This window comes from Callorhinus ursinus, unplaced genomic scaffold, assembly GCF_003265705.2.
Source record: "Callorhinus ursinus isolate GAN/ISIS: 27379988/994484 unplaced genomic scaffold, GSC_fseal_2.0 scaffold4, whole genome shotgun sequence".
In the NCBI taxonomy this organism is placed as follows: Eukaryota; Metazoa; Chordata; class Mammalia; order Carnivora; family Otariidae; genus Callorhinus; species Callorhinus ursinus.
Genome location: NW_027397066.1, coordinates 90223761 through 90367939, shown reverse-complemented (window position 1 = coordinate 90367939; position 144179 = coordinate 90223761). Strand labels below are relative to the sequence as shown.

General features: G+C 38.9%; 1 protein-coding gene, 1 long non-coding RNA gene and 1 pseudogene across 3 annotated transcripts; 1 reads left to right on the top strand and 2 right to left on the bottom strand.

The window, feature by feature from the left end:
- Positions 1-25090: 25090 nt before the first annotated feature.
- On the bottom strand, positions 25091-120687 carry EGF (epidermal growth factor). The gene is given in 25 exon segments (XM_025873628.2): positions 25091-25967; positions 25970-26167; positions 28717-28822; positions 32061-32178; positions 33372-33536; positions 38256-38400; positions 39760-39882; positions 43285-43407; positions 44103-44219; positions 48891-49001; positions 51349-51498; positions 52193-52360; positions 56150-56373; positions 57868-57972; positions 62387-62535; positions 64731-64867; positions 65930-66055; positions 66936-67058; positions 76602-76724; positions 77819-77944; positions 91102-91304; positions 92248-92475; positions 93047-93228; positions 95673-95872; positions 120115-120687. Coding segments are annotated over 25 exon segments (3627 nt in total). The 5' UTR covers positions 120242-120687; the 3' UTR covers positions 25091-25917.
- Positions 120688-125871: 5184 nt separating this feature from the next.
- On the top strand, positions 125872-131153 carry LOC112825630 (uncharacterized). 2 transcript variants are annotated; one of them, XR_012378006.1, is made up of 3 exons: positions 125872-125948; positions 128623-128736; positions 130924-131153. It is a non-coding gene; the product is annotated as an uncharacterized lncRNA (long non-coding RNA). The 2 variants fall into 2 exon arrangements; XR_003208754.2 differs by lacking the exon at positions 130924-131153 and adding an exon at positions 129092-129554.
- Positions 130704-130861, bottom strand: LOC112825643 (small ribosomal subunit protein eS27-like; annotated as a pseudogene).
- Positions 131154-144179: the final 13026 nt, after the last annotated feature.

The window sequence follows — 144179 nt, the reverse complement described above, 5'->3', positions numbered from 1 at the left end:
CCCAACTCCCACCTCTGGAACCATCAACCTGCCCTTTGTATCTATGAGTTAGTTTTTTGTTTAAATACCACATATATGTGAGATTATATAGTTTTTGTCTTTCTCGGACTTATTTTACTTAGCATAATGCCCTCAAGTTCCATCATATTGTCACACAAGGCAAGATTTCCTTCTTTTTTATGGCTGAATAATATTCTCTTGTATATATACCACATCTTCTTTATGTGTTCATCCACTGATAGACACTTAGGTTGATTCCATATCTTGGCTGTTGTAAATACTCCTGCAGTGATCATGGGGGTGCATATATCTTTTCCAATTAGTGTTGTCATAATCTTTGGATAGATACCCTGAAATGAAATTGCTGAATCATAAGGTAGTTCTATCTTTAATTTTTTTGAGGAACCTCCATACTGTTTTCCATAGGGGCTGCACCCAGTTTATATTTTCACCAACAGGGCCTGAAAATTCTCTTTTTTCCACATCCTCACCAACACTTATTTCCTATATTTTTTTATTCAAGTGTAATTACCATAGCATTATATTAGTTTCAGGTGTACAATACAATGATTCAACAATTCTATACATTTACTAAGTGTACTTTTAATTTCCTTTATCTATTTCACCCATCCCCCCACCCTCCTTCCCTCTGGCAAGCACCAGTTGGCAACCTCCCCTCTGTATTTAAGAATCTGTTTTTTTGGTTTCTCTCTCTTCTTTTTTCCCCTTTTTGATAATAGCCATGCTAGCAGGTGTGAGGTGGTATCTCATTGTGGCTTTGATATTTTATTTCCCTAATTATTCGTGATGCTGAGCAACTTTCTGTGCACCTGTTGGCCATCTGTACATCTTCTGTGGAAAAAAATGACTGAATTTCTTAAGGATTTTTACATGTTGATATTTTGAATCAATCCAAAAAAGCCAGGGACATAGAGGAAGTCTGAAAAATAATCTCCTCTATAACAGCATTTCCCAAACTTCACTTATTCACAAACCACTTACAAATTTTGCTATATCCATATACCACCTCAACTATTATTTATCTGGAATTTTAATTTAACTTCATCTTAAATTGACACACTTTTTATTTGGCCCTGGCTCCAGCCTAATATACCTGAAATCATAGACTCAATGTTCTAATTGTCTTTTTCCTAAAACAGATTAAGTATAAACACCTGGGAAATCCAATTACAATCACAATCACAATGAGTACCACTCATATTGAAAGAAAGGGTAAAAATAAAAAGACTGACAATGGGACAAGCAAACCACTCACTGCTGGTAATGTAAAATGGTACAACCACTTTGGAAAAAAATTCCCTACATTTCCTAAAAAAGTAAAAAAATATACCTATCCTATAACTTGACAACTACCATTCCACCCAAGGAAAGTGAAAATCTCTTTACACAAAAAGAATAGAATATTACTCAGCAATAAAAAGGAATGTACTACTGATAGGCAGAACAAGAGGGATGAAGAAAAAAATTAGGCTGAGTGAAAGAAGCCTTATGCAAAAGTTCCATTTATTTGTGGTTCCAAAATAGGGTACACTTACCCATGGTTAAAAGATATATATCTCGGAATTGTGGTTGCCTGGGGATAAGAGGTAAGGATGGGGATTAAGGAAGAACAGTCCTCAGGGAGCTTTCTGAGGTGATGGCAATATTATATATTTTTATAGGAGTTTGGGTTACACAGGTATATGTATGCATTTTGTCAAAAGACAGTAAATTTTACTCCCACAAAAAAATAAACTATAAACAAATATTGAACTCTCAATGATCTGCATGCTAAAGGGTTTTAGGAGAAATGTACTGGTGTCTGAAATGCATTAAAAATAAGATGCATAAAATGCATTAAAAGTAAGAGGAATTGATGGCTAAATCAAGGGAAGGATAGAAAGTTATGCATGTGATAAAGCAAGTGGAGTAAAATGTTAATTGTAGAATCTCGGCAGTAGGTTTATGGGTGTTCATTGTAAAATTCTTTCCTATTGGCTGTATTTTGAAATTTTCCATAATAAAATGTTGGATGAAAAGTAAACACGTAAGCATTATAATAAACTCTTCACATAGTTACCGCTTGAAAGCACATCACCTCCCTCCAATAGTACCTGCTCATAGCCTCCAAACATTGATGTAGCAGAAATTCGCTTTTCTTGATGCCTGGAGTTGCAAAAGAAGATTATCCCAGCTCAATTTAAGCCTATACAGCTGACTGAAAAATGTATGGTTTAGATTCATATCCATCTCACTGCTTTTCATGTCAAAAATTACACATTTCCTCCGATTTGTCTCAATCCCAGGCTTTTCTGAAACAAAGGAGCAACTGACTAAAATTGGTAAATGAGCTCTAGTCTCCTTTAGGAAAAAGTCATTCTTCAGGAAAAAAGAGGACTTTGGCTTCCGGAAGTCTTGGTCACTGCACAAATGTCTCTAATTTAGGGCATGGTCGAAAAAAAAATCAAAGTTGACAATTACAGAACTTGGTAAGTTTCATAAGTGCTGCCACTTAAACCATTCATTGCCTGAGATGCTGTTGACCATCAGCAGGAAAGGCTCAGTTGCCATATGCAGTTATCAAGTATATAAATATAATGAAAACTCACATCAGTAGTGGTTTGACTAAAATATTTTTTCTGACAAATTAATGACAATCATTCACAAGATTTAAACAATAGTCCTCAATCAGAAGAAACTGAGAAAGCTAGAACAGCAGAGCAAGAAATATAAAACAAATTAGAATAGGGGATTTGGAGCATTGGCAGAAGAAACAAAATGATTCTTTTTTTTTTTTTTTTTTAGCAAAGGCAATCACTATCTTGGTCAAGGGAGAAAAAGCACTAAAGACAAATATTCAGCAGTCTGAATAGAGTTTGAAATGGAAAGAGTTTGAATAGCTATTCGCATAGATTACATCTGTGAAAGAAAGAAAAATTGGCACAGGGGTTTTCTACTTGCTATTGGTTATCCAAAAATTCAATGCTTATAAAACATAAGAATCATCCTAATAGGCACTTGTAATGACTCTGTTTATTGAAACTGTAATTCAAATGCAAACTTCCATTTTACAAACTCTCACATTAAAATGAATAAATTACTTGCTGTTGGTGAAAAAAAATAAGCCCACAATATGCTGTTTGCTTTGTATCAATGAATATGTGTGTCAACTAACAGAGGGGAGGAATCAGACTTATTTTTCTCTTCTTATAACATTGCCATGAAAGTCATACCTATTAACTACCTAGATGGGATCTACTTTAGACAGACTAACATAATGAGTTTCATATTCATATTAAGATTAGGGAAATGTCTCTAAGCCTTCAAAATTGCCCCCAAAAGGAAGAGGCCAAACTTCTGTGGCTATACCCAAGATAACTTACACACAGCTTAAAAGGACAAAAGAGACCCCTGCCAAGAAACCAGAGTGAGGAAAGTATGGATTTGGTCTTGATGTCTACCATTTGGCAAAAAAGGAAAACTTTTGTTGAATCAGTGTGATGGATAGACACACCATGAACATGGCCAGGATCATGCATAATGCAGTGGTACAGATGCTAACAGACTCACAAAGGACACTTCCATTTATTTTTTATAGGCTTTGAAAATTGATCTCTAAAGTGGTCCCAGGTGAATGTCTCCTTGGCCCAACAAATCTCTGAGAGTACTTTGATTTTCTTTGCATCCCAAATAAATCTATCCATTGTGGCTTATGCCTCTTAATTGACAAAATGAAAAGATGGAAAAGAAGCCAAGTTTCTGATTAAACTAATGTGCCAGGCCTCTGAATTATGGAAGCCCTCTTGCAAACCCCAAATGGATCATATGGTTTTTCTAGGACTAGTTTTTAAAAAGTGAATAAACAGCAAGACCAACTCTGACAATCCGGGACTGAAATGAATTGCTACAGGATTTCTTTCGAAGCTCCCCAAGCTGGAATAGTTTCCGTCCCCTCCCCAGTCTCACGCCAGAGAACTTTCTCATTTACCTGGCTCATCCATCCCCATCATCCGCTCTCCACTGCATACTCCTTCAAGTACTTCAATCGCTAGAAACTACCTAGGTGCTTGCAGCTAAAAAATAATAATAATAATAATAATAATAACAAACAAACAAACATTGGAGCCCATTGGAAGGGGAAAGCACCACAGTATCTCTACCAAGGAGTAAGCATGTAGGTTAGGGAGTAAAAGTAAAATGCTGCCCTCATTTCCAGTGTCCTTAATGTGGTGGAAGAGTGAGCATTCTGTACAGTATGTGGGTGGGGAAATGTAGGGTGTAGGTTTCCGTTCCGAACTACAATGTTTCCCTCTAGACATCATTTGTAGTTTGGAAATCACACTCAGGAGATCCCCAAAAGGCCATACAGGCCTACCTGGATAGGCTGTTGAAAAGGGACATTTGACCATTATAACTGCAAATTTGCACTGAGTCCAGGGCTGGCACAAAGATAAATAATACAATATAAAGGGGCTCCTTCTTTAGGATGGCTGGCTGAAAGCAAATCTTTCATTCCTTCCAAAATCTCACTGAAATGACAGAAGAATAAAATCTAAAATACAAAAACTAGTTTACGAGGACAATTCATAATTTTTTTCTTTTCCAGACTATTTGATTTTGACAGGTATAATCCTTAGGCAAACATCAGAAACAAGTTTAGCTTAACTGCATGAACAGGGTTTAAAGGAAATCAGAACCATACCAATTATGTTGGAAAATGGCAGTCTCTCCCCTCAAAAAAAAGTGCACAAATGCAACACATGCAAAATTTGGTTTCGTCAAGAGGCACCTAGGTAGCTCAGTCGGTTAAACATCTGACTCTTGGTTTCAGCTTGGGTCATGATCTCAGGATGGTGGGATCGAGTCCCACACCGCATAGGGCTCTCCACTCAGCATGGAGTCTGCTTGGGATCCTCTCCCTCTGCCCCTCCCCCAGCTCTCTCTCTCTCAAATAAATAAAGCCTTTAAAAATGTTTGGTTCGGTGAGCCATTTATATAAACATGATCCTAGGGTGTTAGTTGACTCCCACTGTAGATATATTTTAACATCTTGAACTACCCAGTCTACCCACATCTCCTGCTGTAGAGGCTGACCAAAGTGCATGTTTGTCTTCTGTCCATCTGCTCTCCCACCAATAGCTAATAAGAGCAGTGTAATCCAGGGTGAGCAAACCCAAAAATTGGACCAGGATAATCAAATTCCCTCTTCCACAAATTTGGAATTGGGAAACTGGATCAGCTGTATTTTGATTCACTTGCTACTCAAAGTGGGATCTGTGGGCCAGCAGCATCCATGTCAGCTGGGAACTTGTTAGAAATGTACACTCCTTCCTGAGACCTAATGAGCCATTATTTGCATTTTTGACAAGATCTCTGCATGATTTTGCGGACATTTAAGTTTGAGGGACACTGAGCTGGATGCTGGGGAGGGGGCACTTGAAATGGAAGGTGGTATAGAACTTGGGCTAGGTTGTTCAGGGCACCCTGGAACACAGGCAAGTCAAAGTCATGAGAAAAAGGCCATGATATCAGGAGAAGAGGGAGAGAAGAGCAGAGCAGACCTACCGAGAGAAGCAAAGATGAGAGGCCCCTGGGGCGAGGGACTTAGACTCAGCCCAACCCCAGATGTTCCTCCCCAGTCGCGGGACCTGGAAATATTTCACTTCCACATCTTGGAGGGTTGCCCTGTGAACTGTGGCTGAACACTTCTTCACACTGAACACTTCTTCAGCGCAGGTAGCTCCAGTGGGAGTCCGATGCTAATCCCTGGTTGTTTCTATATGAGCTTCCTATGTGACAGTTCCTACCAAAAGGAACACAATTTGGGAAGTTTAGTGTAAAAGGGGGAATAAAGCACTTAGTACTCCATGTGATCCGCACCACATCTGGAGTATGGTGCTCAGTTTGGACATCTCACTTCTAAAAGGACACTGACGTTCTGGAGCCCTGCCTCCAAGGACCGGCACCAGCTATTCTGAAAGGTCTAAAAATATAATTGATAGAGGAATGCACAAAAAAGGCAGGGAGATTTGGCTTCTGGGGGAGAAAAAAAAGATTTTCAGGAGATATGTCTTGAAAAAGGAGATACTATTTTTTAATATTTTAAGGATTAAATGAAGAATTGGTCAGCTAGCCATCAGAGCCGGTCCAGTGGATGGCTGTTACAGGAAGAACATTCTTGAAACTCCACTGGCATAGCAGCTGTCCTCTGAAGTACAAAGCTGCCTGTGACTACAGGCGGTAAGTCGAAAGTGAAGTGAAAGGACCCACTTCAGAGACTTGGGAGAGGAAACTCTACTTTGAGCATGGAACTAAACCTTTAGGATATGTTCCGTATCTTAAGATTGTCCAGTTGCAAGGCCAAGATTACAAAGGCTCTTTTCTCTCTTCCGATCATGAGGAGGTACCATGACTGCTTTAGGGAACTGAGTGGTCACTGAAATCCAGATTTTTCTTTTTCTTTTTTTTATTCTTTTTAAGATTTATTTTAGAGAGCGAGCTTGAGTGGGGGGGGAGGGGAAGAGGGAAAGAATCTCAAGCAGACTCCCCGCCACCCGACCACCCACGAGATCATGACCTGAGCCAAAACCAAGAGTCCCGTGTTTAACCAACTGAGCCACACAGGCGCCCCCAGATTTTTCTATCTGCTTTATTCTCTGAGAACTTTGCTGAGTTTTATGGCAGTTTTTGAATAACAAGATGGTAAAAACTGTGGAAGAATACAAAGTTGTTTGGAGTCCAAGAGACAAACTGAAAGAAAGCTGTGAGTTTAGAATGAGAAAGGAACAAACCTGGTCCCAAGAGTTCGAATGTGACGGAGGATTAAAAATGCTGATGGAGGCAGAGGGCCTTAGCTTCTACTTTCTTCCATTTTGTGATCTTGATTGCCTTTCTGCTTTAATTACTTAAAAAATTATCCCTACCCATTATCTCATGAATTCAAGAAGGACAGACAATTTCATTATAATTTCCAGCTTGGGACAAACATCCACATTGCTATATGAATCTGTCGAATAATTGTGCAAACACAGAAGGCTGCACAAGGATTTGAAAAGCAGAATTTAAAACTGAAAGTTAAGGAGAAAAATGGAACAACAGATTGCTAAAGGTCAGATTTGGTAATAAAGGGTCAAAGCAAATCAAATCATCAACATATGAATGACCCTTCTCATAATTATCTTTTTTTTTTTACCATACCCAACCAGGTAATTCCAAATGCCAATTTTTTTTCTATGTATTTCCTCCTTTGCTGTACACAGCCTTTCTCTCCCCATAACCTCCATGATCTCATTCCTCATTTTGATCCCTCTATTTGCCAAATGTGTTCAGAGTGTGTGGTTGAATAGCATTTTCTGCCCTTCTTCAGGCTCTTGCAACTGTGGAGGAAAATTCCCAGCTCAGAATGTGTTAATCCAGCCTGCATGCTCCATGGCTTCGGAGAGCCAGACTTCGGAAAGCCCAGCTCAGATAAATGCAAGGAATGTCAGTAATTCTGCTTTGGAATCCATGAAGTGCTTAGTTCACTAAGGGACACTTTAGGGACAATTTCTATTGTCTTCTTTTCACCATTTTGCTTTGGAACTGTGAAATATACATTTTCCCTCACTTTTTTTGTATTAAATGTGGACAGTTTACAGAGAAATAATAATTAATAATAATAATAATAATAATACCTATGTAGGCACCACCAAGACTTAGTGATAGAATATTATCAGGATCTCAGAAGTCCTGGACACCCTGGATACCCATCACTGAAAGCATGCTCTCCTGCCTTCAAAGACAACTACCCTTCAGAATTTTTTTGTCAGCAATTTCTTTATAATTGTACCACTTAAGCCTGCATCCACAAACAACATATTATTGGTTTTACCTGCTTATAAACTTTATATAATGGAATTATTTAGTATGTAAAATTCTCTTCTGTCCTGTTTTACAGATTAACTCAGATTAAACCCTGTTTTTCAGATCAACCTTTTCATGTGTGTAGCTACAATTCACTTGTTTTTAGCTACTATACAGTATTCCATAATAATTTCTTTTTAAGATTTTATTTATTTATTTGAGAGAAAGAGAGCATGAGCAAGGGGGGGAGAGGCAGAGGGAGAGAGAGAAGCAGACGCCCTGCTGAGCATAACCTGAGCATGACCTGAGCCGAAGGCAGGTGCTTAACCGACTGAGCCACCCAGTCGCCCCGAGACTATACAATAATTTCTTTCTCACATTACTGTTGATGGATATTTATGTGGTCTCCAGTTTTTGTTATCATGAACTCTTTTTTAATGTGCCTTGAAATATACAGGTGTAAGGGTTTCCCTAGGATATATGCCTCATGTTAAACTTGATAAATTGTGGAATATGAACATGTCCAACTTCACTTGGTAGTGCCAACGTGATTATGCCAATCAACAGCCCTACCAGCTGTGAGAGCCCTGGTTGTTCCACACTCTTGCTAAAACTTGGACTTGTCTGAATGAAATGTCTGCCAGAAGCTGGGTGTGAAATGGCATCCCATTGTGCTTTGTTCCTGAATACTAATGTAATGGTATTTTGTGTGGTTTTTAGGTCACCTTTGTGTTTCCTCTTCTGCCTAATTTTCTACTGCATTGTCTTCTCTTTCCTATTGCCTTTAGGAATTATTTACATATTTTAGATTTATAGCAACCTTTGTCAGTTATATCTGTGGCAAACCTCTTCTTAACAGTACATCTTGTATTTTGACCCTCCAAATATGGTGTATTTTGAGAAAGAGAAGTTCTTAGTTTTCACGATAATTTACTGATATTTTCATTCTGGGGTTCTTGATTGAGAAATTCTTCTTTAACCCAAGGCTATTAAAAAGTGTGCTCCTATAAATGTTTCTAAAAGAATTACATTTTTGCTTTCTACATTTACATTTATATTCTACCTTGGATTGATTTTTATGTAAATGTGTAAGATAAGGATCTGTTTCATTATATTCTATATGGATAACCAATTTTCTCGGCTGTCCTTACCAATAGTCCATTCTTATCCCACCAATGTGCATTGCCCATGCTATCATCTTTCAAGTTGCTATGTGTGGGTCATTTATATTCCATTTGTCTGTTTGTGTATTCCTGTAATAGCAACTACACTTCTTAGTTGCCATTGCTTTATAATAATTTCTACTATCTGATAGATCAAGTCCTCCTATTTAATTCTTCATGGGTAAATTTGATTTTTCATACACAGTCTATATTCATTTAAATCTACCCACATATTTGCCTTTTCAATTATTCCTCATTTCTTGTGTTTGCATGATGTGATCTGGGATCATTTTACTTCTGTCTGAAAAATTTCCTTTAGTATTTCTATTGGTGCATGTTTCCTGGTATCTAATTTTTTAGATTTGTGTTATCTAAAGTTCTTATTTTGCCTTCATTTTTGTAAACAACATTTTTGCTAGATGTTGAAATCTAGTTATTTTCTTTCAACACTTTAAATATATTCTATTTTTCTGGCTTTCATCATTTCTGTCATCTATCTTATTTTTGTTCATTTGAAAGTATGTTTCTTATTTCTGAACGCCTTTTAAATTTTCTCATTTTCTTTGTATTCAAGGTTTTCTTTGTATTTCTCTTGTTTGGTTTTGTGGCATTTCTTCAATCTGGTTTATTATTTTTCATCTATTTTAAAATAGTCTCAGACATTATCTCTTCAAATACTGCTTTTGCCATTCTCTCTTTTCTAGCCTTCTAAAATTAAATATATATTTATTTTCTATTGACCTATTTTCTAGCTTACTAATTGTCTGTTCAGCTGTGTCTAATCTTTAAACCCATTTACTGAGTTCTTTATTTTAGTTATTGTCATTTTCAGTTGATTTTTTAATCAATTCAGATTCTTGTGGGAATTGTTTTTCTCGGGATATATTCAATATATAAACCTAACTATTTTAAAATCCATGTCTGATAACTTCAATAATTGAATCTCCTGTAGGTCTATTTATTTTTCCTGATTTCTTTTCTTTTCTTTTGGTTTTTGGTCAATTGTCTTATCTCCTGGTTTACCTGTTAATTTTTTGTTGAATGCCAGACATCACATATAAAAAACAAATTAGAGAAATAATCAGAAGTTTTGAATGATGTTATGTTCCTCTAGAGAGGATTCACTTTTGTTCATAGCAAAATTAAAAATGAGGTCAGATCACCTTAATCCTACTTGGGAATGGACTAATTTGAATCTGTGTGTCTTTGTGAGAGCTAGACTGTTTCTAGTTAGTTCTTTTGCCTAGGCTATAGCCATTCAAAGATCCTGTATGAAAACCTGGATTGGTTCTCAGGGCCACTCCTCTTTCTAGGCCCTAACCTCTGATTCTTATCTCCTCACCTCCATAAAACTGTCTGCTCAAAAAGACAAGTGACACTGAATATCAGGTTTATCTCTTTGCATTTCTCATTCTTTCTATCCAAGATTTTAACCCTTCAAATCCTCACTGCTTTAGTAGCTCTGATGCCTTCAAATGGGCTATTTTTTTGTATTTTATCCAGTTTTCTAATTGTTCACAGCAAATTTCTGATACTCTACATTCTCATAGTCAGATCTTTCTGTTTAAATTTTAGAATTAGCTTGTCAAATTTTATTTTTAAAACATGACGTTTATTAAAATTTTATTGAGGGGCGCCTGGGTGGCTCAGTTGGTTAAGCGACTGCCTTCAGCTCAGGTCATGATCTCAGGGTCCTGGGATTGAGCCCCACATCAGGCTCCCTGCTCGGCGGGAAGCCTGCTTCTCCCTCTGACCCTCCCCCTGCTTGTGTTCCCTCTCTCACTGTCTCTCTCTGTCAATTAAATAAATAAATAAAATCTTTAAAAAAATAAAATAAAATAAAATTTTATTGAGTTGACATATTTGGTGATAATTGACAACTTCCTATCCATGAACATGATATATCTTCTTTAAGGCCTTCTTTCATGTCTTTTAATTAAGTTTTTTTATTTTCTCCACAAGGGACCTGGACCCGCTTAGATTTATTCATGGTTACTTCATATTTATATTACTATTGTAATTGATATGTATTTTTCTACTACATTTTCTAGTTAGTGTTACAAAGATATAATAACTTTGTGTTACTTCTTGTAATTTAACTGTAAATTCTTTTTGTTTACAAAAAGAATAGCTATATCATCTAAAAATAATGAGAGTCTAGTTTCCTTGTTTTCAATACTTGCATAGTTTAAAAAATTAATCTTATTGTTTTGGGAATATTACTGTGCTGTCTACAACATCTAGTACAATGTTGAATGAAAGTGATGATAGTAGGACATCTTTATCTTAATCCTGATCTTCAACATTTCACCATTAAACATAATGTTTGCTGTGGGATTCTGGTAGATTTTTCTTCATCAAGTTAAAGAATTTCTCTTTTATTATTTCGCTAAGATTTTTGCCATGAATGGATGTTGAATTATATACTGAAAATTTTCTGTGCATCTAGTAAAAAGTTTTTCTCTTTTGTTACTTTTTTATACTGATTGGCTTTAAATATTTAGTCAACTTTTCAGTTATTATAGAATTGCCACTCGGTCATGATATGTTATCTTTTTAATATATTGCTAAATTCATTTGTTAAAATTTTGTTCAGACTTTTGCATCTCTATTCATAATTGAATTTGGCCTGCAATCTTTCTTTCTTGTTCTATATTTGCCTACTTTAGAAATAAGTGTTGGGCACCTGGGGGCTCAGTTTATTGAGCATCCAACTCTTGATTTCAGCTTAGGCCATGATCTCAGGATGGTGAGATCAAGCCCTGTATCAGCCTCCATGCTCAGCAGGGAATCTGCTTGAGATTCTTTCCCTCTTTCTCTCCATCTCACTCTGCCCATCCCCTCACTCTCTCTCTCTCTCTCAAATAAATAAATCTTTTAAAAAAAGAAATAAGGGTTATATCAACCCCATAACATTTTTTAAATAAAAAAAGTTTTTAAGACTTTTTTTTAGAGCAGTTTTAGGTTCATAGCAAAACTGAGAGGAAGTTATACAGATTTCCCATAAACCTCTTGCCCCCACACCTGCCTACCCCACTGACATCCCCCACCAGAATGGTACATTTGTTACAATTGATGAACCTACAGTGACACATCACAATTCCCCAAAATCCACAGTTCACCTTAGAGTTCACTCTTGGTGTTGTACATTCTATGGGTTTGGACAAAGGTATGACATATATCTATCATCTGCCTTATCATACAGAGTATTTTTACTGCCCTCAAAATCTGTGCTCCACCCATTTATCCCTCTCCCTTAACTCCTGACAGCCACTGATCTTTTTATTGTATCTATAATTTTGCCTTTTCCAGAATGTCATATAGTTGGAATCATACAGTATATAACTTTTTCAGATTGGCTTCTTCATTTAGGAAAACACATTTAAGGTTCCTACATGTCTTTTTTTTTTACTTGACAGCTCATTTCTTTTTAGTGCTAAATAATATCCCATTGTCTGGATGCACCACAGTTTATTTATCCATTTATCTATTGAAGGACATCTTGCTGCTTCCAAGTTTTGGCAACTATGAATAAAGGTGCTACACACATCTATATACAGGTTTTTGTGTGGACATATTCAAATCCTTTGGGTAAATACCAAGAAGTTGATTGCTGGATCATATGGTCAGAGTACATTTAGTTTTGTTTTGTTTTTTAAGATTTTAAAAATTTATTTTTGCGAGAGAGAGAGAGAGAGAGAGAGAGAGAGCAAGCACGAGCAGGGGGAGGGGCAGAGGGAGAAGCAGACTCCCTGCTGAGCAGGGAGCCCGATATGGGACTGGATCCCAGGACCCTGGGATCATAACCTGAGCTGAAGGAGACACAACCACCTGAGCCACCCAGGCTCCCCAGAGTATGTTTAATTCTATAAGAAATGCCAAACTATCTTACAAAGTGGATGTACCATTTTGTATTTCCACTAGCAACAAATGAGCTCCTTTTGCTTCACATCCTTGCCAGCATTTGGTGTTGTCAGTGTTCCAGATTTTGGCCATTCTATAGGTGTGTAGTGGTATCTCACTATTTTAAAATGCAAATTTAAGATGATGTGGAGCACATTTTCTTATGCTTGTAATTTGACATCTGTATATTTTCCTTTTTTTATTCTATGGAAAAATTTGTGTAATATAAAAATTAGGGGTACCTTAAATATTTGGTTGAATTTGCTTGTTAGATCAGTTAGGACTCAATCAAGGAAGCACATCACTGGATATTATAAAATAAAAAATTTATTATAGAAATTAGATTTTGTGGGACACCTGGGTGGCTCAGTTGTTAAGCATCTGCCTTCAGCTCAGGTCATGGTCCCAGGGTCCTGGGATCAAGGCCCACATCGGGCTCCCTGCTCAGCGGGAAGCCTGCTTCTCCCTCTCCCACTCCCTCCACTTGTGTCCCCTCTCTCACTGTCTCTCTCTCTCTGTCCAATAAACAAATAAAATCTTAAAAAAAAAAAAAGAAAGAAATTAGATCTTGCATAACTTCAGGAGGAGCTGGGAAAATAGGGTCCAGACTGGTAATTTAGAGGATCAGAGGACAATCACTGATGAGCACTCCTGATGCAATGAGATGAATGGATAAGGTAAAGTTTGCAGAAAAATCTACAAAGCCAGGTGCTCTCACCTTAAGTGGGAGCATGAAGCAGAGCTGGTGCAGAGGTTAATGGAAGACTTTTGCATCTGTGGCGAGTGGTGGCTTGGGATCACTGATGTGCATTAGACCCAACAGTCAAGGAAAAGAGATGAACACCAAGTAAGGGAGAGGGAGAATAGTCTGCAACCTGACAGCAATCACCACGGGGAAGAGTGAGACCTAGTGGCATTGACCAATTCTATCACACAAACACACAGAAATAAAATTCTGGGAAACAGTTCCAGTTGACCAAGTTGACACAATGCAAAGATACCAAATATTTAAAGTTTATATTTTCCTTGTGGAAGATTTTTAAATTTTTAAATTTCTTTAATGGGTTTAGGATTATTCAGGTTTTCTGTTTCTTTCTCTGTCAGTTTCGTAAGCTGATTTTTTTTTTTTAAGCAATTGTCCATTGGCTTAAATTTGAAATTTTATTGTCAGAAAGTCATTCATACTATTCTCTTGCTTTTTAAATTGCTACCACACCTGTAGTTTTATGCCCTTTTCATCCATAATATTAGTTGTTCATTCTCTCTTCTTCTTTTGATTAATATTGTTGTATATTTGTTAAACTTTTTCAAACAACTCACTTTTGGTTCTTTTGATCCTTTCTTATAATTTTTTTCCTATTTCAGTAATTTCTCCTCTTAACTAAATGAAATCTTTGCTTATACTTTCTTTGGATTTATTCTGCTTTTCTTTTTTAACTTCTTCAGTGTGTGCTTCTTAGCTCATTAATTTTCTTTTTTTCCTTTATAAGGATAAGGATATATCCTTTATAGGATATAATTCCAATAAAATTCCCCTTCAATTCCAGTTTAGTTATATACCATTCATTGTGGTATATAGAATTTTCACAGTTGTTCAGTTCTATGTATTTTCTAATTTCCATTATGATTTCTTCTTTGGCCCATAAGTTATTAGGAAATGTTTTTGTAATTTACAAACATTTTAATTATCAATTTATTATTAACCCTAACTTAATTTCATTACAATCAGAGAATATGGTCTATATCACCATATTCATGTGGTCCCCAGAAACTTATTGAAGCTACATTATGGACTAGCACAAACATATTAATTTCCATGAAGTTACATATGCAGCATATATATCCAATTCTAATTACTGTATTTTAAAGTCTTCTATGTCCTTACTAATTTTTCTGTCTCCCAAGTTTATTAATTACCAAAAGTGGTATGGTAAAATCTACTGTGATGCTATTTTCTTCAATACTTCTGATAAATTGTCAATTTTTTGCTTTATATACTTGAGGATGGGTATTATGTGCATATGATTTTACAATTGTAATATATTTCTGGAAAAATAAACATTTTATCATTATGAAGTAATTTATCTCTAGTAATATATTTTATTATTCATCTTCAATTTTCTTCAACTTTGGATACGATCTTTAAGAACAAGTAAAAAGAAAAAAATATCTGCTCCACTAACTTTTTTAGATTGGATGTGAGAATTAATGAGGGCAAATAAGATAAGGAATACAAGAATTAGAAGCCACAATGCAAATGTAAGATATAATTCTGGAGAAAAATATTTTAATTCCACAGATTCAAAGACGTTTTGATAGTGCAAACTATCATACATACCCACATCTATAAGACTAGGTAGGCTTAAATGGGCTTTAGGTATAAATGGTTTAAAAGCTCAATCATAGCCCAGTCATTGCCATACTTCTTTTAGGTGGTATTTCCTTACCATTGAGGCAACAGATGGAAATACTAATAAAAGCAGGTGATGATAGTGAAAAATTTTTGAAAGTTGCTGTTGACAGAGATCAAGTGGTTCTAGAACTCTAATTATATACTTGCTTACCTATGATTAGAAGCTACCACCTATGTCTTTTGTGCTGCTGTCTGAAAATCTAACAAATTAATACATATTTAAAACTAATGTCCACATTTGACAGTGTATTTCTACTTGGCTTAACAGCTGCCAACAAATGCTAGAGAAATATCTCCCTAGAATATATAGACAAAGGGGTTATTCTCATAACACATGGGATATTTAATTACTATTTGAATTATGAAAGTAAACTGAGATTTTCAGAAGCCTTATGAGGTTTCTCAAAAACCTCTTCTGCTTATAAGCATCTTGCCTTTAAAAAAATAGATAAAAACAAAAAAATAATTTTCCCAGCTCTACCTGGACATAGATAAACTGTACAATGTTATCTCATACTAATATAGTCATAATTAATGCTCTTTATCCAATGCATAAAACTTGATGAATAAACGACCAACATATCCCAAACATATATGTCTAAAGTAGTCATTTTAATGTAAAAATGAAATTGAATGTTTAACCTGTCTTGATATTTGTGTACAATGCCTCTTGAAATTCTGACCCAGGTGTTTAGGGCTCTGCTCTTAGCCCCGTCTTCATGTGCCACTTGCCTGGATTAGAAACAGTACAAACAAGTTTACCATACTATAAGCTAATACTGTTGAAACAGTGGTCTCGAGAAGAAGCAAAATAATAACAATAATAATATAGTTTAATTTTGTGACAAGCATTAATGGTAAGCACCGTGCATGCATGATTTCACTTCAAAGCCCAACAATCCTATGGCAACAGTAATGTTATTCTCCCCATTGTGGAGATGAGGAAATTGAAGTTTAGAGAGATTAAGTAGTTTGAACAAGGTTACAAAGCTAGTAAACTCCAGCCCTGTGGACTTCAGAGACCATCTTTTTAACCACTACATCATGTATTGTCATTATATACATAATGACATCACCTCGTCTATTTGGAATTGATGTATCTGCAAGCTAATAATGCAGCTGCAAACAGTAAGGAAAAAATAAAAGGATGCAACATGCCAAAAGTCTAAGAGCTAAAATTTATATACTTTACTTAGGAAATATTTGTAAACTTGCCTTCAATATACATTTATTATTTTTTCTTTAAATTTTTATTGTTATGTTAATCACCATATTTATACATTTATTCTTACATTATTTACAATGCTAACTTGCTTGGCTATCTGAACACCACATTTACAAAACAGAAGCAACAAGGAAGGTGGGATGAGGAGCTTGCATGGAAGGTAATTGATGGAGGCATGAGGGCTGGCAGCTTATAAGTATGTAAATAATGTACAATGGACAATTAAGCAATTGTCCATTGGCTTAAATTTGAAATTTTATTGTCAGAAAGTCATTCATACTATTCTCTTACTTTTTAAATTGCTACCACACCTATAGTTTTATGCCCTTTTCATCCATAATATTAGTTGTTCATTCTCTCTTCTTCTTTTGATTAATATTGTAAAGTAATGTAAATAATGTAATGTAAAAGTAATGTAAATAATAGGTTAAAATGTTTGGACTCAAGATTTAAGAACCTTTAATATACAGTAAAGGAGCTCTGATCATCACAAAATGATAGCACTTTATTATGGCTGATATGTAATGAAGCTCTTATTTTATCAAGAAATGTATACTTATGCTCAACACGTTTTTGTTTTGTTTTTTAAAGATTTTATTTATTTATTTGTCAGAGAGAGAGACAGAGAGAGAGAGAGCACAAGCATGGGGAGCAGCAGGCAGAAGGAGAAGCAGGTTCTCTGCTGGGCAAGGAGCCCAATGTGGAACTTGATCCCAGGACACTGGGATCATGACCTGATCCCAAGGCAGACACTTAACTGACTGAGCCATCCAGGTGTCCCTTATGCTCAACGTGTTTTATACAATGATAGATATACTTATGCTCAACATGTTTTATATAATGATAGAGAAGGAGTTATCCTAGACTGATAAAAGAACACTGGTATTTAAAGCAGTAAGGCCTACAGTATCTCAATACCTTGGAAACAGTAATAATACCTTAGTGTGTATTGGTGCTTGCTGGGACTTAAGTTGTTTTCACACAAAGAATGTTTCATTTTAGAGCTAAAGAAACCAAGGTGCAAACATTTAACTCACTATCCAAAATGACTCCCTAAAGGTTCTGAATGATAAGTTTTACTATACTTTCATTATTTTGGCAGATGAATGGTATAAACTAAAAATAAGAACCCACATAAATCAAGCATTAATTTGGGATTTATAGCTCTTCATTTAGAATACATCTTGGCAACTGGTTGGAAGATGGCAGTGGAATAGGAGGACCCGAGGCTCTCCCCGTCCCACAAATACAATTAGATAACTATGAAATCATCCTAAATACCCCAGAAATGAACCAGAAGACAGCTAAACACAACTCAACGTAGAAGAAGAGGCCACACTGAAGAAGGTAGGAAGTGTGGAGATGGGCTTGGGAGAGAAATGGATCACAGCACTGCTGGAGGTGGGGAGCATGATCATAGAGAAGGATGAAAGACAGATTAGTAGACAGGGGAGCACACAGGGAAAAGGAATCCCCATAGCAATTGGCTTGGAAATTAAGAGGGGCCAAATTTCATGGGTTCTTGCAACCAGTGGGGGTTAGTTTGGAGTTTTAAAGGTCAGCATGCTTGGCTCTGGGAGAGCTTGGAGGGCACTGAGGCTGCTATTGGAGAAAAGGCCGGCAAACAGCCCAGAAAACACACAGTATGGAAACAGTGATCTGAAGCTCACCCGAGGCACACAGTGGGAGGTTATTCACTCATCTCAGAGCACATCCCAGAGAGACATTCATGGAGAGACTGCTCTGGGAACAAAGAAACTGGCAGTGCCATGTCCCTCTCTCACCCCTCAGCATAAACACAGAGCCACCTGTGGGAACCAGCACAGCACCAACACTCACTACCTAACTTGCTTACCACCATGCCTCACCTCCCTGCACTCCACTGGAACTGCCCCTGTCATGTTTGCCTCAGTCCCAGCACAGCAGGCCCCCTCCCCCAGAAGACCAGCCCAAAGCCCTGCTCAAACCATCTCCTGACCTGGAGTTTTGCAGAGCCTTGGTTCTGGTGGTGGTGGTGACAGGGCTCATTTCACAAACAGACCAGCGCACACCTGGCTAAAACACAGCACCTTCAGGCCGGGGACCAAATACTGCCCATAACAGGCAAAGAGAGCTGCTGCAGATGACTGGCCTGAAGGACAAAGTGGCCAGGACAAAACAGCAGAGCATGTGCAGCACACTTTGGAGACACTCCTGGAAGCACCAGGCCCTAGGAAGCAGGGGCCACTACATGGCAGGGCACTACAGGATCTCTTCTTCATAAGGCCATTACCCTCAAGAATAGGAGAGGTGGTTGACTTTCCTAAAACATAGCAATAGGCACAGAGACTTAGACAAAATGAGAAGACAGAGAAATCTGTCCCAAATGAAAGAACAGGACAAGGCCATGCCAGAGATCTAAGTGAAACAAGTATAAGTAACATGCCTGATAGAGAATTTAAAGTAATGATCATAAGGATACTCACTAGACTTCAGATAAGAGTGGAAGACATGAGTGAGACCCTTAACATAGGGAATAAGGAATAACATAGCAGAGATAAAGGGCTCAATAAACAAAATGAGAAATGTGCCTGATGGAATGAACAGCAGGCTGGAAGAAACAGAGGAATGTAGAAACATCTAACATGCAAATGGATGTCAAAAGAAAGTGGGAGTAGCAATACTTATATTGCACAAAGTAGACTTTAAAACAAAGACTGTAACAAGAGACAAAGCAGGATACTACATAATAATAAAGGGAACAATCCAAGAAGATATAACAATTGTAAATATTTATGTACCTAACATGGGAGCACCCAAATACACAAAACGGTTAATAACAAACATACAGGAACTAATCGATAATGATACAATAATAGTAGGGGAAATTTAACACCCCACTCACATCAATGGACAGATCATCTAAACAGAAAATCAACAAGGAAACTGTGGCTTTGAATGACACACTGGAACAGATGGATTTAACAGATATATTCAGAACATTCCATCCTAAAAGAGCAGAATACACATTCTTTTCAAGTGCACATGGAACATTCTCCAGAATAGATCACATATCATCAGCCCACAAAACAAGCCTCAACAAATTCAGAAGACTGAAGTCATTCCATGCATATTTTCTGACCACAAGGCTATGAAACTAGAAGTCAACCACAAGAAAAAAATCTGGAAGACCACAAATACATGGAAGTTAAATAACATGCTACTAAACAACGAATGGGTCAACCAGGAAATAAAAGAAATTAAAAAGCACATGGAAACAAATGAAAATGAAAACACAATGGACAAAATCTCTGGGATGCAGAAAAAGCAGCTCTAAGAGGGAAGTTTATAGCAAGACAGGCCTACCTCAAAAAGCAAGAAGAATCTCAAATAAACAACCTAACCTTACATCTAAAGAAGCTAGAAAAAGAATACAAACAAAACCTAAAACAAGCAGAAGGAAGGAAATAATAACTATTAGAGCAGAAATAAATGATATAGAAACTTAAAAAAAAACAATAGAGCAGATCAATGAAACCAGGAGCTGGTTCTTTGAAAACATCAGTAAAATTAATAAACCTCTAGGCAGACTTATCAAGAAAAAAGAGAAAGGACTCAAATAAATAAAATCACAAATGAGAGAAGAGAAATAATAACCAACTCCACAGAAATACAATTATAAGAGAATATTAGGAAAAACTATATACCAACAAATTGGACAAGCTAGAAGAAATGGACAAATTCCTAGAAACATATAAACCACCAAAACAGAAACAAGAAGAAAATTTGGATAGACCAATTGCCAACAATGAAACTGAAGCAATAATTAAAAAAACTCCCAACAAACAAAAGTCCAGGACCAGATGGCTTCACAGGCATAATATACCGAACATTTAAAGAAGGGTTAATACCTATTCTTCTCAAACTACTCCAAAAAATAGAAAAGGAAGGAAAACTTCCAAATTCACTCTATGAGATCAGCATTACCCTGATACCAAAACCAAATAAAGACATCACTTAAAACGAGAACTACAGGCCAATATCCCTGATGAATACAGACGCAAAAATTCTCAACAAAATACTAGCAAACTGAATCTAACAATACATTTAAAAAATCATTCACCAGGATCATGTGGGATTTATTCCTTGGTGCAAGGGTGGTTCAATATTCGCAAATCAATCAATGTGACACATCATATCAGTAAGAGAAAGGATAAGAACCATATGATCATTTCAATAGATGCAAAAAAAGCATTTGACAAAGTATAACATCCATATAAAAGCTCTCAATAAGTAGGATTAGAGAGAGCATACCTCAACGTAATAAAGGCCATATATGAAAAACCCACAAACATCATCCTTAATGGGAAAGAACTGAGAGCCTCTCCCCTAAGGTCAAGAGAAGGCTGTCCACTCTCACCACTTTTATTCAACATAGTACTGGAAGTTCTAGACATGGAAATAAGACAACAAAAAGAAACAAAAGGCATCCAAATCTATAAGGAAGAACTAAAACTTTCACTATTTGCAGATGACATGATACATTATATAGAAAACCTGAAAGACTCCACCAAAAACCTGCTAGAACTGATAAACGAAGCCAGGAAAGTTGCAGGATACAAAATCAATGTACAGAAATCTGTTGCATTTCTATACACTAATAATGAAGTAGCAGAAAGAGAAATTAAGAAAACAGTCCCATTTACAATTGCACCAAAAATAATAAGATACTTAGGAATAAACCTAACCAAAGAGGTGAAAGACCTGTACTCTTAAAACTATAAAACACTGAATGAAAGTTGAAAGAAACTGAAGACGACACAAAGAAATGGAAAGATATTCCATGCTCATGGATTGGAAGAAAAATATTGTTAAAATGTCTATACTACCCAAAGCAATCTATACATTTAATGCAAATGTATTTTTTTCATCAAAATACCAACAGCATTTTTCACAGAGGTAGAACAAACCATCCTAAAATTTGTATGGAACCACAAAAGACACCGAATAGCCAAAGCAATCTTGAAAAAGAAAAGCAAAGCTGGAGGCACCACAATTCCAGACTTCAATTTACATTACAAAGCGGTAGGAATCAAAACAGTGTGGTATGGTACCAGCACAAAAATAGACACACAGATCAACAGAACAGCCCGGAAATAAACCCACAACTATTTGGTTAATTAATCTTTGACAAGGCAAGAAAGAATATCCAGTGGGAAAAGACAGTTTCTTTTTTTTTCTAATTTTTTTTTAAAGATTTTATTTATTTATTTGACAGAGAGAGATACAGTGAGAGAGGGAACACAAGCAAGGGGAGTGGGAGAGGGAGAAGCAGGCCTCCAGCTGAGCACGGAGCCTGATGCGGGATCCCAGGACCCCGGGATCATGACCTGAGCCAAAGGCAGAGTTTAATGACTGAGCCACCCAGGTGCCCCGAAAAGACAGACTCTTCAACAAATGGTGTTGGGAAAACTGGACAGCAACATGCAAAAGAATGAAATTGGACCACTTTCTTTCACCATACATAAAAATAAATTCAAAATGGATTAAAGAACTAAATATGAGACCTAAAACCATTAAAATCTTATAAAAGCCACAGGCAGTAAGATCTCTGACATTGGCTGTAGCAACTTCTTTCTAGATATGTCTCCTGAGGCAAGGGAAACAACAGCAAAAATAAACTGTTGGGACTACATCAAGATAAAAACGTCTGCACAGCAAAAGAAACAATGAACAAAACTAAAAGGCCACCTATAGAATGGGAGAAGATGTTTGAAAATGACATATATGATAAGGGGTTAGTATCCAAAATACATAAAGAACTTCTAAAACTCAACATCCCAAAAACGAATAATCCATTTTAAAAACTGGGCAGAAGACATGAACAGACATTTCTCCAAAAAAAGATGTACAGATGGCCAACAGACACATGAAAAGATACTCATTATCATTTACCATCAGGGAAATGCAAATCAAAACTACAATGAGATACCACCTCACACCTGTCAGAATGGCTAAAATCAGTAACACAAGAAACAACAGGTGTTGGCCAGGATGTGGAGAAAAAGGAACCCTGTGCACTGTTGGTGGGAATGCAAACTGGTGCAGCCACTGTGGAAAATAGTACGGAGCGTCCTCAAAAAGCTCAAAATAGAACTACCCTACAATCCAGCAATTACACTACTAGGGATTTACCCAAGAATACAAAAACATGCACCCTAATGTTTATTGCAGCATTATTTAATAATGGCCACACTATGAAAGCAGTCCAATCATCCATCAGCTGATGAGTGGATAAAGAAGATATGGTATATATATATATATATATATATATATATATATATATATATATATACACACACACAATGGAATATTATTCAGCCATAAAAAGAATGAAATCTTACCATTTGCAACAACATGGATGGAGCTAGAGAGTATAATGCTAAGTGAAATAAGTCAGTTAGAGAAAGACAAATGCCATATTTTTCTCATATGTGGAATTTAAGAAACAAAACAAACAAGCGCAGGGAAAAAAAGAAAGAAAGGCAGACTAAGAAGCGGACTCTTAACTATGAAGAACGAAGTGATGGTTACCAGAGGGGAGGTGGGTGAGGGAAGGGGTAACATAGGTGATGGGGGTTAGGAAGGCACTTGTGATGAGCACTGGGTGTTATGGAAGTGTTGAATCACTATATTGTACCCCTGAAACTAACATAACACTGCATGTTAACTAATTGAAATTAAAATAAAAACTTAAAAAAAAAGAAGAAGAATGCATCCTGAAGGCTTATTTGTGGAGTGCAGCCCATCTTAATTTTCTTCTGGCCCATCAGAAACTGAATCATGTCAGAAGGGCCAAATATTCCCTGTAGAGGGGAAAAAAAAATATGACCACCAGCTAGGAAATTTTCCTGTATTATAATTTAGATGCCTCTGTTTCAGATGTGTCCACGATTAACATGATACTAACTGTCTGCTACGTATTTTCCTACAGAGCTCTGTTGTGGCTAGCATATGGCCACTAGCTATAGACATCCTACGAAGTTCTAAATGGGAAAGGATCCTCTGCCTCAGGCATGTCTAACTTTGAAGAGCTGAGGTTGAAACAATGCATAGAACTAGGGTTTCTCATTTAAAGACTTAAAAAAAGAAAGAAAAAGTAAAATAAAGCAAAACATAACAATACCTTACCTGTCACAGCTACTTAAAACGACTAGGTATTTTCCTTTCCTCCCAAAATTATTTTTAAGGATTTATTATTTAGTGCTTTTAACACATTTTCGAATTATCACACAATAATCATTTATTCACATGAAGAGGACATGAGCTGGAAATCAAGGCTAATATGTGGAACTGGTTTTAAAAGAATACAGTGTCCTAAGCCTTCATCAGATGCTAGAAAAGAGGTCTGAATGCTCATTTTATATGTAGTAGGCAACATGTAGTCAAATAGAATCACAAATAGGCATTGTGCCCAACGAGACCATGAGAGTTAGGAAATAAAAATATTCAGTCTGGAAAAAATGCAAATCAAACATCTCCGATGAAAATGCTCTCTTCTAAAAATAAATTTTTAAAGGAGGATATTTCTAGTAGAAATGTGGAAGCGCAAGAAAGGAAGCTATCTCTTCACGGTGACTTGTTGATACAGAACGCAAAGGATGTTTTTCTTTAATCTGACCGGGGAGCCAGTGTTAGAGCCTGGTTTGGGATTTAACATGGTCCCAATTTATGAGGTATCAGATTCATTGAAAGTCTTGAAGGAAACAGGGATTATCTGGTTCAAAGATAATGTTACATTCTGAGCTACTGTGGTCTCATGTCATCTCTTTAATTACCATTGAAATTCTAAAAGAAAGAGGTAATAAAGTTTTTTAAAAATCGTATCATCTACACCCTGAAAGCTTCAGAAATACTCACTTTGGGGAGGAGAAAAAAGATTCACACTTCAGAATATAATTTCCCCATAGTTGGGAATGTTCTGAGTATTGTTTTCTGAGGTCATTCCATTCATTAGAAAAAAAAATGGGTCTTCCGATCCTTCAGGGTATCGACTGTCAAAGCAAAACTTTATACAGAATACAGAAAAATCTGTGTTTGTATAAATCTGGGAAAGGGGTCATAGTGAATAATTAAATAAGTTATCCTCCTTACCACTAAATCTTTACCAAAATTTCTTAGTATCTACTTGAAGAGAGGTGCTTCAATTCCTTTTTATGCTGACTTCTGGTCTAACAAAGTCTAAGGAGTTGAAGAAAAATGCAAGAAAAGATAAGCAAAGGGACTAGTTGATGCATAAACTGAATAATCCAAAGGCCCAAACAGTCTACACTTACTGTACTAGGTTGTATAATTTGTAATAACAACATCTTAGCTACAAGAATAAGATTTAATTAGAACACCTTAGGAAGTTTTACTTTATAAAGTTACAACAATAGATTTCAAAATTATTTTTAGAAATGTAACAATAGGAAGCTTTGACAATCACTTTGGCAAATCACTTTCATTCAAGTCTCATATTCCTTAAACTATAATTTCTTCCTTAACCAGGAATACAAGAAAATGTTTGTTTTATGGTGATTTTATTTAAATAATTAGAAGAGATCGATTATTCAAAATGAAAATAAACCTGGAAATTTGCTTCCAATTTCATATTTGAAAGTAAGTAAAAATTCTGTGCCAACACATGAAAGGCAAATTTACCATTTCTTTCATTAAAAAAAAATTCCGTGGGGAAAGGATAGTAATGCTTGAGAAACACTGACGTCTCTTGGGTAATTTTTTTAAAATAAAATGTTTTCATTCAAAGATTTTAAAATAGAAAAAATAAGCCAACTAATTCTGAAGAAATCAGGTTCTAAGTTAATACATTTTTTGGTTAATTTATCAAAATTCATTCTGTGAAATTACCAGCATGGACCACACCAGTGATAGGTTAAATGCCCACAATGTATCATACCAGCAATTTTAAGTCTAATCATCTTATGAGATTGAGCTCAATGTTCTGTCCGGATAAAAGGAATTCCCTTATAACTGAGCAGACCGGTATGGTGGCCTGCTTTAACCCAATTTCTTCTGGGGCTGCAGAGAAAAACGTACCTATCTGTATTGACTATTGAAGACAACACAGTTTACAAAGTAATACTGTGCTTTGGTTTCTAATGAGTTACCTAGTGATTCTCCCAGTTACTCTTACTTGAAAATCTGCAACGGGACTGCTTGAAGGAAGAAACAAAAGAATGACTACCTATTTGTCTCCAGGACCCTGAGTGGGTGATCAGTTGCAGAGATTTGGGAACCCAAATCTGTATTTTCCCTCTACTTTTGGAAATGAAGTATTACCGTCTATCGGTACAGTTTATCCTTTTTGACCTTCCTTTTAATTCCAGTTTTCACCAAGTCAGCTTCTTGTGGTGTGGTGGCTCTGGGGCCCTTTGTTGCAATAAGGGTTAGCTGACGGGAGAGAATGTGGCTTCTCAACCCCCAAAGCAATGGGCTGTGCCCCACAGGAGGGGAGAGAAGAGCTCTGCTTCATTGCCTGGGGACCAGAGCCTCTGTCACTGGGTGGTGGAGTGCGGCAGCCTTGCTCTGTGCCCACATACATCTGGGCTTCATCTCTCCATGACAGCCGTTGCGCTGAGCCTATACAAAAGGAAAAAGAAACTTGAGGATTCACATCATTCACAATGTCCAGCAAGAGAGGCCCTAATAATAGTGACTGGAGAATAGGCCTGAAAGATGAGACACAGAATGAATCCATTCTCAGACTATCTGGACCCAATTTCTAAAAAGTTAGTCTTGGTTGGATGAGATGATTCAAAGGCTATGCTACCCGACACTCCTCTTTGACTTTCTCTGTGCACTTCTCTCCCCTTCTGGGAGACTTGAGGTTTCCGACGCACTTGTATGCCTATCCCCTAGCATGGTACTCTGCCCATAGCATGATGCTAACTTAACCTGCACCAACTCATGTTGGCTGAGGTCAGTGAATATGGTTCCATGGATCCACCACTAGTACAGCCTGGGTTTTAATGGGTTTTCCAGGAGCAGCGAAGGGATTGGCTCAGAGCCAATTTCGATCTTTTATCTCATTCTCCATTCCCTTTCCCTACTTTAGATCTCTTCATGCACTTTCACCTCGTGCATTTTATGAGACAGCTGGCCATGACTGGGGGGTTTGTGATCACTCAAACTGGGAGACAGTTTTATGAATGGCCCACAGAGAGTGAGTCAAACTATAATAGAGTGAGCAAAAAGGGAGATATTCTAATTTTTTCCCGTGTACTCAGCTAATCAAGTCCTTAGTTATTTTCTGAGTTTAACCACACCTTGGTCAAATCATTGTGCTACTGATTAACTGTTAAAATTATATGTATCTCTACATTTAGTTACTTTTGTAACAAAGAATTATGTGCTTTTAGCTCTTCAAGAAAAACTAATATATAACTATAAGATATTCTATTACTTTCTAATAATGTCAGTATTAACAACAAAACCCAAGCAACTTTTGAAAATGCCAAACGTCTTCATTATGAAGGTAACAACACAGGGAACAGTTTATATATAAAACTATATTTATTGTTGTTTTAATTTTCAATTCTTTAGTGTACCTTAATATCCAAGGCCTTCGTCAAAGAAAAAAACGTTCTACTGAATTTGGGTTACATGGCAATGCACACACAAGACAGGTGTAGAATGAGCTTTTCAAAACAAGAATCCTACATTCTCTCTATAAGGAAATCTGAAGAGAAGAGTAAGGTAACAAGCATATTTACAAAGGGCAAACATCAGAAAATACAAGCAGAGCTGAAGCCCCTCTCAGCAGAGAAACCATTTTTTGTTTTCTTAAGATTTTATTTATTTATTTGACAGAGAGAGACAGTGAGAGAGGGAACATAAGCAGGGGGAGTGGGAGAGGGAGAAGCAGGCTTCCCGCGGAGCAGGGAGCCTGATGCAGGGCTCGATCCCAGGACCCTGGGATCATGACCTGAGCTGAAGGCAGATGCTTAACCGACTGAGCCAGCCAGGCATCCCAAGAAACAGTTTTTTGTTGGTTCCAAGTTTCTTTGAAACTTTCTTTAAAAAAAAAAAAGATTTTATTTATTTATTTGACAGAGAGAGACACAGTGAGAGAGGGAACATAAGCAGGGGAAGTGGAGGTGGAAGAAGCAGGCTTCCCACAGAGAAGGCCCAATGTGGGCCTCAATCCCACGACCCTGGGATCATGACCTGAGCCTAAGGCAGATGCTTAACAACTGAGCCACTCAGGCGCCCTCTTTGAACTTTTTTTTTTTTTTAGTTGACACAGAGAGAGAGACAGCCAGAGAGGGAACACAAGCAGGGGGAGTGGGAGAGGGAGAAGCAGACTTCCCGCTAAGCAGGGAGCCCGATGTGGGGCTCGATCCCAGGACCCTGGGATTATGACCTGAGCTGAAGGCAGACACTTAACAACTGAACCACTCAGGCACCCCATCTTTGAAACTTTCTAACCACTTATGATGCAAAACGTGCTCAACCTTGTCCTCTGAGTTATGAAATAAAACTGACATCTGAGCCCCAGGCCCAGGATGTTTATCATCATGTAACTCTCGGCAAAAGTATTATGTTAATAGGTATCTAATTCCATTTCCACATGACGCAGATTGAGTCCCAGAGCAGCCCGAGAACCCAGGTTGATTATATGGACCTTCTCCCAGTAGCTTGCACGGACTTCACAGATGACCAGGCATCTGGCTGAGGGCCAGCCCCTGATAAGATGTGAATGCTCCCAAATCCCCAGGGGGACCCCCAGATCAACTTAAATTCACAGGAACCTTCCTACTAGAACACAGAACATATTTTCTTAGGGCCATTTACAATTTCACCAGAACTATACCTACAGCTGCCAGTACAGATCCCAAACCCCAAGAATGACCCCAAAACCCAACCAAATTCAAAAGAGAGAGTCACTCATTGTGTGCTTGCTCAAAGTGATCCAGCAGACTGGTATGTGACCAGAGTTTTGAGTGAACATGGTAACCTCATACAAGATAAGAATCCAATCCAAATACAGTTCTCTAAGGCTCCATGGCATTTCAATACAGCCCAGCTGCTCACATGGCTTATACATGGTTTAACTATTGTGTCTGTGCTTCCATGAGACTTTCCCACTTGGGAAAACATTCAGGATCCAGGTAAAGATAGCCACTCACCTGGCTCCGGAGAGGAGAACTGGCTAACATCTGCTGCCTCACCATCCTTAAGGGCCACAGGTTGACTTCCATTCCTGAGATTTGGGTGTTCCTTTAGCACCACAAACTACAGAGAACACAAGGGAGAGAAGGAGAGAGAGGACATTGCCATAATTCATCAATTATCTCAACATACATGAAACCAGAATCTATGGCTTCATTATGTTCATCGTATGGAAGGTGAAAGCTGAAAGAAAGGCCCTGGCAAATTTCTCTCTCTTACTAATGAAAGATTCAGTTTTCAGTTAGGAGCCTTATGTCGATTAAGGCAACTAGGCACTACCAATACCTTTACTGAAGAATCTGCTCTAATTCTGGAATCCCAAATGTTGGGTCATGGATCCCAAGGATCCCACTGTTTTACTTTAAGCAATCCAAGAATGCCTAAGTGTTCTAAGCATTGCCCAAAGACCAGACAAATAAGATCTCATATATGTATGTGCTCCAACTTTTCAAATATGTGTGTGTGTGTCTAGTTAATAAAATTCATTTAAAGGTGCTACCAAGTTCTGAGTAATTTGGGGTCATTAATGGGTAATAATAACTAATAGGAGAACTACTATTTTTCAGGGATCCACCAAATGCTTTTTCAGGGCGCCAGGGTGGCTCAGTTGGTTAGGCAACTGCCTTCGGCTCAGGTCATGATCCTGAAGTCCCGGGATCGAGTCCTGCATCGGGCTCCTGCTCGGCAAGGGGCCTGCTTCTCCCTCTAACCCTGCCCGCTCTCATGTACTCTCTCTCACTCTCTCATTCTCACTCTCTCAAAATAAATAAATAAATCTTTAAAAAAAAACACACACAAATGCTTTTTCATAGTTGAACACCTTGGGTACAAGAATTCTAAAAGGCAGGCCCAGAATGATTCAGCATTTCTCTTTGGTCAAAAAAAAAATTATTTTTGTCCTTATTATATTACCCACAATTGATTGGGCACTTGCCATGCAGGCTAACCAGAGTCCACTGGCTCACATTCGCACTAGATAAGATTTGATACTAAAATAGATCAATGAAAAAAAGAATAGATCAATGCTGTAAGTTATCTCATGCCCTAGGACAAAGAGTGCAATTTGCAAAGTCCTCCCTCACCAATCAGTAACCCAGCAGAGGGACTGCCCCAAGATTTTAGCTGATCGTGCTCTCTGTTGGTTCAGAAATGGGCCCTCCACAGGAGAAGCCCATAACTCAGAAATACAATAAGGAAAAGGGAATAGGGGAAAAAAAAAAAAAACACCTCCCTGCTCATATTTCTCTTTGAGAAAAGTGTAGGAAGAATAACGACTGGAGTCAATTAGGGAGAGAAATGTTGGCGAATCCCATGAACATGTGTTTTCATTTTCTTATTTTGCACAGAGCTAATTATCCTTCACTGCTTTCTCTTCGTTAATGGTCTCCCTGCAGCAACATGTTGCCAAATCAATACACGACCCACTGTTTCAGGGCACATACCTACTATTTCTGACTAAAGTCAAAATCCAGCCCTCTGCACTGCAAATTTCCCAGCCACATGTTTTTCTGCCAGAAAAACATAGGTCCTAGAATTCTGGGCTGAGGTGGGGAAGGCAGCTGATGGAACCAGATTCGGTTCTGCTGCTTCTCCTGCTAGTTCAGATGCTCACATCTCTCCCACTCCCACTGCTATCTGCAGCAGTGGCTGGTGTGAATGACAATTATGGTGGATGGTTATGATGGCGAGGGTGATGGAGCTCAGCAGACCAAAGCCTCCTACCACAGCTTTGAGCCAATAAGCTGCTAATGACAGTGGCCAAATGTTTTGATTTTTTTTTAACTAGATACAGATTGTTTCTCCCTCCTTTCCAGGATTTCAATACCATGAATTAAACTTGCTACCCAAAACCTGAATGAAACACCATATAGACCGACAGGTGCAATATACGTCATTTAGAAGTCCACAGTCATGAGGGCTCAAAGAACTGAGGACCTTCTGTAGGTAAGTCCACCCAGGAGCACACACTTATGGAATCCGAAGATACAGAAGGGATCTCAGAGGTCATCTAATCCAAACCCGTCAGTGTCCTGAAGAGGAAACAGGAGTTCAGTGACTTGCTGAAGATTAAGACAGCCAATTAGGGGGCGCCTGGGTGGTTCAGTTGGTTAAGCATCTGCCTTCGACTCAGGTCATGATCCTGGGGTTCTGGGATCGAGCCCCGCATCAGGCTCCCTGCTCAGTGGGGAGTCTGCTTCTCCCTCTCCCTCTGCTGCTCCCCCTGCTTGTGCTCTCTCTCTCTCTCTCTTTGACAATAAATAAATAAAATATGTATTTTTTAAAAAGACGGCCAATTAGTAGGAGGTTCAGGCTAGATTTCACATTTCTTATTTGATTTTTGTATTTTAAGTATTTGTAGTTTAAGTCTCAGCCAGAAAAGTATACACTGAATGCCTCTAAGAGGCAGGATCTGCGATCCCCCGATTAGGTAGAAGCATGGCCACAGGGAAGCTCCTCTCTGGGAAAGCAAAGTGAGTGGAGGCAGGGGATGGGGACGTGGGGCAGGGAGGAGAGAAATGTTGCCTCTACTCCTCCAAAACATCTTCCTAATAAACTTTTCCCTATTCACCCACAGGTTTCAATCCCCTATGGATCTGCCATACATTCCAGCCTCTTCTGCAATTCATGCCACACATAATACCGGCAGTACACACTGAACTACTCAAGTTGTCACTGACAGGTGTCTGGAAATGGAAATTCCAACAGTTTCAAGGGAGCTTAGCCTAGCCCAAGCTCGCCCTATATGGTTTCAAGATCAGTTACTGAAGTGGGTAATTTATGAAGCATTTTGAACTTCACAATCTCTGTGCTTTTTGGAAAATGTATAGGTTTGCCAGATAAAATACAAGACACCTAGCTAAATTTGAATTTAAATTTCAACATTCACTGTAAGTATGAATTTAACGAGGCAGTCTGTATTTTTATTTGCTACATCTGGCAACTATTTTGCTGTTGAAATTTGGGATTTAAAATGTATGTGAAGAAAAGAAATCTTTTTTTTTAAGAAAAGAAATCTTAAGAAAATTAGAGCATCAACTATATTTCAATAAAGTGAGTTAATAAACAAACACAATAAATAAAATAATAAACAAACATAAAGGGGGGAAAAAAGGAAAGAGAGGTAGAGCATAATCTTGGGCTTTTAAGACATCCATTTGAAAGAGACTACCTAAAAACTGGGAAAGGCTTTTCACATAACCCATAAGAAGCTACAGGATAGAAAAAAAAGAGAGAGAGAGAGAAAATGTACTGGGATCCATATGAAGTCAATTTCTTGCTTCATGTACTTTGGTCACATTACCCAGGGCTGGGGACATGAGGCCATCCCGGCCTCGCTGTCTGTAGGCCTGCTACTGCAAATTTCTCTGCTCGACTCTTCATCTGGATTCTTTAAATTTTTTGATGGCAGCTTCTTAGTCCTGCAATAAAGCCAAAATGTGAGACAATTTCAAAACAAAACACAACTAGTAGCCCACTCAGTGATGGTCAGGGACGACTGCTTTTGCTACTGAGATGTAGGTACTTAAAATGAGAAGAAATATTAAGAAAACTAGGAGCATAACTTTAGGTTTTCTAAGGCATTCTTTTCTGCAGAACTTCCCAGATACTTCGCTTTTTCCAAGGTTCCATGAGGCCTGGGCTCCTCCCACTAGTTTGGTGCCCCCTCCTGCTCAAAGGCATTAGACGCACACAGAGAGGAGGACCCAAGAGAATACTATCTCAGAGTTGCCAAGCTAGGAAATAGGATAGGTCTCTTGCCTCCAAACCTAGCTTTATAAATACTTATTTGTTTCACAAACACAAAGCACAAAGTCTATAGAAGGCATGGTGTCATGCACTGAGGGGAAGGGCAGTAAAGGGAGGATTTTCATCTACAGACGGTGGTACAGGTATTCCCTACATTCCCAGAGAACTGGGGCCATTAGTTAAGTGGGTCATAGGCTATTCAGGATTAAATTAGGTAATTCTACATAGTTCCCTTCTGCCCAAAAGTATTATGGCTCAATAATGTTGTATAGCACAAACTATAACAGTACACACAACGCCTTTCGACACTGATGATAGGGGAAGATCAAGTCTTTTGCAAGAAAATGGAAAATGATCCCCTCACCTCAATGTAGTATTATTTTTTTAATTAAATGTATATTTTTGCTCCACCGTTTTTAACTTTTACCTTGAAATTACTGAAAACACAAATCCCAAGGACCTTCCAAGTGAGGGAAAGTACTGATTCTCTTGAACAGAAGTTAATACTTTGTGGGAAATTGACTGAGTGGAAGGCAGCCACGCAAAATGAACTATGCGGCCGGGGCGGGGGGGGGGGGGGGGGGGGGAAGCAGGTGATGCATAAGAGAAAAAAAAAGTGGAATATAAAAATGCATTATGCTCAGTAACAACCCCATAAACGATGTAGATATACTGACAAGGGCTGTAAAACCACTGATGCTTTAGAGCTGTGAAATCCTCAGCCATTTCTTGTTTTCTTTTACTCTTATCCCCCCTTTTAAACAAATGTAGCAAGTGTGTAGAAAAAGTTCATCTCGAGGAGGCAGGCGTTCCCTTGGGAGGTGCTAGAGAGAGGTTGAAAGTGCCAACAGAAAGACAAGGTCACCTGTAGCAGTGAGCCCCCCACAGCCCCAGCAGCAGCAGCAGGATGAGCCCCACCACGCCGATGGCCACCACGGTGACTTGCTGCTGCCTCCCCTGGCCAACGTGGCGCAGTTCCCATTTCAAGTCTCGGTGCTGACATCGCTCCCCGACGTAGCCAAAGACACAGCTGTAACAACACACAACAGAGGTCAGCGCTAAGCCCTGGCCAAAAACCGCTTATATATTTTCAGATTCGATATCCGGCTGTCTTTCACCCTCTGCATTTCCAGACTCAGCTCTTTAGAAGCATATGGAAAATCCATCAGGGGTCAGTTGAAAACACTCTGATTTACAAGTTAATGCAGCATGGACTTCCCCCTGTGGTCTGTTTGCCCTGGGATTGATGAGGGATTATTTGCATACCGCCTCTATAAGGCATTGCAGAACATTGATTAAAGATCAGCTTCTGTTAGGCTAAAATCCTGAGGAGCTACCTCTAAGACCAACACAAAGCAACTCTGCCCTAAGAGCCAAGAGAGTTTTTGAACAAATGTTTGGCCGGATAGCAGAGTATAGGTCAAAGGAAGGAAGAATTTGAAGGCAGAGTCCTTTACTGGAGACCAGGCTTATAAAAGCGTGCGTGTAGTCTCTGAACAGGAAGTATAGCTTTGTCAGCCAAGGAAATAAAAAATCACCACTGGCCCAAGAGAAAAAGTCTCAGTGGCGACACGTGAACATTTGTGTACTTTCCTCAAGGGAGAAAAAACTACATGGAAGAAAGGGGGCTTTCATGGTGTTTCATTAGTGAAACCCCTAACTAGCATTACCAGCCACGACCACACGCTGCAAACACGTAGATAAAAGTAAATGAAACAATGCTGCCATCTACTGGGAATGTATACTTCCAGAAATTACGGGATCTTGGGTACAACTGTATTCTACAACTCGTCACAGGAGCATAAACTTCAAAAATAACCTATTAAGCATTTTGAGCTGCTCACTTGTTAGGAATTTCCTTCCCGCTCAGCGCTGGGTCAACTATCTATCCGCACCTCATTCCAAAAGGACCTGAAGGAATGAATGCCCAGGGAATTGATACTGGTCCTCCCGGTGGGAAGAAACAGCACGGAAAAAGCATGAGATGAAGCTGCAGAAGATCTAGATCCTAGTCCCAGTTCTACCTTGAGATGGTCATAAGAGCATTGGAAAGTCACTTTAAGAGAGAAGAAGAATGAAACTAGCATTTAAGCACGCTATGTATCGGACTGACACTGTGCTAGGCACTTTTACCCATTTTACTTTCAATAGCAGACTCCCATTTTACAGATGAGAAAAGTGAGGCTCAAAGCAGTTAAGTAATTTGTACCAGGTCATACAGCTGGTGAATGGCAGGGATTTTGTTGGTTGGTTGGTTGGTTGGTTGGTTGGTTGAATACAGCTGACACACAATGTTACATTCGTTTCAGGAGTACAATGTAACAATTTGACAAGTTTATACATTATGCTCTGCCCACCACAAGTGTAGCTGCCCTCTGTCCCCATAGATCACTATTACAATATCACTGACTGTACCCCGTGTGCTGTGCCTTTATTCCCATGACTTATTCATTCCAAAACTGGAAGCCTGTTTCTCCCCCTCCCTTTCACCCGTTTTGCCAATCCCCCCACCCCCACCCCTCTGGCACCCATCAGTTTGTTCTCTGTATTTACAAGTCTGATTCTGCCTCTTGCCTCTTATTTGTTTATTCATTTTTTAAGCTTCCATATAGAAGTGAAATTATATGGTATTTGTCTTTCTCAGTCTGACTTATTTCACTTATCCTAATATACTCTAGGTCCATCCATGTTGTCTCAAATGGCACATCTCATCCTTTTTGTGGCTGCATAATATTCCATCACACACACACACACACACACACACACCATCTTCCTTATCCATTCATGTATCAGTGGACACTTCAGTTGCTTCTATACCTAGGCTATTGTAAATGATTCTGCAATAAACATAAGGATGCACATATCTTTTTGAATTAGTGTTTTCCTTTTCTTTGGAAAAATACCCAATAGAATTATTGGATCATATGGTATTTCTATTCTTAATTTTTTGAGGAAATTCCATACAGTTTTCCACAGTGGCTGTACCAATTTATATTTCCACCAACAGTGTATGAGGGCTCCTTTTTCTCAACATCCTTGCCAATACTTATTTTTTGTCTTTCTGCTTTTAGCCAGTGAATGACAGGTTTGATCCAAATGGTTTTCTGATTTCAAAGCCTGTGTTCTCTCTGCTACATTGGGCTACTTCCTAAAAGGGTTTTATGCTCTATGCACCCCTGAAAAGCTATTCTTCCAGAACGGATCATGAAAGAGATGATAGGATCTCAGTGTAGGAAGTATAAAGGACCATCAAGTTATTCCAGGCTTTCCTGGATACTGTTTTAATTCTAACTATCTTTGGTTATAGTCATTTATTACCAATGCCAAGCAGCCACTTTTAAGCTGTTGGGTGTTAATCTCAGAGACTTTGGGGTCTCAAGGAATATGCCAGTCACATGGGCAAGAGTCCTGGGGAGCAAAGGCCAGCTGTAATATTGGGGCCTCTCTGAGCCATATATGGCCCAAAGCAGTCGGCCAGCATTTCACATGGATGGGTCCCCCACTACTAGTTCTTTGGGTTATTAATTAGTTCTGTTAAACCAAGCAAAAGATTTCTAGGTTTACTTATTCAGATATATTATTCAAATCTGAGTTTATTTGGTCAAATAATTTCAAGAAATTCTGGACCGAAGAAAGGTCAACAAGACTCTTCACATTGTGGTGTACAATGATCAAGAACTGAGGGCTAGAGTATGTAGCATTTCTCAGACTGATTTGACCACACAACTCTTTTTTTTATGAAACATTTCACAGCACTGGTGTTGGGGCAGCTTGGTCTAAAGAAGACCTGGCCAGAAGCATGTGGGTTGGTTCAAAGCCAAACCAGAATGAATGAGGACCTCCTCTTAGCTCAGGAGGCTTGGTCTTCTGAGATTCTCCAGACCAGGGAACCTTTGAGGAAGACATGAGGCATAGAGACTTCAGTTCTCACATCCTCTGCAGCCCAGGCAGCCAGGGGGTCTCTGTATTTAAGGGGAGCTCCCATTGCCTTTGAGCAAGGAAAGAAGAGCAGCCCTTTATAAACCTTCTCATGGTGTTAAGAACACTCTACTGAATGATGCTGAGGAAGTGTTTCTAATAAAAGTTAGAGTGGTGAGCACTCCTAGAGATGTGTTATAGAATTTTAAAAATACAAGGTGAAGTCATCGAGACAAAAGGAGGAAAGGGTTCGATGTCTGATTAAAACACATTTTTATTAAATGTAGAATTCAAAAACAAAGTTACAGTCTAGATTAATGGGACCTCTGGTGATATTTTAAATACTGCTTTTGATTAAAGGTCCTTAAATGTGAGTGTTATCTCTAGTTTAATTGTCATTTTGTAGCAACTCATGTTTAAAACATTATCAGGGAATAAGATATTTTCATCAGGATTTAATGACAGAAAGAAAAGTAGTGTACTAAAGAGTTCATAAATCATTTAATGAATTGATGCTATCAGGTCAAATGAAAATAATGTACTAAATGCAATTCGTAATTGTGAAGTACCCTTCACATTATTGTAATGTCTCTTATAATCTAAAGTTAAAGTATCATCGAGAAAAACAAACCATGATCTAATAAAGTAGGACATTTATCTTCACAATTTCATTATTTAGGATAATTAGGAACCATGAACAAGAAAAAAAATTGATTCTTATTATTAAAATCAAGGATAACTATTGTGAAGATTGGATTTATCTTACGTTAGAAAATTACAGCATGCAAATATGAACATGAGGGTAGAATTCTATGAGAACTGAGTCATTTTCACTAATATTCGCGAGCATTTTTCATTACATTTGTCTAGCTGACATGATTTATAATGCAAGGCCATTCACTTTGTCACAGAATATAACTTGTTCTTCTAACAATTTAGACTATGTTTCTGCTGATTATTATTCATAAAATAATAAAACCCTTTAAGCTTATAGCATCTATTCCTGAGGATCAGAATATTTTATCACTTCTTCCTCGGACATGGAGAAATTATCAATGAGTCAGGAGTCTAGCCATGGGGGGACCTATTTATTTTTCAGGACCTATCAGTTCCCCCTGATTGACTTGAAAACACAAAATCTACTAAAAGTAAAATTTGATGCAGAGCTAGATATTGCCGCAAGGGAAATGTTTTCTGAGTAAGTACGGTGGGAGGACCTATAATTTCAGGTCACCCTCAAACCTACTTTTCAGTTGACTGTGCACACTGTGAAACCATCATGGGAACAAAAAAGGAACAAAGAGAAGCAGGGACTGCTTCCAGCAATTGTTACTAAGTAACAGAAGTGTAAACACCAACTATTAGAAACTGAAGAAAAACAATTTTTTTTCTAGTTTTGAAAATTGAAGGTAAGAAGTCCAGTGTGTGTATGTAACACTTTTGTAAATTCAGAAACATACGGTGGATGTTCTCCACATATGCGAGAGAAAATAAAGTTTTAAGGAATTCTTCCACAAACCTAAGTTTTTCAGCCAGAACAAGAGGTTTAGGCCCCAGACCGTACCAGTAGTGACATCAAGTTACGTAAAAGGGAAAATCATCAATTCTTTAAATGTATATTTACCATTGGCAGCTTGGGGGTTGGGGGTGATACGCAGGGAGGGTGCAGTACGCACACACACACACAATTTATACGTGTGTGTTTATATGTTTTTCCCTAGCAAAAACCGAATTACAGAAAAAACTCCTTGATACGAATTTTATGAATTAACCAAAAGTTATGGACTGCAATCTCATATCTCTGTGCCATCACAAAGACAGCTTGACTTACTTGCATGCGTATCTGTCAACTGCTTCGATGTACATACACACACCGTTATAGAGGCAATAGCCATCATAGGCCGAGGGGCATTCCCGGTAACCATTTCTCACAGAATGGTGGCCATCCTCCATGAGATGAGAAGGGGACGTAGAGTCTACAAGAACCAAAAACATTACTTTTACTTTCTGAAGTGACTAGGTCTTTCAGGGGTCAATATCCAGAACTAGTCTCTGTGAACAATTTGTGATCTAGTGTCTTTTAGTGACAAGAACTCAGAAGCAACTCTAGTTTTCACTTTCCTAACCAGACTTCACGTCATTCACCACGAAGCCAGCCATTCTTTCGTTAGCTTCAGTTTTGTTTGACATAAAGCATACTGGAGGCAAGTAAGAGAATGGTCAATTCTAAATTACTGCATGAATCCCGAGTGACTGGTCTCATTATGAAAGCCATCTGTCATCCACAAACACCCACCAATGATGTGAAGTGACAGCTAGCTTTAAGAGGGTCTCACTGAACAAAATATCTCTTTATGGTTTATAAACTACCCACCAATATACAGCCCCTTACCCCCAGTACCCTGGAAGCCTCAAAAATTTCTCCCACATAATGTTTTCTTCTAAAAATGATATAAATATCAGGGGAGCCCTCAAAGACAAGACTAGCACATCTGACAGAAAAGAAATGTTACCATGACAGAGGGAATGTCAAAGTGGTAAAGTCCCTTTTATTGAATAGTTTTCTGCTCATTAAAAGGAAAACATTTGGGTGTGTAGCTGACTATATAAATATTAGCAGTCTTTCAATACTATAAGAAGAGCAAATTATCTGAGAAAAATAATGTGTTCAAAAAAGAGACCCAAATAAGTGTGTAAATTTCCCTTCTTAAGATGTTTCCTGCTTGCAGAGCTGAAGCAGGTAAATAGCTGGGAGGTGGTGGCAAAAGCGCCCCCGATCCTGGTTTCCAGGGTCCGGGTGAAGCTAGCTCCCCTTCTGGGGTACAGGTGGTGAGAAGATACTGCCATTTGGGGAGAGCCTCGAGGAAGCAGAAGTCGACCGTTAATATTCAAAAAGAAAGAAAAAAGAGCTGAAGTTCTAATTCAGATCAAGAAATACTAATTTTTTAAGGTAATATTTTAAAAGCTTTAAAAGTGATTCAAAATGCTAAGGGTCCAGACATCCTTCCTGACCTGCCTTGACCTGCAAAGTTTTTCCAGCAGCCCCAGAAATCAACATTACAAATTAAGACATTAGTCGCATAAAGAGAACCACCTGTATTCCCACCTTTATTGAATTGTGAATAATAAAAAAAGAATTTCTTCCAGATGCTATTAAATTAAGAAAACTTGGACTACTTCACATTCCCAAGCTTAGCACCCACCTAATCAGGAACGTAAACTCACCAGCCGGGTTGAATCGAATGATTTCTAGACTCTCTAGAGCAAATACATTGGGGTATAGAATTTTCCAGAATTAAGTCCCTTCCTTGGGCCTAGACCACCCACCAACCTACCAGTGCATATCCGCCCAGGTTCAGACAGGCTGCCGGCGCACATGCAGGTGTAGTTTCCCTCCGTATTTGTACAGGTGGCATTCTCCCCACAAGTGTGCATGCCCAATCGGCACTCATTAATATCTGCCAGAAACAAAGGAGTAGGGAAAAGAAAAGTGAAGTGCAGAGGAGGACAAAGGGTTATATTATTGGAAAAGCCAACATTCTGGGAGGGGAGCATCTTCAACCTCTGCCATGCTGCATTCTCTCAGAGCCTCTGTATTTTTTTGATTAAGAAGCTCTATCACGGGGGGGCCTGGGTGGCTCAGTCGTTAAGCGTCTGCCTTCGGCTCAGGTCATGATGACAGGGTCCTGGGATCGAGCCCTCCATCGGGCTCCCTGCTCCATGAGAAGTCTGCTTCTCCCTCCCCCACTCCCCCTCTTGTGTTTCCTCTCTCGCTGTGTCTCTCTCTCTGTCAAATAAATAAATAAATAAATAAATAAATAATAAAAAGTTCAATCATGAATGTTGGACACAAGGATGAACTGGCTCCCTCAGCTGCCTGCCCATTCAGGTGTTCTAAACTCCTGAAATAAGGCTGGATGATTTCCCAGTGCTTGGGAGGAAAGGAGACATCCCAACATGCAGTTCAGTGGGAAGGTTGGAGTGAGTAAACTAGCTCTAGGCAAACATTTAGCAAATCAGATCCTAAAGATTCATTCTTAACTGTTGCAAATAGACATCCAGTCATTGACATACATGTTAGAGCAAATAAAACATTTCTGCTTTTTTTCTGCATAAATATAAACTAAGTCATCCCTTTCTTTCCCAACTACCAATGTTTTCTTTCTCAATTACCACCAGCGTAACATTTAAATCCTTCTTCTCCTCAGTGTTACATTACTATAAGAAGAACAGTCTCACTACGTTCCCTGCATCCCATATCTCCCCCACTCTACTCCTAAACACCAGTGCCAGATTAACATCCTAAAGCACATCTCCCATCACTGCACCCCTTGACTCAAACGCTCTCTGTTGCCTAGAGTTGAGCTGCCCAATATGGCAGCCATCACCATGTGTGTGTGTGTGAGCACCTGAACTTCAGCTGGTCTACACTGACATATGCTGTAAGTATAAAACATCTACCAGATTTTGAAGACTTAGTACCAAAATAAGAAAGAATATAAAATACCTCAGTGATTGATTACATATTAAAATATTAATATCTTGGATATGTTGGATTTAATAAAATATAAAAATTAATTTCACCTGTCTCTTTGTACTTTCTGTAATGTGGCTATTGGAGAATTTAAAATTATGTAGGTAACTTATATTATAGTTCTACTGGATAGGGTTTGTAGAAGTTTTTACTAGAGAAGTAAAACCCTAATGACTGACCCTCAGCTTCTAGTCTTCTATATATGTAATCCAACCCGCCTGTTATGAACTCAATTGTATCTCCCCTAAAATCTCTATGTTGAAGCTCTAACCCCCAGTGTGACCATATTTAGAAATGGGGCCTTCAAGGAAGTAATTAAAGTTAAATGAGGTCACAAGAGTGAGGCCCTAATCCAATAGGATTGAAGTTCTTATAAGAAAAGGAAGAGACACCAGATCTCCTATCCCCAAACCACAGCAGAAAGGCCATCTAGTTTACATACACTATACTTAGCACCCCCCAAATAGACCCATCATATGCTCGTGTGTGGAATGCTCCCTGTTCCTTCCCATTTCTGCCTAATGAAAATTTACTCATGCTCCAAGTTCCATCCACAGTGATACTTCCTTCATGAAGTCTTTCCTAATACCTCAAATAGATATTCTTCCAGTTGGGAACTTTCACTGTGGTTTTTACTTCTCTCATAATGCTTCTCACAGCTCCCTGTCCCTCAGACCCTACTCTTCTCACAAGCAAGCACTACCTCCATCATTCTGGCGTTCCTCACACGAACAAGTACCATGTCTTTGCACTAATAGGTGCCAAATAAATATTTGTCACATTGAACTGCTATCCCAAATGACTCAAATTGAGTCTTTTTTTTTTGCTTACTTCCTGTTATAATTTCTATGAAATCTCTATAGTCTCTCCATCTCTATAATTTCTATAATCTCAATGAACCTTGAGAGTCAGAGAGAGCTTTTCCAAGAAGCAAGAACAAAGATATACTTTTAGCCAAGAAATACAACTACTCCTAAGAATAAGAATAACTTATTTTTGTGTGGCATTTATTATGCTCCAAGCATGGTTTAAAGCACTATAGCTACATATATCTGGAAAGAGGAAGGAAAGAAGGAGGGAGGGAGAAAGGCAGAGAGAGACAGAGAAACAGGAATAAGCCCATTCTTCCACGTGGCGTGAGGACTCCACGCCAACCAGGTACGCTGGGCCGTGATACCCTTTTGCATGTTCACTACTGGAAGGAGGTAGGTTAGTAACAGGGAAACAGAGTTTAATAAGCTTAAACATCCAAAAAGTATGCCTTCTTTTCTCTTCAAAGTAAATTAAATAGAAAGCCTGTTTGTCTAAATTATCTATGAGCCTAATTAATTAAGAGCAGTAACATTTTCCTAATTGACGGCCAACTATGTGCTGAAAAGAGTATTTACAAGTGACTGTGGACTCCACAAAACTAATCTGATAAAGGTCTGATTTAAACCAGCCAGATCCAAAAAAACGTGGGAGTCGTGACTGGTGTTTCATCTTTAACCTCAGCATGTGGGAGAAAGCAGCATCATTTCAGTTTCTTATCAGGTCATCTGCCCCTTACCGTAAAAAGATTTGTATGTTTTCAGAAGGCAAAGAAAATACTGGAAGAGACATGTGAAAACCCTATTAAACTCTGGGTAAGCACTTCACTGGGCTAGGATGACTTTAGGCAGGTCCCCACTTGTGGGATGCTACGGTGTTACTGACACCTGGCAGGGTATGAGACATCCACTGAGTGAGCTCCCAACCCAGAAGCCACACCCAGACCTTGGCAGAGGACGGTGATTATGAAAGAGGTCTTAATCACTCTTTACTTGTATCTAAATGTCAGTGGCTTGAATCCCCCATCTACTGACACTCATCAAGAGCCACCTGATGAGCCCTTTCACAGAACTACCCCCCCTTTCCTTTATGCACAGAGCAGGGACTTCCAACAAGCCTCCATCAGCTCTGCAGTTCACCACGGCTCACCTACAAAATCCAGGGATAACGAAAATGCTGTAGGACTCCCCCCCAACCCCATGATGGCTCGAGGTGTGGAGTACTGATGAGGCACTGGCGTCACTCAAACTTGAGAGAAAGAATTTGGAAAGCAGAAGGGCCCACCACCTCTGCAGGGTCTTGAAGCTGACTAGTCCCATCCTAACACAAGGGCACAAACTTGACTGTTCATCCAGAATTGAGATATGTCAGTTTGAACAGGTCACGCAACTTCTCTTTTAACATGTGTGGCACTTAAATTATATCCTATCTTTTCTCGACCCACCACACCCACAGTGTTTCTCAATCCTCTGAGGCCTGCCTCCAGTCCCCTCCCTAGGCACACACGCTCTCTTACCAAGACAGTGAATTCCATCACCTCGGTAGCCTTCCAAGCACCGGCAGACATAGCCACCTTCAGTATTGACGCACTTGGAGGTGGGAGGGCAAACTGTGATGCCCGTCTCACATTCATCTATATCTGTGGGCAAAACGATGAACAGTGAAATATGTAGACAATTCTGGCATAAATGAGAATCGTAGGAAAAAATAAGTATAAGCTGACATATAATCATTCAGCCACTCACAGATACTGTTTGCAAATGTAATGCAGATTCTGCATCTTGGTCATAAAGTTCATTTCCGAATCAATTTTTACAGATTGTTTAGGTGTCTGCTTAGCTAAGTATGTGTAAATAAATCAGATTGTGCCAGAGTTTCAGACCATAAAAACTGAGATTTTTACAGTAACCACTAACTTAAAATTTCAAGGCATTCAATATAAAACGGAAATCTATCCAGCACAATCTATTTCTTAAATTAAAACTTATGACCTCAGGTTTTAGGGGGGAAAGTTGTGTTTTTATTGTAATTGGTGAATTTATAAATTTGACTCAAACTCAAATTCATGCTTGTGAAGCCAATTATAAAATTTTTTCTCCTTAATATCAACTGCATATATTACATAATTCTAATACAAACTCACTGTAATAGAACAACATACTATACGTTTCATATACTCTATATATGCCATCCTTTGTCTTTTTAGCTAATATCAAATAATTTATTCCATCCTGCTGATTACATAAATCCTCTGGAGCTTTTGAATCAGTATTATCTGAAAGAATGTTTCTGGTTCACTATTTTCCAGATATGTGTATTGGCCTTTGCTCTTACCAAAACATAGCTTTCCATCCCCAGTAAATCCTTTCAAACACTGACACGTGGCATTTTCTCCCTCTGAAACACACTGAGCCTGTGTACTGCATCCCACAGGACCACAGTCATCCGCATCTGCAAACAGCGAGAACCCCATCAGATTATTTGCAGACCCTAGGGGGGAAATGGGCTTGAATGTTTTGGGTTCTACAGAATATTCCAGCACTTTCTTTCTAAGTTCTAGGACAGCCTAACCTCCAAAGAGAAACAATTAGTTGACCTGTAAGCTATATCTATATTAAAGGGTCCATAAGCTATATGCTCCCATTTACATGCTTTCAGTAAATCTTTAGTCTTAAAGAACTATTGGTGTTCAAAGAGCCCTGTGTGAACTTGTTTATAATTTTTTAAAAAGCATTTGCAAACTTGAACTATAAAATTTCCAGGAGTAAATGGACTCAAATATCAAACCTTTTATTGTTTATTTGAGAATTCTCAACCATTATGATGTACAATAGGGGTCAATATATTCTTATCTCCCCAAAAGACACAGACTAATATTTAACAAGTAGATCTGTGTACCAACATGGCAGAGACACGATAAATAAGAATTTATTACAATAATACAAGATACAATAAAAAGATTTATTGTCAATGTACTAAAATTATGTCTCATATATATGAGAATATGTATGTCACCATGTATGTTTATTGTTGAGATTTATGCAGTGACTTGCAAACCTCAAGGCACTTTTACAAAGTCATGAACCATATAAACTAAATGCTGTAAATGGATCATTTCATTTCATACTCCATTGAAATGCAAATCCCCCAGGGGACAGAGCTGCATGTTGAGCCATAAACATGAGCAAGTTCTTTTTTTTTTTTTCTTTTGACGACTTATATATATATTCATTCTCCAAATGCCACAGTTGGAGTTGGGGGGATCTGACATACCACAGCAGGATATAAACTATCATCTCTCTATTCACTGGTTAGTTTGCTCATCTGAGTACAGAAGAGGCAAAAGAAGCCTTCTAAACTTGCCCATAAATTAAAGAAAGTTAGATGATCTAAGCAGGATTCAGGTTCCATGTGAATGCAGACATTGGGTAATTGCATTTGATTTGCTTAGCTATTTGAGTGAGATTTCTCTTGTGGGAACACATGCCCTTCATTCTTCCTTGGTCATCTCCTGTCACTCATGACTCTTCAAGATGGATAAGTTCAGACTAAATCAATTATCCATTTGATTTGGCATTTATTTGGAAGGCTACCTCTCAAGTCACAAGGTTTGTTCAGTGTACGGTGGACAAGATCCAATTACCCAAGACATTTTAAATCACTTGCAGAATTGCCTTAAATTAGAATATGATTCAGGATTTATTTGGTAACTTGCAAACCCCAAGGCAGCTTTTGCATAATGAAAAGCAATGGATATGCCATTGGGGGTGGGGGATGGGCTATAGCCAAAGTTCTTTCTTCCACAAGTTAGCTCTGGAAGGAATGAGTGCCTGGGCTTCACATCCCTCTTCTCCAAAATATGGGTGACATTTTTTGTCCAGTCTACTTCACATAATAATTGTAAGGACTTGGGGAAAAAAGTGATTTAAAAAAAAAGACTTGAGAATAATAAATTTTATACATATGTAAATATGGATGATAAAGAAGAAGAGTATTGTGACACTCTGAATCAGAATTAGCCTTATCACACTAGAAAAGACTCTTGGGTCTATTAGTCAAACTACTAAAATTAATTTTTAAAAGTACCTATTACATGCCAGATCCTAATGAGAGCTGAAAATACAGTGATGGAGAACATAGACAGGGTCTCTGCTTTCTTGTACAATTAGTGATTGAAGTACAGGTGAGATAAGCACTCTCCAGAAACAGCCCAGGTTCTAAGAGAGCTGAGATAACTCTCATCTCACCTGCTTAGGGGACTAGGAAAAGCTTTCTGCGCGAGATCTGAAGCTGAGATCTGAAGGATACACAGGACTTGAAAGGGTGTAGAGAGAGCACCGTGGGCTGAGAACACAGCATCTGTCTGTTACAGACAAGGCCAGGGGAAGTGAAGCTGGCCATAGAAAGTTGAGGACAGAGGGGCGTCTGGGTGGCTCAGTCGGTTGAGCATCTGCCTTCGGCTCAGGTCGTGATCCCAGGGCCCTGGGATTGAGCCCCACATTGGGCTCCCTGCTGAGCAGGGAGCCTGCTTCTCCCTCTGCCTCTGCCTGCTGCTCCCCCTGCTTGTGCTCTCTCTCTCTGTCAAATAAATAAAAATCTTAAAAAAAAAAAATGTCAAGCACAGAAAGGCACACACTGAGGCTGGTGAGGTGTGTAAGGACTAGTTAGTTCAGCTAGAGCCCAGCAGGCCATGTTAAGAATTTTAAATTTTATTCATGAATTTAGAAGAACTCATTATTTTAGTAAACTTGACAATGAAACCTTTTTATAATTGAATTTCTTTGTCTTGTTGTGTACACATCTACTTGCTACGTAGCAGTCTGTGTGTCTTTGGGGAATAAGAATATATTGATCCTAACCTAAAATCTATTATAGAGTTTTCAAATTCTTTTTAGCATAGACACTTTATTTAAATGAAATCTCACTACGAAATATAAATATGACCCCTTAGCCTAACATGAGTAGAACTAAAACTTTATAGACTAAGACAAAATAGAACCCAATTCAGGTACGGAAAGATAAGGCAGTTTTCACAAAGACAGTCAATTCCATCTATTCTGCACGAGATAAAGTCTCAGGTATGAAGCCAAACACAGCCTATTATACAGTATATGTATCCCAAATCTTTGGCCTTCTCATCACTACCTTATTCCACCCATGTGTCTAATTCACTATCTGTCATTATCTCGGTCTTTGAATCTTCCAAACATTAGTCTTTCAAATTATGCTCTGGGAACCTTCAGGGATCCTTAGCAACTTTTAAATCGTTTTTAATACTGCTAATATTTATTTATACTGTTTTATTCTCTCATTTATTTGTCTCTACACCAGACTGTGCCCTTGGAGAACAGGGCTATATTTAGCTCATCATCATATCCCTAGTGCTTAGCACAGCATGTAGAAAATTATTAAATAATCACTAAATGAGTACTATTCTTAGTGTGCTGTTTTCTAGACTTCCTCTTGACATGAATTAATTATTTGGTCATAGTTTTCAAAAATCTTTGGTAAACTCATTACCTTAATATATCTTAGTCTCAGTTTTCAAATCTGTAAATTGATGGGCTGTGATAAGAATCAAATTAGAACTTATACATATATATGTATTATATATATACATTATGTGCTTTAAAAAAACTAGAGGGGCGCCTGGGTGGCTCAGTCAGTTAAGTTTCGAACTACTGATTTTGCCTCAGGTCATGATATTGGAGTTGTGAGATCGAGACCCATGGTGGGCTCCATGCTCAGCAGGGAGTCTGCTTGAGATTCTCTCCCCTCTCCCTCTGTGCCTCCCCCTACTCTCTCTCTCTCTCTCAAGCAAAGAAAGAAATCTTTAAAAAAAAAAAAAAAGAATCAAATTAGAGGGTAAAGTACCTGGTAAACTCTAAAGCTCCATACATTATTATTACCAAAAATATCCACCTCTGTGTATTTTATAAAAATATCATACTGATAAGTTCTTTTTTTAGAGAGAGGGAGGGAGGAAGGGCCAAAGGAGAGAGAGAAAGAGTCTCAAGCAGGTTCCACACCCACTGGGGAGCCTGATGCAGGGCTTGATCTCACAACCCTAAGATCATGACCTGAGCTGCAATCAAGAGTTGGACGCTTAACCAACTGAGCCACCCAGGCGCCCCTGTACTGATAAGTTCTTACAGGGAGAGGTAAGAGGTCTCCAGGGTCTTATACGCAGACAAGGTAGTCTGTAGACCACAAAAGTTGGTTGAGCACTTTCAGTGTATCTAAGGTCTTAATGTGGAGCCTTCAAACTTATTTTTAGCCACAGATACTTTGTTAAAATAAAATCTTAGAAATATAAATAAATAAAATGTTTCAAAGTAGATCTGCACTGATTACAGGTAGAGAGCAGTGAAGAAGGGGTGAGGTTTGCAGAGGTCGGGCACCTGGGTGGCTCAGTCGTTAAGCGTCTGCCTTTGGCTCGGGTCATGACCCAGGGGTCCTGGGATCGAGTCCCGCATCGGGCTCCCTGCTCTGCGGGCAGCCTGCTTCTCCCTCTCCCACTCCCCCTGCTTGTGTTCCTGCTCTCGCTGTCTCTCTCTCTCGTCAAATAAATAAATAAATAAAATCTTAAAAAAAAAAAAAAAAAGAACTAGGCTCCCTGAAGTTGTTAAATACTGAAAAACTATTTAGCATCTTGGTGATAAATGTGCAATATAGAAGAACACAATTCTAACATTTGCTGTTTGTAAACTCTGGAGCAGCTGAAGCGACCAACCTATATTTGCTTATCCAGTTACTATCTACTTTTCACACTAATGGAAGTATATAGCTAGATGGGTTAAATATCAAAATTACTAGGTATGGATGGAGACACACTCAAATCTGTTCTGTCTTATTTTTCACCTTTGTTTCTAAGTTAGATTTCTTCCAAAAAGTTTCAGTTCAAAGACTCTCAATGAGTAAAGTTCATGTCCAGTCTAACATGGAGTCATCTTCCTCAGGCACAAGGTTCAGAAAAGAAGAAGGACCAAAGTTTGAGTCCAAAGTTTGGCTTCACTAGGTTTGTGTACACTTAGCCAAAGTTAGAGAGCTAATTCAGGATTCTGACTGGTAGGATGGAAATTGTTGGAACCAAAGCTATATTGGAGAACTCCTTATTCATACCTGATACCAGGATTTCAGCCACTAGCAAATGCTGAGATTCTGTAATGTTATCTTCAAATCCTCTCTTCCTGGATAAGACATCCAATGGCATTACTTGATCTGCTTCACTACCTAGTGAAGGGCAGAAGTTACAGTTACTGTACATTTTATGATCAAGAAAGTTTGATTTAATTTATATTTATGGCTGTTTTCTGGTTGTAAGTTTAGACTTACTCTTACAGTAAGAGCATTCGGGGAAACTAGCAGCGTCCTGATGACTTAGAAAATCTTGCCTGCTACACCATACCCTCCAGGCATCACTCACTAGCCTCTTTTTTCATTGAACATAATTTTTACTTGAAAGGCTGACTGACAAGGGATGTTATTAACACTTGGAAATTTGGCAAGCGTTTTCTCAAAAATGAGGCGAGTCTGTCGTTTCAAGAAAAAGAATTGAGAGTACTTATTGCCAATGATAAAATTTCAGCTTTCAAGTGAAAAGTAGAATTCTGAAAAATTTTCTCCACTACCCTGAGCTTGATGAAAATCCCAAAACTCAAAGACCTGTCTAATGAGTTTAATGGTAACAATTAATGAATGTGATTTATAAGTGTGTGTGACGCTTGGAAGATATGCACAACTCGGCCAATCCGTATTTTCAAATGACCAACATAATGCCACAAAATCATGCATTGGTAAAAAAAAAAAAGCCACTCAAAGTACAAAACAAGACCACTGCATTCTAACGTAGCGGTTACAAAACGTTTATTGATATGGCTTCAGATTCCACACTGCAACTATGTTTTAAGAATGACCTGTCCAGTTCTGCCATAGTATCAAAAGAAGATACACAAAAAAGTCATCTGAAAAGGCTATTAAATGATCAATCCTCTCTTTTCCAAATCCATGTCTATGTGAGGTCAGATTTTCTTCGTAGGCGTCAACCAAAACAACACAGCAACAGATTTAACATAGAAGCAGATATGAGAATCCAGCTGCCCTATATTAAGCCAGACATTAGGATATAAATGCAAAACAGTGCCCTTATGCACACTATATATTTTTGTTTTAGAAAATAGTTATTTCATTTATTTCCCTAAAAGTATGTTCTGCTTATACATATTGGAATATTATTGTAAGTTTAATAGATACATTTTTTAAACTTTTAGTTTTAATTTCTAATATTATAAATATTGATAGATATAACACACTTTAGCAAAAGCTCTTTGGGGTTTTCAGTTATGTTTAGGAGTGAAAAGGGGTCCTTGGGTGACACCTGGTGTCTGACTCTTGATTTTGGCTCAGGTCATGATCTCAGGGTTGTGGCCCCGAGCCCCAGTGTCAGGCTCTGTGCTCAGTGGAGAGGCGCACTCTCTCTCTCTCTCTCTAAGATAAATAAATAAATCTATTAAAACAAGAGTGTAAAGGAGTCCTAAAACCAAAAATATTGAGAACTCTTTTTCTAAAGCAGCAATCAATAGAAAATTCTGAAAATCCAAAATCACCAATTCTGGTCCATGGATAATCAACCCATTGTTTGCTGCTAATCTATCACCTAACTTACACCATGCCTACTAGATAAACGAATTAAAAAAAATCTTTAATAACATTTAAATTCTCTTTGGTATGAAGATATCAAGAGATGAATCCAACGACTCCCTCATTGCTTGCATGCATATTCAAGGGAAGCAAATCAGCACTAATGGTTACACAACACATTTGATTTCTTCTTCCCTACTACTGGTTACACAACACATTTGATTTCTTCTTCCTTCCTCTTCCTCAAAGTCATATTTAGTTTTTTAAACATAGAAGGATCATAAGCCTTCTCAGGCTACATTCCCTACAGTTGTTATTTACTATAAAGGATTTGTGTTTCATATTAAGACCAGTTATGTAGTAGAAGGATTATATATGACTACACTAATATCGAGGCCATAAAATGCCTAAACAAAATGTCTCTGAACATTATCCAGGGTGGTAAAATGCTGGCATATTTTTTCCAAGTTTGGGCCACTCCACTGTAAATGGGGGGCTGGGGGACTGGAACTCAACATTTTAGATATTATCTTTTGTTTGTTAATTTTATAACTAGAGGAGGTCAATTGAATTTAGTCTTTAATAAGGAGCCCAAACTCATCAGAGGAGAAAGACAAACAAAATAAAAATACTTGGCATCCCTAAAAGCAGGGAAGCTTTTGTGGGGGGGCAGTGGTGCACAGGGAGAGAGAGAATCTTTAAGCAGGCTCCACGTCCAGCACAGAGCCCGGTGCAGGGCTCGATCTCACAACGCTGGGATCATGACCTGAGCTGAAACCAAGAGTCAGACGCTTAACTGACTGAGCCACCCAAGTGCCCCGAAGCAGAGAAGCTTTTAATAATACAAAATATTAAACATCAGCAAAAGCATAGAGATTGATGTAGAACTATATTCTTGAGCCAAAATAAGATACTTTAGCCATATAATTTATCATCTTACCTGCCAGTATCTGATGGCCATTCAGAACCAGACACGCTTTCCCATCTGGGGCTTTCACAAAACCTTCACGACACAAACACTGAGCAGTTCCAAACCTCTCTTGGCAAATATGTTCACAGCCTCCATTTTGATGTAAGCAGGGCTGCGCTCCTTGTGGGGGAAAAAGGTACATTCACAGATGGGCTTGGAGATCAAAAAAGTGACATTGATACAAATCACAGCGTACAGCTTTTGAGGGGAGAAACTCAGCATATCTAAATGGAGCCTATATCAAGAGCTATTTCAGAAGAGTTCCTCACGGAGCCGGTTCTAAGATCAGCTCAGAATGTTATTACCTCGTGTGTATTTATTGACTATAGCCAGTACTTTTGTTCAAGAAGCTCTTCAGGCAGATGTGATCCCTATTTCCTGACTCATAATCTAGTCAAACTGACAAAGGGCAATTCAGAAGGAAGTTATTATAGGACACTGAATGATGCTCACTCACTCGCACTCTGGGGGATAGGGGGAGGTTTAGGGAAAGGCCCCAGGAGAGATAGAAGCTTCTACTGCAGGTGTCTAAATCGCCCCCATCCCTCATCCTCACCCTCAATGACTTTAACCCAAGACTCCTTGAAAAGGAACAATTTAAGTAGAAGCTGGTCAGGAGAAGTCAACATGAGAATGGAGAGATAAAGCCCAAATTCACTATCAGATTGTCTCAATTTAACCCCAATCCAAATCTCAGGAAATCTTAACATCTACCCAAATTAGTGAGAATTGCAATACCCCCTCCTCCTCTCCTATCAATTAAAATAGTTACAGATGCCAGCCAAAGAAACACTGTGTGACATGTCCAGTGTACCTGGTTTTGCCAATGGATGAACTACAACCAGTGATGAAGGCTTCAGCATGCTGCCTCGGAGACGTACCCGATTTTTGCCAGTCCTCTTGTTCACCCTTATTACTGATGGCATTGTCCAATCCGAGAACCACACATGATCCTCAAACACAGCCACAGCAAATGGGTGCCCTGGAAGCAGTTTAAATCCATTACATACATCTTGTCTTTGCCATGAATATTTTTAAAACAACAAGGCTTACAACATGCTCACACGATTCCCACACTAAAGCATTCTTTTAACAGAGCTGCTAAGCCAGATGCATGCCCCTACTTTTGCCTGCCGCAAGGAGGACCCACATGATGAGGGAACCTCCTCTTAGAATGGGAGCCGCAGGGTATGAGGTCCTCACAGTGTCACACAGCATTTGGGGAGTGGGAGACTGTGGGCTGACTGACAGAGTATCAAGAAGGAGGAGGCCAGGGCGGCAATGTTTCTGTGTTTGGTGATTCTGTCACTATAGACTAAACTTCAGCGCGTTCTTTTACCTCTCTTTGCATTAAGTTCCTTGTCTTCTGAGTGGCAACCGTAAGTACTAGACTAAATTCACAGGTCGTTGTAAGGATCTTTAACAATTTGAAGTAACTGAATAGCAGTCTCCTTCAGTTCCCATCTCCAGCGACACATTTCCCTGCATCGGACCCCCACGTGCTTATCTCTCCTGTTACCTAGTATTAGTGCGTTGGCCTGTACTCCTGGTCTCATTCTTCCTGCCTTCTCTTGCACCTTGATCTGTCATTCACCCCTTTCTTTTACATCTTCACTCTCTTCACTCTACTAGCTGCCTTCCCTTAGCTGATTAATATCCTCATCTCCCAGGCCCCTCTAGCTTCCTCTTGTCTTTTTCCTTCCCTTATTAGCCAAGCCGTTTAAAAGTCATTTATTACCTACTGCCTCCATTTTCATGGCTCCTATCAACCCGTAAGTGGGCTCCTCTGACCCCACCTCCCCTAACCCACCTCTCCACACCCCTGCACCTGCCCTGATAAGATATTCAAGTATTTATAGCAAGCAGGGAAATGCTGGAATACACTATCTCAAGGGGTTAGAGGCTAAAGCTAGGGAGCCCCAAATTTGGAAGCTTTAATCATGTCCAGGCACATTTCCCAGGCCAGTCTCTTTGCAAATGAGCAATGGATTTGGTGGATTAGAATGACTATCTCCCTCTTCTGGCAGCAAACTCAAATGACTTGTTCTGGTGACAACGAGTCTCCATCCATCATTATTGACCAGGGCCATTAAAATGCATTTTAGTCTCTAGCCTTTTGTTCCTAGTTAAAGCCATAAACGCAGCAAGGAAATTTTTTTTATATAGCTATGAGGTTTTGTTGTTGTTGTTGTTGTTATGGCAAAAAAACATCTAATGTATCATCTTAACCGTAGTGTACATTTTAGTAGTGTTAAGTACATTCACTTTGTCATACAGCCAATTTCCAGAACTTTTTTGTCTTGCAAAACTGAAACTCTAATATCCATTAAACCACAACTTCCCATTTCCCACCCCTTTTAGTCACTGGCAAACATCATTCTACTTTTTCTATGAATGTGACTATTCTAGATACTTCAAGTAGATAGAATCATATGGTATTTGTCTTTTGTGACTGGCTTATTTCACTCACCATAATGTCCCTAGGGTTCACCCATGTTGTAGCATGTGTCAGAATTAGCTATGTTTTCTTTTAATCTTTAAAAAAATATTTTTCTTATTTTTAATATTGAGAATTAGCTATAGTTTTTCAACAAATACCTCACACTAGACATAATCTTCCTTATTTTTTTTAAATAGGAGAGCCACAGCTGAATGTTAAATGAAGAATGAATTCCTTCAGGGGCACCTGGGTGGCTCAGTCAGTTGTGTACCCAACTCTCGATTTCAGTTTAAGCCATGATCTCAGAGTCATGAGATAGAGCCCTGTGTCGGGCTCCACACGGAGCCTGAAGCCTGCTTAAAATTCTCTCTCTCCCTCTGCCCTCTGCCCGAGCCTACCATGCAAGCTGTCTCTCAACAAAAAAAAAAAAAAGAAGAAAGAAATGAATGAATGAATGAATCCTTCAATCTTTACATTGAAAATCCTGAGTGAGCAGCTGAGAAGCCACCTCTATATGCCAGTAGATGGCACTGTAATGATGGAAATGGTCACTTAGATCTTCTAACAAATATCTGATAATGTTTTTTTTAATTTAAATTCAGTTAATTAACATATAATGTATTATTTGTTTCAGGGGTACAGGTCTGTGATTCATCAGCCTTATATAATACCCAGTGCTCATTACAACACATACCCTCCCCAAAGTCCATCGATAATGGCTTTTAATAGGAAGTTGTATTAGTCACAGATTACGGCAGCACAGAAATTATTCACAAAGTATCTGTTATGCTTTTTGGTTTGGCATATGGTATCTTTACATTCTGGTTAGGAATTTTCAAATCCCTTTATGCCTTCATATATCAAAGCTATAATTTTCCATTTATTTGGGTGATGTATTTTTTTAATAACATACGCCCCTACCCCCAGACCCCATGACCTCACAGGAACCATTTTTGTTTTACTCTCTACTGTATCTCCATTTCCCAAGATGATTCAATAAATATCTGTTAAGTGCATGGATGAATAAAGTCTATGATCTTACATAAGCTTATGATTTATTGTAAAGTATACCTTTAATTTTTAAGGAATCTTAGAAGTATATAGAATTTTCAATTATACTTACGACCTATTTAATGTATAATACAAATCTAGAAATTCATCTCCTCTTAAACCAAAAAGAATGGACAAAATAAATATACAGATTATTAATCTGCTTCTTCGTAAAAGAGATAGACCAGACTTTTTGCATCTTCTCAAACCAGCCAGTTTCTGAATCCCTGAAGCATCTTCAATATCTCTCTGACTCTCATTTTGTTATTCAATCTACTACCAAATCCTCTAAGTGTTTCATTCACAGTGATTTTTTTTTTTAATACTCTAATCCTCCATTCCACTTTGAAATGGCAATGTTCTATCTCAGGCCTTCATCGACTGTTGACTGGACAACTGCTGTAGCCTCCCGACTAATTTCCTTCTCTCCAGATTTCAACCCAACCCTTATATTGCTACCTAAGTGGTTATAGTGAGGTGCCAGTCTTATCATATACATTTACTGCTCAAGAAAATGCGATGGCTTCTGGTACATTCAGTATTTCTCTCTCTCTCTCTTTTTTTTAAAAGATTTATTTATTTATGAGAGAGGCAGTAACCGCTCATGGGAGTGGAGGGAAGGACAGAGGGGCAGTAGACTTCCCACCAAGCAGGGAGCCCCACACGGGGCTCAATCTCTTTACCTGGAGATATGACCTGAGCTGAAACCAAGAGGTACACGCTTAACCAACTGAGCTACCAAGGCCTCCCCAGTATTTCTCTTTTAACATTTAGCATAGACTACAGCATTTTAAATATATTTATGAACATACATGACACCCCATGAAAAATCTGAAAATAAGAAATAAAACTATATGTGTTAATCTTTGCATATGAATGGGTATTCATTAATAGCTAAAAGTGATACTATCACAGTTGTACAAATGACATTGTCTAAAACATAACAAATGACAACTGAATCAAGTTCTTATTCCTAAAAAGGTCTTAAAACTTTTAATATTTTCATTCTGATTTTGAGAAATCTTAGCAAAGAGAAATGATTATATCTCACTGTGTTTCATCCAGTATTCCAATGTGAAGTTAATCTTTGTAGCTCAGAAATCCCCAAAGAAGTCTGTCAGTCTGTTTGTCTCCATCCCTCTCTCACCATATGGCTGAGGGAACGGGGTGTCTGCAGGTGAGTGAGTGAGTGTGTGTGTGTGTGTGTGTAAACACATTTTGTATTTAACACTTGTCAACACTCAGGTCAAGAAGAAGAAATCACCCATCCCAAAGCCTCACCTACATCGTTCTGGGCAAGTCTTTGGCGTTTTGAACCATCCAGATTGGCCATTTCGATCACAGACAGCTTGGCATCACACCAATACAATTTGTCAGTAAAATAATCAATCGTTATTCCACTGGGCCAGACCAGATCAGAACTAGCTATAACCAGTCGGCCAATGCCTTGAAGGGAAGAACTTTCAATTCGTGGATTAATCCCCATATCAGTCCAGAATAATCTCCTTTAATCAAGAAAGCATACAACAAATAAAATTTGCATGAAAAAATTCTTCCATTCTTTCATCACTGAAAATGTCAGTGTAAATCACTTTAGAATAAACTGAAGTGGTACGCCAAGCAATATAGAAAGTATAGCAGTATACATTGGACAAATAATTCTCAATAGCAAAAATTATCTTTTCTACGTAGAGCATCTTGGACAAGAAATGCTGAACTAAGGCTCAGACCATTGGATAAAGAAGAAATTATTAGTTTGAAAAGTTGTACTATATTACTAATTGAAAATGTGTTCAAGAGCATACTCTTAAATTAGTGTTTCATGCTGCAAAAGGCAATAAAGTCTTATTAGCCTGTCCTTCTGTTATGCATTTATAAAACTCACTATATATGTAAAATTACAACATAAAGGAAATTGAATATTTATCTGTTATCTAGTTTTATACAATGTACTCAGTCAACTTGGTCAATTTTAAGTTCCATAAATTGGATGCCGAGGCACATTTTTTTGAGGTCAATATGGTTCATTATCTTTTATACTGGTTTGTTTAGAGATGGTTACATTCTCACTTTTTTAATCACGTGGCTGGCTCCAAATCAATTACCAACTACTGACAGTATATTATTTCCCATAGACCATCATAAAATTCCCATTATAAATAAAATAGATGTTTTTAATCCTTGTTTTTTAACAACTAGGAAGGAATCCATTATTCTCCTTAATTCTCTAAACCTAAACTAACATTTGTCACCAATAAGTCACTAATTCACAATTAACAACATAGTCCTCTAATCTTTCATGATGTCTATCTCCACTTATCTAAATCTAGGAATGACCTATCATTTGAACTCATCTGATTTTTTTTCTAAGTAGAATTCATAAGCCATGCAATCCAAATACCATCCTTCTCTCAGAAAAGCAATAATGTAGATTTTTAAAGAAAATAGTTTCATGGGTTTGCATCTAATTGGTTAATGAATTACAGACCACTTCTTTTTTAAAAAATTAAATTGGCTTAAAAGGACGGTTATCTGAATAACAAAATTTTTCTATAAGAATAGAAAGTCAAAAGACATGAAAGGATGAGGAAGTCATGCTAGCTATATCATTTCTGAAAGTTTGAACCAATCTCATGGATTTTCTTGATTTCTTTTTTTTTAAGTCTGTGTGTGTGTGTGTGTGTGTGTGTGTTTAAGATTTTATTTATTTGACACAGACACAGCGAGAGAGGGAACGCAAGCAGGGGGAGTGGGTGAGGGAGAAGAGGCTTCCCGCGGAGCAGGGAGCCCAACGTGGGGCTCGATCCCAGGATCCTGGGACCATGACCCAAGCTAAAGGCAGATGCTTAACAACTGAGCCACCCCAGCGCCCCGATTTTCTTGATTTCTGATTCCACTGAACACCTGAGGTCTTAAGACAAATTTTGGACACTAGTATATCCAATATGAACTGCCTCATGACCTCTATAGGAAAGTGCCTTATTTTCACAAATACTTACTTGGCCATTGGATGGACAGCAATTCCTCGTGGCTGAGAGATGTCCTCCTTAATGATTATTTCACGATGTTTTCCATTTAAATCACTCCCTTCGATGAGAGATTTCCTAAGATGCATGTAATATAGAGGAGCTTGTTATATCAACTTCGCTTTTTAAAGAAACATACTCCTTTTGCCTGTTACTTACTGAAATGCAAAGATGAGCATTCTAAACTACCTCCATCACATGTGTACACATACATACACACACTCTCAACACAAGTAAGGGACATCATACCTACATGTGTACACACACACACATGTGTACACACACACACACACACACATCAGGACATACACCCACAAATTCTATTTTTTTTAAAGTCTTTTAATCAGCATCATAATATTTATTCCACCAAACTAAAATACACAGTGAAAGGATAAGGTAAGAGGGGACTGTGTCAGGGGCCTGACAGGGACAAAGCCAGGGGTGTGACCACCAACCCCTTTTCTTCACAACCTCCCAGCTCCTGCTGAACCCAGTGAAAGCCAGAGGGGAGGAGTTATCATTTTCATGGTCACAGATCACGGGAAGGAGAGAGAGCAGGCTTCGAAGGGCCACAGAGACAGCCAACACAAGGACAGCAGAGGGGAGGTTTCTGTTGACTTAATTTTCTTCCATATGATTCTAAGACAAATGGGAGTGCTGAAATATTATTTGCTAATCTTTACATTAAAAAAAATAGGGGCGCCTGGGTGGCTCAGTCGGTTAAGCGTCTGCCTTCGGCTCGGGTCACGATCCCGGGGTCCTGGGATGGAGCCCCGCATCGGGCTCCCTGCTCCGCGGGAAGCCTGCTTCTCCCTCTCCCTCCGCTGCTCCCCCTGCTTGTGTGCTCTCCCTCTCTCTCTCTCTCTCTCTGTCAAATAAATAAATAAATAAAATTAAAAAAAAAATAACCCTTTGGAATCTGGCAGAGGAGAAACTCCTCTTTTCCTGATTTTTCTACCATTTGTTAAACTGACCTTCATTGTCAAATAAGTATTTACTGAGCACCTCCTGTGTGTCAAGGATTGGCCTACGCGTTGGAGACAACAGGAAACAAAACCCTGTCTTTGTCCTTATAGAGCTTAGAGTTCAGCAGGAGAGGGACAGGGAATCATAGTCTCGAGAATGTAAAGAATGCAAGTGGCAGAGTCAGACAGATGCCTTATTCCAGCACGCCCTCATCCTGTGTACCAACCTGGGCTTCCGAGCAGCATCCAGGAACCGGCAGGACCGCAAGCTGAAGGGGTAAGAAGAACCTCCCCTCCCCACCCCGTGTTGTCGGCTCAGCCTGTTTCCCTACTCCAAACTAAGAAGTCTAATTATCTTTGATTCATTCAACCAACATCCGGAAAGGTCTATCCCTTGCTCTTGTGGGCAATGTCTGCATAAAACAGGCCTGCCCAGAAACAGAAGGCAGAACTATTCTCTCCTCCCTGTTCTACTAAACACTAAGGAGGTCTCTGGGTGGTTTATTCGAGTGTACTTTCTAGCCACCCAGTGGGGAAGGGGCTTCATATAGTCCTCCTCATAGTTTCTATGCAGGAGAGAGGCAAAGGCAAACTTGGCTGAGGGCCTGTGCTGATCTAGCACACTGCGCAAACTACCAATTCAGGGCGCTGGATAATTGGAAGCCATTTGTACAACAGAGCCACTTTTAAAAAATAATTCTATTCCCAGATGAAGTGATCGTCGGGAAGGTACTGCTGGGTGGAAGGTATTTTTGAACTCAATGTGTCAAATTCACTCAGTCACAACTGTCACTGAGCCTGTCCCTGGATGGGAGGGAAGGAATTCTGAGGCCACTTGCTTGTGACCAGGGGAGATAAAACTGTCAGTCCTGATCTCACTGTTACATCATCTCTAAATTCCTACTGTTTTGGCAGGAGTGAAATGATGAGAATCAAGATGGACATAAGCTCCTGACTCTGGATCTGTCTTACGCGGGATTGCTGGAATTTACTTTCACAGCTCTCTGAGGGGTTCACCCAATAATACACCTCTATTTGATTCAGCCAGAAAGCAATTCTCTAACTCCAGTGTGGGTAATGAGAAAGCAAGGCAAGCATGGACATTTGGGTGCCCACGAGTTCCAGCACGACCCTTGATCTAGTGGAGCATCTTTCCCTTTCTTTCCATGATCTAATTGGTCTCAATGCCACTGGGATGCTCCAAAACCCACCCTGTTTTCAGGGCAGCACTTGTCCATCCAGAACCCTAGAAGAGTGATTTATACCTACTGGTAGGTATAAATCATGAGCAAACATATATTTTCGCCCTCCTGATTCATTTTTTCTAGGCATTTGACTTTAAGAATCAGGCTTCCTTAATGCTAAATAATAGCATTGGCAGTGGAACGATCAGTTAGCTTCCTTCCTACAGTGTGATGTTAATCTGCATCTGTCTTTTCCTCAGCCAATATAAACTGTAAGCATCCACTTGGCTTCTTTTAATTGGCTAAAAGTTACCATATAATCTAATATCATGAGCTTGGAATCTCAGTTATTTAAATCCAATTTCTAGCTAATACTAAGGTTTTCAAGCTATAAACCTCTCATTTCCAGACAAATGAAAGGTTTTCTTTTAACAGCTGCCGTTAGAGGGAAGAGGACTTAGAGGGGCTTGTTATTACCGAAGTCAATGAACTCGGGAAGTTGAGGTCTGATTCTCCAGGACACGGAGGTGCGTGACTCTCTCCTGAGGGCATTGCCTTGCAGTAGGTACCATGGGGCCATTAATCAAACACTGAAAATTAAAGGTGCCATGCAAATGTGGGAAATACGAGAAGACCTGGCATCCTCGGAGAGGCCCGGAGCAGCTGACATCTGCTGTCCTGATCAACGTTTACCTTTCTGAGAACAGCCACGGACAAGCTCTGTTATTATGCACAGCTGACATTTTAAAACATCCTTTTAAGTAGGTTCAACACAGAGGAGGCTGTTATTATGATTTTTATCATTACTACAACTGAAATTCCAGATCTACTTCTTGCTGGCTGCTTGCCATTGGGAAAGGTACCTTACCTCTTTAATTCTCCATTTTTTCATCTTTAAATTGGGGATAAGAAAACTTAGCCTTTTGGGATTCATAGTGTCACGGATATAATGCTCTTTCAAAGTGTCTGATGCATTTCAGTTATGTAATAAATCAATATCCAAAGAATAAAGCAATAAAGGTATGTAAAGTAAACAAACAAAAATGAATGAGTGCATGAGGATGGACTCACCCTGGATATAAAAGTACCATATTATTGATAACTGTACAGCACACCAGTGGCACATGGGGCTCATTTTTAAAACCTTTTGTTTCCCATGGATTATCCAGACCAAAAGATTTTTCTGGGACACAGGAAACCTACCCCCAAGCATATAAACCTGTTCCCTGGGACTTCTCCTTCTGGGTTGGGACCGCTGACCTCATGGAGGTGAAATCCTAATTGATTCTATCTTCTTTTACTTTAACACAGTTGCACAGGTTGACTACCCTTACACTCTACGGCCTTACAAGAAAACATCCTAGAGAGCGAATTTCTAAGGCTATCTTGGGCCAGCTGTCTGTACTTTGTGGTTGGCTGCACCTCCTGGAAGCAAGGTGTGGGCTCTCAGTAGCGCACATGAGAGATGCAGCCACTTCCCTGCTCCACCTTCCTCCCACCGCCACCATTGCCGGGGCTTACACAAGCCCCACACACACCAAGCGCGGCTGTCCCCCTACAGCCCCTAGAGCAGTACGCCCAGAGGGCAGAAACATCATAGCTCCTCTCTAGTTCTGTTCTTTACCGCGTCAGGGCAAGTAGACCATCTCTCCAACCTCGTGAGGACTCGGCTCACAACTCCCACGTTCAGCCTTGCTCCCTCCTTCATGCTTATTCACAGGGAGACAGCATGTGCCTTCTAGTCTGTACAATGAGGGGTTTGGGCTAGTTGATTCCTGGAGCCTCTTCCAAAGCTCCCTCTGGGTGTGTACACCCTTCCATTGGCAATTATTTATGCGCCGCCTTCTTTGTACATCTCTTGTACTGATATGTAGAACAAGCTTTTATACTGCGTTTTCCTGGGTCCATGTGCCTTAGCTCCCTGGCTAACCTGTGAGCCGACTGCAAAGATGGACACTCCTCATGCTCCTTTGCACCTCCCACGTTACCCAGGATACGGCCTTATCCATAAGAGATGCTCAAAGGGTGCTCACTGATTGTATTCAGACAGGCTTTGCATTTCTCTGATTACCACAGCCTGAAGTGCAAAAACACATATTACTTTCTTGGTCCTCACAATTCTCCCTTGGATACAGATCCAGTCTTGGTGAAAGGAGGACCATCCTGCTTGGTAGTGTGGAGGGAATGGAAGGAATATGGACAACATTAGGGGCATCTTTCCTCCAGTCCCACCCAAGCGCCCAGCATTATTTTCTTGGGTTCAAAGTGGAGGATGAGGCCAGCGGTATCACCTATGCCACCACTCCCATCCCACGTGGCTTAAAAGAGAAGGAGGAGCCCTACCCTCTGTCCGTCCAGTAGAATTTACGGTCAATCCAATCAATGGCAAGACCTTCTGGCATATCTACTGCTTCCTCAGTAAGCCTTTCTCGCTGGGAACCATCCCTATTAGCTCTCTCTATCCACTTCAGGGTTGTATGGGCGAAGTATATCTACAAAAAAGAACATAGGCATTTCTATCTGATTTGTTTTTAAAAATTAATGTGGCATATATACAAACATGGTTAGCAAATCTTCAGATCATATAGCGTAATCATTAAGAGATTGGCTTTGGAGATAGACACACCTACAACTGAATTCCACCTCCCACCTCTGCTGCTTCCCAGATGTGTGTAAACATAAGCAAGTTCCTCCATGTCTCAGACCCTCAGTGTCATATATATGTATTATATATATATATATATATATATATCCCTGTGCCTGGCACATATTTCTATTGCTACTGGGTAATTCATCAATCTTTGATAATTGGTCAATAACCAAGCCATTGTACTTGAACACTAATGGCTTCTACAGCCTGATAGGAGGCAATGATGAGCAGTTTAGTGGGGGCCTCAAGCTGGGCTGTGACTTCCACTGCTCAATCCACAGCCCTGCACTTCACTGCAAGTCTGGAGACACAGGTTCCTTTCCTGGTTCGGGCCCTTCTTTGTTTAATTGAGTTGGCCAAGTCATTAACCTCAATTTTCTCAATTGGAAAAATGACAAAGTTAGACTAGGTATTTGCTAAAGTTTCTTTCATCTCTAACCATATTTAATTTCTCTTTAATTAATCCAGCTTGTTCAACAGAACATAACTTGCAGGTGCAAAGCTCCTTTTCAGTCTCCTATGCAGACTAGCAAACCAGTACAAGAATTTTGTGAGAGTGTTAAAAACTGCCGTGGGTCAGCTGATAATTTAATGATAGCATTTGTGGAATTTTAGCTGAGTAGGTATAGGTACCTAAACTTATAATCAGTGATGAGAATGTTCATAAAATGGTAATTCATTAGCTAATGGGTTGTCATCTTTCTAGATAAAATAGAAAAGGTTCTATTCCATAATACAAAAATGAGTACTTCTCATATTAAAAAAAAAAAAAACACTAAGCTAGAGCTCTTCTCAAGCTCAAATGTGCACATGAATCACCTGGAAATCTTGTTAAAATGCAGATTCTGCTTCAGGGGTCAGAGCCTGGGAGTCTGCAATACTAACAAGTTCCCGGTGAGGTTGATGCTGCCGGTCCAAGGACCACAGTTTGAAGAGCAAGAACATGAGAACTTGACCAGGGAAATGAAAAACAGCCACATGACTGCAAGTTCATTCTAGGTCTCTTTATTCACCTTACAAAAATGCTGACTGTGTAGGAAAAAAACTAGTTTGGTAATAAATGAATCTTGAACTGATTTTTCCTATTATTTTCTTTCTATTAATATAATTCTTCCAGGGAGTCATATAATTCAGTTCAAGGAAAAGAAAGGAGGATTTTTTTTGCTAGTGTTTAAGTATAAAACTTCTATTTGCAAAAAGAGTTATATTTGGCTATCAATCCATAGCAATTGAACACAGAATCAATCAGCTTCACTCTGTCTCTTTTGACCATTTACCAGACTGCTTCAAATCAGGAATACGCAAAAATAACAAAGCTTAGGGGCGCCTGGGTGGCTCAGTCGGTTAAGTGTCTACCTTCAGCTCAAGTCATGATCCCAGGGTCCTGGGATCGAGCCCCGCATCGGGCTCCCTGCTCAGTGGAGAGCCTGCTTCTCCCTCTCCCTCTGCTGCTCCCCTGCTTGTGTGCTCTCCCTCTCTCTCTGTCAAATAAATAAATAAAATATTTTTTTTTAAATACAAAGTTTAAAATTCTAGGGATGAATGCACTATCTAGTAATAACTAAATAATTAATAACTATGTAAATGTATAACTACTGTGTGATTAAACTCCAGGAGACACCATAACATATCATTTCAAGCACATTCGAACCTAGCACAAATGTAACGCACCCCAGCCTCCCACTCATTCTGCTATTGGCAAATAACTAAAAACCTATTTATGGCAGTCCTCCCGTGTGTACAGCACTGTGCTAGCCTCCCAACCTCATCTCCAAGAGGAAACTAAATTTAAGATCCTGCTCAATCATTCCCAATAAAATGGCTGAGTCACCGTAAGGGCCAGGGTAGGGTTATGAGAACAGAAGCGTCCTTAACATTTCCCAAATTATGCTCCAATGTCTGTATCTACATTTTTCCGCGCCTAATCATCCTGAGCTTAGCAGAGGGTTGTCAAGTAGCTCAGGTCATCTGTTAGGATAAAATCCTCTACTCTGTCCTTAAACCATAGCCACATCTGTTCAAGAGACAAAACCATACCTTATTTTCCACGGGGTCGTGATCAAGGGCAAAAACCATTCCCATTTGCTGGCTGAGCAGGGTTCTATAATCTGTTCCATCAAAATGCATGTGTCGAATATCTTGAGAATTGGCAAACAGTAAAAATGGCTGTGGTCCTGTTAAAGTCAAGTATGCCTCCATTTAAAATATGCCTCGGAACCCAGCAAGCACTTCTGACTTTTCCTTTTCATTGTACCCTCTTTCTGCCGTTCTTGTCTTCTTAATTTCCCACTGGTGTGGTGTAGGTTAGGACAGGCAAGATTTCTTCTATGAGGTGACATTCTACCAGAATTCCATTTTACTGGATTCCCCTCTGTCTAGGTGCCTGCTTTTAAAATGCAAATTACTTATACAAAGAGCCAGCATAAACAGCCAACACCATAGCTAGATGACACCAGTCTTAGTGCCATAATCTCCTTGATTCACACGTAAGGAAACATATTAATATTAGCAAATTATATTAATTCATGTCCAAATAAATACCTTTCTCTTCCCTGAGCACTTCTGAAAGAGAGGCATGATTATCTGGGTTGATGGCAAGACCCCTGATAACTTTCAGAGCTCAGATTACACTATATTCACTAAGGCCCTAAGAGCTTAAGAGTACTGGGGTCTAAGGAAAGTTCTGCAGGCTCCTCATTATGTTATCCCAGATTATAAACATAATGAACCTAGGGAGAAATAACATCAATTCGGTATAAATCTAGGAATCCAAGGCTGTCAAAGGACACAAGAGATAGCATCTCAGCAGATGAAAAAATTATTCAAGCATTCAACTGCTTATTAACTCTTGACATAAAAAGGACAGAATCTGTCAAAGTATTATGATGGTTACATTCACTGGAGAGATGAAAATCAAATCAATCGACAATATTTATTAAAAGCCTCTAAACTATGAAGTCTTTTAAAACTATTCTGGTCATGATTCTCACCATATATGGGAATGCCATACTTGATGTAATGGCAAATCCTTGCTGAGTGCTAATGAACTTAGAAACATTCCTCAAAAAAATGGTTATTTATATATATTTACAATGTGATTTGTTTTCTATTTCCAAAAATAAAAAATCAGACGTTCCACTCAGAAGCCAAAAGCAATTTAACTCCCCACCTTTCTAAATAAAATGTTTTCACATAATCTTTTTGCAGACACACTTTCAAACGTCCACAGCACCAACCTGATGCCACACAGCTTTTTTTGTCCAGTTGTAGATCATACCCAGGAAAGCAACCACATTCCCAGGAGACTGGGCTGAGAGGGAGGCAGACCTGGCTACATCCCCCATTATCAGGTGATGAACAGCCTACAAAAACAAGCACTTGTTAATGATGCCATGTCATTCAAAAATATAACAATTTTTCATCAAAATATTGAGCGAACCCAGTATATGTTGGTTTTTAAAACCATTTCCACAATCTTTTATACTGCTGCAATCAAGGTTATTTTTCAGAGACTAGGAGCAAAATGTCACCATATTCTATTTTCCTACAACCTCATAGCTTGAATGTTAACCCTTCACATCCCAACAGCCCCTGTCCTCCGTTCTACAACTGAGCTTTAAGACCAAGTGCACCGACAGTGGCTGGAATAAGAAATATATTTTGATGAGTTTGACAGCTGGTCCAACTCTTGCTAGTGAGTAATATATTTTTTTCTCACATATATTTTTGGCCTCATGATTTTTTTTTTTGCTTTCTTTATTTAAAAAAAAAAAGAGCCACACATAACTCTTATGCTAATTTTAAGTTACATCCAGCCTTCTATATGTTTAAGTCTCTATGAAGATAAAAGTAGAGAGGTATTTACTAGCTGCAAGGAATAGGCTAAAAACTCTGCATCCATCATCTTGCTCAATGCTGGCCACAAATCCAGGAGGCAAGGCTGAATAACTTCTACAGAGGAAAAAAATGAGACTAAGGGAGGGCAAGTAACTAGTCCAAAATAACACTGCTACTAACAGGTAGTGCTACTTCAGAGTCCTTGCCCATAACTGCTACACTATGCTATCTAAAAACAAAAACCACACAAATAAAAACCTGATATAAATCTATATTACTCTGTTGCACAAATATCTTTTAATGTGTAATGTTGGAAAGTCTCTTCTCCTTTATAAATAAGATCAATCTTTAGGTGTCACTCAGAAAATTAATGTTTTCAAACAAACAAAAAGTAAATAAACTTACCACTACATGTTTTTCCATCCGTCTCAAGCACTGAGCCCTCAGGACAGAAACATACGGGACCATCTGATGTCAGAACACAGTCATGGCTACATTTGGATGTATTGCTTGGACAGGAAATTAATTCTAATTAATGAAGCATAAGGTCAAGATTAGTGTTAAATCAGATTTGTGAAAATTTAGCAAAATAACTGCTAACAAAAATGCTATGCTAAAAAGAGTAAGTTAAACCAAGGATCAGACATTTATGAAATGCTGTAAGGGAGATGTAAAAATAAAGAAAAAGCCCAAATCTAAAAAAATTTAAGAAAGACCTCATTTTGGAAAGTGCTTCTAGCTTCCTCTAAGTTTCTTTTATGTCAAACAGTATTTTCAAAGTTATTAGTCATCAAAATATTTTAAATGGTACTTAGCCAAGTGATTTGCAAGTTCATCTGGAAAACTAATTGTATATGTAAAAAAAAATTAAGAACATTGTATGAGCATGGTTAGGTGTAGGAAGAGAATGAAGGGCTCTTAACAAACATCAAAATATATCATTAAGAAGCATTAACTAAATGAGTGCAGGAATAGAGAAGATAATAGAACCAGATAGAAGCTCATTTTAGAAGACTCAAGTATGCATAAGAATGTAGTATGTGGGGGCACCTGGGTGTCTCAGTCATTCTTTAAGAGTCTGCCTTTGGCTCAGGTCATGATTCTAGGGTCCTGGGATTGAGCCCTGCGTCGGGCTCCCTGCTCCGCGGGAAGCCTGCTTCTCCCTCTCCCACTCCCCCTGTTTGTGTTCCTTCTCTCGCTGTGTCTCTCTCTGTCAAATAAATAAATAAAATCTTTAAAAAAAAAAAAAGAATGTAGTATGTGATAAAGGTATTTTACTTTTTTTAAAGATTTATTTATTTATTTATTTATTTGAGGGGGGGAGCATGAGCGTGTGCATGCACGAATTGCAGGAGCGGGGAGGGGGAGAGAATCTTCAAGTAGGCTCCCTGCTGAGCACAGAACCTGATGCAATCCCAGGACCCATTAGATCATGACCTGAGCCAAAACCAAAAGTCAGATGCTTAACCGACTGAGCCACCTAGGCGCCCCTGTGGTAAAGGTATTTTAAATCATTCAGCATGTAAAAGATCATCCAATATGATACATAAATAACTGAGAAATGATTTAGGGCAAAAGTTAAATCCCTACCTTACACCATACGTCAAAATAAATTCCAAGTAAATCAAAGATTAAAATATAAAATATGTGTACCATAGAGGTCTTAAAAGTTTTGACAATCAAGTGAGATTATGCATGCCATGCTTGGCACGTAGTGGATTCTATAACAGATTAACATCATACACTTTAGTATATTTGCCAACAGGTAAATCACTTGGTATTAGAAGAAGGGCAAGTTCCACAGACAGGCACAAATGTAGTGGGTAATTTCCAAAAAATTCATTACCATCTAACTATTTTTAAATGCCTTAAATGCCATGAGCACTTATGGCACTCAGACGGACCTATCGGACCTATTCACCATCATTTCTGGAACAGGACTAGATAATATACATGGCTTTAAACATTAATTTCTACTTAGTTATGTTAGTGGATTCAATAAGAAACCTATAAGAAGGTACCTGAGTATATGATCCTAAATTGAAAATAGGCATGTCCATATAAATTCCTAGTATATTTCTCTTTTTCAAAAGTGTATTCCTAGCTCTGATTCCCCAAAAGGCTAGACACAATGACTAACTTAGTAGCAGATTATGTTCTCTAAATAAATTTTCTCATTAAAAAGAAGCACTGCTCTTTAAGAAATTGCTAATGCCATGTCTAGAACATAGAATATGCGAGACAAGCCTGGAAAATATGACCTATGAGATAACAAGGCAACTATTGGAGACTACTGGGGTCTTTGAAGAGGCTCCCACTGGCCAAGGAGAAGACAGTTTGCTCATTGGTAAGGATAACAACTGTGATAGGTTGAACCATATTAAAAATGTTAAAAACCCATGACTTCATAATAATATTTATATTTTAAAAAACACTCACCATTCATCTTTGAAAAGTGTTAAGGAACCATATAGTTTATTTATATAAATAAAGAAAGAAGAAAAAAATCCAACATTTATCCTGCATTTAATGTAAGAATTGTATCTTGAGGTAACAAAAAAGTTAATGAGAGAAAGTGCTCTTTATGAAGCACAACTAAAACTAAATAATACAACTAGATATCATCATTTGAAACCCTTGGTGAAGTAATAGACCTAGTATATTATTGTTAATCTCTGCTACAACCATTTGCAGAAAGACTATTGGACTCTTGTCACTCCCAACCATCTTAGTGTCTTCTTTTGTTTGAAAACTGTCCTGTACCTAAGGCAGGAAGATGGTGGCCTCATAGAACATGAAAAAGTTGCTGGAATAGATCAACTCTAGGCTCCAACCCATTATGAAGAGTGGAAAGTGTATAGTGCAGTACAAGAAAACTCTGAAAATGATTAGACAAGGCAAACAAAAGTGGTCATCCTCACCAACAACTCTTGCCCAGCCTTGCAGAAATCTAAAACAGAGTACTGTACCATGTTGGCCAAAACTGGTGTCCAACACTACCGTGGCAATAACATCAAATTAGGCACAGCATGTGGAAAATATCAGAGAGTACACACACTAGCTGTTAATGACCCAGGTGATTTTGATATCATTAGAATTATGCCCAAACAGCTTTCGTGGAAGGTGTCAGAGTAAGAAGATACTAAGCTCACCTCATCCCATGGATACACCTAGAGCACACCCACATCAGTGTAAATAACCCAGCAAACAACCTGAAAACTAGCAGAACAAACTCTCCACAGCTAGTTGTAGAGACATAGCTGGGAACAAACTGACATGGCAAGACATCCCTTGGGAGGGAGTACCACTGCAAGCATGAAGAATGGAGAAGAGCAGACCCCACCACAGGTACCCTAGGCACAGGGAGACCCACACTGGGAAGATGAAGCTCCATTATATTTAGCTATGAAAACCAGAGGGGCTTGGCTCAACACCAGGACCTTTCAATACCAGTGGGCTCAGCTCTGGGAGAGCTGGAGGGCAAAAGGAAACTGAATTCCAACCCTTAAAGAGATAATACAACAAAGAGCCCCACTGAGATACAGCATAGAAGCAACAGTTAGAAAAACACCTGGATTATACAAGAAGGAGATTTATTTACTAAGCTCAGAATGTTCGCAGGAGGGGCAAGGATCTTTAGGAGACTTCTCCAAGAACAAAAGAGCTGGCTAGTGCTATTTCTCTCCCCCACCCACTGGCCCAGATACACAAACACCTGTGGGAACCAGTAGTGCCAATACTCTCCACCTAGCTTACTAACAACACACCCTGCCCCCACGCTCTCCTATAGACCCCTACTGCATCTAACCTGCCCTAGGCAAGAGTTCTCCCAAGTGGCTCAACAAGATTGTCATTATGCAAGCAGCCCAGTCAGGAGTCAGCACCACTCCAAAGGGACTCCTGTCCTGGGAGAGGGGAACATAACCACACACACCAGTTTGACTACAACTCCAGCAGTAGGCTGGGGTAGACATCAAGTCTGACTGCAAGCCCCAGCCACCACTGAAAACCTCTCAGGAGACAACACAGGGAGAGTTTGGTGCAGCCACAGCTCTGGCAAACATCTGTTGTGACCCAACTCAAGCTCAAAGTGGCTCCAGACTGACCCATTAATAACACAGAGACCAAGGATGTCCACACCCACTATTTTATTTATTTAATACAGGAAAATCCTAGCCACAGCACTTAGACAACATAAAGAAATAAAAGTATCCAAATTGGTAAGGAAGATAAAAAACTCTCACTACTTGTAGATGACATGATACTATATAGGAAAAACCCTAAAGACTCCACCAGAAAACTATTAGAACTAATAAATGAATTCAATAAAGTCACAGGACACAAAATCAATGTACAGAAATCTCTTGCATTCCTATATACTAGTAATGAAGCTACAGAAAGTGAAATTAAGGGGGGAAAAAAATCACATTTACAACTGCACCAAAACCAATAAAATATCCAGGAATAAATTTAAACAAAGATGTGAGGAACCTGTACTCTAAAAACTATAAAACACTGATAAAACAAATTCAAGATGACACAAAGAAATGGAAAGACATTTCATGCTCATTGACTGGAAGAACAAATATTGTTAAAATGTCTCTAATACCCAAAGCAATCTACAGATTTAATGTAATCCCTATCAAAACACCAATAGCATTTTTCAGAGAATGAAACTAAAACAAATAATCCTAACATTTGTATGGAACCACAAAAGACCGAATAGCCAAAGCAACCTTGAAAAAAAAAAAAAAAATGGGAGGTATCACAATCCCAGATTTCAAGATATACTACAAGACTGTAGTAATCAAAACAGTGTGGTACTGGCACACATATAGACACATTGATCAATAGACCAGAATAGACAGCCCAGAAATAAACCCACAACTATATTGTCAGCAATCTTCGACAAAGGAGTCAAGAATATACAATGGGAAAAAGACAGTTTTTTTAACAAACGGTGTCAGGAAACTGGACAGCTACATGCAAAAGAATGAAACTGAACCACTCTCTTTCACCATCCACAAAAACAAACTCAAAATGGATTAAAGACCTAAATATGAGACCAGAAGCCACAAAAATCCTTAAAGAGAGCCCGGGCAGTAATTTTTTCACATTGGCCACAGCAATATTTTTTCTAGATATGTCTCCTAAGGCAAGGAAAACAAAAGCAAAAATAAGCTGTTGGGACTACCTCAAAAGAAAAAGTTTCTGTACAGCAAAGGAAACAATCAACAAAACAAAAAGACAACCACTGAACCGGAAAGATATTTGTAAATGACATATCTGATAAGGGGTTAGTATCTAAAATATATAAAGAATTGATACAATTCAACACCCAAAAAACAAATAATCCAATTTAAAAATAGGCAGAAGACATAAGCAGATATTTCTCCAAAGAAGACACACAGATGGCCAACAGACACATGAAAAGATGCTCAACATCACTCATCATCAGGGAAATACAAATAAAAACAATGAGATATCACCTCACACCTGTCAGAATAGCACTACTGGATATTTACTCAAAAAATACGAACTAATTTAAAGGGATACATACACCCCTATATCTATTGCAGCATTATTTACAATAGCCAAATTATGGAAGCAGCCTAGGTGTCCATCAATAGGTAAATGGATAAAGAATTGGATGATGATGATGATATGTGTGTGTGTGTGTGTGTGTGTAATGGAATATTACTCAGTCATAAAAAAGAATGAAATCTTGCCATTTGCAATGACATGGATGGAGATAGAGAGAATAATGCTAAGAAAAATTGGTCAGAGAAAGATGAACACCATATGATTTCACTGATACGTGGAATATAAGAAACAAAACAAATGAACAAAGGAAAAAAGAGAGAGAGAGAGAAACCAAGAAACAGACTATTAACTATAGAGAACAAACTGATGGTTACCAGAGGGGAGTTGGGTGGGGAGATGGGTCAAATACGTGATGGGGATTAAAGAGTACACTTATCACGACCCCAAAAAAATGAACAACACAGGAACCAAATCCTTTCCACAACAAGTGAAGAGAGCCATTGCTGATAACTGGACTAAAGGCAAACATGGCTCAGTCACAACAACAGGGCACACCCAACACACACAGAAGACACCCCTAAATTGCCAGTTTCTGGTGAACAGGGGACATTGCACTGCAGAGCACTACAGGACCTCTTCTTCATAAGGCCACTACTTTCAAGAGCAGGAGACACAGCTGACTTTCCTAACACACAGAAATAGAAACAGGGTATCTGGGTGGCGCAGTCGGTTGAGCATCCAGCTTTTGGTTTTGGCTCAGGTCATGATCTCAGGGTCCTGGGATCAAGTCCCACATGGAGTTCCACACTCAGCATGGAGTCTGCTTGGATGCTTTCTGCCTCTGTCCCTCCCACTCATGCTCTCTCCCTCTCTAAAATAAATAAATAAATAAATAATCTTAATTTTAAAAAAAGAAATAGACACAGAGAGTTAGACAAAGTGAGGAGATGGAGGAACATGTCCCAACTGAAAAACAGGACAAAATCACAGCAAGAGCGATAAACAAAAATAGAAATAAGCAATATGCCTTATAAAGAATTTAATGTAATGGTCATAAAGATATTCACTAGACTTAAGAAAAGAGTGGATTATCTCAGTGAGACCCCCAACAAAGAGATAGAAAATACAAAAAAGAACCAATCAGAGATGAAGAACTCAGTTAACTGCAATAATAATCCTAGAGGGAATAAATAGTAGAGTAGAGGAAGTAGAAGAATGGATTAGTGAGCTGGAGGACAGGGTAATGGAAAGCAATCAACCTGTACAGGAGAGAGAAAAAAGAATAATAAAAAATGAAAACAGGCTAAGGGAACTCAGTGATACCATCAAGCCTAACAGCATTCACATTATGGGAATCCCAGAAGGAGAAGAGAGAGAAAGGGGGCAAAAAATATATTTGAAGAAATAATTGCTATAAACTTCCCAAAACTGGGGAAGTAAACAGATATCCATATCCAGGAGATACAGAGAGCCCCCAACAAAATCAACCCAAGGAAGTCCAAACAAAGATCCATAATAATTAAAGTGGCAAAAAGTACTGATAAAGAGAGAATTTTAAAAGGAACAAGAGAAGAAACAGTTACATACAGGGGAAACCCCATAAAGCTATCCACTGATTTTTTAGCAGAAACTCTTCAGGACAGAAGAAAGTGGCATGATATATTCAAAGTGCTGAAAGACTATAACAAGAGAGAAAGAAGGACTCTACATAATCATTAAGGGAATAATCCAACAAGGAGAATTAATCATTGTAAATACCAACAGCATTTTTCAGAGAACTAAAACAAATAATCCTAACATTTGTATGGAACCATAAAGGACCTTGAAAAGCCATAGCCTTCTTGAAAAACAAAAACAAAACCGGAGGTATCACAATTCCAGACATCAAGTTATATGACAAAGCTGTAGTAATTAAAACAGTATGATACTGGCATAACAGTAGATACATAGATCAATGGACTAGAATAGAAAACGCAGAAATGAACCCACAATTATATGGTCAATTAATCTTTGACAAAAGAGGAATGAATATATAATGGGAAAAAGCAATCTCTTCAACAAATGGTGTTGGGAAAAGTGGACAGCTATATGCAAGAATGAAACTGGACCACTCTCTTTTGCCATATACAAAAATAAACTCAAAATGGATTAAAGACTTAAACATGAGACCTGGAACCATAAAAACACTAGAAAAGAGAACAGGTAATAATTTCTGTGACATAGAATATTTCTTCTAGATATGGCATCGGAACCAAAAGCAAAAATAAATTACTGGACTACATCAAAAGAAAAGCTTTTTCATAGCAAAGGAAACAGTCAACAAACAAAAAGAAACCAATCTACTGAATGGGAGAAGATATTTGTAAATGACATATCTGATAAGGGGTTAGTATCTAAAATATAAAAACAACTGGTACAACTCAAAGCCCAAAAAAACAAATAATCCAATTAAAAAATGAGCAGAAGACCTGAACAGATAGTTCTCCAAAGAAGACATCCAGATGGCCAACAGACACATGAAAAGATGTTCAACATCACTCATCATCAGGAAAATGCAAATCAAAACCACAATGAGATATCACCTCACACCTGTCAGAATGGCTAAAATCAAAAATACAAGAAAAACAAGTGTTGGCAAGAACATAGAGAAAAAGGAACTCTTGTGCACTGTTGGTAGGAATGCAAACTGATGTAGCCATTGTGGAAAACAGTATGGAGGTTCCTCAAAAAATTAAAAATAGAATTACTATATGGTCCAGTAATTCCACTACTGGGTATTTACCCAAAGAATACAAAAACACTAATTCAAAAAGATACATGCACCCCTATGTTTATTGTCATATTATTTACAATAGCCAAATTATGGAAGCAACTCAAGTGTCCATCAACAGATGAATGGATAAAGAAGTGAAATATATATATATATATAATATTACTCAGCCATAGGAAAGAATGAAATCTTGCCATTTGCAACAACATGGATAGATCTAGATTGTATAATGTTAATGAAATAAGTCAGAGAAAGACATATATCATATGAATTTATCATATGTAATACTTAGGAAACAAATGAACAAAGAAAAAGAGAAACCAAGAAACAGACTTTTTTTTTTATAAGATTTCATTTATTTGTCAGAGAGAGAGAGCACAAGCAGGTGAAGCTGCAGGCAGAGGGAGAAGCAGGCTCCCCAAGAAACAGACTCTTAACTATAGTGAACACACTGATGGTTACCAGAGGGGAGATCGGTGGAACCATGGGTGAAATAGGTGAAGGAGATTAAGAGTAGGCTTATCTTGATGAACATTGAGTAATGTATAGAATTGCTGAATCACTATATTGTACACCTGAAACTAATATAACACTGTATGCTAATTATACCGGAAATTTTTTAAAAGAATAAAAATAAAACAAAACACATATTTTTTAAAAAGAAAGAAATATGCCAGAACAGACCAGTGAAAAGTAAATCATGCAAAATTTTTCTTTATTAAAACTGGCCAGGGGCGCCTGGGTGGCTCACTCAGTTAAGCGTCTACCTTCGGCTCAGGTCATGATCCCAGGGTCCTGGGATGGAGTCCCACATTGGGCTCCTTGTTCAGCAGGGACCCTGCTTTTCCCTCTCCCCCCATCCCTTCTCATGCTCTCTCTTGCTATCTCTCTCTCTCAAAAAAAATAAATAAAATCTTTAAAAAAAAACTGGACAGAGCTTAAAAAAGAAAAATAAAAGACTATTGAGGAACTTTATAATGGATGACAGAAAGAGAAATGACCAGATATTATGTGTCTCCTGATAGAAGCACAAACACACCTAGGAAGTATTCCTGCCAAAAAATGTCAAAGCTGAATCTGCTCAAGCCTTCATATCTAACTACAAGTTTGCAGAAAGTCAGGGACATCACAGAAGCACTATCAGTAAAATCCAAAATGTAAGAAGCCACAGGGGGGGAAAAAACAGTTTCTTCAACAAATACTTGAAAGGAGGAAAAAACAGAGGTGAGGGAATCTGTAGAATAAAAGAAAAGTATTAAGCTAATAAAACACATTGCTCTTGTCTGGATAGTTATTCACACAATTCAACTGTTTAAAAAAACTTTTTAAGGTAAGTTGAGCACTGTCTAGACATTTGGTCTTATTAGGGAATTCCTGCTAATTTTTTCAGGTGTGACAACGGTATTGTGATTATACCCAAAAAGTAACTGGATAATAGATGATAGCAGGAAATTACAGCTAGTGTTTTAGATGTAATAATGTATCACGATTATGTTTTTACACACTTATCTTTCAGAGAGACATAAGAAAATATGGATAAAGAAACAAGAAATATATATATAGAGAGAGATCTATATACTTGTTTCCCAACCTTAGAAGTTTTGATTTAATAGGTCTGTGGTCCTGTCATTCATGTACATAATAAAACATCAAGGTAATTCTGATGCATACTGCTGATCAAGGACCAACAACCCAGATCATAGCCACCTTGGAAACATCACTGAAAATGAAAGAAAAAAAATGCAATAAATACTTACGATGACACCGTTTCCCATCAGGAAGCAGAATAAAACCTACAGGACATGTGCAATAATAAGATCCAGGGATGTTTTCACATCCAAGAGTACATCCATGATTCCAAAAGGCACATTCATTGACATCTATACAATGACAACAGTAAAACATAGTTATTTTTTAAAATAAATTGTAATATCGCTAGTAAGTCAGCACAAAGTAGAATATCTCACACTTGCATTTGCTGTAACTGACCATGGAAATACTGTTTTTGCTACCCTCGCAAAGAATGGAAGAAGTTCAATTGTCATGAAAGCCATTTTTACTGTTACAGTTTAAACTTTCAGATATTTCTGTATTTTCATACTAGAATTACCTTCAGGAAAAAGTAGTACAATTTCCCATGAAAAGATGTAGCCATTGAAGGCGGGGACTCTTGAAAGTTCTTGATAGGGATATGATATCGCCTGTTCTGCTCTTCAGCCTTCTCAGAGCTGACAGGAGCCCTTCACCTGAATGTAGGTACATTCCCCAGCAGCTTCACTCCGCTTGAAACTCAGCCTTCCAGGCCACTGTTCTATGCTATGGCTCTCCTCCCAGTAGTCCCAGGTGAGCAGGAGACATATACTTAACTTATACTTCAAGGTCAGGTTTACCTGACATCATACCGCAACTAATTCTACTGAATGTGTGCTAACAGCCATTGGATGCTTTTCATTAGTAACCCACTGGACCCACCTCCCAGGTGAAAGAATACAGTATTTCTCCCCGGTTCATTGAATTGGGCCTGAAGCCTCAAAATAGGAAGAGCCCCAGATAAACAGTCTTGGTGCATAGCTTCTCAAGATTCCTACCAGACTTTCATGGGATGTGGTGTAGGAGTCACTTACCCTTTGAAGATCTAATGATAGCTATGGAACTGCAAAAATTTGAAAATACTGACATTTTGCATACTGTCAAACCCACAGAGGTTTGTGGTGTCCACTCAGAGAATCCCTGCCATATATCAAACTCTGAGTAGCCTCTAAGAGTATTGGATCTAGGAACACAGCACATAAGGAAGATCTGAAAGCTATTACAGAGGCTTTAATAACAGAAGAAAAAAATAATTTTTCTGGGGAAAAACGGGGGGGGGAACCTCAAGTTGTTTTGCTTCAAGGCTGTGGATGACCCACTGAAGACCAGCCACTGGCCCAGGTGGCCTGTCCTTGCATTAGGCAGCTACCCCCCTGCACGTTACCTTCACAGTACTTTCCATCTTGGCTTAAAGTATATCCCTCCGCACACGTGCACAAATGGGACTTCGAGTCTTCACCACACATGCTACCTCTGCAGTTACCTTTCCTCCATTTGCAGGGTTTCTGATCTAAAAGAGAAGATGGTTTATTTGGAGTGGAGATGTATTTTGACGGGGACACTGCTTGATCCCATTGTGGTTCTTAGAAGTCTAATTTCCCCGTGACAAGAGCAGGGGTGTTGTCTTTCCCCATGGTGGCACTGCTCTGGAGCTAAACAGTATTAGCTTGGATTCTGAAGCATTCAGAGAGGCAGCCCACTTATTTCTCTAATTGTATTATTCCTACCAAGCACTCAGGATTGGACATCCTAATCAGCTGCAGATTTCATTCCTTGGGCTACATAAACACTAAACACTAGTAGCTTTTTCATTCTGCTTTACTTATTTTTTATAAAGATTTATTTATTTATTTTAGAAAGAGAGAGAGGGAGGGAGAGCAAGGAGGAGGGGTAGAGGGAGAGGGAGAGAGTGTCTTAAGCAGACTCCGGGTTGAATATGAGCACGGTGCCCAGCCGGATCTCACAACCCTGAGATCATGACCTGAGCCCACCACCTGAGCAGAAACCAAGAGGTAGGCAATTAAACGACTGTACCGCCCCTCTGCTTTACTTATTTTATATATATATGTATATTTATACATATACAAATACAATTTTATACATTTCTCAGTGCTCATCAAGATAAGAGTACTCTTAATCCCCTTTATTTCACTCATTTTGGTTTACTTTCATAAAAAGAAAAATAATAAAGCACATAAACAAAACTCCTGAAAATGAAATATCTGTTTAAGAAACAAAAAAAGCTTTAATCCTAAGAACATCTTTTTTTAAGTATAATAGTTATAGGTCCGATCTACATATATATTTAGCTGTTTTTAGGATCCTTATTTAAAGAACAACATCTTTCAGACTCAAAATATACCACTGCCATATGTCTTATCCCCAAATTTCTGAGTCCATTGCTGGTGGTATACCATGCTTTACAAAATAGCCCAGGGAAAATAGTAAAATCTGTTTAGTGAGGTAGGTGCTGGGGCTGGATGAGCCAGATATATATGGAACAATAAATGGACAACTTCGCACCTTTGATTTTCAGAGCCAGAGTCAAGAGACGAACTAGTAACGCATATATCCCTATTCCAATTTTGTTCCTTCTTACTTTTTGCCAATTTTAACAATGACAGGGCCTTTGTAAAAAGTTCTGGGAAATACAGAGTTAATCCTGAGTCTGAGGGCAGATTTCGGGATCCAAGTAGATATAGAGGTCAGCACTCTGGCAAGAGGTGACAGCGGGGGAAGAGTGGGGTCATGGATCCCGAGTCAAGGCAGGGTTGAGATCAATGAGAGTCTGTGAATAATGAGAAGAGCCAAGGGCGCAATGGAAGGACTGCAAAAACACAGTCTTGCTGCGAATGGCATGGGGAACAAACCAGCGAGAGCCTGAGCTCAGCTGTGCAAGAAGCTGAGACCATTCTGCATGTAGGGTTGTTCCTCTGGTCTCTTGTTTATCTACTTATAAAGAAGTCTCCTCACCCTGACTCTACCAATTTCCTTCTATTTCAAGTCACTAAACATTCCTCTTGACCAACAACAGCATGACACAGTAAAAACATATTTTTTCCCTCTTGAAAATGTCCCTGGTGTGCATTGAGACTCCCTGGCATGTCATCCTTTAGAGATTCTGACTTGGTGAATCAAGAGAAAGGTTCAGGAATCTGCATTTTCCACTGAATCAGAGTGATTCTGTTGCCAAGAGTCTTCACAACACACTTTGAAAAATACCTGCCTGATGTGCTATTGAAACATCCCAGCCTCCCCTCAATTATGAATACCTCTTTTTAGCAAGTCTGTGTTGTGAACTTAGTTATTTTAAACTTGTTTATTCAGATCTTATGACGGAATTAAATACAAAATCAGTCTTGCTGACTATTCAATACTGTTGCAATATTACCTACTGAATCAGTTCAGATTTACACTGAATAGATTCTTGCATATTGATTCCAAGCATTTTGTTTCTTATCCATGGTTTTTCCACCAATCACACATATAGAGCTACATTGCTTTCAGGTTCCTACATGCTTTACTTACCAAAATTTTAACTAAGCAAAATGAAAAAATAAAATGATCCAAATTTTAAAAGTAGACAAAATGCACCCACTTCAAAGTTCTTTAAAAAAATGTATTTTTTTGAACTTTAATTTTTATAAAGTTTGCAAGGGAATAACAACAATAAAAATACAGAAATGTCTGGCTTGGCCTTTCTTTCTTTTTTAAAAAATATTTTTACTTATGTATTTGACAGAGAGAGAGTGAGCACAAGCAGGGGGAGTGGCAGGCAGAGGGAGAGGGAGAAGCAGGCTTCCCGCTGAGCAGGGAGCCCGATGCGGGGCCCCATCCCAGGACCTGAGATCATGACCTGAGTGGAAGGCAGACGCTTAACCAACTGAGCCACACAGGTGCCCCTGGCCTTTCTTTTTTAATTTGAAGATCTAACTGGCTTTAGTAAATGATTCATGAATCCACCAGCACCCTAACTACCAGGTGAAGAGGCAGTCCTCTGACTCAGCCTTTTAAAGGCACCAAAGTGCTACCACTTTCTTGACGTAACAAAAAATTAAGAAATTATGCTCCCTATAAATACCCCTTGTAAAAGTTTTGCCAAACCCAGCATGACAGGTGAGTACTGGATTAAGGACTAGGAAAAACCAAGTTTTCTGGTTCTGCCTTTACATCGAATCATTATCTCTTTCACCTTGGTTTCCTAATCCATGAATTAAAAGTTTTGGAATAAATATTCTGAGATCCCTTACTTTAAAAAAAAATTTTATGGTTCTATACAGAATCAGATGTTTGTGGTAAATTCCTCTAAGTTTATATCTCTAAGGAGTCTCAAACCTTCATTACTGTTATGGTGTATTAATAGGGATTCAAACTGCTTATTGAAGAAAAACAATTAGTGTCCAGGGTACAGGAAATGCTCGATTACTCATCTAGCTCCACTATTATTTATCCCTTTTTCGTACTTTTCTCCTATCTCTCTCCTGCACTTACCTGTCCTCTGATCATCATCATCACCATCATCCCATTGTCATCATGATTATATATATATATATATATGCTTCTTTTTTCCATTAACAATAAGCTTTTGAGGATAAGACATGTAATCCATTCACATTTTATAGCCCAAACAGCACCTAGCCTGGTGCCTTTCACAACACAAGTATACTACAAACATAGGCTTCATGCACAAAAAAAAAAAAAAAAAAAAAACACAAAAAACCCTGTGATCATGTCACCTGCAACTTAACTCCTTTATTTCGTTTCTCTTTGAATTTCCAGTCAACCTTAGCCTTAGAACTCAGACTATCCTAGCCCAGTACCCCTTCCACGCTACCATGCTGCTGATGGTTTGAATGGCACTTATTAGCAATATATATCACTCTTTAATGATGAAGATGGCCAGGAAAGCAATCACCATTCTCCTCTAAATGGTTAGGCTGAGGATGCCACCTGAATTCAGGCGCTAAACACTTTAAAAGGTCATTTTAGGAAGTGGCAAGACATAGAGGATTGAGGACTATATTTTTGTTTAATCTCCGTAATCTTCTGCTGTTCTTTAGCTTCAAATTAGGCCAAAGCTAGTGCTCAACCAGCTGCTGCTGACCTCAGATAACACCCCTTCCCAGAGCTCAGCAGTGTGGCTTAAGTACCTCTGAGATCAAATTAAAGCTCCTAATCATGGAGTTAATGTCCACCACCAACTGCGCCTTCAAAAACTGCCTAACGCACAGGCTCTCGTGAGCTTTTCTACCGCCGAGGAAATCTATAGAATTTACCCTGGCCCAGTTCTGAAACAATGCCCATGGGATTCCCCCATCGACTGATCAACTTTCCTCCACCTCAAATTCAGGGTAAGACTTGCCTCAGCAACAAAGCCTTTCTAGTCTCTTCCATGTGAACTTACTCACTTTAACCAGTCTTATACCTCCGTATCAGCACACCCAGTATTTAGCACATACAATAAAAAATTCAAATAACATTTTGTAAAGCATTTACATTATCTCATTTAATTTTCATAACAAGCCTTTAAGCTATGCAGAGCACATGTTATCTTTCATTTTACAGATTAGGAAACCATGTCTTAAGGATCACATAAAGGTAATAAGGGGTAAACCTGGGACTCAAGCTCAAGCCTTCTGGCTGTAGACCCATCTCCTGATAGATAGATAGATAGATAGATAGATAGATAGATAGATAGACACATACTTGTGTGTATGTATGTATACTTGTATTTATGTGCATATATATAACTATGGGTTTTTATAGAAAAAATATATATTATACATATAATATATATTTTTTTATTTTTAAAAAGATTTTATTTATTTATTGGAGAGAGAGAATGAGATAGAGAGAGAGCATGAGAGGGGGGAGGGTCCGAGGGAGAAGCAGACTCCCCGCTGAGCAGGGAGCCCGATGCGGGACTCGATCCCGGGACTCCGGGATCATGACCTGAGCCGCAGGCAGTCGCTCAACCGACTGAGCCCCCCAGGCGCCCCAGAACCTAGTTATGTTTTTGTTTCATTTATTTATTGTCTTCCTCATTAATGAGTTCCCTGAATAAATGACTTCTTCAATTTCCTCAAAAAACTTCCCAGACTGTATAATATAGCTTTATTCTTCTTTGTTAATAGAAAATAACGAGGAAGAAAATACAAGAATAGTTTCTCGGAATTCCTAATTACAGTAAAAACAAAAACCACTTCGCCAGAATTCAGCTACTTGGTACCCTTATCCATCTAAACCCCTCTGAGAATCAGAAAGTAAACAAATCAACAGCCTCTGAGCAGTTAACAAATACGTGCCTTTTACTCCAGATGAGCCCCTTGGGCCCACTCAGTCATTTCTTACTTTGTACCCATTTCTGACAAGTGTGACCATGGCCAGCCCCTAGCATGACGGTGAAAATGCAAGGTGTCCATGCCACTCCCATTGTCACCACCCCACCCCCACTGCACTTCCCATTGCCAGAAATGACTGCATGATTCCAGGGAGCCCAGACACGGCCTCAGCCCAGCTTTCTAGACTGGCCTTCCTGGGAGAGCGCTGCTGAGATCCCTCTTGGTCCTCTCTCCCACAAAGACTAGAAGCCTCAGTTCAGGGCTCCTCCTGGAGAAAGATGGTACAGTTTGATGTCAAAATGATAATAACTGCAATGAATAGAAACATGTCAAATATTTTTTAAATCTCTGAGTTTATGAAGATGCTTTAAAAAAAAAGACACTTTATTCTGAAAACAGATAAAGGAAAGAATCAAACATTTAGTTTACTTTTCCTATAAAAGATCCTCCCCAGGGAAATTATAGCTGATGGAGAAAAGTTCTTCAGCTAACAAATGCATAAGCAATGATAGAATTAGAATATCATCTCTTTGAAACTCTAATGAAAAAATGGCTCTAGGCAATCATAATAGCTTCTAAAGCTATTATGTGAAAGGCTGATGGGAAACTTTACGATGGATGGACCACTTTGGCAACACCTAAACTGCCAATGAATCTTGAACATCACAATAAGAACCAGAACTAGGCACTACACAACCCCTGGTGTGATCTGTAGGAAGCATACAGTACCACCTGCAGTACCATCCTCTAAGTACTCTGACAAAAAAAATCTGAATCTGATCAGGCTTCTAGGCCCAAATTATCTGTGTAGGAAGTATGGAATCATGTTAAATGACACCATGGGGTTATACTCGGCAAAATCCAAATTGTGGAAAATGCTACAGAACAAATGATCTGGTTTCCTCAACAAATAAATGGCAAAGAAATGCCTCAGATTTGAAAATAAATAGAGTCCCCAGCCAGACATGTGGAAACCAGCAAAAAGTGAGAGTTGACAGCAAGAAAGAAAAGAGAAAAGTGATAGAGAACCATTCCAAGTATTTAAAAGACATTTCAAGTGGCAGCAATTTGGTGTCAGAGCAAACTCGCATTTAAAACCCAGTTTTGGGGATTCCTGGGTGGCTCAGTTGTTAAACATCTGCCTTTGGCTCAGGTCATGATCCTGGGGTCCTGGGATCAAGCCCCACACTGGGCTCCCTGCAGAGTGGGGAGTGTGCTTCTTCCCCACTCCCCCTGCTTGTGTTCCCCCTCTAGTTGTCTCTCTCTCTGTCAAATAAATAAATAAAATCTTTAAAAATAAAATAAAATAAAATAAAACCCAGCTTTGCCTCAAACCAGTCTGACGATTGCCCCACTGGCATGTATCTTTGTGTGACCCTCATCATTAACAAAATGTCAATAACTATATATAAATAATGTTAGGAAGATAAAACCATCCATATTTTACTAAGATTTCTGTGAAAAATTACAGAGATTTGGGTGTTTGAACTGATCATTTAAAATTATATGAAAACAGAAAAAAAGTGTTGGTGGAAATATAATATGGTATAGCCACTGTGTGGAATATAGTATGGTGATTCCTCAAAAAATTGAGAAGGGAAATACTACATGACCCAGCAATTCACTTCTGGGTATATATCCAAAAGAATTAAAAGCAGAGTCTTGAAGAGATATTTGTATGCCCATGTTCCCTGCAGGACTTTTCACAATAGCTAAAGCATGGAAGTAACCCACATATCCATCAACAGATGAATGGATAAACAAAATGTGGTATATACACACACAATGGAATATTATTCAACCTTTAAAAGGAAGAAAGTTCTGACACCTGCTACCATACGGATGAAATGAGGACATTATGCTAAGTTAAATAAGCCAGTCACAAAAAGACAACTGTATGATTCTACTTCTATGAGGTACTGAGAGCAGTCAAAATCATAAAGACAGAATGTAGAATGGTGATTGCCAGAGGCTGGGAGATGGTATAGCTAATGTGTATGGAATTTTGGTTTTATAAGATGAGAAGAGTTAGAGATATTATGGAGATGGATGGTGGTGGTGGTGTACAAGTGTGTGGATGTACTTAATGCCACTGAACTATACACTTCAAAATGCTTTTTTAAAAACATTTATTTATTCATAGAGAGAGAGAGCACAAGCAGTGGTACGGCAGGCAGAGGGAGAGAGAGAAGCAGGCTCCCCACCAAGCAAGGAGCCTGATGCGGGGCTCGATCCCAACACCCTGGGATCCTGACCTGAGCCAAAGCAGATGCCCAACAGACTAAGCCACCCAGGTGCCCCATGTACACTTAAAAATACTTAAGATTGTATATCTTAAGTTATGTATAGTTAACCACAATGAAAACATTTGGAAAACAATTGTATGAAAAAATACTCAAATATCCAGGATGATTCTTTTCTAGAGGTTTCCAAATAGGCAAGGTTTTACAGTAGACATTCCAGCAATGACATCATCAAAATGAATCAGAGTCCCACCCGGGCAGTTTTAACTCTACTAATCACTTCCATAAGCAGGTAGATCCCCAGGTGGAAGCAATTCTCCTTCATGAAATCTCAGAACCAAAGAAATTCAGTAATATTTTTGTGCATGAAATGAATGTAAAGTATTTTGCACAGTGCTGATGGTAGACACCCTTCATTTTCCAAAGAATATGCTTTGGAAACTCTCTTATGAGCATAAAACTGGAATCTACATTTCAAGAGTACAGAAGAAAGCAAAAATATTTGGACCTTTTATAGCAGTATATATGAGCAGTAAAACTAGTTGCAAAAATCCATATAAGTTGAACCTGAAGTAATGGGAGATCAATTCTGTGACAGCCAGGGGAGGGTGTGTGTGTGTGCGTGTGTGTGTGTGTGTGTGTGTGAGAGAGAGAGAGAGAGAGAGAGAGAGAGAGAGATTTTGGCCCCATGATCTATGAACACCAAAGAATTTAACCACCGGGAGGCCATGGATAGCTAAGAATATGCCAAATTACAGGTTTTCCCCAAACAAATAAAGCAAAATCTAAGATATGAAATGAGAGAGAATAGTATTATTGCTATTATATAAAATATTGCTGAATTTCTTTAGCATGGTTGAGGAAGAAGCATGGTGTCACTCTGCCTGGGTTCAAATCCCAATTCCTCCACAGTGTGACCTTGAACACGCTATTATGACCCTTCTGCAACTCAGCTTTTTAACCTATAAAATGGTAGGAATAATCACACCTAGTTTATAGGATTGTTGCGAAAATTAAATGAGATTATATGGGTAACACCAGAGCAGATCATTTTTTACACACTCAATAATTATAACGATTTATTTCTAAGGATGACACAGCCTGTGGCATTTTCTTATTTTATTTCCTATGCAGCAATCCACATGTGGCTCCCAAATCTATTATTTTTAGCTCAGACCTCTTTCTTGAGATCCAGACCAATTCAAGGAAAAAAGAAAAATACACTGAGGCACAGTGAGAGTTAACTGAGAAAACTGATGTAAAACATTGGGAATTTAGTCATTATATACCAACGGGAGCAGACTCTCTGTCAGACCAAGGGAAGGGGGGCTCTTACGACATCTAAGGAAGATGACACGTACTTGACACTATGATACCTCTTTAAAACTTTTTCGTCAGGATATTATTTAGGGGAAAAAGTGACAAAGGGTGTTTATTCATTCTTTTTTTTTTCAACTATTGTTTATTTTTTTTTATTTGTCCTATAAAATAGAACAAATCTTTTATTTTTGGTTATGGAATAGGCTATACAAAACACTCTGAACATATCTCTGGGCTTCTTGCAATTTCTTCTTTTTTCTTTCAACTATTATTTATAAAATGTCCTCTAGGCACTGGGAGTACAACCGGGAGGTGTCCACCTGTCCTCATAAGAGCAAGGGAGCCAAGTGAGGGAAATGTGTTATTCTGAGAAAAGCTAACGGAGGCTCACCATTAGTGAGGCAGGGAAGGTGTTTCTGAAAGAGGTAACGTTTGAGCTACTTCTCCGAGGACAAAGAGAGTGAGCCGGTGCAGAGGAGAAAACACGTTTCTGAACATGCCAAAAGGCCGGGCGCGGGGTGTGGGGGAGGGGGCTCACAGCGAGCATATCTTGTGGAAGGAAATTAAACCTTTGAGCAGGGTTGCAGCATGGAATGTAATGCAGACAATGGTGAGAGGTGCAGCCGAGAACCTTCTGTGAACAGCTATGAACAGGGTAAATAAAGAGACTGGATTTTCATCATGGGCAACAGAATTGTTGATTGGTTTTAACCGAGGAATGGCATGACTGGGCTCTCATTTCTGAAGGGTTATGCTCCCGGCAGCATGGAGAAGGGAGGCAGAGATGCTGATTAAGCAGAACTTAGGGACGAATTGCTGCAGAATAGGTCACTAGTGGTTTGATTGCAGGCGGGGCAGTGGTTGGGGGCTGGAGGTTCATTTCATGGGGTGGGAGTGAGGAAAGAAAAGGGAAAGGCTCACGCCGAGATTTCTGCCTTGGGAGATGGATGTGAGATGCCACTCACTGAGAGGGGGACACTGGAGCTGGGGAGAAGGGAGGTGGAAGTTGGTAGGTCAACTATTTCCTTTGTGCCTAAGGCACTTGCAAGAAATCCAAGCAGAAATGCTCAGAAAGCAGATAAATATATGGGCCTTGATAAGGATATTTTCCATGTGCCACGGCAGGACCCTGCAGGGTGCAGACAGCAAGCAGGTGTGGCTCAGGTGAGGGACCTGAGTGACCACTCTCAGGAAACTGGGTAGAAGTATCAGAAAACCAGACCGACGGTGAAACTGTGGCTCTGCTGCGTGGATTGGGGCTCAGCCACCAGGGGCACCCAGCTCCTCTGTCACCAGCCCATCCAAATCGAGAAGACAAGGATTATTTAAACCGACAAACTGCTGTGTCTTCCTTGTGAGGTTTTGTGGCTTCGCTTTTGTAAGCCCCACCCTTGCCCTTGGTCAGACAGTGTTCACTGGTGCAGCTCACTTTCATACGCCCTGAATAAATCCCCAATGTTTTAAATCAGTTTTCTCTGCAGCTTAACTCTCACTGTGCCTCAGTCTTTCTCTTTTTTTAAAATTGGTCTAGATCTCAAGATAGAGGTCGGGGCTAGAAATAATAGATTTGGGAGTCAAGTGGGCTGCTGCATAGAAAATAAAATAGGAAAATGCTGTGGCGCCTGCCTGCATGGCTCAGTTGGTTAGGTGACTGCCTTCGGCTCAGCTCACTATCTGCAAGTCCGGAGATCGAGTCCCGCGTCAGGCTCCCGGCTCAGCGGGGAGTCCGCTTGTCCCTCTGAGCCTCTCCCCTCTCATGCTCTCTCTCTCACTCTCTCTCTCTCTCTCAAATAAATAAATAAAATCTTTAAAAAAAATTTTTTTTAAGGGAAATGCCATAGGTTGTATGGTCCTTAGAGACTAACAATGCACTTAACCATATGAGTGGTTCTAAGAAATCACTTGGGGAAAAGACACCCTGTTTAATTTTTTTTAACCTGGCCTATCTAAGTCATTTGACCCTGAAACTTTTTTGCCCCCAAATAATCCCATTAAACCCCACAGTACCAGTGTTTTGTAGAACATGCTTTGATAAATGATGGTTTAGTCATTTTGCATGAAGTCTATTGAGACTCTTGTCTGTATAAATACTTAAATTTTATGTGAAAAATAATACCAACCAGGTTACATGATTTTTCTCAGCCATCTCCCCATTGAAATAATCTCACTACTAAATGCCTTGCAAACCAAGTACCACCACCATCCACCTCTCCAGAGGAGCTGAGGTTGTAAGCCCACTATCCAGGAGGAACTGAGCCAGCCTCTAGAAGTCGTATGTCTTTAAATGTGAAGGCACTTGGAGAAGCTGATGACAGCTCTATACCACCTGCGTAGGGAGGGACACTTGCATATTTTCATCTAACCCATACAATCAAGAGATTCACAGTCCTTAAATCCCACTTGAAGAGTTCCTGCTCTACCAGGCACTAAAATAATTCAGACCTATTTAATGAAGGCTAAAGTAACAGTGCTTTTGAAATCAAAAGTCTTTTGCCCTTGGGGTATATGTGAAGCGTGTTCTTTGGTCACTGACTGGAACCAGTATCTCCAATACCACCTGCCTTCTACATTTCAGGTCTTCCTGCAGCTCTGCAGCTGGCCATGGCTTCCCAGCCAAAGTCCATGATTTGCCAGATGGGTTGAAGCTGCTCTTTAATGAATCACTATAGATTCTCTTCTAAACTTCATGCTTTCAATGATCGTATTTGACCTCCCTATCAAAAAAGCTGAGTAGCAGTGGAGGATTCTGAAGAGCTCAAGTGTTTATGGTAGAAAGAATAATAAACTAACAGACTCATCGCCGAGACTGTCGTCTCCAAAATCCCTCATTAACAAGCTGTGTAATCTTGGAAAACACACTCTACTTCTCTAGGCTCCAGATTTCTCAATTATGAAATAAGTACGATAATTGCTGATCTTTCTGTGTCACAATGTTACCGTGACAAACAAATAAGATAATGTTCACGAAAATACTTTGGAAAGCAAGAGATTACACAGAAATGTAAGAGATGGTGATGGACATATCTATAACTCTTACTAATGAGACTCAATAATTACTTATTCATAGTAGTGGTTGGTTCTGATTTTGTAGTGAGTCACCACCACTTGGACAATGAGTCGTATGTGAAGACAGCTTGAGTCAAAATTTCCCATGGAAGGTATCTGGCAGAATATCAGATTCGCTGCCCTTAATGCATGGATCATGGTCAACCATCTCACTTATAACATTGCCACTAGGTTGTTACTTAATGTTATGCTCCAACCCACAGCTAAATTGTTTCCCACCACTTCTGCTTTGTAAATTCAAGTAAATCTGTTTTTAAAAAAATAATTTATCTGAATAAACACTTCATCTCTTGGAATTTATTTTAACCTTAGAAGTTCCTCATCACTTGCATTGAAAGCAGAGTCATTACACAAATTAAATGATGGTTTCTACCTAAGTTTTTAAAGAAATCAGTTAAAAAGTCCTCCCACTATTAGTTAACTCTTTGAGGATATAAGAAATAATAATGTCAGTTGCCCTAGATTCCAGCCCCCCTTCAGCAATCTCGTGCCTGTCCTGCTCAGCCTCCACAGTTCTCTTCTGGAGCTATGTCTAGGACAGGAACAAACACATTCATCTACTGACTGTGGCAGGGACACACAGTCCCTACCATTTCCCAGACTATTACCAAACCCTAGTGGAACCCAACAGATAGAAAGAAAACAAAGAATTCCATCTCTGCTTCAGAACCTCTCCTGGCTAACTGGGGAGAAGAGTAAATATACGTCAAAGCCTGCTTGAAATTAACCTTTTACATATAAAAAATGTCAGTACAACATCATTTGTGTGGTATATAAACCATATTGAAGAGCCTCCCTAAAAAAAACGTATATGCTAAAGAATTCAGAGACTACATTTGAAAGTAGAAATTTGGGACTGCGACTAGATTCAGTCAAACCATTTAACTAATGTTATTTAAAATTCTTCATTTATAAATACATCAGTAACCACTGAATAGAGGGAGGTTTATGTAATAAATAAATAATAGGCATTGGTCCCTGCCTGCAGGGCATTTATAATCAAGTGGGAGAGAATATCAAAAAGAAAGCGAAATAATATGTAATTACATCTTGGGATAAGTTCAGTCAAGAGTGTACTGAAAAAAAAAAAATCAGAGGTGAGAGGTAGGCCTCTTCACCTCCTCTTGATTGGATGACCAGAGAAGGCTAATCTGCGGACATGATACTTAAGCTCAGAACTGAAGAGAATTCTAGGCCGAGAAAGGAGTGACTGCTAAAGCCCAAAGGCATGAAGGGGACAGAATGTTTGAGCAACTGTGGAAAGACTTGGATCAGATTCTAGCGAGGGGAGGAGGAGGAGTGTTAGATCAGTTTCACCATATATTGATAGGCCTGGTAAAATGTTACATTTCGATCTAAATGCAAAGGAAAGCTTTCCAAGGATTTTAAGCAGGGGAGTTAATGGATCAGATTAACTATTTCAAGGCAAGAGGGGAAAACAGAAAGATTATTTGAGGGGCTACTACAATAGGCCAGGCAAGAAATGCTGGTCGTTAGACTATGGTGGTAGCAGTAGAGGAGAGAAGAGGGTATTTGAGATGTATTTAGGAGGTAGAATGGAAAGGATTTGGCGGTAGATTGAAAATTGGGGCTGAGGCAGTGGGAGAAACCAAGGATGGCCCCTAAGTGTCTGGCTTGAGCAGGTGGACGGGTGGAGACGAAGTGCCAGACTCCATTCAAGGTCAAAGGTGACTCACCATGTGCCCAAGCATCACTCTCTGCCTTGGGCTGTAAGAGTGGATGCACTACTTTGATTCCAACAGGTGGTACAAATGATGGGTCGAGCTTAATTCTAACCATATCCTTCCCAGTGTGTTTGTTAGCTATCCAAATTGTCTTCTTTTTCCATATTGAATAGAAGATCCGATCACCAAAAAGGGACATTGCAAACAAATTGTGCCTAAAAAACAACAGAAAATATATAAAGAATTGCAGAACATTTCTTCCCAGGCTTATTAACATTTCACTTCATTTCAATTTATTGACTGAGTTTTAATTACCTACCTTTTCAATTGTATCTCATTTAGGTTTAGAAGCAGATGCTAAGTTTAAAATTTTATTTATGTATTCATAATCTGAATTAATGGGATATAATTTCTAGCTTCAGCTTCATTGTCCCATTCTTTTGCTAATCAGCATTTAAGTGTGATGAATGTAAAACAGGGAAGAAAATAGGAATACTCTAAGAGTGGATTCTGGTTGTATCCATTTCACACTTGACTAATTTCAGCCTCCTACCACAAGCTGGTGAGTCAGTCACAGGCAAGATAGTATATCAAATGAAATAGGTGCTTCACAGATACAGGACAGAGTAAGTCCAAAAGATTGACTGTAACTTACAGCCAACATGTGAGAACTTATTAGTTGCCAAAACTCTGTTAATTATTTTTATTTGCATGTCTTTACTTAATTAATTTTACTTACGTTTCACAATAACCCCAAGAAATAGCCACTACTATTATCCCCACATTAAAGGAAACTGAGGTGGCTCAGCTGGTTAAGCATCTGCCTTCAGCTCAGGTCATGATCCTGGCGTCCTGGGATTGAGCCCCACATCAGGTTCCCTGCTGCTCAGTGGGGAGTCTGCTTCTCCCTCTCTCTCTGCCCTACCCCCCCAACTTGTGCTCTCTCCCTCTCTCAAATAAATAAATAAAATCTTAAAAAAAAAAGAAACTGAGAAGTCATGTAATCTTCCCAAAGCCACCTGCCCGATAAATGGTAAATCTAGGACATGTACTCATGAAGCTTTTAGACTTCCAAATCTGTGCTAAGCCACTCCACTAGGTCAGCTGGACAAACGTCAAATGGCAATTACTTTATTTTGCCCTAAAGCCAAAACTTACTGTGTAAGATGTTTGCCAAAATGGACAGAACCTCCATCATAATTACAGGAACAAATATAAGAATTGCTTCCATCTCTGTTGTACTGAATCCAAAAAAGCCGTTTATCAAGCACATCCAGTGACACAGCTGTTATTCTTTCTGTCGTCTCTAACAGAATCTTCTCTTCCACACCATTGAGATCTACTCTGTGAAGGCTGCCAGCCACCTCGGAAGACCAAAATATAAACCTGAGAGCAAACACATCATAGACACATAATTGAAGGTAAAGTCACTTAAATGGCCAACTCTCAGTGTTTCAGCAGTCCCTGGATGTCTGCACAGGAGGAGTTGGACTATTTTGAATGAAATTCCAATTCAGCAAATATTTATTGCCCTGCTGTGGAAATTCCATGTGATTTCAAGTTAAAAAAGGAATTATTCTTGGGGCGCCTGGGTGGCTCAGTGGTTGAGCGTCTGCCTTCGGCTCAGGTCATGATCCCAGGGTCCTAGGATTGAGCCCCGCATCAGGCTCCTGGCTCAGCAGGGAGCCTGCTTCCTCTCCCACTCCCCCCTGCTTGTATTCCCTCTCTCGCTGTGTCTCTCTCTGTCAAATAAATAAAATCTTTAAAAAAAAATTTTTTTTAAGGAATTATTCTTCTCTAGTAGTAAATCAGGATAATGAAGAGCACCATTTGTAGAAGGAAGCCTGCCTTGGTTCAAATCCAGACAACCTTTGTCCTTCTGAGTTCCAAATGTTATGAGTCTCTGAATTATCATCAGATTTTGATATCTACTTCAATGTCTGAAAACAGCAGTTACCTTTCTACTGGATCAATTGCTACATTTGCAGGATAGTTTAAGGCACTTAAGAGAACTCGGGAATTGTTTCCTTTCATATCTGTTACTGTAATGATTCCTTCCTGTTGATTTGACCAAATAAGTTCTTCATTTATCCAATTTATTGCCATTCCTGAAACATTTTTCTCTATGTTGCATACTCTCTGTAAAATCAAATTTCAAAACATTAATATTTTTTCATTCACATCAACATTTTTTATTATCTTTATATATAAAAGTCTATTCTTTTAAGTACTTGTCATTTTTTGTGCATTCATAAAACTATTTAAATCATAAAATAGTCACAGATATGGTGCCATTGTTTTGATGGAGCAATGTTAACCCTCCCACATGAGTATTTCTGGGCTTTAAATGGAAAATTATCCTATGCTTATCGAAATTAGGCAAAAAACCATAGTGTATTAATGATTTCAACTATACTAACAGTGAAATTTCCATGCTATCTTAAAGACAGTGTATCCATTTGCTAATGGAATTTTCCGTATTCTCACCTGAACCCAATTCTAAGGTTTGCCAAAATCTGGCAAGATGCCCTTGACCTTTGTGCACAGAGCTCTAAAATAAATGAATTTCTCATTAGAGCCCCACTTTCCTGGCCCCTCCTCTTCCATCAGGCCCCACCTTTTCTACAAGTCTTCAGTGCCCTCACACTATGACCCTATGGCCCAAAGACCAGAGCTTCTCTTTATGTCTCCTGGGTGTAGTGTTTCCTGCTCTCTCCTGATAGAATGACCAAACAAAAACTTCTTTTATCTCCTAATTTTCTAGCGTGTGCAGGTAAACCGGTCAGTCTTCTTGGGGGGTGGTGGGTGGGAGGTAGGGAGAAGCCCTGATTTGTGTGGTTGCAGATTTCCTTGGTTTGTAAATATTCCCACCATTTGGTGCAAATATTCCCACCAGAGCTGATTTCTAGCCACTGACACGACATCACTGAACTCAGATTAGTCTCACCAGCTTGCACTATTCCTATACCTCATGCAAAGTAATCTAGCCAATCCATTGAACCAGTTGCTAATATATTAATATATTAGCTCACCCAGATGAATTGTATTTTAACAGTTTTTTTTTTTGTAAACCCCGTTTTAACTCAAAGAAGAGGATACAATGGTGGATTTTAGGCATCAGGTCAATCCTTTCCTAATGACTTGACACAAATTCACAAGTATTTAACTTTTTTCCCAGATTTTGAGACTCAAGATTTTTTAAACTATTCTACCAATGGCTGGAGAATAATGAGTAGCCATCCTTGTTAAAGGTGACATTAGTTAAGTCTCAGAGAAGAGATGCGATAAAAGAAATTAGCACTTAATTGAAGCTTTTAAGAATAACTGAAGGGAAAGAAGTTTGAAGAAAAACAAACAAAACAGTGAGCACTTTGTGCTGGGAATAAATGCTTAAGGTTTCTCCAGTCACGAGTCTCTGTAATCCATCTCTCAGGAATCGAGAGAACATTCCTCCTGGGACTCATTTAAAGTTTCCACCAGTTACAGAGAAAGATTAAGGATCTTTTGTATGTACTTGAAGCAAAATACTTTATATCTGACACCTGCTTTATTATTTTTCTTCCAGAGTGCAAACACCTTAAGAATCAAAAAAGATGGGGTGCCTGGTGTGTTTCAGATGGTTGGGCATCTGCCTTTGGCTCAGGTCAGGATCCCAGGGTCCTGGGATTGAGCCCCACGTCTGGCTCCCTGCTCAGTGGGGAATCTGCTTCTCCCTCTGGCTCTCCCTTCTACTTGTGCTCTCTCTCAAATGAATAATGAATAAATAAAATCTTTAAAAAAAAGAAGAAGGAGAATCAAGGGCACCTGGGTGGCTCAGTCGTTAAGCGTCTGCCTTCAGCTCAGGTCATGATCCCAGGGTCCTGGGATCGAGCCCCGCATTGGGCTCCCTGCTCAGCGGGAAGCCTGCCTCTCCCTCTCCCACTCCCCCTGCTTGTGTCCCCTCTCTCACTGTCTCTCTCTTTCTGTCAAATAAATAAATAAAATCTTTAAAGAAAAAAAGAATCAAAAAAGATTTTCTTCCTAAATATCAGGTGCTAAAACCCATGACAGACATTTTAGACAAAACAGGGTTCCCAAACTCAGCACAACTGACATTTAAGGTCAGATAATTCTTTGTTGTGGGGGTCATCCTGTATATTTTAGGATATAGTTGCATCCCTAGCCTCTGCCCACTAGATGCTAGTGGCACATTCTCTCTCCTTCCCAACACAGTTGTGAAAACCAACAATCTTTCCAGACTTTGCCAAATATCCCTGGAGGGGCAAAATTGTCCTCAGCTGAGAACCACTGGAGTCAAAAATAATCATGTAAGTAATCTGTTTTAACCATAAAATGGTGATCTGACTTAATAAACATGTATAGTTTCAAAATTCCATTGACATCCTGACTCCTTTTGCGGTCTTCTGAATATCAGTGGGCTTGTTCAGTAACATGCCACAGATGCAAATTAAACAAATATCTACAAATGCCTGAAACATTTGAATTGGAATGTAATTTTCGTTCATCTGTACATTACTAATTAGTGATACTGTGTTTGTCAGCCTATACAAAAATCTCTTAAATACGTTGGGGATGTACTTTACCTCTTGCCTTGTCCCATTCAGAAAAACTCTTTGCAAAAGTTGTCTTTCTAGATCGACCCAATAGAGTCTTCCCTTATTGTAATGAAAATCCATGATCACTGATACACCAGCATCTGCCACCAGTTGCTCATGATTAGTTCCTTCCAGGTCAATCCTAAAGATACTGCTTCCATGGGAGAAAATTAAGAAGGGTGCAGGACCTGAGTGGGAAGAAAGAAACCAAACTGTATATTTTCAACATTTTATCTGATTTAGAATAAATATTTCCCCATGACAACCAGTACAAGTAGGCTTAATTTTTAATTCCTGGTTTTATATTTTAAATAAAGAATGTTATATGAAGAACAAGTTCCTGTGGATGTTCACCATTAATTTTACAAATCATCTTCTTCGCAAATTGATTGCAAGAAATGAACATTGCCAAGTTAGGAAGAAATAACTATTTGAAAAGGAAACCACTTTCTACTCTTACCTGTAAAATGCCATTTTATTTTAAAAAAGAAACCACCTCCTATACTCTGTTGTGGATAGGGTCTGGATGAATGTAAATTTTAATTATGCAAATTGGAAATAATATTACAGATATTATCATTTTGGAAACGCAACCCACCTCCTCTTCTTACCTTTTGAAGAGAACCTCAGGTAATGACAGAGAAGAAAATAAGGAAAACAAGAGATCTTTTTTTTTTTAAAGATTTTAATTATTTGATAGAGAGTCAGTGAGATCATGAGCAGGGGGGAAGGGTAGAGGGAGGAGCAGACTCCCCCCTGAGCAGGGAGCCCGATGTGGGACTCAATCCCAGGACCCGGAGATCATGACCAGAGCTGAAGGCAGACACCCAACCAACTGAGCCGCCCAGATGCCCGAAAACAAGAGGTCTTAAGTGGAAGCAGGGAAAACCGAGATGCCATCCTGTGAAAGCTCTGAAGTGTTTTGTCCCTGTTAGCATTGCCACATAAAATACAGGATGCCCGGTCAAATTTGAGTTGCATATATATTGAATGGGACATGCTTACACTAAAAAATTATTTCACTGTTACCTGAAATTCAAATTTAACTAGTTGACCTATATTTTTATTTGCTAGATTTGGGTAGTGGACGTCCCTGGATTTTTGATTCCTGCAGGACCTTGCCCTGAACTCTAACCCTATCGTCTCCTGTTCCAGGTGATGGCCACCTTCCCATTCAGACTCCCAGGTAGTCAGCACCTGCTTGGGAATCCAATACCTCTCTTTGGAAACCTCAGCACAAATTATTGGCTGACTCTGCAGAGCTTGCCTTTGATGCCTCAAGAGAATGCCGGAGAATAGCTTAATCTCCTGCAGCCAGGTTAGTTGCCGTGGTCTCTTCTGCCTGAGGGTGACGAGGCTCCTTCCACTGTGCCTTTAGAGAACTCTGGAGCCTCTGGGATGAGTGGGGCATTGGAGATGAATGCTAACCTATTCTTGCTTCCCCACTAGGTTTACATTATTCTGGTTTCACATTAGCCTTTAATACCTTAATGTGACATAGTAAATGTGTTTATTGTTCTAAGGATTAAACGAAATGATGGATTAACCTCCTCTTATTCAGGGATTCTGTTCTACAGTCAGAAGACATTAACTCCGCTTTAGAGGATATCGGAATAAATACAAGAGGAAGGAAGAAGTGCAAGATCATGGGAGTCTGAAATCGGTGCCAGCATACATAGCTAAGAGAATTAGCTCAAATCACTCTTCCCGTATCTTTCTCACAATAGAAGACCCCTGCACAGATATGGAGGAGAGCCCATTTTCTATTGCCACTCCAGCTGTAGAACCAGAGGTATCATAGAAGAAATAGTAAGGGCATTGGACTGAGAGCCAGGAAGCCTTGTTTATAGTCCTGGCACCATAGCTTTCCTACACATCTCACCAGACCTCCCTGCCTGCGTTAGAGGATTAATGGGGAAAGAAATAAAATTGTATTTTTTAAAGATTTTATTTATTTATTTTGAGAGAGAGAGAGCATGAGCAAGGGGGAAGAGCAGGGGGAGGGAGAACAGACTCCCCACCGAGCAGGGAGTCTGATGTGGGGCTTGATCCCAAGACCCTGGGATCATGACCTGAACCAAAGGCAGACACTTAACTGACTGAGCCACCCAGGCACCCCAGAAATAAAATTTTAGATGGGAAAGTATTTTATTAATTGTGGAGCACTATACAAATATAATTTGCCATTGCTGGTTCCCAGAACCAAGGTCTCACTACATAGGTTTGTGCCACTGTCCAGGTTTGAACCCCTGGATGAGAACATTGGTGTAACTCATTTCTCCCATAGCAATGTGTCCTAGAGGAAAGGAAGGAATACAAAAGCCACCCTAAACTGATAGCTACTGATCTGTGGGCCTATAGATTTATCACTAGGAGCCATTTCTTTGAAATGTGTATCATGCATGCTCTATAAACTGAATAAATGTGCCCATATTATTAATTTTCTAGTGCACTAATACATTAATAAGACCAATAAAACATTTTATTCATTTAAAAGTATTACTAAATGGGGGGACCTGGCTGACTCCATCAGAAGACCATGTGATCTTGAACTCGGGGTCATGAGTTTGAGCTCCACCTCCAGTGTAGAGGTTTCAAAAGAATTAAATAAAACGTTTAAAAAAATAAATAAAAGTATTACTAAACGGGAGGTTTCCAGCTTTTTTGAGAAAGAAAAGGCACTCTAAACATTTTAGACAGAATATAGCATAATGCTTTGTACATAATAGGTACTCAAAATTTTTGAATAAATAAAGAAATAATTGTGTTTTGCTCATTTGTCTGGCTTTAGCCATAGGAACAAAGCTGAAGACACCAGAAGATACATCAAATTCATAAAAGCAGAGTTAATCCTACAGTAGTTATTTTACTAACAGCAATAATAATAATAATGATAGCAACAAACTTTCACATCCTGATCTCATTTATGCTTAACATAACACCATGAACTAGACAGGCCAGATATTACAATGAATAAATGAAAGAGAAAAGAGAAATCTAAAGAATACCTAGATCCATAAAACATGAACCATAACGTTAACTTCAGTAATTTTTCAAAAAATAAATTGAAAATATTTATTAAATTACTAAGTATGAATTAACTAATGAAATTTCTCTTCAGATTTTTCCCATTCACTGGTGAATTATGGCATCCAGGGTTTATCATAGCCTCTTGGGACTGAAAAGGACCCTAAATATTACCTAATTAATTGTTCTCCAAAATTGTTTGTTCGAAAGAATCACATAGGGTGCTGTGAGTATGTGTGTCTTTTGCAGATCCCTTCCTTTTAGATTCCAGTTCAGTAGGGGTAGGCCAAGGGCTAGCAATCTGTTTTTTGAATAGACGCTCCAGATGATTCTTACACTAGGTGAACTGGAAATCATAGATCTAGTTCAGATGAGGAAATTCAGTGATGTTTCCCAAAGACCCACCCCTGGTTGGTGGCAGAGTTGGAATTAGCATTCAAATATTGCCCTTTTCCCTGCCTTGGTCTGAGTTGTCATGTGTCAAGACGTTACTATCTTTATTTTGCTTATGCAACTGATTTTTTTTAAAGATTTTTATTTATTTATTGAGAGAGAGAGAGAATGATAGAGAGCGAGCATTTGAGGGAGGAGGGTCAGAGGGAGAAGCAGACTCCCTGCTGAGCAGGGAACTCCCCCGCCCCCGGATGCGGGACTCGATCCCGGGACTCCAGGATCATGACCTGAGCCGAAGGCAGTCGCTTAACCAACTGAGCCACCCAGGCGCCCCTATGTAACTGATTTTTTTAAATCCTTTTAAAGATTTTATTTATTTATTTATTTATTAATTTGAGAGGGAGAGTGAGCAAGAGAGAACGCAAGTGGAGGGGCGGTGGTGGGGGTGGAGGGGCAGAGGCAGAGGGAGAAGCAGGCTCCCCGCGGAGCAGGGAGCCCGATGCGGGGCTCGATCCAGGGACCCTGGGACCATCACCTGAGCCGAAGGCAGACGCCCAACTGACTGAGCCCCCCAGACATCCCCATGTAACTGATTTTAATTCCACTTCCCTCAAAACACTGTTCATTCCTTTTCCCACACTGCCGCATCATTTTTTATAAATCAGGGCCTGGGTAATTATTTGTAGACCTGAAATGTAATATGATTTTTTTTTAAATTAAAGACTGAGATTTAGGCTTGATGGAATGGTCATTCTGTACTACCCCTGGAAATGATAATCAGGTGGGGTTTTCAGACTTGTCAGAGACTCTGCACATCAGTGGTACAATCCATGGATTTGAATGTCAGCAGGGTGTGCATGTTTGAACAGCTAAACTTTCCCGTGTCAAAACCTATGCCCTTCATTTTGGGTGCCATTCAGCAAGAGGGAAGTGCATAGAAAATCAAACATCATTTCTAAGGAATACAAACCCAAAGCCAGCAAACAGGTCACAGAAATCAATCGGAACCTCTGACTTCCCAACCTGGGGGATTAGCAGGGGATCTGCAGAAATTAGAAAGGAGGCCAAGGTGTTTGGAGCCCACTGAAGACTTTTATTAGTGACTCCAAGAACTGGTTCAGAGGTCAGTTGGGACAAGCAGGTTTTGAGTGAAGCTGGCAGCAGAAACAGAGTATTTCACAAGAGGCACCTCTACATCAGCTCTGAACTGGTGGGAGTGGTCTCACAGAGGTCAAAGAGAAGAGAAAGCAAAGGTCTTCAGCTACCTGGGGGCAAAGACGCACAGGAACTACATACCACAGAAATGGTCCTGCAACCAGATTAACAGAAAATCCTTCTCGGGCCAACATGGCACCCTGCTCTCCCCACCACTGGTTTCCTGCTCTAAATCTGGAGACAGACTGAAGATTCACAGGACAGACAGTGAAAAGGGAGCTCTGGACCTTCAGGACTCAACAACACCATGAAAAAAGAATATAGATTTAAACTGACAGAAATGGGGCGCCTGGGTGGCTCAGTCGGTTAAGTGTCTGCCTTAGGCTCAGGTCATGATCCCAGGGTACTGGGATCGAGCCCCACATTGGGCTCCCAGCTCAGTGGAAAGCCTGCTTCTCCCACTCCCTCTGCCATACTGCCCCCGCCCCCGCATATGTGCTCTCTCCCTCTAATAAATAAAATCTTTAAAAAACAATAAAATAAAAATAAACTGACAGACCTGATGGAAGAAAGCCTGACACCTCCTTTCACTGCTCCTTCCATAAACCCCTAATAAAAGTCTACCTCTCAAGGGGCTGACTTGAGTGGTAACTTGGGTTTTAAGAAGTGCAGAAAGTTTTATTTCACTCTAAAAGTCCATCTCCATCTGTTTTTCTTTTAATTACCATACTTGAAAGGGCACACTTTTAATTTGGGGGCAATCATATCTTTATTCTCAGCTTATTCACTAGTGTCAGCATTCAAGGCAGGTGAGAGAGACACCAAGTGACCCAGAAATAATACAACCAGAAATGGGAGCCAGAGAGGTGAATTTAAATCTTAATTCTAGAAGACAAGCTCTGGGGTTCAATTTTGCTTTCTGGAATATGTGAATGAAGTTTGCCTATCTAGTCCCAGAGCAGTGGCGGACCTGTATCATCTAAAGCAGAAAATATCTCCTACCTAATCCTTAGCCCGATTCTCATCATCAGGCTTAAACGGTCTACTCCCAGGTTCTCAGGATACTAACTGAGACTAGAAGGTTCTGCAAATTTTTTTTTTCAATAGGACTTCTCAGTCTTTAATGTGCCATGACAAGTTTTGATGCTCCAAGAAAGTAGGTGGTAAATATCATCAGAATAGTAACAGCCAACATCTTGGGTGTTATCACTAGTGCATTGAGTGCATTATTTCATTTAATTGTGTAACACTAGGAGGTAGGGGCTCTCAGCATTTTCATTGTACAGAAGAAGAAACTGAAGTTTAGAGCAGTTAACTTGCCATAGTTACATGGCCAATAAATAACAGATTTATGTTATTTGTAAACAATAAAGTCATGTCTTTCTGATCACAGAGTCTACTTTTTAAACATCATGCTGTAATGTTTATCTCAAATTGAATTTAACAGGAATTCTTACTGGATAGTGTCTCATAGTTCAACTGTGTCAAAAAACCCACTTCAGGAAACACTGCTCGAGGCATGTTCACCCTAAGGCCAGATTCTCTGCATTCACGTTCCAGGAACTGATTAGAACGTGGGTCCCTTTAACAAAGGAGCCAAGAACATACAGTGGAGAAAGGACAGTCTCTTTAATAAATGGTGTTGGGAAAACTGCTACAGCCACATGCAAAAGAATGAAACTATACTATTATTTATACCATACACAAAAATTAATTCAAAACAGATTAAAGACTTGGATGGAAAACCTGAAACCATGAAATTCCCAGAAGAAAACATAAGAGGTAAGCTCTTTGACATTGGTCTAAGTGCCGTCTTTGTGGATCTGACTCCAAAGGCAAGAGTAACAAAAGCAAAAATAAACAAATGGGACTACATCAAATAAAAGCTTCTTTCTTTTTTTTAAAGATTTTATTTATTTATTTGATAGAGAGACAGCGAGAGAGGGAACACAAGCAGGGGGAGTGGGAGAGGGAGAAGCAGGCTTCCCGCAGAGCAGGGAGCCCGATGCAGGGCTCAATCCCAGGACCCTGAGATCATGACCTGAGCTGAAGGCAGACACTTAAGGACTGAGCCACCCAGGCGCCCCTAAATAAAAGCTTCTGCACAGCACAGAAAACCATCATCAATTGAGAAGGCAACCTATTGAATGGGAGAAGATATTTGCAAACCACGTGTCTGATAAAATGTAAATATGCAAAATAATAGAAAACTCCTACAACTCAACAACAAAAATCCAACCCTATTTAAAAGCGGGAAGAGAATCTGAGTCGACATTCCTCCAAAGGAGATGGCCAACAGACACATGAAAATATGCTCAACATCACTAATTGTACGAGGGAAATGCAAATTGAAACCATGAGATAACACCTCACACACGTCAGAATAGCTATTTCCAAAAAGACAAGGAATAACAAGTGTAACAAGAGTTGGTGAGGATATGAAGAAAAGGGAAACTTCATACACCGTTGGGATTGTAAATTGGTGCAGTCACTACAAAAACCAGTGTGCAGATTCCTCAAAAAATTAAGATTAGAACTATTATATGAACCAGCTATTCCATTTCTGGATATTTATCTAAATAATATAAAAACACTAGTTCAAAAGATATATACACCCCTACATTCACTGTAGCATTATTTACACTAGCCAATACAAGAAAACAAACGGAGTGTCCATCAATATATGAATGAATAAAGATATGGTACATAGGTACACAGAACGGAATATTACTCAGCCACAAAAAGTAAAGTCTTGCCATTTGTGACAGCATAGATGGACCTAGAGGGTATTGTGCTAAGCAAAAAAGTCAGACAGAGAAAGGCAAACACAATATGATTTTACTCCTATGTGGAATCTGAAAGGAAGGAAGGAAGGGAGAAAGAGAGAGAGAGAAGAAGGAGGGAGGGAAAGAGGGAAGGAGGGGGGAGGGAGGGATGGATAAAATAAAACAAACTTATAAATATCGAGAACAGACTAGTGATTACTAGAGGGGAAGGGGGTCAACCATGTGTGACATGGTAACTAGACTTGTGGTGGTGATCACTTTTCATTGTATACAGATGTCAAATTATAAAGCTATACACCTGAAACTTATATAATAATAATAAAAAGAGTTTAAAAAGTGGGTCCCTTTAAATGGATTCCTACAATTACATCACCTAGATAACTGCATCTCTAATTTTATAATATATTGCATCACATATATATGTATTCCCTATATCTAATGTATTCCTTCCCCATGTTTAAAGCCAGTGGTGCAGACTCTTCAAATATATCTCCACTTCCACTGCCTCCTTCCTCCTTTCATGTTCTTGCCTCCCTCTTGTAAGGACCCTGATGATTACATTTAAGACCCACCTAAATAGTCCAGGATATCCACCCCATCTCAGGATCACATTTGCAGAGTCCCTTTTGCCATATAAGGTAAAATTCACAAGTTCCAGAAATTAAAACATAAACATAGGCCACATTCAGTCTATAGCAATTAATAATGTTGAGCATCTTTACATGAACTTAATTAGCATACTTATATTCTCTTTGGTGAAATATCTGCTTAAATCCTTTGCCCATTTTTTAATGCAAGCTGGTGCAGCCACTCTGGAAAACAGTATGGAGGTTCCTTAAAAAGTTGAAAATAGAGCTACCCTATGACCCAGCAATTGCACTACTGGGTATTTACCCCAAAGATACAAATGTAGTGATCCAAAGTGGTACATGCACCCCAATGTTTATAGCAGCAATGTCCACAATAACCAAACTATGGAAAGAGCCAAGATGTCCATCAACAGACGAATGGATTATGAAGAGGTGGTATATATACACAATGGAATATTATGCAGCCATCAAAAAAAATCTTGCCATTTGCAACGACGTGGATGGAATCGCAGGGTATTATGCTAAGCAAAATAAGTCAATCAGAGAAAGACAAGTATCATATGATCTCACTGATATGAGGAATTTGAGAAACAAGACAGAGGACCATAGGGGAAGGGAGGAAAAAATGAAACAAGATGAAATCAAAGAGGGAGACAAAGCATAAGAGACTCTTAATCTCAGGAAACAAACTGAGGGTTGCTGGAGTGGTGGGGGGTGGGAGGGATGGGGTGGCTGGGTGATGGATATTGGGGAGGGTATGTGCTATGGTGAGCGCTGTGGATTGTGTAAGACTGATGAATCACAGACCTGTACCTCTGAAACAAATAATACATTATATGTCAAAAAAAAAAAAGAAGAAGAAGAAGAGAGTAGGAAGGGAAAAATGAAGGGGGGGAAATTGGACGGGGAAACAAACCATGAGAGACCATGGACTCTGAGAAACAAACTGAGGGTTTTAGAGGGGAGGGGGGAGGGGGGATTGGTTAGCCCGGTGAGGGGTATTAAGGAGGGCACGTACTGCATGGAGCACTTGGTGTTATACACAAACAATGAATCATGGAACATTACATTAAAAACTAATGATGTCATGTATGGTGACTAACATAATAAAATAAAATTTAAAAAAAAATCCTTTGCCCATCTTTAACTATGTTATCTATTTTCTTAATCGCATTTGAAAGGTTTTTTAAAAATATACTTTGGATACAAGTGCTTTGTCAGATATGTGATTTGCAAATGTTTTCTTTCATCAGGTAGCATGTCTTTTCATCCTCTTGACATTGCCTTTGGCAGAGCAAAAGTTTTTATTTTGGTGAGGTATAATTTATCAACTTTTTTTCTCTTTTGTTGAACACGCTTTTGGTGTCATTTCTAAGAACTGTTAACCCCAAGACAAAAATTTCTCCTTTGCTTTTTCTAAAATTTTTATAGTTTTACATCTTAAATTTAGATCTATGATCGATCCATTTTGAGTTAATCTTTGCATAAGGTATGTGGTTTAGGTTGAGGTTCATTATTTTGCTCATAGATACCTAACTGATCCACCATCATTTGTTGAAAAGACTATCCTTTCTCCATGGAATTGCTTTTGCACCTTTGTCAAAGATCAAATGACCATATTAGCTCAAGTCCATTTCTGGACTTTCTAGTCCATTCCATTAATTTATGTATCCATCTCCTGGTTAATACCACAGCTCAGTATAACTTTTTAAAAACTCATAAAAATGCAGTTTTGTAGGACAATGAATCCTGTTATAAGGTTCCTGTGCTGTAGGTAATCCTTCGTCTCAAATACGCATGTTTAAATATCTCCCAACTTGTCAGTGTAAATTATGCTCAATTTTATTTAAAGACTGCTGCTACCAGACTAAAATGCACTCACCAGCATTAAAGCATTAGAAAAGTTTTTCCAGATGTTCACACATACACACGAACACATGATAAAGACTCAGAAATCACTATTTTCTTCCATCTTCTGTGTTTTTCTACTATATTTCCTACTCTCTGCTGAGCATTTCCAGCTGGGGATATCCCACAGCCCCAAAAGTCCCTCTGCATGTGAAAAATTGAGACTATGCAATACCTTCTGGTTAGTTTGCATTTACTAAAAAGATTGAATGTAACATAACAATTTAAAAAATTGGCTTAAAGTTCAATGTTTTGATATTTTGATAGCTGTCATAGACAAAAAAAAAACCACTCATATTTCATTCACAATTATATCTATGTCAAGTGAAAGAAATGCTTCACTGGCTGTATGCACAAAAATCACAAAATATATCAATCATTCACAAATTTTATTGAATTAGACTAGCAAATCTCTATCTTCCTAGATTTCAACCAGTAAATGCAAACTAACCAGAAAGTGTCATATTTTATATTTTTAGCAATTAAAAGGAACAAAGATATTTAGAAGTTTTTTAAAGTTCCAAAAAATCTGTTTGCAAGGTTTTCTGTGTTGTTTTTTTTTTTTAAGCGCAGACATAAGAATTTTTAATAGGTGGCATATTGACATTAGGTACCTAATCACAAAACAATGGAGATTTTTCCAAACACCTGTTTTCAAATTGCTCTCTTCAGAACCAAGTTTCTTACAATCAGCAGTCACTTCCTCATTGTTAGAACGTCACCTCCAATTTGAAGGGATAAATTTCTATGGTTTTATTTTTTTGAGTAGCATACTAGTAACATCTATTTGTAATCACAGAAAAGGTAAAAAAAAAATTGCAACTTATCCTTTTTTTAAAAAGAAAACTATGTAACGCTGCTCTCAAGTGCTTTGCTTCAAGATGCTCTATGGCAAGCCTGTGGGAAGAATAGTTTCATGCTTACTCCCCATTCAATACCAAGTATCACAAAGAACCCAGTTTAGTCTTGTTTTAGAGGAGTAAAGACATTCAGTGGTGTCCCAGAGCACTTTATGCAGTTCCAGTTCCAATTTCTTGACAATACTGCTGCCCTAGGAGACTGCCAAGGACTGTCGTATAGGACCCGCCATGATCTTACCTAAGAATCTTTTTTGCTGACGTGCCAGCCAAATGCAGTGGTTCCATTGTTGCTGGGTACACTTATGCTACTTTTTTTTCATAATACATTTGTCAATATATAAAGAAGTAATTGACTGTGGAGAAAATTTCTTCTCTGTTGCATTTTTCCTTTACTGGTTAATGAAAAAGTATTTGTTCTTTGTGCATTTCATTGTTGAAACAGAGAAATGTTAGTTCTTTGTACATTTCATTGTTGAAACAAAGATAAATGCACAAAGAGTGGCTAAGATCACTGTTGAGTGTTTCCCGGCCACTATTTATTACTTATTAGCTGTGTGACCTTTAGCTCTCCATGTATCAGTTTCATCATCTTTAAATGGAGATGGAGTAGTCATTTAAGTGTTGACTATTACTTTCTGGAAAATACCATAAGCCAAGATATATAAGAAACACCTTTACTTTTACTCAACTGTGTAATTTCTATAATACTTTTTCTTCAAAATTTCAGTAATGCTTTCTGTGAAGTTGAAAACTTCACAGAAGTTTTAATCTGTTGTTATGCGGTTTTCCGTGTATTATTTTAGCTGTGTTCTACCACAGCAGGAAGCAGGAGAAATATGTATTTCACTAATAGTAAGAGGCTTGTCTATTTTTGCTGTAATGTCAGAAATCTCAAGAGACTTCTAACTTTGTATCATTAAGCTTAGTAACTATAGTCTTATACACCCAAACTTTGAACACAACTGTAAAAATCAGCAAAAGTCATTTCACATTGCTGGATACTTATTTTAAAATATCATGCTTGTTCTGAAGGCTTCATATTATCATTAGCTAACATTTCAAGGCAAATTTTACACTTGTTGTGTGGTCCATCACTAACATTAATAAACATAAATCCACTTTTCAGGCTGTCTTCTTGTTAATTTTTCTCTTTTATTTCTTATTTTTTGTCAACTCTAAAGAGACTTACATTGTTTTGTCTCTTATACAACCAAGAAAGAGCTTATTTTAGGAAAGAGAGAAGGGTCCTTCTGTCCTTCCATCATATTCTCTTGAGTTTGAATTAGTAGCATTGTCTGCAATCTTTAGTTCCTTTGCAGGAAGGTTTTTAAGCCACTTGTTGGATTTTGTCAAAGTTAGTTTTGGTAAATTCAACTAATATGGTCTATAAGTCATCAGGTAAACTGCAGCCCACTCCACACCTGGCTCTCTGAGCTGGGAACCCCACTGTCCTCTCAGGAGATCCTGGGCATTTGGATCAGTGATGTCACCGCTGTCCGTCCAAACACATAACTAATATTGAATAAATATTTGTTTAATTGATTTGAATTAATTTGTTGGTATAATTTATATAAAAGGAAATCTTAGTCCTTCTTTCAAGCTGATTTAAAGATAAACCACTAGATATTTTAAGAGACTTAACCTAAACCAACTTAATATTATTAATACTTTTTGGTAGGAAGAACTAATCATTACACTGGTGAGCTTTCAAACATCAGTCACAGGAGGTGGCATGTACATGGTAGATTTTATGAGTCCAGGGTCCTGAGTTCAAAGTATTACAGGATCCCAATGAGTGACTTCACCTCTCTGGATCTCAACTTCTCATCGGTAACAGGAGACGGTTGGGCTAAATGATCTTCCAGGTCTTTCTAATCTAACATTAACAATTCAATTCCTATCCTGCTGGTCTTATAGAATTCAATAGTTTCCTTGTTTGGGGCATTTTGTAAAGAAGCCTGAGCTCATGGTAAATTCATAAATAGATGCTATTCACCTTAACTCCTATTTTCTGTAAAATGTTTTCTTCTTTCTGCTTCTCTAAACTTCAAATATCAAATTAATAATGTGTCACTATGAGCTCTACAAAAGGAAATAAAACAATAACCTAAAACAAATAATGCCCACGCCTGCCGTGACACATGCTCGACCCTCCGGAGGAAGTCTAGAAAATTCATCAACTAATTACATGTACTTTCATTCAAAATAAGACAACAAGCAAGGTGACACCAGAACCACTTGTCTGCAACTGCCCCACTTTTTCCGGTGACAAGATCAATCCACTCGGGTAATGTACCAACCACAATTCACCCTGCTTAAAATGTGTCCTTTGTTTCAAAATGACATTTCATCCTCTCTGTTGGATGTAATAAAACCTGGTCATTTCATGTGCATCGATGTGTTTATGTTAAAGAGGGATATCCATGAACAGTGTTCTTCTTTTTGGCTTTCTTTTCCAGAAGATAATATAACAATATGGAAAGACAGTAGGAGCACCTGAGTGGCTCAGTCGGTTAAGCATCTGCCTTCGGCTCAGGTCATGGTCCCAAGGTCCTGGTATCGAGCCCCACATCAGGCTCCCTGCTCAGCGGGGAGCCTGCTTCTCCCTCACCCTCTGCCCCTCCCCCTGCTTGTGCTCTCTCTCTCTTTCCCTCTGAAATAAATAAATAAAATCACATAACGTAATAAAAAAAAAAAAAGACAGTGACCTATCATCCTTTCTTGAGCATTGTTGGGTGCTTTTTAAATACGTTGAAATTTTAGATGAAAATTTTTCTTATGGACCTTTTTTTTCTTCTTAGATGAAATTGTTAGTCATGATTCATTAGGATAACCAAGACATAAAACTTTCAGTTGATTTTTTCAAATCTGTTTTCCAAAATACAATAAACTTTTGGATCCACTTAGAGCTTTTAAAATTCTCAACAATGTCGCTTGACTCTAAAAGATGTACATTTCCACATACTGGGCAAGTTAACGTTCATGACAGTAGCCTTTGCAGTCTCCCCACAGACCAAAGAGAGGTTAACTTCCTTTCTGTCGAAAATTCTACAGGAGGGGCGCCTGGGTGGCTCAGAGGGTTAAGTGTCTGCCTTCAGCTCAGGTCATGCTCCCAGGGTCCTGGGATCGAGCCCCGCATTGGGCTCCTGGTTCAATGGGGAGCTTGCTTCTCCCTCTGCCTCTGCCTCTCTCCCTGCTCATGCTCTCTCTCTCTCTCTCTCTCTCTCTCTCTCTCTCTCTCTATCTCTGTGTCTCAAATGAATAAATAAAATTAAAAAAAAAAAAGAAAATTCTACAGGAAACAGAATAACTGTATGCTTCAGAGGGAGGGAGAAAAACACCAGAAGATTGCTGGTAGCTTCTGCCTCTGTGCCTGTTTTTAAACCTCATAAGGGAAGGGCCCATAATACACAGGATTGGTGTCAGCAGCTATATAGTATCGAATTTGATTGATCCTCTATCATTGATCTGTTTATACAAGGATGGAATCTACAGAAGAAAGATCCTTCTTCAAGCTTTTGAAATTATAACCGGAAAAGTATTGAAATGAATAAAATAAAATATTTCTCAACTGCCATACCATGTGCTGAAGAACAAGTCAGCTGCCATGATATTGTTCAGACTATCTGTATCCTAGCAACCATCCACCCACAAAAAGAACCACCTCATGAATGAAACCCAGGTACCCACACAAAGCTGATCTATAGCCCCTGATAGGCTGTTCTGAATGGAGGGAAGACGAGAGTGCTTTCCTCTGAGAGGCCTTTTTCTATCCTGTCACTGAGAGGGGGCTTGCAAATAAATCAATGTAAACCATGAGTCACTGTCACAGGGGTCTGCTGGCTCTCAAATGCCTTCACACTCACACAAATTCCAGCGTACTCAGTATCCTGGGAAATACTTGGGAAACCCAGACACTGAGAGACATTAGCATGGTTAGCCAGGCTTGGGAGACTCAGAAAATCAAGGTCATAAAGTAAAAACAGACGTGCACACCAGTTCAGACTCCAGGCTTAGAAGGAAGGTCAAGAGGTGATGAGAGCAAAAGTTTCTGCCTAGTACTCGGCTAAAACAACTGAAGTTTCCATACATTCCAGCATCAAAGTGAGATAGGAAAACCAAAGCACTCCATAAAAATCTGCTTTTTGCTCCTTTTCCTGCTTCTATTCTTGCTAGGACCTGTACCCCCACTCTACACATGCCTCATAGCACAAATAATGTATGTCTTCCTTGTAAGGGACAAGGAGTTAATGATTTCTTTAGAGTCTTCCAGCACAACAGATAACATCTAAGGAAGGACTGGGCAAGAATGACTGGGTGAGGCCATCCTGTGCATATTCCAGACCACCAGGGTTAGACATCTAGACGCCGAGACCCCCAGGCTCCAAGTGACTTATGGAAGACACCTGAGCTCTTGTCCTTGATCTGACTAGCTCCTGGATGCCTGGGAGGACACATACACCAGACCACAATCCTCAGTAAAAACCCCAGACCCCAAGCAAAGATGAGACTCTCTCTTCTTTTCCTTTCTGAATCTCCCAGCCTCTGTCTGTACCTGCATTCTCTCTATATCTTCAATAAACTCAGCTCTCATTCCCTCCTAGCTCGTGTTTGATTTCTGTCTTGCATATACCCAAGGACCCTCTTGGCTGATCCTGTGGGACCCCCTCTGGGTTCTTGGATCCAGCCTGCCTACATCAAAAGAAGGCAATCAAAAAATACATGGAACAAATAAAAATAAAAACACAATGGTCCAAAATCTTTGGGATGAAGGAGCACCTGGGTGGCTCAGTTGGTTAAGTGTCTCACTCGATTTAGGTTCAGGTCATGATCTCAGGGCTGTGAGATGGAGCCCCACATCCAGCTCTGTACTCAACAGGGAGTTGAGTACATAATCTCTTCTGCTTGAGATTCTCTCTCTCACTCTCCTTCTGCCCCTCCCCCCGCTCATGCACGCTCATGTGCACTCCCTCCCTCTCTTTCAAAATAAATAAATACATCTTTTTAAAAAATCTTTGGGGGGCGCCTGGGTGGCTCAGTCGTTAAGCGTCTGCCTTAGGCTCAGGTCGTGATCCCAGGGTCCTGGGATTGAGCCCCGCATCAGGCTCCGTGCTCGGGGGGGAAGCCTGCTTCTCCCTCTCCCACTCCCCCTGCTTGTGTTCCTTCTCTTGCTGTCTCTCTCTCTCTGTCAAATAAATAAATAAAATCTTAAAAAAAAAATCTTTGGAATGCAGCTAAAGCTGGTCCAAGAGGGAAGATTATAGCAATACAGGCCTACCTCAGGAAGCAAGAAAAATTTCAAACAACCTAACCTTACACCTAAAGGAGCTAGAAAAAGAACAAAAACAAAACCCAAAACCAGGAAGAAGGAAATAATAAATATTAGAACAAAAATAAACAAAAAAGACCTAAAAGAAAACAATAGAACTAATCAATGAAACCAGGAGATAGTTCTTTGAAAAGATCAACAAAATTGATAAGCCTCTAGCCAGACTCATTAAAAAAAAAGGAGAGAGAGAGAGAGAGGGAGACGATTCAAACAAAATCAGAAATGAAAGAGGAGAAATAACAACCAACACCACAGAAAGACAGAAGTTATAAGAGAATATTAAGAAAAATTATATGCCAAAATATTGGACAACCTAGAAAAAATCAATAAATTACTAGAAACATATAACCCCCAAAACTAAATCAGGAAGAAATGGAAAATATGAATGGACTGATTATCAGCAATGAAATTGAAGCAGTAATTAAAAAACTCCCAACAAACAAAAGTCCAGAACCAGATGGCTTCTCAGGTGAATTTAACCAAACATTTAAAGAGTTATACCTATTCTTCTCAAAATATTCCAAAAAATAGAAAAGGAAGGAGAGCTTCCAAATTCAATCTATGAGGCCAGCATTACCTTAACCTATAACCAAAAACAGATAAAGACACCACCAAAAAAAAGAGAGAGAGAGAGAGAGAAAGAACTACAGGCCAATATCTCTGATGAACATAGATGAAAAAATACTCAACAAAGTATTAACAAACTGAATCTAACAATACATTAAAAAAATCATTCACCATATTTAAGTAACATTTATTCCTGGGCTGCAAGGGTGGTTTGACATTTGCACATCAGTCAATGTGATATATCATATCAACAAGAGAAAGGATAAAAACCGTATGATCATTTCAGTAGATGCAGGAAAAGCATTTGACAAAGTACAACATCCATTCATGATAAAAACCCTCAACAAAGTAGATTTAAAGGAAATATAGCTCAACATAATAATGGCCATATATGAAAAACCCACAGCTAACATCATACTCAATGATGAAAAACTGAGGGCTTTTTCTCCTAAGATCAGGAACAAGACAAGGATGTCCACTCCTACCATTTTTATTCAACAGAGTACTGAAAATCACAGCAATCAGACAAAAAAATAAATAAAAGTCATCCAGATTGGTAAGGAAGAAGTAATACTTTCACTATTTGCTGATGACATGATACTCTATACAGAAAACCTTAAAGACTCCACCAAAAACGTCCTAGAACTGATAAGTGAATTCAATGGTCACAAGATATAAAATCAATATACAGAAATCCATTGCATTTCTATACACTAATAATGAAGCAGCAGAAAGGGAAATTAAGAAAACAATCATACCAGAAAGAATAAAATACCTAGGAATAAACTTAATGAAAGAGGTAACAGACATGTCCCGTGAAAACTATAGAACATTGATGAAAGAAATTAAAAATGACACAAATGGAAAGATGGCCATGCTCATGGATAGGAAGAACAAATATTGTTAAAACCCAAAGCAATCTACAGATTTAATGAAATCCCTATCAAAATACCAACAGCATTTTTCACAGAACTAGAATAATCCTAACATTTGTATGGAACCACAGCAGACCCCAAATAGCCAAAGCAATCTTGAAAAAGAACAACAAAACTGGAGGTATCACAATCCCAGATTTCAAGATATACTACAAAACTCTAGTAATGAAAACAGTGTGGTACTGGCACGAAAGCAGACATATGGATCAACAGAACAGAATAGAGAGCCCAGAAATAAACCCATGATTATATGGTCAACAGTCTTCAACAAAAGAGACAAGAACATGCAATGGGGAAAAAAAAAAACAGTCTCTTCAACAAATGGTGCTGGGGAAACTGGACAGCTACATACAAAATAATGAAATTGGGCCACTTTTTTACACCATCAACAAAAATAAACTCAAAATGGATCAAAGACCTAAATGTGACACCTGAAACCATAAAAACCCTAGAAAAGAGCACAGGCAGTAATTTCTCTGACATCGGACATAGAAACATTTTTTTTTACATATGTCTCCTGGGGCAAGGGAAACAAAAGCAAAAATAAATCATTGGGACTACATCAAAAAAAAAAAAAAGCTTCTGCATGGCAAAGAAACAATCAACAAAACAAAAAGACAGCCTACTGAATGGGTAAAGATATTTGCAAATGACATATCCAATAAGGGGATAGTATCCAAAATACATAAAGAACTTACATAACTCAACACTAAAAAAAACCCCACAAATAATCCAAATAAAAATGGGCAGAAGACATGAACAGACATTTCTCCAAAGAAGACATCCAGATGGCCAACAGACACACGAAAAGATGTGCAATATCACTCATCATCAGGGAAATGCAAATCAAAACCACAAGGAAATATCACCTTACACCTGTCCAAATGGCTAAAACTAGAAACACAAGAAACAACAAGTGTTGGCAAGGATGTGGAAAAAAAGGAACCCTCATGCATCATTGGTGGGAATGCAAACTGGTGCAGCCACTGTGGAAAACAGTATGGAGGTTCCTCAAAGGGTTAAAAAGAGAACTACCCTATGATCCAGTAATTCCACTACTGGGTATTTACCCAAAGAATACGAAAACACTAATTCAAAGGGATACATGAACCACTATGTTTACTGCAACATTATTTATAATAGCCAAATTAGGAAGCAACCCGTGTTCATTGACAGATGAATGGATAAAGAAGGGGTGTGTGTATGCACACACACACACACACACACACACACAATATATATATACATTCTATGGAATATTACTCAGCCACGTAAAAGAATGAAATCTTACCATTTGCAACAACAGGGATGGATCTACACAGTATAGTCCTAAGTGAAATAAGTCAGTCAGAGAAAGACAAATATTATATGAATTCAAGACAAATAAACAAAGAAAAATAGAGATGAAAAAACAGACTCTTAACTACAGAGAACAAACCGATGGCTACCAGAGGGGAGGCAAGCGGGGGGATGGGTGAAGTAGGTGATGGGGATTAAGGAGTGTACTCATCATGATGAGCACTGGGTGATGTATGGAATTGTTGAATCACTATATTGTAGACCTAAAACTGATATAACACTGTATGTTAACTATACTGGAAATATAAATAAAAATAAATAAATAAAATGTTCTGCATAGGTCATTTGAAATAGATTAAGAAGGCCTTAATAGATTTCCTTAATAGATTAAGGAAAGAGGGCTAGGTACAGATAACACAACCCAGGGAGAAAGGGGGGCCAGCTACCGCAGTGGAAGGCTAATGCCAAGAAAGAGAGATGGCTGGTAAGACTTTGCCAGAGAACAATCGCTTACTTTTTAAGAATAAGAATGAAAAATATTTCAAGTGTCTGATGTGCTGGATCAGGATGTGGCTAGAAGTTTTTGCCCAAAGCCTTCAGTTAGAATCTGTACCCTCATGGTTCATATATGAGAAATATAACAGGGTGGTGTCCAGTGTGAGGTGATGAACTGTGGGAAAGGGACAGCACATGAGGGAAGGGAGGCACAGAGTAGATCAGTAATTCAGTGCAAGGACTGGGGGGAAACAGAGCCTTCCATATCACATCACTGTCCCCATGCCCAGGAACCCTCCAAGATAAAGGAGGGAGACACTGGGTTCCCCCTGAACCCAGGATGGAAGCCCAGGACATTTTTATTTCTTCTCTTATACACTCTGAGAACAGTCATTCACTATGAATCAGTCTCCTTTACTTGAAAAAAAAAAATTACCAATCCTTTTGTTTATCTCTTCATACTCAGGTGAACAGAGAGAAGCTAAAGCATTTGTTCCATCATTTTATGACTTCTCTAGAACAGTCTCTCCCAAGTAGGATGTGTACTACTTAGAGTCTGTATGAAGATTCACTATTGTGTGGAAAGGAAATATGGGAAGTATTATGTTGTGTAATGTTCATCATTGTAGTATCGATAACATGTAAGGAACTGACAAAAAAACACATCCTGAGAGCATGTGCCCACATTTTGTTTGCTTGATGGGATGGAGTTTGGAGACTACTGATGTTAAAAAAAAAAAAAAAAAAAAAAGAGGGGCGCCTGGGTGGCTCAGTTGTTAAGCGTCTGCCTTCCGCTCAGGTCATGATCCCAGGGTCCTGGGATGGAGCCCCGCATCAGGCTCCCTGCTCAGCGGGGAGTCTGCTTCTCCCTCTCCCTCTGCCTGCCGCTCCCCCTGCTTGTGCTCTCTCCCCTGCCCCCCCCCCGTCAAATAAATAAATAAAATCTTTTAAAAAGAAAACAACCATTCATACTAAACAAGAAATTATCTCAAATGGATTTTCATGAAGGCAAATTTGTAGATGGTAAAGCAAGATTCTGAATTTATATGAGCCAAATTACTAGTCCATTTACTTTTAATGGGAAACAACTAGCTGTTCTCTTCTGAACAAAAGAAAAGAATTCCCACCTTCCACTTCTAAATTGAATGTCAAATATTTGGACAACCCCAACTTGTTCAAAAATGTAAATTCATTTAAAGAATTATTTTATTATTTTTATATGACCTCAACCGCTTTAAAAATCTTAGAGAAACTGGTTCCAAATATAAGGAAAAAATACGCAAGAAATTTAAATAATCATTTTCAAGTGGCTTGGTTTTGTTATCGTTATTAAAATAAAATTATTACTGGTAAGAAATCTAGCAGTTTTAATTTGTGCTTAGTGCAATTTTTTATCAGTTGATATCACAGAAAGGCAAACATTGGAATTGCAGGTCTGCATGAACACTGACTCAAGTCAGTTTAATATGTTTTTGTATTTTTAATAAACATTTCTTCTGATTACAAAAATACAAGTTATAGATGCTGAAATTATTTTGACTACATTTTTTAATGTGGTAAAAACTATCCTCAATTTTTTCAATGTGGCATTTTTCTGTGTGTAAAAAAAAAATTAAATTATTGTAGAAGAAACCAAGCCACATTTAGAAAACACTACTACTATTACCATCAATAAAAATGTTAACAACAATAAAAATATTAATAGCAGTTAAGACTTACTGAGAGCTAATTATATGCCAGGCTTTGTTTTATGCACTTCTTATGTATTAATTTAGTGGTCTTGAACCGAGGCTGCCCATTATGCCTGTTAGAATTGCCAAAGGAGAATAACAAAGAAAATGATGCCTGGATCTCACCCCCAGAAGAGACTCTGACCCAGATGGACCAGGGTGGTAACCTAGACATTGGTGATTGTAATGTGTGGCCAGCACTGAAAACAAATACATTTACATAATCCTGACAACAACAATCCTGAGGGGGTAATTATCTCTGTTTTGCACTAAGGAAAATGAGACAGGATTCACAAGCAGCAGAACTAGCATTTGATCCCAGGTCTGTCTCCAAAACGTAAGCTTTTTACCGCTAAGCTCGACAACCCCTCAAAGACCACAAACCACTGTGTACTTGAAGGGGTGGTTTCACTCCCATGGTATGCATAAAAGATCATTTCTATAATTTCTTTGCAGTTAGATTTAAAAAAAAAAAAAACTTTTGCATAACCTTGGCTGAAAAAACAAACAAGATTCTGATCCTGGAATTACTCTGCTTTGCACATGAATGGGAGGCTGACCAAGCCCCAGTCAGTGCTGAAATCAGGAATTTCACTGTACTAAGAGTGATCTCCCTGGTTGGCTAACTTAGTGCCCCAGGATCCCTCCTGCAGGCAGCTGTCTCAGGGTTGGCTTGTACTTCTTCCTCACCCTTTATTTACTAAGAAAGCTCAAATAAATAATTCAGGTACACATGGCAAACAGGAAAAGTTCCTTTTTTCAGCTGATTTTTCTCCTCCAGGGCAAATAGGCTAGAAAGTTCAGAAGCCCCTTGCCAAGCAGTTTTCCTTATTGCGCTCCCCTCACCTACTCTAGCTCAAATAGAGGCTAATAAAATACTCAGGAAATTAAAAAAAAAAAAAAGGGAACGGTGGTGGGGGTGGTGGGAAATGAGAAGAAAACCCAGTTCTGTGTTATCAAGTGGTTTATCTGGCTAGCAGTCACGTGAATGACAACCTTGCGTAAAGTAACCTGAATCTTGTCCAACCACGAAGCATTCTTCCTGCTGGCCAGAGGTGGTCTGGTTCAATGCCAAGGGCAAGTAAAAAGGCGAGTAGAATTTAATTGGGAGAAAAATAGATGATAGCACTCTACCTATTTAGAGAGGAGAAATACTATCCTCTGAAACGCAGGGGGCCCAGGGTGTGACCCAGGCAGTTATCAGCTAACACGAGATGTGGAGTGTAAAGTAGGGGGTTTAAACCCGTGACTTGCAAGGAACGAGGGAGCAGGGGCAGAGTCACAAAGTGGCATCCAGACATTCTACACTCTGTGGGGTCTGTGCCATGTCACTGTTCAAATAAGGCATTGCCTAGTATGATCTGATCAAAGGGTTTTAGCCAAGACGTGGAGGAGCCAAGGGGATATTTATTGAGCACCATCTGCAAGCCTCTATGCTAGGTGCATTTTATGTGTTATTTCATGTGATCCCCACAACAATGCTGAAATGGGGGTCTTATTATTTTCCAGCAATATTCCAGTATTATTCAAGTATTAAATAGGTAGAATGGATTTGAAAGGTGTGTTTGCTTCTAAAACCTTCCACTCCGTGACACAGTCCCGCTTCACTTACCGTCTCTAGCCTGGGCTTCAGGTTTATTTGGTGCAACCAGTCTTAGTGAAGGCACCTCCGAGCCACCAGCAGGGGCAGTAAGAAGCACAAGGTGGAGGCTCCTTTGCAAGCAGGAATCGGTTTGTTCCCTGAGACTCTAAAGCTATGTGTAGCAGTTCACTTCTGTAATTTTTTTTTTCTCTCTCAGGTTCTGCTTCTTGACTGGCTCCTACCATCTCCCCTCACATCCCATGCAGATGGCAGAGCCTGTCTCTGGTCATTTGCCAACTACTCTCAGAAAATTCTCCCACCCCAGAGAGGCTCCAGTCCATTTAACATAACTGTCCAAAAGCTTTTACTTCTGCTCCAACAGCTGAGTAACAGGTTCGTGGGGTCATTTTGTCTTTTGTCACCCCCTTTTCATAGTTATTCTCTAAGATGATGTGATTAGCAGGTCAGGGAGAGACTTATTCATTTAGGAAGAATTTATAGAGTACATTTTATGAAAGCAGAAATGTTCTAGGTGCCAGAGACATAGAGGTCACTAGAATTCTGTCCTTCCTTCCAGTACCCTAGGGTTCTGCTCACTTGTTACAATGAGAACTGCCTGGAGACAGAGTCCTGAGATTCTGAGCAAGAGCACCTGATGTCCTCATCCGGGACTTCCTTCATGGAAGAGCCAGGGCAGGAGCCCAAAGTCAGCAGTTTGACTCAGAATTGTTCCCTCTATTCCCCTGGTTTTGTGCTGTCTTCCAGAGGTTTCTCTTCTGGAAACTTTACTGTGTTTCCCTCCCTCTACCTCTTTTTGGGAGCCATACCCCTTTTCAGAAGGTCAGGATGACAGAAAAGGTATGTCAGGGGAGTTTATGCCCTCTAATGAGTAGAAATGGCTGTCTTGTTTGAGCAACAGGTTGGAGACCCACCCAAGGAGTAAACAAACCAAATCAACAGTAAGAGAGGGAGAGGGAGAGAAAAAGGAAGATGGAGAGAGGAGGAGAGGGGGAGGGTAGAGAAGGGAAGAAGTGAAGGGGGAAGAGGAGGCGGGAGGGGGGAGAGAGAGAGAGAGAGGTTTTTCAGGTGAAGTCCCTAAGCAAGATGATTCTTTGCATGTGGTAAAAGTCCCATTTCTCCTTGATGAAAAATCCATTTAATATGGGAGGGGTGTGGCATACTGTCATTTCTTAGCAGTGCTCAAAGTTTCAATGCACCTGTTACTCAAAAACTGAAGTTGCCCTCAGAGCTCCAGAAACAGCAGGAGAGGGGAGAACTTAGCTTTCAAAATGATAGGATCACATTTATTCCCTATTCCCTTCCCATTGTCCTCTAGTGTTTTAGCAACTTCTGAGTTCTTATACAAAGTTATCAGAAAGGATTTTTTTCTTTATGGCTTATATAGAAACAGTTTCCCAAAAAACTCCTGTTTCCCCAGCTTCCAACATAAAGCTGACCAGCTAAGTGAGTAGTTACTCCTGTCCGAGTAAAGACAGAAGTTTGCATGAAAAGAAATGTTCAGTTACTTATACGTGAGACATATTCACTCACACACGCAAGAACAGTTTGAGAGCTGTGAATTTTTATAGTCGGTAGCAGACTGCCTCTAACAGCCAGGAAGAAAATATACATTCATTAGAAAACAAAAATTACACAAATGTACCCACCCAAAGGCAAATCAGAAAAAAAGTGCCCAAGTATACAAAACGGAATGAACAGGTATATGAAGGCAGTTTCTGGGAGGATGTGAATTCCTTTTAATGAGATTACTTACCCACACAAGTAGAATTCCCCTTTCCTGGGGGAGAGCCTCCAGGACAGTTCCATCGTTCCATGACTGAGAGACTAGCAAAACTACATTTAAAAACTACCGGCAACAGAATGATTAGGAAGAGCAGCATAATCTTGATGGGCTTGAGCTTTCAACAGAAAATTACTTGACGTTGCTTGAGCATAGCGGGGGCAGAGTGGTTACGTCGGACGGACCCCAAGCGTGTCCCCCTGGGTTGGCCTGAAGCCCTGGGGCATCTTTCACTCTGCTCTTTTGCTGTAGTCCTCCAGCTTGTCCGTCGTCCTTCAACTCAAGACAGTGGCCTGCAGCCAGAAAGGGACCCTCGGGAAAGATTTCTTTATCGAAGTTCTTGGGAAGTCAGTAAGAAATACCTGACACCCATATGATAAATTTCGCAGTTTCACGGCCACTGACTTGTAGAGGTCTGCCGCTGACTTTTGCGGCGACAGGCAGAGACAGTGTAGGCCACTGTTAGAGGGGGGGAAAAGATGGATGGAAAGTTCCGACCGCGACCCTTGATGAGGCTGAAAGAAGAAATACAGAGATAGGATTCCTCCCCAGAGTTTCTCTTTTTGAAAAGTAGAATGACTCCCTTTCCTTTTCAAAGCCCTTTTGGCTCCACCTCCTCTCTCCTTTAGTGACACTTGAGAGAGCCTCTGTTTGCAAATGTGAGTGTGGTCAATTGCTCACTGCAGGAAAGCGGGGACGGCTGCCAGGGAGGAGATAAGTGGCGACTCACCATAAATATTCCAAGCAGAACCAGGGAGAGAGCAATTAGGGGGCTGTGGAGTTGCTCCTGCTGTCTAGGGGGTACCTGCTGAAGAGTGGCTATGTTTTAATACAGGGAAGGATGGAAACAAAGTTAAACTGTGCCGTACAAATCAATGGTGAAAAACAGTGCCTGATAATTCAGACTTGGAGTAATTGGTCATTCACGTGAGCAATATTAGAACAAAATGTCAACACCAGTGCACATTCCTGGAGCTTTATCTTTTTTATTTTCTCCTGTATATTTTATAGCGGAATTTGGAAGATTATTCTTTCCAAATCAAAGGGAAATCCCTGAAGCCAAATGAAGAGATACAGTATGCACAGATACCTTTTCTTTCAGCATGAGCATAATAAAACATCATGGGGGGCCAGGAGTGCAGGGAAAGGAGTGGGTTGTTATTACAGAGTCGCATTGGAAAAAATAAGCTAACAGTGCAAAATCTGGGAAGCACTGGAAATCTAGCAGAGCTGACTGCTGTTCCTTCCCAGACAACTTAGGCTCTCTTTTCACCTCTCAGGGATAGAACATAAAAGCTTGACATACCCATTAGTTGTCTCCTCAGTTATTTTGTCAGGAATGCACCCAGAAATATCCAGCTCGGGCAAACCATTTACACCAGATTTGATGAACAGTGGAAATTTCTGTCAGTTTACTTCATCCTGGAAAACAAGCTTTCGTTTAAGTTGCCCAGAGGTAGTGTTCCAAGTGCGAGTCAAAATGTAGATAAAGCGATAGTCACAAAAACAACAGTCACACTAGTGACCACCCATTCTGGCAGAGAATGGGAAGAACTCCAAGCCTTTCACTCAAATTTAATTATGTCCTCATCATTCCTCAGATACTGGGTTGCTTTCTGAAATGGGTAAAGTCAGGATTTCTCTGATTTTAGCCGGCCTCTGCCAGACAGCTCTGATTTCTCACAAGAGAAGCAGACCCTGCCGGGAAGCAGAAGTCACATGGGGGGACATATGGAATATTCCATTGCTTTCTGGACTCACTTGGACTCAAGACTCGGAATGAGTGTCCTACCAGTAACCTGCACTAAGTTACTAACCTTGTTAAGCTTCCCCTTCAGCAAAATGCATAGTCAGTGTTAGGACAACAGTTAGAAGGACAGTCAAGCATCAGGCTGGATTAGTGGAGAGGAGAAGGAATGACATGAGCACAGATATGAAGTAATCCACAACTAGATTCGATTTGGATGTGGAATCTCTCGTACTATTTTTGGTCATAAAAAGGCTCACTTTCCTAATTACATGTCACGTGGGCTAATATGGTCATTAGTCTTGAGCATAAGCCCCTCAGGAGATGATGGAGCCAGCCATGGCTATGGTGGACATCAAGACTGGGGACTGATGGGAAAGATCAATCTCAGCTAATCCACAGAAAATCCAGGGTTGCCCAGATAGCAAAATCTTAAGCCAGAGCTACCCATGCAGGAAGGACTTGCGGTGATATTTTATTACTCCATAGTCTTAGTCCTAGATAAACCGGAACCTCTCCTGGGCAAATGAATATAGTCCGTATTTTAAAGTTGCCCAGAAATCAGTTTTATGGGCCAAATACCCATTTCAGTTTCTGGGATTGAGTCAAATTAACTGATTCATTGATTAAATATCTACATGTGATAGGATATTGTACACGAAATAGAAGTCATGGCCCCCTAAATTCAAGAGCTTGCTTAGGCGGATTAACAACAACAAAAAATAGTTTATGAGTATGAGCTAATGAATGGCCAGTCACCAATTATTCTGGGCAACTGCAGCAAACTGTGAACTGGAGCATGCAGTGAAGCTTCGTGTAATAAATAGGAAATCTCAGATCAGAGTGGAGAGGAGGAAAGCCAGGCTGACCATAGGACGTGGAACAGGAAATGGACAAAGAAAATAAATGCTTATTTATTGGATCCTTAGATCCCGAGAGGACATGGATGGATGGGAGGAAACCCTACTGGTGGGTCAGTAAGAGAATTAGGCATTAATGGCAAGGAGACAGCTGTGAATGTTTTTAAGCATAAGTGGACATCAATAGGAGAAGGTAGGCTATTGGGAGACATGGTTATATGTGCTGGTCACCATTCTTACTCTGCAGATAAAATTTTCCTATTGAGGCACAAAGCACCTAATTTTCCCGGGTTACAGATTTGTTGTATGCCCAGCTGCTGTTCATCATCACCACTACCACACCATCAACAGATTGTTCCCAATGAGCCAGGCATAGAGGAAGGAGATGCTTTATTCACAGCACCTCCAATCTTCCCCACCACCTTGCAATTCACAAATGAGGTCCATTTCACAAATGAGGACACTGGAGATCAGAAAGACTGAGAAATTTCCCCAGTATCACATCCATTTATAGAGGGTATGAACTCTGAAGTCATTACTGTCTCCTTGTTAACAGTGGTTTTGATAGGAATAAATAGGCGGGGCCATCAGCAAAAGAAAGAGCAAAACTTATACCACACACGTGCTTATGACTGCAGGAACCCAAAAGGACTAGGCAGTGTATTTCCGTATGAATAACTATTCGCACTTAACATCCACCTACAGAAGGAATATACAAGCTATTTCATGGGCTGCTTCTGTCAATGACTATCGGGTGAATCAGGGTAGTTCCTACAAGTCTGAAAACATTTTCTTGCTTTTCAAAGAGAAAGTTGTTGACATGTGTCTGGCATTCTTGTGATTCATATGTGAGAGAAATTGAAATGGTCTTAAGGGAAAGAAATTGGGAGGGACACAGTCACAGGAGTTAGCTACACAAGGCAAATTATAATCTATCAAGACACAAATAACAGATGTAAAAGTTTTCTTGAAAAACAAGGGCAGTTGTGCTCCTTAGTATTTACTCAAATGAGCTGAAAACTTATGTCCACAAAGAAAACCTACACACAAATATTTATGGCAGCTTTATTCATAATTGCCTAAGGTTGGAAGCGACCAAGATGTCCTTCAAGAGAAGAATGGAAAAATAAACTGTGGTATATCCATACAGCAGAATATCACTCATGAATAAAAAGAACCATCAAGCCATCAAAGACTTGAAGGAATCATAAGTGCATATTGCTAAGCCAATTTGAAAAGCTACATACTACATGAATTCAACTTTATAACATCCTGGAAAAGGCAAAACTATGGAGACAGTAAAAAAGATCAGTGGTGGTCAGGGGTTGCGGTGGGGAGAGATCAATAGAAGGAGCACAAAAGATTTTTAGGGCACTAAATCTATTCTGTATGATACAATAATGCTGGATATATGCCATTATACATTTATATATTTATCAAGACCCATAAAATGTACAAGTGTGAACTCTAAACTATGGACTTTAGTTAATAACAATATGCATCAATATTGGCTCATCGATTGTAACAAATGTAGAACACCAATGCAAGGTATTAATAACAGGGGAAAGGGAGGGAGGGAGGAACATGGGAATTCTCTGTACTTTCTGCATAGTTTTTCTGTAAGTCTAAACCTGCTTTTATAAAAACAGTCTATTTTTTAAGAAAAGGAGAGGAGTCACTATCCACTATCCAGTTAAGCAATGCTATGCTTAATGCACAGATTAAGTAATGCTATGCTCCTTCTACCAAATGAAAAAAGCACCTGATAAACAAGAGTAGAAGAGGAATCTTGCCCATGCTTCATTTTTCAGCTGAGTCCACCCCAGTCACCTAGAAACGTTCCTCTGACCAAGAGGAAGAAAGAAAACTCCAGAAACCGGACAAGTAAAAAGGAGCATAACAATCTGTAATACATAATTTATAATTCTATTAAGCAGCAGCAAAATTTAAAATTATCATTTTATTTTATTAAAGGTTTTATTTATTTATTTGAGAGAGAGAACGAGATAGAGCATGAGAGAGGGGAGGGTCAGAGGGAGAAGCAGACTCACTGCTGAGCAGGGAGCCCGATGCGGGACTCGATCTCGGGACTCCAGGATCATGACCTGAGCCGAAGACAGCCGCTTAACCGACTGAGCCACCCAGGCGCCCAAGAAAAACTCATTTTAGACTGCATTGCATTTATCTACATAATCTCAGCCTGCCTGTTTGTTTGCAACCTGAGGAGTTTCTTGGGTGAAATCTGAAACTGACCCTGTACTGAAAAGGCAGGGAGAGGCCAAGAAAGGGGCAGGCCACTCCAGATTGGTAAGTGGCAGCTTTTTGGGTTTTGTTTTACTCCTGAAATAGAGAATTTTATTTAGAAACTGTTTAAAATAGGAAAAAGAAAAAAGAGAAAAACCTATCAAGAAAGACCAGGTGGATGGGTGCCTGGGTGGCTTATCAGTTAAGCATCAGACTCTTGATTTCGGCTCAGACCTTGATCTCAAGGTTGTGGGATCCAACCCTGGGGGGGCGGGGGGGCGGTGCTCTGTGCTGGGTGTGGAGTCCGCTTAAAGGTTCTCTCTCCTGCTCCCTCTGCCCCTCCCCCCACTCTCTCCAAGAAAGGAAAAAAAAGAAAGACCAGGTAGAAAGTTGGTTTCCAATAAAATGGAATTTCAGGGCAACAAAAATCTAAAAAGCCACAAAAGAGAAATGGCACCACTGCTTTCTTTGAACAATGGCTAATTTACTTGCATTTTTTTTTGTCATTGTTAATCACTGACTCTGGGTTTTCCTCTGAATTCCACACATTGCACGCACTACACAATTTTATCATAAAATACCTGCTTTTTACACACATTTTAGGATAAGCCAGGGAGGTGGCAGTTTTAATAAGCAAGGGAACTTACTTAGGAGGCTCCTCACAGGAGGTTGCAAGACAAGTGGATCTCTACACTCGCCAGAATCTTAAAAGTTTATACAGAAGCCATAACAGGGTTCAATCACATATATCCTACAGATAGTCTCAGCAACACATGGGTCTCTCAAGGTTGCATCCTTGAAATGGCTCCGGCTGCAGGAACAATAAGCGGAACGGACCTTCCAAGCCCAGGAGAGGAGGTGGGAGCCTCCCACTGCTTGGTCCATCTGGCGGGTCAACTGGCCTCACGTCACCTTCATGATCTCCTCCTACTATGCTTCCTTCACCATGCTCTCGGGTATTTTTAACGTCTATTTTTTTTTTTTTTTTTTGTTTTAGATTTTATTTACTTATTTGAGAGTGAGAGAGAGGAAATAGCGCGCGTGAGAGAGAGCACAAGCGGGGAGGAGAGGAAGAAGCAGACTCCCCGCTGAGCAGGGAGCCCAATGCGGGGCTCCATCCCAGGACCCTGAGATCATGACCTGAGCCGAAGGCAGACGCTTAACCGACTGAGCCACCCAGGCGCCCCTATTTTTAACCTCTAAAAATGTTAAGGTTTAGGGAACTCTGGCTTTTTTTTTTTTTTTAATAATCCATAATACACTTTCCCCTGATTTTCTAATTTCACTGAATCTATAGGAAGCAAAGTTCCATTAAGTATAGACTGGGGGCACCTGGGTGGCTCAGTCGGTTAAGCATCTGCCTTCAGCTCAGGTCATGATCTCAGGTCCTGGGATGGAGCCCCAAGTCGGACTCCCTGCTCAGCAGGGAATCTGCTTCTCTCTCTCCCTCTGCCCCTCGCCACCTCCTCCCTGCTTGTGCTCTCTCTCTCCTCTCAAATCTTTTTACAAAAAAAAAAAAAAAAATTTTTTTTTTAAGTATACACTGTTAGAAGGCTTACTGGAGTACTAGAGATGCTATAAACCACTTGCTTGGGCCGCCTGGGTGTCTCGGTCAGTTAAACCTCTCGCTCTTGGTTTTGGCTCAGGGATCTCAGGGTTATGGGATTGAGCCCTGCATTGGGCGCCGAGTTTAGCAGAGTCTGCTTGAGGTTCTCTCTTTCTCCCTTTCCCTCCCCCCTTCCCCCCATGCTCTCCCTCTCTTTCTAAAATAAAAATTTACAAAACTGCTTGCTGGAAACTAATGAAAATGTAAACCATAGTTTGCAGTTCTTTCTTTGTTCTTAAAATATTTATAAAACTGTGAAATAGTTATTTCCTTTCTTCTATCTCCAAGGATAGAAATTATTTGGGGGGAAAATAATCATAGTTTACCACTTAAAATTAGAAGGATGTACAAAGTAGATAGTAGAAAATATTTGAGTAAATGGTATATTTTCAAAAATTTCAAATACCAGAGAAACAAAATAAAGTTGCTTTCATTTGGTTTTCCCAGCCTGACTTGAAATTGAGATGCATTCATTTTTTATTTTTATTAAAATAAAATTTAAAGAGAACAGATCTTATGTATAAAATCTGATGAGTTTTGGTGAATGTATATACACTTTAAACCAACACAATGACCAAGATGAAAAATGTTTCCAAAACCACCAAAATGTCCCCTGTGCTCCCTCCAGTCAATCCCACCCACATCCACAGGTGCACCCAGGGTTCTGATGTCTATCATAGGTTAGTTTTGTCTGTTCTTGAACTTGAGAAGAATGCAGTCATACAGCGGGTTTGCTTTTGTATCTGACTTTTGTTCAATGTGTTTTTGACACTCCTCCATCTTGCATGTATTGGTACTTCTTTTTTATTGTAGGGCGTATTCTTTAGTATGAACATATCACAATTTATCCATTCTCCTGTCAATGGACATTTGGATTGTTTTTAGGTTCGGCTCCATGAATGTTTTTATTTCTGTTCTGTTAATACCTAATTGCTGGTTCATAGGTTAAGTATATGTTTAACTTCATAAGAAGCTGCCAAACATTTTTCTGAAGGGGCTGCTCCATTTTATACTCTCACCAGTAATGCATGTCAGTTCTGGTTGTCTCACATCCTCACCTATGTCTGGTATTATCCATCTTTTAAATTTTAAATATTTTAATAAGCATGACTTAATATTACATTGCAATTTTAATACGCCTTTCCCTGGTGAATAATAGTGTTGACCATTTTTTTCATATGTTAATTCATCATGCCTCTTTTGTGAGATGTGTATTCATGTCTTTTGCCCATTTCTTTATTGGGTTTTTTCATTTTTTTGTTTTATTGATTTATAGTTCTTTGTATATATTTTGGATATAAATTCATATCTGTGTATTACAAATATTTTCTCCCAGTCCGTGGCTTGTCCATTCATTTTCTTAATAGTTTTCGTTGATGAGCAAAAGATTTTAATTCTGATGAAGTCCAAGTTATTAATTTTTTCTTTATGCTTACATTTTTTTGTATGTGTTCTCTCTAATAAGTTGTCACCTATTCCAGGCTCAATATATTCTCCTGGTTTTTTTTTTCCTAGGCACTTTTAGAGTTCTAGCATTTATGTTGGGGTTTGTGATTCATCTTTGTTAATTTTTATATATTATGTGAGGTTGGAGTAGAAGTTTATTTTTCTCCACACATATATTCACTGAATATATAGTTCAATTTGGGAAGAACTGACATCTTAATAATACTAAGTCTTCCAATCTATGAACATTATATATTTCTCCATTTATTTTAAGTTTTCTTTAGTTTCATCAGTGTTTTTCACTTTTCAGTGTAGAACTTTACATATCTTTTGTTAAATTTATTTGTATTTTATGTTTTTGAATGTTTCTGTAAATGAATAATTTTTCATTTTTCTACTTATTTGTGGCTCTTTTATAGAAATAAAATTGAGCTTTATACAGGGACTTTGTATCCCACAACCTTGCTAAATAATTCATTATATAAGGAGTTTTTTCAGTGAGTCCAAAGCCTAATGTTTTACCCACAATACCAGAAGTAAAATTAAAAATAAGACACAAAGTCATGTTTTTTTCTCAGATATCAGCTACCTTTGCTTGCCATCAGTCAGGAGCCACCATCAGGAAAAAGACTGGAAAAGAAAACCTCTACCTGGCCCTATGAAAAGTAGACATTAACTCCATTTTATGAAAGGTAAATCTGAGGTTGGAGAAGTTCAGGATCTTGCCCAAAGTCTCAGAGCTATTGAGTAATGGAGATGCTATGAAGTGATTGAGAGACATACACCCCAAGTCTGTCTGACTCTAGAACTTTTGCCTAAACCTCTAGTCTCTAGAGCTTCTTTTATTTTGCTAAAAATGTTAAGGTGGGCGCTCATTTCCCCCATCCCCTGTGCCAGGGCACCAACAGGAAAATATGGGTTACCATATCCATCCTTCTGTTCCCTTTTGCCAACTTCTTGATGTCTCCCCTGCATAGAGAATTCCACCTGATAAGGTCCCTCTGGCTGCTGGTTGTGTTGTTTGAGAAACGAAGTTGTCTTTTTCAGTGATCCATAAAGATGTGCCTGGAGACAGTAAGAAAAAAGAGGCAGCCATTACATTAAATAAACAGATATCCTGATTATCAAGGAAGTTTAATTCAGTACGCAAGACAGGGAAGTCAAATGAGAAAGTAAGAAAACAACCCGAAGAATGAATGCGAGTGTTTGTGGAATAACAGACAAATGGTGCTATTCCAAACTCTACACAAAGACTTTATGTATATTAGAGAAAGAAGAGAGGAAGGGATTGAGCCACTTTTGCTGTGAGACCAAGACATCCTGGGGCAGTTGTTAAAACACCGAATCTCGGATCCTGTGATCATTCACCTGAGTTAAATCTATGCCTTGGAAAGGATTCGTTCTCTCATAGGTCACTTGTGGCTCCAGTTTCCCTGGATGCATTCATGTATTCATTTCAGCCCTTTCATTAAATGCATCAGCTAAACCAAGAATAACAAAATTATACAACTATGACATTGTACAGATAGAACTGCTTGTGCCTGTGTATTTTTAAACTATGCATCAGAATCTGACTGCCTGATTTCTTAAAAGGAATAGTACCTTGTTTCCAGGGAGTTTGGGAATTAGCTGTAATCTTCATTCTTAATCCTCTCAAATGAAGGAGATTACAAAATAAAATTGAGCTCACTATGCATATATACCAGTAAAACTACGACCTCGGTCCTCCTGCTGTGTGCTGAGGCAAAAAGAAGCATTGAGATTACCTTCTCTGGGCATCAGGCCACAGCTCGTCCAAAATGTAACTTCCAGAAGGGATCCACTTTAGAATTGTGACCAAAATGAACAGAACTGAGGTTTGTGACTGCCTGGCCCATTCACAATATGGCAGACTTTGGCATGATTCCTGGATTATATTCTTATTCTACATATTAGGAAATGATATGTTTTGTTTCTCACCAGTTGATAAATGGTTAGTTTAATATAGCACATATGTTGATCTTGTATCAAAATAAGTCTGACCTTTAAAAGTCAACTTGCATTTGGTACAACCCTTTTAGCAAGCAATTTGGCAACACATTTCAGAGCCATAAAAATATTCATAGGCGTTGACCATGTAATCTCACTCTTGGCAATTTCTCACTAAAGGAATATTCTCTCTACTAAAAAAAGAAGTTATAATCATACAGAAAGGTATTGTAATGTTATTCATGGTAGCAAAAGTTAGAGTTTTCATTTACAATAACAAATAGTTAAGAAATTATTATGAGAATATGACATACTCATTAAAACGGACATGTTTACCACAATATTAATAGAAAAATATACAAACTCTTATCTGGCCTACAATTTTAGTATTTATTATTTTTGTAGAACAGATAAGAGACACAGAGAAACTGATAATAATTTATTTGACGAGGCAGTAAGATTATGGGTTTTCCCTCATTTTTAAGTTAAGATTTGGTTTTTAAAGTTGTAATTTTATTATATTTATTTATTGCCCATAACCAAAACTTTATTGAAAACCTGACACCAAAATAGGAGATCACTGTTGTATACCTTACAAAATTAAATTACATTATCTTGGTAGAGTAACTGAATTACTGAACTGATAAGGCTTTCTGCGATAGAACACAAATTCAAGAAGTAGTGTGGATCATTAGTGCCGCCTTCTTCTAAATGAATACCCTCCTGCGAGTCTGGCCTTTCCTCCTATTGGCTGGACAACGCTGTTGAACAGGCTACACAAAGAACCACCGTCTCAGCATGGCTGAAAACGGTGGTAATCTTGTAGCAACCTGAACAGCTTATATCCATAAAATAGGAGTTTGGGCTTTGAACTAGCCATTTCTTTTTGTTTTTTCTTTTCCTCTTCCAAGGTTGACGTACTAAATCGGTAGCCAAAGGGATGTCGATCCTTCTGCAATCCCAGCCGGTCCCAGTCTATAAGGCCTGAAGTTGTTTCAAAGGAGATTTAGTAGGATACCCGCTGGCCTTCAGATGAAGAGCATTACGTTCAGTTCTCTTATAACCTAAAACCCTGCCCTCAGGTGTGCTGCCTCTAATAGTGCTGTCCTTCGGACTGCCTTGTTTATTAAAAGGAAAATTACGTTTAGAATGTAATTCCCTTAGAAAGTTTCCTTGCCTCCGACAGAGCCATACTTTACTCAAAATTCCATGTGGAATTCAAGACCTCACAGGTAAGGATTCTGCATCAGCCTCAGTAGTTCATGTCAAGAACATTCAGGAGTCCAAAACAATATATCCTATTTAGAAAATGGGACATAAGATAAAATCATTCTCCAAAGGATGCTTGGTTTAACATTTCAAATCTCTATCTTGCCCATTGCTGGCAAATTAATTTTTATCCAACATATTACATGTTTCCAGCATAGGAGGAGAAACATAATAAAGCCTCGACAGGATAGTTTTTCCCTGACAATTACTAAGTAGGTTTTTTACTTGACATAATTCTTGAAATTAGGCATGTGTGGGTAGAAACATGCACTTAGTACTGTCTTATATGATAATTTCATAGCTCTACCTTCTTAACTAGTTTCTTTTCAGTCCATTTTTTATGTATACATACAGATTTACTGAGGGATTTCCTTTAAAATTCCTTTCGAGAATATTTGGAGTTGGCCCACCACTGTGTCTCTTCAAGATGAGACTTTTCCATCACTTCCTATCAAGCTTGTCTTCTTAATAGTGTTAAACATTTCTCTCTCTATTCAAATAAGTGTTAAACTAGTAATGTAATACAGTTATGGAGCTTTAAGACAAATTTCCATGTGGAATGTTTCATGTGTAGCAAATAGTAGATACATAATAATCTTTATCCTCATCTGAGTCTTCAACAAGAACAATTGATTTCATGATTCACCATTCTTTGAGAAAAAATCAGTGCCTAGAGTAGAAAATATAGCCCCTAAAAAGGTAGTCAAATCTGGATTATATTGGCCCAGGGATTAAAAGACAAAGGCAGAAATTGTGGTTGTAAATTGAAGACTTTTACATTTATGGGGAAAACCATAATTTTTTTAATCTCCCACATGTACAGAGAGGTATACTAAAAGCATAGAATCAAATTAAAAGTTAGAAATCATTTTTAATGTATCGATAATTTATATATGAAATTACAAGGTCTTCTGGATTTGAAAAATATAATAGGCTTGGCATTTATCTGAAAGGATTGGTGTAGTTTGAATCAGTCTTGCAGCCCCACAGGAATCACGTTCTACTTCTGAAACCAAAAAACTCCTTCACTCTGAGGAAAAGATCAACTATATTAATTAACTCATCACATAACTAAGAAAGCTGATGCTGGGAATAGTACCTGGATATTATAAATTTCCCATTTCCTTTATGACTCTCTAAAATTATTATTCCTTGGTGCCTGGCTTATGTTTTTTTTTTTTTAAGATTTTATTTATTCATTTGAGAGAGAGAGAGAGAGACGGAACACAAGCAGGGGGAGCTGCAGGCAGAGGGAGGGGGAAAAGCAGGGAGCCCGATGTGGGGCTCGATCCCAGGACCTGGAGATCATGACCTGAGCTGAAGGCAGATGCCCAACCATCTGAGCGACCCAGGCGCCCCCTTGGCCTTTTTTTTTTTTAAGTTTTTATTTAAATTCCACTTAATCAACATACAGTGTAATATTAGTTTCAGATGTACAATTTAGTGATTCAACACTTACATGCAACACCCAGTGCTCGTCATAAATGCCTTCCTTAATCCCCATCACCTGTTCAACCCATCCCGCACCCACCTCCCCACTGGTAACCATCAGTTTGTTCTCTGTAGTTAAGAGTCTGTTTCTTGATTTGCCTTTCTCTCTTTTCCCTATGCTCATTTGTTTTGTTTCTTAAATTCCACATAAGTGAGGGGTGCCTTGGTGGCTCATTTAGTTAAGCGTCCGACTCTTGGTTTCGACTAAGTTCATGATCTCAGAGTCCTGAGGTTGAGCCCCGCTTTGGGCTCTGTGACCAGTGTGGAATCTGCTACACATTCTCTTCCTCTCCCTTTGCTCTTCCCCCCGCTCCCCGCACTCCCTCTTGCTTTCTCTCACTCTTGCTCTCTCAAAATAAATACAATCTAAAAAAAAATTCCACATGAGTGAAATCATATGGTACTTGTCTTCCTCTGACTTATTTGACTTAGCATTATGCGCTCTAGCTCTATCCACATAATTGCAAATGGCAAGATTTCATTCTTTTTTATGGCTGAGTAATATTTTGTTGTATATATAATATATCTACACACATATACATATATACACATATCTACCACATATGGTATTTTATGGCTGAGTAATATATATGTTATATATATACATACATATATACCACATCTTTATTCATCAGTTGATGGACAATTTGGCTGCAGTAGATAATGCTGCTGTATACACTGGGGTGCATGTATCCCTTTGAATTAGTTTTTTTTTTAATTTTTTGACTGTTATGTTAATCACATACATTACATCATTAGTTTTTTTTAATTTTTATTGTTATATTAATCACCATACATTACATCATTAGTTCTTGATGTAGTGTTCCATGATTCATTGTTTGTGCATAACACCCAGTGCTCCACGCAGAACGTGCCCTCTTTAATACCCATCACCAGGCTAACCCATCCCCCCACCCCCTCCCCTCTAGAACCCTCAGTTTGTTTTTCAGAGTCCATCGTCTCTCATGGTTTGTCTCCCCCTCCGATTCCCCCCCTTCATTCTTCCCCTCCTGCTATCTTCTTTTTTTTTTTTTCTTAACATATATTGCATTATCTGTTTCAGAGGGTGTGTGCTATGGTGAGTGCTGTGAATTGTGCAAGACTGTTGAATCACAGATCTGTACCTCTGAATTAGTATTTTTATATTCTTTGGGTAAATACCTAGTAGTGCAATTGCTGGATCATAGGGTAGTTCTAGTTTTAACTTTTTAAGGAAACTCCATACTATTTTCCATAGTGACTGCACCAGTCTGCATTCCCACCAGCAGTGCAAGAAGGTTCCCCTTTCTCCACATCCTCACCAACACCTGTTGTTTCTTGTGTTGTTGATTTTAGCCATCCTGACAGGTTTGAGATGGTCTCTCATTGTAGTTTTGATGTGTATTTTTCTTTTTTTTAAAGATTTTATCTTATCCATTTGACAGAGAGATAGAGAGAGAGCACAAGTAGGCAGAGAAGCAGGCAGAATGGAGATGCATCACTTCTACCCTAGGAGGAAATGAAGCCACTGGGAAGGTGAAGCCGAGCACCCATGTGAGAAGCCCTGTGACCCCATACAACCTCCCAGCTGCCTAGGGAACAAAGCCAGTGTGTGGATCTCAACCTCAAATGCCACGATGAGAGAGAATCTAGTGTGTGGCATTTGAGCCCCATAGCCAGAGACACACCCTGTTTTCTACCACAGCTGTCCATGCTGTTCTTGGATGGGGACGAGGAGGCCAACTGAGAGCAAAGTCAGAGGGCACAGGAGTGAATTTGGTGCTTGGACTCACTTAATATTTAAATAAATTGATCTTTGCTAGACTTAATCTATTTTAAACCAGAACTTTATTTAATGGCTCTGTTCCTTTTTCCAGCATGACACACTGCTTGGAGCAGTTCACACTTACTGACTCTGTACTTAACATTCACCCGGAAGTTACTGATAAAATCAAGAAACAAATCAAGAGAGAACACCAAGTTCACCAAAACCCAATAGTATACCTTTTACTTAATCTGCTGTAAACATGCTATTTGTTTTAAAGTGAATAGAGGAAAATTTTCAGTATCTTAGCAGTCTATTTCACATGCTTTTTTTTTTTTTTTATGTTTCTAAACACCCAGTTAATCACATTCCTGAGAAGGGTGACATTTCTGGAGCACAGAAAGAATGGTATTCACAGATATTTCCCCAATCACATTTACTACCTCCTGCCAAGAATGTCCAGTTGATCGCTCAAGGGAATGTATCTCACCTGAAATCCCTTGGATTGCATGCATTTGTTTTATACTGATTGTGTTGATTCAAATTCTGTTGGGCATTCAATCCAGCAACTCTTTTGTTTTGTTTTGTTTTGTTTTAAGATTTACTTATTTTAGAGACAGAAAGCACACAGGGACAGAGGGAAAGAGTCTCAACAAACTCCTCGCCATGTGCAGGGCCCAATTCAGGGCTCGATCTCACCACCCTGAGCTGAAACCATGAGTCGGATGCTCAACTGACTGCGGCACCTAGGTGCCCCCTAGTCCAGCAACTCTTAACCAAATTCTGTTCGAAGTCTAAGTAATTCAGCTGCACTAACATGACGAAACCTGGGGACCAAGAATGGCTCTGACTTTGTACAAAATACTCATCTTTCTGGGTGCTGGTTTCCTTCTCTGAATTAAGAGGGCTGTACCAGATGGCTGCTAAAGTGTCTTTTGACTCAAAGATAGTATGTGCTGTGATTGGCAGTGAATTGCCAAGTACAGTTCGTTGTTCATCTCCTGAAAGGAATAAATCATAGTATTTTATAAGGAATCCTGGAAAGCCAACTCCAACATCCTTTGTCACCAAAATAGGGAAGAATGAGGCCCATAGATATAAGGTATCCCAGTTAGTGACAGAACAGATTGAGACCCAAATCTCTTGATGTGTTGTCAGGTACATCTACAATAGGCAGTCAAGCACGCTTGTCAAGTCTCCTACAGAAAATGGAAGTCTGGCATAAACTAAGAAGTGGAGGAGTCAAATGCCCCCTTCTCTGTGCTAATATTTGCTCTTTGCTAACATTTCTTCTACCACTTACCACATTGCATTATAATTAGTTGAGTGCAGGTTTGAACATACACATAGAGTCAAGCATGCTCAACTCCACAGGCACTTATGCACACTTAGATTGTGAACTCTTAGAGGGCTTTGTCCACTCCAAAGTGTTTTACCCATGGTGGACACCCCATAAATATTTGCTGGATGTCACCCATGAATGCTTCTAGGAGAATGTTTGAAAAGCTGGGGGTACCAACAATTTACTCTTCCTCTACTCCCATTCTACTCCCCTTCTAGATTTTGCTCCAATAGCCCATAAACACAAACCATTGCTACATATATGAAGATAACAGTGACAGGCCTATTATTGGAGGCACAGTAAGTCTCAGCCTACAGGGCACCTTGGTGAAGATGGATTAGCAAATATGGTTTGGGCTTAGACCAAAATGAGGCTTCATGCGTCCTCTCTTCTTCCTTGGGAGCCACTGGGATGAAGAGCTAGATGGACAAAGAGACTAAGAGAATGGAGGACCGCAAACTGCCTTGACAGCCACCCTGGCGAGCACAGGGCAGATAAGTGGGCCTGTCTCCTTCCTACCCTGGATGGGCACATCACACAAGACCAGACACCATGGAAAACATCTGGTCCTGACCCATCCATGAGGCAGGCTGTGCAGGAGGTGAGAGCAGGCTCAGGTGTGTGAGGCTACTGCCTGCTCATGGTAATACCTCCTTACATGAAAATATCAAGAAAGAAAAACAAAATTCCAGGGCACCTGGGTGGCTCAGTTGGTTAAGTGTCCGCCTTCTGCTCAGGTCATGATCTCCAGGGTCCTGGGATCCAGCCCCACAGGGCAGGTTCCCTGCTGGGTGAGGAGTCTGCTTCTCCCTCTCCCTCTGCCTCTCTCCACTGTTTATGCGCTCTCTCTCTCTCTCAAATAAATAAATAAATAAAATCTCTATTAAAAAAAAGAAAAACAATTTCTCCCCTTGAGAATGAAATAATTATTTGAATTGTGAAGAATTTAAATCAAAAAAATCAAAAAATCTTTTTTAACAGAATACTACTTAAATGTTTGAATTGGTTTTACAAAATAAAAGTTATTGAGAGTACTTGGATGATTTAAATGAGCCCATTATAAATTTTTAATTAGTTTAAATACATATTTTTCCTTTATAGAAGTAATAAATGATTATGCCAAAAAACTTGGAAAATATAAAAACACAGCAAGAGGGAAAAAATTAATTGCTCATAGTCCCAACTGTCTGGAGGGAACAACTAATAACAAATGTATTTCTTTCTGCATATTTTTTAGAGTTGTGATCATATTATACAAATGTAAATTTTAATTTTAAAAAACATGTTTTCTGATGATAAGAATATGCATTCATTGTAAAAAAAAGTTCTTGACAAACACAGAAAACAAAAATTCCTCTAAAATCCACAATTTGTAGGTTATGTTACTTTATATAAAAAAGAAAATGAAATATGAACACATCTATGCCGAAGTTTTGCTTTATGAAGCTCTTACAGAAGTCCCTGATTTTGAGTCTGTGAAGAAATCATAGTAGAAAGTTATACTTCTAAGGTAAGCTTCTGTAGTTATTATTTTAAGATAAATTCATATACTTCTAAGGTAAATGCTAAGGTAAATTTGGTTTCTCATGGGAAATTATTCTGAAAACTTTTTAGACACATAACTTCTTCAAATCTCTTAAATCCATTCTCTACGCAATGCACCCAGAAGGAGGTAAAGATAATATCCAACTCGATACCAAGGTCCTAGTGGTTTCTCTGGGCTCTAATCTTAACTTAGTTAAGATTAGTTTATTTATAGTATAAATAAAGCTAAACAGTATATGAAAAGCAAGGGAAGAATATTTGCAATATGTATAGCAGATGTACAGTTAATATCCTTAATATTTAGATATTCTTACAAATTAAAAAGGTAAAGATCAACCCAATAGAAAAATATGTCAAAAAATAAGCTATTCACAAAAGAATAAACAACCAAAATATATGAGCAGATAGCTGTTCAATCTCAGCAAGAAAAAATTAATTCAAATTGAAGTAATAAATGTTTGGCCACTTATCAGACTGCAAGGAGGACTTGATTCTCTTGGTGGGGAAATAACTCCAAAATATCCTTTATCCAGATTGACCAGTTGTTAACATTCTGCCACATTTGCATCATCAATCTCTTGCTCTTTCCAAATAAATATTGAATGGTTTGCATACATCATAATGTATAATGCCCCTTTACTCCTCGATTTGACATGTGCATCTCTGTTTTAATCTTTTACTATCCTTTGTTAGAATTTGTTTTCTGCCATCAAGCAAAAAGTTAATAATTTAGGTCATACTTGTTAAGTATAAGTGGATATCAGAGCCATAAAACTATCCAAAAGAATTCTTGGTCATCATGAAATGCCTATTAAACAGTCCTGTATGACACCTAGCAAATCGACAGACATGGTCGCTTCCTTCTGAGAGTTTGGCCTCTGAAACATGGCTACAGTCAATACATTTGTAGCCATACATCAAGAACTCAATTTAATCCTAAGAGAGTACTAGAGGGCCAGTTTATCAAGGAGCAAACTGCCAGGCATGTGCATAAGCAGGCATACTCTAGATGTGCACACATAGTCAAAGAAGCCAAGAAGCTGGGACACACCCGTTGAGTAATGCTTTGAAAACTAAAACCCCAGGTGTCCAATTTTACAAATGTGCAAATTGCTAAAGTAAAATAAGATTCTGCTAAGGGTAAAAGGATATCAGGATTGGCAAGAGTGTGTGAGGAGGTGGGGGAAGGTGTCCTGAGGAAAGAGAATTCAATGAACGTTGAGTTTGTAAGCATTTTCCTGGGCTAAGGAAACTACTCCATTTGTCCAGAAGAAAGGGAATCAGCTGCTGTGTTTGGGCATTGGCTATAGATATAGTGTGTTGGGACATATGGCACAGATCATGTTTAAACAAATACCAAAAATGCCTGCCTAAAGTGGTTGTATTCTAATAATACATTTGCACCACTGAATTCTATCTAAGGATGCACCTTAATTGCATTAATATCAAAACGAATTTTCAATTTTTCACTACTTCTTAAACGTTCGTCTTCCCCAACAAGCTAAAGAACCTGATTTAACCACTTACATTCATTGAAGTTCTGTTCTTCCAGTGTATGTTGAATATGTGAAAAATGATAATCATAACCTCTGCCAACCTGAACAAAAACAGTTTCATTCCAGATTTCTATCTATAATTCAGAGACGGGGCTTTAGCAGGGTTTTCATTTCCTACCTTCATTCTGACCTTTGATCTACTATCCTGCATTGTTTTTTATTTTTCTGACTTTAAAACAGTTTCAAACTCATAAAAAAGTTACAAGTGAACTCCAAAATATCCTTTATCCAGATTAACCAGTTGTTAACATTTTGGCACATTTGCACTATCAACCTCTTGCTCTTTGGAAATATATATTGAAGTACAGGTTACGTACATCATGATACATCAAACCCCTTAACTCCTCAGCATTACATGTGCATCTCTTAAGAACATGAGTTTTGATTTTTATTCCCTTACATAACTTCAGTACAGCTATTAAATTCAAAATATTTAACATTGATATAACACTTTTACCTAATCAAGCATCCCTATCCCAATTTCACCAGGTATGTCCTTTACACTTTTTCTCTCTTCCAAGAGTCCAGGATCCAGTCCAGCATAACATACTGCATTTAGTTCTTATTTAGTCTTTAGTCTCCATTAATCTGGAGCAATTTGTCAGTCTTTCTTTATCTTTAATGACATAAATACTTTTAAAGAATACAGGTCAGTTATTTTCAAGAGTTCCTCAATTTGGGCTAGTCCACTGTTTTCTCATAAGATTCTGTTTATTAGGGGCGCCTGGGTGGCTCAGCCAGTTAGGCCTCTGCCTTCAGCTCAGGTCCTGATCCCAGGGTCCTGGGATCGAGCCCCGCATCGGGCTCCCTGCTCAGCAGGGAACCTGCTTCTCTCTCTCTCTCTTTTTCAAATAAATAAATAAAATCTTTTTTAAAAAGATTCTGTTTATTTTATCCGCAGCCAGAATACTATGTAAGTGATACTGTGCCCTTCTCAGGAAACAATATATCAAAGCAGGTTATGTCTGTTGCCCCCTTACCAGTGATATTAATTTTCTTTTCCCAATGGTTTGTTCTTGTCCACTGTATGGTTATTATTTTTCCCTTTGCAATAATGAGCAGTCTGTGGAGAGACATTTGGAAAACCATGCAAATATCCTGATCCTTCTCAAACTTCTTCCCCTAGATTTATCATTCATTGGTGATTCTTGCTCAAACCAATCTTCTGTTTGATAATTACAAAATGGTGATTTTCCAACTCTAATTTATCAGTCAGCTTTCTGCTATATGGAAGAGCTGGGACTTCTCATCCATCTATCTATCTACCTACCTACCTACATACTTCCTTACCTATCTACCTACCTACCTACCTACCTACATACTTCCCTACCTACCTACCTACCTACCTACCTACCTGTCCACTATATACTATCCATGGATTGACTCATAGATTTCTATTTTACTTAGTGGATTATAATTCATTACCATCTTCACTTATTTTTATGCTCAAATTGTCCCAGATTTAGCCAGGAGAAAAACCTGCAAAGTGGTTTCAAGGGGGCTTTTGATGTTACCCATTTTTTAAGAACTTCTTTATATTCTGACACAATAAGATGCTTCTGGTTCAACTCTTACCTTCCTTACCACTGTCTTGAAATTAGCTATTTCTCCAAGGAATGTTCCTTTCAGCAGGGAATGGTATTTAGAAGGCAAGATTTGGTACTAGGTGTGCTGATTACTATTGGAGTATAACTGCTTATAGCTGGTTCAAAAGGTAGAGGGCTAAAAGAGGCAAACATATGCAGATGGATGGATGGATGGATGGATGGATGGATGGATGGAGATATGAAATAATAAGTTTTTACCTTCAATTCCAAATTTCAATCCACCCCACCAGGTTTTTCCTTCTCTTTCTTTTCCCCATATTTGTATCTCCCTGTGCAGTAAGAATCTGGGCTTCCAAGAATATCAACCCATTCACTGTTCTCTTATTCCTACAGTACATAGGAAATAGTTTTAAAATTGTTACACTTATAATATTCCAAAAGAAAGAGTTCAAGATTTATTTGTGGGTCTTTTTCCCCCCTTAGACCAAAATTATAAAAGGACTATATTCAAAAGTTACTTGGGAAAAACTCCCACTTCCAGTAAGATGGAATAGACATACTGTTTTTTATTTCTTTTCAGTGCAACTAAAAAAAAAAAATGGACTTTATACTTAAACAGAAGACTCTGAAAGGTGGAGAGAAGGCAGACTAGCCAGGTACCTCAAGACCCAAGGGACAACATGATGATGAGTTCCCTGGCTTTTCTTTTTGCCTTCTGTATGCCACACTTGGAGCTGAAGACGGTGTCAATCCCGAAATGCCAACAAGCATAGACAAAAACAGCAAAAGGCTGCTTTCTCTAGCCAAAGGATTAGGAAAGGACAGCCTAGCAAGACAGGAAACTTTTGGATAATAACCACTGTACTCCAGTCAAATACCACAGAAAAAGCTGGGGCCCCATCTTCACCACCAGCAAAGGCCAAGTGAGGAGCCTAGCCTTTCATCCCTGCCAGGCTGTAATGGGGCATCCTAGCCTCCCCCCACTATAGCTGCATGTGAATCTACAATTACCTCAAAAGTAAAATTTTAATTTAAAATGAAAATGAAAAAAATTGTTTAAATTTCCCCCCCTTCAATATGGACAGGTTATGAATTGGAAATACAGTTGGAGTTCATTTGTTTTTGTTTGCATTTAGTTTACATTTTTCTTTTCTCATACTTGAGGTTTCAATTTTAATTTTTGAATATGTAGAACCTTAATACGCTTTCAAAAGAAAAAATTTTTCAGAAAGGTATACTCAGAGAAGTGTGCTCTCTCCCCTATTCCTCCCACCCTAAATCACCCCTCCTCACCCCCTGCTTCTCCATACACATCCTTAGTAGGCAATCTATTTCATTGCTTTCTTATTACCTGTGTTTTTTTGAAAGAATAAGCAGATATGTGTGTATGTTTTATTATTTCCCTTTTCGTCTAAGTAGTTAGTGTCTAGCTCCAGAAAAATAAAGGGTTTGTTGGTATTTTTATTGGGATATTAAATTTATAAATTAACTTGGAGATAACATATCCTGATGGTGCTGAAACATCCTAATTAGGAATAAGGAATGCCTTCCACTTTGTTCAAATTTGTTTTTATATCTTTCAGGTACAATATTTTCTTTAAGTGAATTTTAAATATTTCACATTTCATTTTTTCCTGTTTTAGTTATTTGTCTGTTTTGCTATTGTAAACAGGGTTTTCTTTTCCATACTATCTTCTATTGGTTATTATTTGGACATACAAAAGTTATTAAATCTGATGTGTTGGTTTTACAGACTGCCACCTTGCTCATTTCTTTTGTTTTTTTGAGTTGTTTTTATCACTAATTCTTTAGGTTTTCCAGCATTACTATCACATCATTTGCAAATAGAGATAATTTCACTTTTTTTGTTTTCCAATTGTTATACCTCTAATTGTTTCCTCTTGTCTAATTGAGTTGGCTAATACCTCTAGTACTATGTATGTTAAATAATAGTGGAGATAGTAGGCATTCTTGCTGTGTTCCTGTTCTTGATGGGTATGCCTTTTTTTTTTTAGATTTTTATTTATTTATTGAGAGAGAGAGAGAGAATGGTAGAGAGAGAGCATGAGAGGGAAGAGGGTCAGAGGGAGAAGCAGACTCCCTGCTGAGCAGAGAGCCTGATGCGGGACTGGATCCCAGGACTCCAGGATCATGACCTGAGCCGTAGGCAGTTGCTTAACCAACTGAGCCACCCAGGTGCCCCCGGTATGCCTTTTTTTTTTTTTTAAGATTTTATTTATTTAGTTGACAGTGCATGCACAAGCACAGGGAGCCCCAAGCGGAGGGAGAGAGAGAAGCAGGTTCATGCAGGGCTCAATCCCAGGATCATGACCTGAGCCAAAGGCAGATAGTTAACTAACTGAGCCGCCCAGGAGCCCCACTGGGTATGCCTGTTTTCATGTTGGGTAAAACGTTGCTTTTGTGTGTGGGTGTGTGTGTGTGTGTGTGTGTGTGCGTGTGTGTGTGTGTACATATGGACACATACACTTCATGTGTGTGTGTATACATTAATATATGTGTGTGTATATGTCAACCCTAATCATATCAATGATATGTGACATTTCCTAATCAGTGGTCTATGGATATATGAATATGCATAAAGGAATTATTCACCTATTTTTATTTTCTTGAGAGTTTTTATTAGGAATAAGTGTTGACTTTTTTCAAAGGCTTTTCAGAACTATGAATGTATTAATATAGTAGTTTATATTAATAGACTTCCTAATATTGAACTATCCTTGCATTTCTTTATAAACCCTACTTTGTCATGATGTTTTCTTAATGTGGTGTTGAAGTCTCTTCACTAAAATTTTATTTTGGTTTTTTTTATGTCAATATTCATAAATGATATGTGAACTATTCCTTTTAAATTATCTTTATCATATTTCGATATTAGTGTTATAATTGCTTTGTAAAAAGAATTTGAAAATTTTCCTTCATTTTCTCTGAAGTGGTTTAAGTAACACTAAGATTATCTCTTTTGGTCTCTTCTGAAGAATTTCCTTATGATATCATCTGGGCCCAGTTACTTTTGTGGGACAGTTCCTTGATAGCTTCTTTTAACTCTTTTATAACTGCTCTGCTTATGCTTTCTATCAATACTTGGGTCCATTTTGGTAAATCGTATTTTCCTATGAAATGATGCATTTCATCTAGGTTTTCTAATTTATTTACATATTGGTATGCAAAATAGTCTTCTGATTTTTAAAATTTTCTGTGTATCAGTAGTTATTTCTCTCGTCATTTTATGTTGTATATTTGCCCTTTATCCCCTTTTAAAATTAAATTTCTTAGTGGTTCATCTCTATTTTTTTTTAAGATTTTATTCATTTATTTGAGAGAGCGAGAATGAGAGAGAGCACATGAGAGGGGGGAGGGTCAGAGGGAGAAGCAGACTCCCCGCTGAGCTGGAGCCCAATGTAGGACTCGATCCCGGGACTCCAGGATCATGACCTGAGCCGAAGGCAGTAGCTTAACCAACTGAGCCACCCAGGCGCCCCATCTCTATTTTTTTTTTTTAAAAAAACAGAATTTGATTTATTTGATTTCCTATTTTTTAATTTTCTGCCTCATTAATGTCTATTTCTGCCTTCAGTATTTGCTTCTTTTTGTTTACTTTTTTGCTTTTTCTAATTTTTTTGGAAATTCAGTTTACTTATTTTTATTCACTTTT